The following is a 136,646-nucleotide window of genomic DNA, read 5'->3' as shown; positions in this document are numbered from 1 at the left end:
AGTCGTCTCAGAACTTTCCACATCATTGTGAAGAGCATGAATCAGTCTGAGGCTCGAGCAGCTTGTTGAGTAAACTACACTGACCTGGTCACTGTGTACAGTGATGAAGACAACACTGCACTGATTAACCTGACCGGCAGCAGTGGAGTCTGGATTGGTCTGAACCGCAATCAGTCCAGTGATAAATGGTCTAATGGAGATGACGTGACATTCACTAATCTGACCAGGGTCTGTGGGTCAGGGTCCTGCTGTGCTGCTATGAAGGCTGATGGATCATGGGAAAGTCTTCAGTGCACAGAGAAAAGAAACTTCATGTGTTATAAACGAGGTAATTACTGATCATTTACTCGATAGATTTAAACTAAAGGGAAGGAAAGTCGTCAGATCAGTTTACAGGCTGTAATATAACATGTCGCATCATCATATTGAGTTTTATTATTCTCTGATAAAATTACAGTAAAAACAGAAATACATTATGTCACTTCCCATGATGCAGTGCTGGCACTGGGCCCTGGTTTTCTAGCTCAATGTATTTTAATCTTCACAGTATTAAGACTCACCAATATGTTCTATTATAATATAGTTTTCATGTTTGCTCCGATTTCATGCTCACAAAATCACTGTTTCACAAAAGTTCCAGCGTTAAATGATTTATAATCCGTTATCAAAGTTTTCCATTATGGTGAAATGATTGGCGGTTCAAAATGTTTTGAATGTATCCAGCCGATGGTGCAGATCTGTACTTCCCTCCCCAGATCAGTTTAGCATCATATATTAATATCAGCTTTAACTGCCTGGATGATCAATAAAGGAAATCCATCTGTAGCAGAATTAATACTGACTTTTTACCAGAATGAATATCAATACATTCAGATATAATCTACACGTTTACAGACAGTCAGCTCCATAATTACTGACTCTGTTGGTAAAGGCGGTAAAAGAAGGTCATAAAATGTATTTAAAGTTATTACACAAACAGGTGGATTTCTCTCATATCATTATTAACAGGTTTTTGTGACCATTTTTATCCATTTTCCTGAAAGACTGTATTCGTTTGTAATGGAAGTTTTTGCTCTATTTAAATCACCAGTTCATTAAAGAGCCATGAGGGTCAGCTCTTTTGTACATTTCCCCCAAAATATCACAGGATGATCTGAACTACAAGGTCAATAAGAAGTTCTCTTCCTTCCACAGATACTGACCTCACCCTCAACTGTCATTTAATCTCTGGGAATTTGAGCTGGTATGAAGCTGAGTTACTGCAGGAAGAGCTACACTGACTCGGGGCGATGCCTCCAAACGAGCCACACTGTCCTGCCTCCTCTCTTACTGTCTGAGCCTGAGTGACCTTAGATAGCCAGATATTCAACACTGCAGTCCATGGGCGCAGGAGGTGGGGGTCCTGAGGGGACCTGATCTCAGCACGGTAAATGTGTAAATGAATTACAGTAATAAGCACGAACGGTGCTTTACGGTGTTATAACCTGAGCGCAGTGCAGAGCCGCAGTGCTGGATGTAGAGCAGAGCTTTTATTAGATTCTCTGAATCTGCAGCAGTTGCTCTGTTTAACTGACCGCTGTATTTTCAGTGAGCTGAAATCCGCTGGCCGCTCTGGCCGAGTCGTTCCGACACGCACAGGTTGGAGTGTAGAGAGAGAAAGTCCAGCTGTAGGTCAGTTCTGAGCCCCATAGCAGATCAGTACTAATCTTAAACTGAGAAACAATCATCTCACATAATAATGAAGTTCATCAGCCGTTATTTCTCCACTCGACGCTGCTTCCAGTGTTGAACCTCGTCTTGGTTACCGCGTCACATACCAACAATCTGATTGGTCGCCACTCAGTAAATCTACATGAAGTTCATCCAGAACCAGAGCAGAGTGATGGTGTGCATCAGCGCATTAACGTGTCAGTTATGTTTATATGTTGTCTCTCTTCCCTCTTTATACAAACTCCCTGATTCTCCCAGCAGGAAGGTGAATATGAAGCTCTTCTCTTGCTCTAAAGCTTCATTTTCCGTTTGTGGTGTTGTGTGTTTGTCAGCACTTATCCATGTCAGTGCTGAGCAGATGGACTGGGAGAGCGCTCTGTCGGGGAGAGAACAGGAGGGCTATTCTACGCATCCAGTCTGGTCTGGACCAGAAAGAGGTGAAGTTTGAGCTCAGGAGGAGGCGTGTCTCTGGTCATCTGTGGGTGGGGCTTGGACAGATTCAACTCTTTGAGCTGTTGAAGTCGTCCAGTAGGCTGTCTTTGGGACCGTGGACCAAGAGAAACGAGACACAGGCCGAGCCTGCACCCCTCAGTCGTTCTGGAACCGACACTGTGGAGACACCATTCAGGACGAAGATGGACGTTTCAGCTCTTAGAGCTGTTTGTGAACTTAAACAACCGTAAAAGACCGATTTCTCAACCCTAGAAGTGACCAGTTCACTGTTTTCTAGCTCGGACTATGTTCCAGTCAACATGCACTTCAATCGTTTAATTCAGTCTATAAAGCAGATAAAATAATTAGTGATAAACAGTTACAGACTTTTTAAAAGGCTTTGGCTTCTCTTTGTTTATAATGTAGATTGTAGTGAAATGATATTTCTACATTTTATTACTCTAATAATTTATTACTCTAACAGAGCTCTAATATTATGCTTTATTATAGCCGTTAATTTTCTGCTAAATTATTATTATTATTATTATTATTATTATTAATTTATTTTATTTATTCATTTTAAAAATTATTATTATCATCATTATTATTCCATGTCTTGTGTGACCTGTTTAACGTCGTTTCTTAGCATTTTATTTAGTAACTTGATAAATTTAAGATCAGCTTGTTTTCTATGGGAAGCAGTCTTCTCACCGTCCCATATGTGATATAAACCAGTAACTCATGTGCAATATTCCATGTGAATTTCGGGAAAAAAAAATATTTATTGTCTATACATTAAGTACGTTTTTTTGTTTGTTTGTTAATTACTCGCTTGTTAATTCTCTTTTACCAGACTGCCTCGCTGTCCCTTCGCTGCTGTAACCGAGCTCTTTGAGTGGAAAAAGTGTGTGGGGGGGCTCTTAAAAGAGTCATTTTTGAGCGGGGAAAACGGGACACGAAGGAAAAACGGCGCGTTAACTTCTTCTTGGGGGCGGCCTTTTTCGCCGCCTTGGGCTTGGCTGCTTTGGGTTTCACCACTTTCGCTTTCTTCGGGCTCTTGGCTCCTGATGTAGTTACTGAAAATGAAAGGAAGAAGGGAGTGAGCCATCAAGTTTATGAAGGACCTGTGGTGATAAAGTAAAAGTAGGTGCAAGACGTGTCATTAAGCTCACCGTGAAGCTAGAGAAAGTGAGAGGAGCTTTCCAGCTAGACCTCAGATTTAAATTGTAGTCAGAGTGGTTGAACTCAGCTTTGACTTATGGTGAAGTCTGAGTGAGTAAAAGAGGGTACAGGGTTGGGCTTTGGGCTTGAGATTTATTTAGAAAAGCATCAGGAGCCTCACAGCTAGGAATGTGGCATCTGATGTAGTCAAACACATAATGGGTTTAGAGCAACGCCTTATGCTTATGAAGTTGGAGTGAATCAAAACCTCCAAGCTGAGCTTTCTAGCTATTGATATTTATGGCTAAGCCTCAGGTTTATACAGTAGTCATAGTAACAGCTGCTGTAGCGCTGAACTCAGAGATTGTGAAAGTCAGTGTAGGGCAAGGCCTTGGACTTCCAAAGAAGACCGTGAGCAGTACGATCTTTCCTGCTAGGCCACAGGCTTATGCTAGAGAGAGAGTGATGGTGGGTTTAGAGCTTGGCTTTAGACCCTAGGCTCATAGTAAAGTTAGAGTGAGTAACAGTAGCTTATTTCTAGTAAGTTTATACGAAGTTTATGGCTACTTCCCATTAGGGTGAGGGAGAAATTAGAATTAAGTTAATAAGGGTGAGAAGGAGCTTGGGGGTTTATTTACCACTGGTCAAGTCAAAGTTTATATATAGCGCTTTATACACCAGGACATCAGTAGAGAGCAGCTCTGCCCATGGCGCCCGCTTGCTTACGCGTGTGCTTTACTCGCTCCAAGAAAGCTCGTTTTACCCATAATAAACAGGGCCCTTGACCGCTCGTTGTTCCCCCGCGCCGTCGCCGAGGCTCTCCCCGAATGGGTCGTCAGGCTGTCAGAAGGCTCACGTCGCCGTTTGCCACCATTTTCCACCGATTATCGCGTTAAAAGCGCCGCATCTCGTTCGGAGCGGCGACCGCGCGGCGCTCTCTTGAACGCGCCTTGCGAAACGAGGCGTCGCTGTGCGCTCATTCCCGGACTCAGGACACACGACAGAGCCTCTTCTAGAGGATCGAGCCGTTGGGCGCTCAACAATCCACGTTTTCGCTCTTATTTTACCCGATAAATATCACGAGAAAACACAAGTGCGAGCGCGTCACTGAGGTATGGCTGCATAGCGCCCGCCTGGTTGAGTCTACACCGTTCTCATGTGGCTTTTAAGAGGCGGCCCGTCGCCTGAGAGGGAGGTTCCTCTGAACAGCACAGCTCCGCTCATTCTCTCTCCGATCGCAGCAAAAGCAGAACGATGGCAGAAGCCGCTCCCGCTCCAGCCGCCGCCCCGCCGGCCAAAGCTCCCAAGAAGAAGCGCGCCGCCCCGCCCAAGAAAGCCGGCCCCAGCGTCGGCGAGCTCATCGTCAAGGCTGTTTCGCAGTCTAAGGAGAGGAGCGGCGTGTCTCTCGCCGCCCTCAAGAAAGCTCTGGCTGCCGGCGGTTACGACGTGGACAAGAACAAGTCCCGCGTCAAGATCGCCGTCAAGAGCCTCGTGACGAAGGGCACTCTGGTGCAGACCAAAGGCACCGGCGCCTCGGGCTCCTTCAAGCTCAACAAGAAACAAGCCGAGCCCAAGAAGAAGGTGGCAAAGAAAGCCGCGCCAAAAGCCAAGAAGGCGCCCGCTAAAAAGCCCGCCGCTGCTAAGAAGCCCAAGAAGGTAGCAGCGAAGAAGCCCGCAGCTGCCAAGAAATCGCCGAAGAAAGCCAAGAAACCGGCGGCCGCCAAGAAAGTCGCCAAGTCTCCCAAGAAAGCTAAGAAGCCCGCGGCCCCGAAGAAGGCGACCAAGAGCCCGAAGAAAGCGAAGGTGGTCAAACCCAAAGCTGCCAAGCCCAAGGCGGCGAAAAAGGCCGCCCCCAAGAAGAAGTAAACGCGCCGTTTTACCTTCGTGCCCCGTTTTCCCCGCTCAAAAACGGCTCTTTTAAGAGCCCCCCCACATTTTCCACTCAAGGAGCTCGGTTTTCTTTCGTCCTGCACAAAGTTGTTAAAATTAAATAAATAACATCCTTTTAGTCCCACAGCGGGGAAATTCTCCGTGTTACAGCAGCGAAGGGACAGCGAGGCACTCGAGTAAAAGAGAAGTGAGAAGAGAATTAACAAGGTTTTTTACAGTTTACTTGTTACTGTATAGACAATATATAAAACTAAACATTAAAATTAAACAAAATTAAATAAAAAAAAATGAACTATATTCTTAACAAAAATAAAAATATAAAGAATTATAAATAAGGAAATTGCTGAGATGTTTACCTTGTAGCAATATTTTTCCTGAAATTCACATGGAATATTTCACATGAGCTACTGGTTTATATCACCATAGAGAAGTTACTATATAAAGTATTTAAATAGAAGCTCAAGAATATTTAATATTTACTCTATAGAGGGATTTTAAATATATATGCGGTTATATATATCGCACATGGAGTGTTTATTATACTGCGCAGGGGAAATGGTGATAAATTCACATCGTGTTCTGTAAATGGTGATCAATACTGAAAGTACCAAGCTGCCATTTGCAGAGACATGGATTAGGATTAGAGCGGGAATGAGGCGGGAAAACAGTGAGGAAGAGGCGGGAAAACTCTTTCTCTCACGCACAGGAGGCAGCACGAAAGGGAGGGGCGGGGAGAACTTGGGGGACTGGGACAGAAACTCGTTAGTACTTTAACGAGGAGACGAGCAGCTGGAGAATCAGAAGTGCAGAGCAGTGCACAGTTCACTTCCACCAGCTGAGACCCCGCTGTCCCGGTCACTTCCACCAGCTGAGACCCCGCTGTCCCGGTCACTTCCACCAGCTGAGACCCCGCTGTCCCGCTCACCTCTTCCAGCTGAGACCCCGCTGTCCTGGTCACTTCCACCAGCTGAGACCCCACTGTCCCGTTCACTTCCACCAGCTGAGACCCCGCTGTCCCGCTCACCTCTTCTAGCTGAGACCCCGCTGTCCTGGTCACTTCCACCAGCTGAGACCTAGCTGTCCCGCTCACCTCTTCCAGCTGAGACCCCACTGTCCTGGTCACTTCCACCAGCTGAGACACCGCTGTCCCGTTCACTTCCACCAGCTGAGACCCCACTGTCCTGTTCACCTCCTCCAGTGGAGAATTAATCTGCAGTGGACGCTTAATGCTGCAGTTGACCTCTGAATTTGGAAATGACCTTGGAAAACCTTAATCTACAGACTCCTGACTCGTAATCTGATTATGATCCAGTATTTATCCCTGTGTGTCGTTTGGACTGTTTCCAGTATTTTCTAAAGGGACAAAGTGGCTCCCAGGAAATTCGCAGTTTGTCCAGCAGTTTCTGAGAATAAACAAATTCACAACTGCAATAGGAACTGAAAGTCAGCAACTATAATAGTGTAAAAACATCAGGGAGGATTTTTAATAAACGCAATTTTATTAATATGGTGTCATTCCCTTAATTCTACAAACGATATTAGTCATTAAGCTGCTTCCCATAGAAAACAAGCTGATCTTAAATTTATCAAGTTACTAAATATAATGATAAGAAACGACATTAAACAGGTCACACAAGACATGGAATAATAATGATGATAATAGTTTTTAAAATGAATAAATAATAATAATAATAATAATAATAATAATAATAATGGTTGGTTAGTGTAGTGATTAACACCTCTGCCTTCTACGCTGTAGACTGGGGTTCAATCCACACCTGGGTAAACACCCTACACTAAACCAATAAGAGTCCTTGGGCAAGACTCCTAACACCACCTTCGCCTACCTGTGTAAAAAGATCAAACTGTAAGTCGCTCTGGATAAGAGCGTCAGCCAAATGCCATAAATGTAAATGTAATAATAAATTAGCAGAAAATTAACGGCTATAATAAAGCATAATGTTAAATGATTATTAGAGCTCTGTTATTACAGTAATAAAATGTAGAAATATCATTTCACTACAATCTACATTATAAACAAAGAGAAGCTAAAGCCTTTTAAAAAATCTGTAACTGTTTATCACTAATTATTTTATCTGCTTTATAGACTGAATTAAACTAGTGAAGTGCATGTTGACTGGAACATAGTCCGAGCTAGAAAACATGGGACAGTGAGAAGTTACTATATAAAGTATTTAAATAGAAGCTCAAGAATATTTAATATTTACTCTATAGAGGGATTTTAAATATATATGCGGTTATATATATCGCACATGGCGTGTTTATTATACTGCGCAGGGGAAATGGTGATAAATTCACATCGTGTTCTGTAAATGGTGATCAATACTGAAAGTACCAAGCTGCCATTAGCAGAGACATGGATTAGGATTAGAGCGGAAATGAGGCGGGAAAACAGCGAGGAAGAGGCGGGAAAACAAGGACGTGTATACGTATATAATTTATAGCAATTATTACAACTAAACCACATCATTTCATACAGTAGATCAGCATCTTCAGGAGGATTCTGAGGGTCTTTTTTCGGATCTGCCAGTTCACGGGTTGACCACATGATAGCGGACAAGCTTCACCAGTGACGTGCATAAGAGCTTTATTTCCTACAAAATATGTAACCGTACACACATATACACACACACACACACACACACACTCGTGTTCACATGCTTTGGCCTAATGTTATTCTTACAGACTTTCTTCTCGGCTACTTTTTTCTTCTGTACGTTGGGCAATTATTCAGGGCAGTTTCTGCTTTGTGTGTTTCTCTGTAGTGTCTGTGTGTAACTCCGCCTCCGGTGGTTCCTTGGTTTCAACTAGGTCCTGTAGAGGACCATAAAAAGGTGCGTTCAGCATAGCAGCTTCATTCAAACTTTGAGTTTCGACTTGGAGGAAAATCAGAGAAAATGTCCGGAAGAGGACTTCCGGACATTTTCGCTGATTTTCCTCCAAGTCGAAACTCAAAGTTTGAATGAAGCTGCTACGCTGAACGCACCTTTTTATGGTCCTCTACAGGACCTAGTTGAAACCAAGGGACCACCGGAGGCGGAGTTACACACAGACACTACAGAGAAACACACAAAGCAGAAACTGCCCTGAATAATTGCCCAACGTACAGAAGAAAAAAGGAACCGAGAAGAAAGTATGTAAGAATAACATTAGGCCAAAGCATGTGAACACGAGTGTGTGTGTGTGTGTGTGTGTGTGTGTACGGTTACATATTTTGTAGGAAATAAAGCTCTTATGCACGTCACTGGTGAAGCTTGTGCGCCATCATGTGGTCAAACCGTGAACTGGCAGATCCGAAAAAAGACCCTCAGATTCGTTGAGGTAGATGCTGATCTACTGTGTGAAATGATGTGGTTTAGTTGTAATAATTACTATAAATTATTGTCATTTTAATCCCATTTTATTTCCGGAGCATCACAAACCCAGTAATTCAGGAAGTCACTCAGAAACACGACGTTTCCACACTTTACCAAAGTCGCTCTTATTCCGCTGCTTGCAGGTTCACATTTTGACCACACGGTGGCGACCAAGATCCATCGATGCCAAAACACCCTCAGCCCAAAAGCCCAGAGCTGGTGTTTGTGGTCTGTGTTTTCTCTGATCAGCACATTAATAACTAAAATACATATTCTTTGCTGGACCTTTTAGCCATGAAAGTTTGCTCAGGATGCAGTATCAGTGTTGTGGTAGTTGGATCTATAGACCTCCTTCTGCTCCTCTCATACTGTTGGTGATTCATAGAACCTTTTAAATCAATACGTCGACTAAGGAAAGCGAATTTTAGGTGATTTTAATCTGAACTGGTTAACTAATACATCTGAACCCTTGAAGGAAGTGAGTTCTCTAACAGAACTCATTACAGAATCAACACCACCGAATTTAAATGACCCACTAAGTCAAAACTAATAGATTTAATTTAATCCAACAGTTCTGATAAAATTACACCTACAGGTGTATTTGATCCTGGTTTTAGTGACCACTGCCCCATCACATCCATTAGAAACACTAGCTTAATAACATCAGGCTCTCAGATGGAGGTCAGAACACCTTATAAACACTTTAATGACCAAAGCTTCTTAAATGAACTAGCGGTCAGTGACGTCCACTATGCCTCTGAAAACCCAGATACTGATTTAGACCACTTTATCAAAGTCTCCTGGTGGTGTTGAATGAGCAGGACCCTATGAAACAACAGGATCAGACACAGATCAGATCCCTGGTTCAGCTCTGAAAGATCTTCCTTGATCAATGCTAGAAATAAATCATGGAGCCTCACTAGAAGAAACGGTGACCCAAACCGACGGTCACTATCAGACAGCTGAGGAATAAATTACCCTCCTACATGAGAAACGATGATGCAGAATAATTTAAATATTGTCTGTTCTTGTTGTTGAGATGTTCACTAGTTGTCAGGAGAGTTTGAGCTACTTCTCCACGTATCTGCTTTGATGGATGAAGTTCTGTTGGGTTTTAATCTCCTCATTATGAATAAGAAAAACAAACTTCTGACTCAGTTTCATCCAAACTTCCCTGGAACAGGTTTGCAGCAGATGCTGCTTCTAGAGGACATAAACATGTTGAAAATGAATGGATTAGAAGATCTTTATCTCCTGCTGACGCTGTACGATAGACATGCAGGAGACCGTCTGATGGATGTCACAGCATGGTACCCATAATCCTTTGCCCAAATCCTCTGGTATCCTTTGGCTATGTTAGTCTTCCCCCTCACACTGATCAAGGACACACACACACACACACAGACACACAGTCCCTCCTCTGTATATCATTGTGCTTTGCCACAGTGACCTGTCAGCTTGACCTTATGAGGGTTTGTTCAGATCATCTTCACACCTTTTCCCAGCAGCTCCTGGTGCCACATATTTGCATACTGTACATCGTTCCTCCTGTTTTGTTTACCTTCTGATCTTCTTTCCCACCAATATTTAGCCCTTTTGTTCTCTGGGTGACCATGTAGCTTCACTCGCAATGAAACTGAGTTCCTGTGTTCTGCTGAATTTCTACACTGACTGGACAGCAGCACCTTTAAGGAGGAGAAGTCCACCTATTTTTCTAAATTTCTGCATGATTAAATGCTTTATGGGGACAATTTTGCCTTAATATGTTGCATATACGTCTCCTGCAAATGTTTTTCTGAGGGAAAAGTCCAGTTTGTCAAGAAATTCCGCTGAGTGTCATTTATTTATGTGTTTGTTTGTTTGTAGGCAGGGCTTTTTTACGTGCCCTTTCCTCTTTTTACTGTCCCGTCTGACGCTTTGTTTATCGTTCATCAGCTCCTGCCCACACTGGCCCCGACACTGTGACATCAGCAGGATCAGGTTTATTGATGTTATTTGCATTTTTCCAGCTCATTCAACAAGAAACGCTTCACCAGGTAAGACCGCAAGTGTGAAGCTCCATCTTTCTGTACGTATCTGTTCAGCTGATCCTTCATATTTTCATCCTACGTCTCAGATCAGATGCAGCTGTTTACTGAGAAGATTTTTATCAAGTCGTGTTTTTTGTTTGTAATAACTGAACAAAACATATTTAGTGTCTCTGTACAGTGGAGAACAGTTTAATTCCTCTTGAGCTGATGCTGTATTTTAACCCCACAGAGCTGGGAGTGTTTGGTGTTACCATGGCAACTGCCCTTGTCCTCCTCCTCCTCCTCTTCTTCTCAGGTAAGAATTGACTCATAAGCTTTTACAGTTTATTGGCTGTGAATGTCATAAATGTGTGTTCAGGGTCTTTATGTGTCGCTAGCCTGAAGAAACAGGAGAAACTGCTTCACTGCTGGAAAGTTTCCTGACGAGATTCTGAGCCGTCGTCAACTTTTACACATTGCTGGGGAAGCGACTCCTCCTGTAATGTGAGCCTTATGGCCCCTAACATGACTTGTGGATGGACATTAGGAATCATAGTGGCTGGTTATTGTTCCACCCTTATGCAGGTGTGTGAGTTTATTAGTTATGAGTTTAAGAGTTTATACAGTAATTATAGTGCGTCAGTGGTGAAGAGGTGTGGTCAGGAATCAGTGGCACTGCAGCTCAGTTAGTCTTTACTGTCAAAAGCAAAGTAAATGTTTGGTGGTCAGTACAGAACTGATGAAGCTAGAGGAAGCTGGTGGGGGTCTCAAAGCCCACCGAACTGCTGTTGATGGTAAACGTTAAACACATCAGACGTATGCGTCACTATGACACATATGGGGACTAACATGTATGCAAATGAGCTGCACACACACACACACACACATAAACAAACAAACAGGACCATGAACATCACGTTTCAAGGATCCTTCATATTGATAGCAAGTCTACAGTCTAAAAGCCAAGGTTAACCTAAAATCTGCACATTCTGGTGCCTAAAAGGAGAACTTCACTTTCATCTGTATTGAACTGAAGAAAGTTCTAGTTCCAGAGCTTAAGATGAGATAAGAAATGTACACTGTCCAAATCTGCACTGGGGGGCGGTGATGGATTGATGCATTGGGGGGTGGTGATGGATTTACTGCTGGAAATGGTGAGATTGGCTCTAAGAAATAAAACAAAGGCAGGAACACCAGAAGTTGCAGGACAGAGAAGGAGAATGTTGTGATTTAAAGATGAACTTAGACCAAGGAGGAGAAGAGATCCAGCATCTGCAGGAAGCAGGAGGTCAGGAGATCAGTTTCAGTACAGTGATGTGTGTAAAGGCCTCATTAAAAAGCCTCATGGAGATTATTTCACTGAGGATAACTTTGAGTTTCAGTCACTTTGTTCAGGAAAGGGGAGGTCAGAAAAGGGTCAGAAAGTGGTCAGAAACCGCTCAGAAAAGGGTCAGAAACAGGTCAGATGGAGCAAAAGCAGGAGTGTAACATGGCTTTATCAGAAGAGCCACTGGAGGAAAGATGATGGGTACACAGAAGGGAAGTAGGGGCAGAGGCCAGCTGACAGAATGAAGAGCTAGACGTGGATCAGTTCTGGGGTCTGTGGTGAAACCGAGGAACTGCTGTTGCCACTGCTGTTGCCACATTTTTTCAGTGAAAATAAATGAACATTTCAGAATAAGTGTTAAATTTGGCATTTTTAGAGCACATTTTCTATTTATTCTCTGAGTTTAACTTACTGAGGAAAAAAGATAAAACAGAACAATATAGAATGTACCAGAACTTTTGCACAGGCTACATTATTTTCCAATTTGTTCATTTCAGTAAATAAACAGCATTTGTGCATTTATATATTCAGAAGTGTGTCTCTGAAGCGTGGTAGCTAATTTACATTTAGAAAATCAAAAAAAAACATTGTTTGAACCAGAGCTAAGCTTTGACATATGACTGTATAAACATCATTGGGTGAAAGTCAGAGACCAACTTTAGTTATGGATTTTTCAATGTCAGGGAAAAAACAGGAGACAAACCTTGAGAAAATCTCTCCAACATGAAATCCACCAGTATTTAATTTATCCACAACACTGGCACATTAACTTTTCCATCTTTCCAGTCTTAAAACAAAGCAGTTACAGCTGTGTCTCCAAATAAAAGCTTCCCAAAGCTGACATCATCAAACAGACCCTAACATTTACACCACCAGCCCAAACTCACCTCAGCTGCCGTCAGAGTTCCTTCTCATGTGTATCTAAAATGGCTAAACGAGAAATTTCTGAGGAGATCAGACGTGAGATAATCCCCTAATAACAACTAATAATAGTAACAACAATGGCTCAAGAGCTGGTTGACCCATCTTATAAACAACGCTTGAAGCTTTGATCTCTGAGAGAGAGGAGACAATCAAGCTCCTTCAGATCTGAAAACATCCACAGGTGTTTCTGTCCATCCTTCCACTGTGAGAAGACCACTCAGCGCTGTGGGTCTGAAAGGATGTGTAACTGATCAAGAAGAACCTCACTGAGAAAAGGAGAAGGACACAAAGAGAAACATGTTTGAACACTGAAGCTGAACTTGTGAGATGGAGAATGAAGTTATATGAATTGATGAGTCTAAATTTGTGATCTGCTCTAACAGTCCAGCATCTCAAAGTTCTGGAGCTGTAAAATCTCTCTGTCCAGTTAAAACATACTGGGTTAAATACATTTACACTTATTTCTGTTCTACAGTAACTACAGAACTTTCTACAGGTTTCTTTCCTGCAGATCAAAGTCGTCTCAGAACTTTCCACATCATTGTGAAGAGCATGAATCAGTCTGAGGCTCGAGCAGCTTGTTGAGTAAACTACACTGACCTGGTCACTGTGTACAGTGATGAAGACAACACTGCACTGATTAACCTGACCGGCAGCAGTGGAGTCTGGATTGGTCTGAACCGCAATCAGTCCAGTGATAAATGGTCTAATGGAGATGACGTGACATTCACTAATCTAACCAGGGTCTGTGGGTCAGGGTCCTGCTGTGCTGCTATGAAGGCTGATGGATCATGGGAAAGTCTTCAGTGCACAGAGAAAAGAAACTTCATGTGTTATAAACGAGGTAATTACTGATCATTTACTCGATAGATTTAAACTAAAGGGAAGGAAAGTCGTCAGATCAGTTTACAGGCTGTAATATAACATGTCGCATCATCATATTGAGTTTTATTATTCTCTGATAAAATTACAGTAAAAACAGAAATACATTATGTCACTTCCCATGATGCAGTGCTGGCACTGGGCCCTGGTTTTCTAGCTCAATGTATTTTAATCTTCACAGTATTAAGACTCACCAATATGTTCTATTATAATATAGTTTTCATGTTTGCTCCGATTTCATGCTCACAAAATCACTGTTTCACAAAAGTTCCAGCGTTAAATGATTTATAATCCGTTATCAAAGTTTTCCATTATGGTGAAATGATTGGCGGTTCAAAATGTTTTGAATGTATCCAGCCGATGGTGCAGATCTGTACTTCCCTCCCCAGATCAGTTTAGCATCATATATTAATATCAGCTTTAACTGCCTGGATGATCAATAAAGGAAATCCATCTGTAGCAGAATTAATACTGACTTTTTACCAGAATGAATATCAATACATTCAGATATAATCTACACGTTTACAGACAGTCAGCTCCATAATTACTGACTCTGTTGGTAAAGGCGGTAAAAGAAGGTCATAAAATGTATTTAAAGTTATTACACAAACAGGTGGATTTCTCTCATATCATTATTAACAGGTTTTTGTGACCATTTTTATCCATTTTCCTGAAAGACTGTATTCGTTTGTAATGGAAGTTTTTGCTCTATTTAAATCACCAGTTCATTAAAGAGCCATGAGGGTCAGCTCTTTTGTACATTTCCCCCAAAATATCACAGGATGATCTGAACTACAAGGTCAATAAGAAGTTCTCTTCCTTCCACAGATACTGACCTCACCCTCAACTGTCATTTAATCTCTGGGAATTTGAGCTGGTATGAAGCTGAGTTACTGCAGGAAGAGCTACACTGACTCGGGGCGATGCCTCCAAACGAGCCACACTGTCCTGCCTCCTCTCTTACTGTCTGAGCCTGAGTGACCTTAGATAGCCAGATATTCAACACTGCAGTCCATGGGCGCAGGAGGTGGGGGTCCTGAGGGGACCTGATCTCAGCACGGTAAATGTGTAAATGAATTACAGTAATAAGCACGAACGGTGCTTTACGGTGTTATAACCTGAGCGCAGTGCAGAGCCGCAGTGCTGGATGTAGAGCAGAGCTTTTATTAGATTCTCTGAATCTGCAGCAGTTGCTCTGTTTAACTGACCGCTGTATTTTCAGTGAGCTGAAATCCGCTGGCCGCTCTGGCCGAGTCGTTCCGACACGCACAGGTTGGAGTGTAGAGAGAGAAAGTCCAGCTGTAGGTCAGTTCTGAGCCCCATAGCAGATCAGTACTAATCTTAAACTGAGAAACAATCATCTCACATAATAATGAAGTTCATCAGCCGTTATTTCTCCACTCGACGCTGCTTCCAGTGTTGAACCTCGTCTTGGTTACCGCGTCACATACCAACAATCTGATTGGTCGCCACTCAGTAAATCTACATGAAGTTCATCCAGAACCAGAGCAGAGTGATGGTGTGCATCAGCGCATTAACGTGTCAGTTATGTTTATATGTTGTCTCTCTTCCCTCTTTATACAAACTCCCTGATTCTCCCAGCAGGAAGGTGAATATGAAGCTCTTCTCTTGCTCTAAAGCTTCATTTTCCGTTTGTGGTGTTGTGTGTTTGTCAGCACTTATCCATGTCAGTGCTGAGCAGATGGACTGGGAGAGCGCTCTGTCGGGGAGAGAACAGGAGGGCTATTCTACGCATCCAGTCTGGTCTGGACCAGAAAGAGGTGAAGTTTGAGCTCAGGAGGAGGCGTGTCTCTGGTCATCTGTGGGTGGGGCTTGGACAGATTCAACTCTTTGAGCTGTTGAAGTCGTCCAGTAGGCTGTCTTTGGGACCGTGGACCAAGAGAAACGAGACACAGGCCGAGCCTGCACCCCTCAGTCGTTCTGGAACCGACACTGTGGAGACACCATTCAGGACGAAGATGGACGTTTCAGCTCTTAGAGCTGTTTGTGAACTTAAACAACCGTAAAAGACCGATTTCTCAACCCTAGAAGTGACCAGTTCACTGTTTTCTAGCTCGGACTATGTTCCAGTCAACATGCACTTCAATCGTTTAATTCAGTCTATAAAGCAGATAAAATAATTAGTGATAAACAGTTACAGACTTTTTAAAAGGCTTTGGCTTCTCTTTGTTTATAATGTAGATTGTAGTGAAATGATATTTCTACATTTTATTACTCTAATAATTTATTACTCTAACAGAGCTCTAATATTATGCTTTATTATAGCCGTTAATTTTCTGCTAAATTATTATTATTATTATTATTATTATTATTATTATTATTATTAATTTATTTTATTTATTCATTTTAAAAATTATTATTATCATCATTATTATTCCATGTCTTGTGTGACCTGTTTAACGTCGTTTCTTAGCATTTTATTTAGTAACTTGATAAATTTAAGATCAGCTTGTTTTCTATGGGAAGCAGTCTTCTCACCGTCCCATATGTGATATAAACCAGTAACTCATGTGCAATATTCCATGTGAATTTCGGGAAAAAAATATATTTATTGTCTATACATTAAGTACGTTTTTTTGTTTGTTTGTTAATTACTCGCTTGTTAATTCTCTTTTACCAGACTGCCTCGCTGTCCCTTCGCTGCTGTAACCGAGCTCTTTGAGTGGAAAAAGTGTGTGGGGGGGCTCTTAAAAGAGTCATTTTTGAGCGGGGAAAACGGGACACGAAGGAAAAACGGCGCGTTAACTTCTTCTTGGGGCGGCCTTTTTCGCCGCCTTGGGCTTGGCTGCTTTGGGTTTCACCACTTTCGCTTTCTTCGGGCTCTTGGCTCCTGATGTAGTTACTGAAAATGAAAGGAAGAAGGGAGTGAGCCATCAAGTTTATGAAGGACCTGTGGTGATAAAGTAAAAGTAGGTGCAAGACGTGTCATTAAGCTCACCGTGAAGCTAGAGAAAGTGAGAGGAGCTTTCCAGCTAGACCTCAGATTTAAATTGTAGTCAGAGTGGTTGAACTCAGCTTTGACTTATGGTGAAGTCTGAGTGAGTAAAAGAGGGTACAGGGTTGGGCTTTGGGCTTGAGATTTATTTAGAAAAGCATCAGGAGCCTCACAGCTAGGAATGTGGCATCTGATGTAGTCAAACACATAATGGGTTTAGAGCAACGCCTTATGCTTATGAAGTTGGAGTGAATCAAAACCTCCAAGCTGAGCTTTCTAGCTATTGATATTTATGGCTAAGCCTCAGGTTTATACAGTAGTCATAGTAACAGCTGCTGTAGCGCTGAACTCAGAGATTGTGAAAGTCAGTGTAGGGCAAGGCCTTGGACTTCCAAAGAAGACCGTGAGCAGTACGATCTTTCCTGCTAGGCCACAGGCTTATGCTAGAGAGAGAGTGATGGTGGGTTTAGAGCTTGGCTTTAGACCCTAGGCTCATAGTAAAGTTAGAGTGAGTAACAGTAGCTTATTTCTAGTAAGTTTATACGAAGTTTATGGCTACTTCCCATTAGGGTGAGGGAGAAATTAGAATTAAGTTAATAAGGGTGAGAAGGAGCTTGGGGGTTTATTTACCACTGGTCAAGTCAAAGTTTATATATAGCGCTTTATACACCAGGACATCAGTAGAGAGCAGCTCTGCCCATGGCGCCCGCTTGCTTACGCGTGTGCTTTACTCGCTCCAAGAAAGCTCGTTTTACCCATAATAAACAGGGCCCTTGACCGCTCGTTGTTCCCCCGCGCCGTCGCCGAGGCTCTCCCCGAATGGGTCGTCAGGCTGTCAGAAGGCTCACGTCGCCGTTTGCCACCATTTTCCACCGATTATCGCGTTAAAAGCGCCGCATCTCGTTCGGAGCGGCGACCGCGCGGCGCTCTCTTGAACGCGCCTTGCGAAACGAGGCGTCGCTGTGCGCTCATTCCCGGACTCAGGACACACGACAGAGCCTCTTCTAGAGGATCGAGCCGTTGGGCGCTCAACAATCCACGTTTTCGCTCTTATTTTACCCGATAAATATCACGAGAAAACACAAGTGCGAGCGCGTCACTGAGGTATGGCTGCATAGCGCCCGCCTGGTTGAGTCTACACCGTTCTCATGTGGCTTTTAAGAGGCGGCCCGTCGCCTGAGAGGGAGGTTCCTCTGAACAGCACAGCTCCGCTCATTCTCTCTCCGATCGCAGCAAAAGCAGAACGATGGCAGAAGCCGCTCCCGCTCCAGCCGCCGCCCCGCCGGCCAAAGCTCCCAAGAAGAAGCGCGCCGCCCCGCCCAAGAAAGCCGGCCCCAGCGTCGGCGAGCTCATCGTCAAGGCTGTTTCGCAGTCTAAGGAGAGGAGCGGCGTGTCTCTCGCCGCCCTCAAGAAAGCTCTGGCTGCCGGCGGTTACGACGTGGACAAGAACAAGTCCCGCGTCAAGATCGCCGTCAAGAGCCTCGTGACGAAGGGCACTCTGGTGCAGACCAAAGGCACCGGCGCCTCGGGCTCCTTCAAGCTCAACAAGAAACAAGCCGAGCCCAAGAAGAAGGTGGCAAAGAAAGCGGCTCCAAAGGCCAAGAAGGCGGTCGCTAAAAAGCCCGCCGCTGCTAAGAAGCCCAAGAAGGTAGCAGCGAAGAAGCCCGCAGCTGCCAAGAAATCGCCGAAGAAAGCCAAGAAACCGGCGGCCGCCAAGAAAGTCGCCAAGTCTCCCAAGAAAGCTAAGAAGCCCGCGGCCCCGAAGAAGGCGACCAAGAGCCCGAAGAAAGCGAAGGTGGTCAAACCCAAAGCTGCCAAGCCCAAGGCGGCGAAAAAGGCCGCCCCCAAGAAGAAGTAAACGCGCCGTTTTACCTTCGTGCCCCGTTTTCCCCGCTCAAAAACGGCTCTTTTAAGAGCCCCCCCACATTTTCCACTCAAGGAGCTCGGTTTTCTTTCGTCCTGCACAAAGTTGTTAAAATTAAATAAATAACATCCTTTTAGTCCCACAGCGGGGAAATTCTCCGTGTTACAGCAGCGAAGGGACAGCGAGGCACTCGAGTAAAAGAGAAGTGAGAAGAGAATTAACAAGGTTTTTTACAGTTTACTTGTTACTGTATAGACAATATATAAAACTAAACATTAAAATTAAACAAAATTAAATAAAAAAAAATGAACTATATTCTTAACAAAAATAACAATATAAAGAATTATAAATAAGGAAATTGCTGAGATGTTTACCCTGTAGCAATATTTTTCCTGAAATTCACATGGAATATTTCACATGAGCTACTGGTTTATATCACCATAGAGAAGTTACTATATAAAGTATTTAAATAGAAGCTCAAGAATATTTAATATTTACTCTATAGAGGGATTTTAAATATATATGCGGTTATATATATCGCACATGGCGTGTTTATTATACTGCGCAGGGGAAATGGTGATAAATTCACATCGTGTTCTGTAAATGGTGATCAATACTGAAAGTACCAAGCTGCCATTTGCAGAGACATGGATTAGGATTAGAGCGGGAATGAGGCGGGAAAACAGTGAGGAAGAGGCGGGAAAACTCTTTCTCTCACGCACAGGAGGCAGCACGAAAGGGAGGGGCGGGGAGAACTTGGGGGACTGGGACAGAAACTCGTTAGTACTTTAACGAGGAGACGAGCAGCTGGAGAATCAGAAGTGCAGAGCAGTGCACAGTTCACTTCCACCAGCTGAGACCCCGCTGTCCCGGTCACTTCCACCAGCTGAGACCCCGCTGTCCCGGTCACTTCCACCAGCTGAGACCCCGCTGTCCCGCTCACCTCTTCCAGCTGAGACCCCGCTGTCCTGGTCACTTCCACCAGCTGAGACCCCACTGTCCCGTTCACTTCCACCAGCTGAGACCCCGCTGTCCCGCTCACCTCTTCTAGCTGAGACCCCGCTGTCCTGGTCACTTCCACCAGCTGAGACCTAGCTGTCCCGCTCACCTCTTCCAGCTGAGACCCCACTGTCCTGGTCACTTCCACCAGCTGAGACACCGCTGTCCCGTTCACTTCCACCAGCTGAGACCCCACTGTCCTGTTCACCTCCTCCAGTGGAGAATTAATCTGCAGTGGACGCTTAATGCTGCAGTTGACCTCTGAATTTGGAAATGACCTTGGAAAACCTTAATCTACAGACTCCTGACTCGTAATCTGATTATGATCCAGTATTTATCCCTGTGTGTCGTTTGGACTGTTTCCAGTATTTTCTAAAGGGACAAAGTGGCTCCCAGGAAATTCGCAGTTTGTCCAGCAGTTTCTGAGAACAAACAAATTCACAACTGCAATAGGAACTGAAAGTCAGCAACTATAATAGTGTAAAAACATCAGGGAGGATTTTTAATAAACGCAATTTTATTAATATGGTGTCATTCCCTTAATTCTACAAACGATATTAGTCATTAAGCTGCTTCCCATAGAAAACAAGCTGATCTTAAATTTATCAAGTTACTAAATATAATGCTAAGAAACGACATTAAACAGGTCACACAAGACATGGAATAATAATGATGATAATAGTTTTTAAAATGAATAAATAATAATAATAATAATAATAATAATAATAATGGTTGGTTAGTGTAGTGATTAACACCTCTGCCTTCTACGCTGTAGACTGGGGTTCAATCCACACCTGGGTAAACACCCTACACTAAACCAATAAGAGTCCTTGGGCAAGACTCCTAACACCACCTTCGCCTACCTGTGTAAAAAGATCAAACTGTAAGTCGCTCTGGATAAGAGCGTCAGCCAAATGCCATAAATGTAAATGTAATAATAAATTAGCAGAAAATTAACGGCTATAATAAAGCATAATGTTAAATGATTATTAGAGCTCTGTTATTACAGTAATAAAATGTAGAAATATCATTTCACTACAATCTACATTATAAACAAAGAGAAGCTAAAGCCTTTTAAAAAATCTGTAACTGTTTATCACTAATTATTTTATCTGCTTTATAGACTGAATTAAACTAGTGAAGTGCATGTTGACTGGAACATAGTCCGAGCTAGAAAACATGGGACAGTGAGAAGTTACTATATAAAGTATTTAAATAGAAGCTCAAGAATATTTAATATTTACTCTATAGAGGGATTTTAAATATATATGCGGTTATATATATCGCACATGGCGTGTTTATTATACTGCGCAGGGGAAATGGTGATAAATTCACATCGTGTTCTGTAAATGGTGATCAATACTGAAAGTACCAAGCTGCCATTAGCAGAGACATGGATTAGGATTAGAGCGGAAATGAGGCGGGAAAACAGCGAGGAAGAGGCGGGAAAACAAGGACGTGTATACGTATATAATTTATAGCAATTATTACAACTAAACCACATCATTTCATACAGTAGATCAGCATCTTCAGGAGGATTCTGAGGGTCTTTTTTCGGATCTGCCAGTTCACGGGTTGACCACATGATAGCGGACAAGCTTCACCAGTGACGTGCATAAGAGCTTTATTTCCTACAAAATATGTAACCGTACACACATATACACACACACACACACACACACACACACTCGTGTTCACATGCTTTGGCCTTATGTTATTCTTACAGACTTTCTTCTCGGCTACTTTTTTCTTCTGTACGTTGGGCAATTATTCAGGGCAGTTTCTGCTTTGTGTGTTTCTCTGTAGTGTCTGTGTGTAACTCCGCCTCCGGTGGTTCCTTGGTTTCAACTAGGTCCTGTAGAGGACCATAAAAAGGTGCGTTCAGCATAGCAGCTTCATTCAAACTTTGAGTTTCGACTTGGAGGAAAATCAGCGAAAATGTCCGGAAGAGGAAAGGGAGGCATTCGAGCTCTGAGCTTCGGTTTTGAGACGAACTAGCGACGATGTCTGGACGAGGAAAGGGCGGTAAAGGTCTCTTTTGTTGAACAGTTGAAACACCAATTACTCAGTCCAGTATTTTGTGGCCCGGAAGTTTGTTTTCGTTTGTCCTCTTGCTCAATTTGAAGTATCTCGAGTAATTTAACAACTTAAAAAAGAAATTACGCATGTGCCCCCAAGGCGCCTCTCCACCTTTGGTGGGGAGGCACTGGGTCAAGCTAAGGTTTGTGGGCGAAGGTGAAGCTCCAAATCGGTCTGAAGTTGGAGCTCAGCTACTACAAAGCCAATGGATAACTGCTGCTGACATTTATTCTTTTATTGCCTTACCCAGTCAGAAAGATTTTGAACTGATTTTTCTTCAGGAACGTGGTCTTCAGCGATTTTGTCAAATCTTCAGTGCTTCAGCTGAAAATGGCTTCTGGAAAGGTTGGGAGATAGACTCCTCCGCTCCACAAGATGTGCGCTTTGTGTTTGTAAAGTTCTGGACTGGGCGCGTTGCAGATGCAGATATAGAACAATATCTGCTCCGCTTTTGTGAGATTTTGCAGCCAGTACATAAACCAGTAGATCAATTCGGCATCTGGTATGGGGTTCGCCGTTATAAGGTTAAGCTCAGGAAAGCCACCGATGGGAACCTGATGCAGATTCCAAACTCTATCAGTATGGGTCCTTATAACGGCAGGATTACCTACCAGGGACAAGTACAGCGCTGCTATGTGTGTGGCTCTTTGGAACATCAGGTGAAGGAATGTCAAGCTGTCAAGTGCTGGAAGTGCGGGGAGTTGGGACACAAAGGAAAGGAGTGCATGAATACAGAATTGTGCAGCTTGTGCAACCAAAAAGGCCACTCCTACTTCAAGTGCCCGGAGTCCTACAGCAATAAAGCACGAAATGTGAAGTACCCAAACAGCGTACAGCAGCCCAACGTAGAGCCCACTGACATCCAAACCGAGAGCGGTGCAGCAGAAGTCGTCTCAGCACAAAACCTTGGAAAACAGCAAAGTATGATCATTAGATATGCTGAGGATCAAGCCCACCTGAACAATGAGCAGGAGGAGGAGGAGACCACTTCCACATCTAGCAGTGATACCACCGCCAGCAGCAGCAGCAGCAGCAGCACTGGCTCCAGCCCAGAGTCTGATATCACGGAAGAAGATTTCTTAGCCCTGCCTGATCCTCGGTCTGAGAGAACAGGTGGAACGGAAGCAGCTACGGCAATACAACCGGCATCTGCAGTGACCCAGGTCACCTCCACTCCACCGCGGACGGTTGCAGGTGAAGGTATTCAAACTACCCACAATAACATTGATCCAGTAGACAATCCCCCAATACAACAGCCTGCTAAAATGAAAAGGAAGAAAAAGGCCTTGTCCTCGGGAACAAGCGCGATAAAAAAGATGAGAGAATGAGCACAGATATGAAAATGACAGAAATGGAAAAAGAGAGAGATGACTTTAAATCTGTATGACCTCTGTCCTCCTTAACATCGCTACCTGTAATGTCAGAGGAATACAATCGAAGATTAATAGAGAAAGTAAATTGAATATATTAAGTCATGAAAAATTAGAGGTGTTGTGTATACAAGAAACAAGGTTATCAACACACAGAGACATAGAGGATGTTAAGAATAGATGGAATAGAGGGGACTCTTTTTTCTCTATTGGAGACTGTAAGGCTGATGGTTTAGGTGTTTTATTTTATAACAAACTGTTTAAAGTTACAAATTATAAGGAATTAATCCCAGGAAGATTGATTTATGTGGACTGTTTTTATAAAAATAAAAAAATTAGAATTATTAATATATATACAGCTCAAGATAGAGTGAGGAAAATGCAGCTTTTTAAAGAACTTAAAGTGCTGTTATGTGTAGGTTTTTGTGTTATTGTATGTGGAGATTTTAATACAGTTACAGACCAGAACGATAGACTTACTAATAAACCGTGTGAAATACGCCGGGAAGGCGTCTTTCTAAAATCCATGATGCACGAACAAAATTTTAATGATACTTTTCGAATTCTTTACCCTAATAAAATAGATTTTACAAGGTTTAGTTCTACATGTAACAGTCGTATCGACAGAATTTACATAAACACTGAAATTGAAGTGTGCTCATATGAAACTAAAATGCTACTAAATTCTGATCATTTGACTGTAATATGTAAACTTAATCTGAAGGGTGAAATTAAAAATAATTATTGGAAATTAAATATAAATATATTAAATTATAACTATGTATTATTAGAGTTAAAATCTGAAATTAATAGAATAAAATCTCTTGGAATTTTCGCCCGAAATAATAGAGAATTATGGGAAATCTTTAAAATACAAATTAAAGAATTCTTAAAAGTAAAATCTCGGAAAATTAATTCAGACAATAATAAAAGATATGATTCTATGATAAGACAATATATTGATTTAAAATGCAAAAAGATAAGAACTGAATCTGAAAATAACGAATTGGCACATTTTAAAGAAAATATTGATTTAATGAATAAAAATATATATAATAATATTCAGGTTTTAGCTGGAGCTAATTCTGAAGAAATCCAGAACAATGAAAAAATTATGTCTTTGTACAAATCAAGAAAAGAAAATTCTTACATCCAGGAAATATTTAATACTAATGGTGACGTTATAGCTGATCCAAAAGAGATGAGAAATGTGATCAGAACCTTGTGTGAAGGAATGTATAAAGAAATTAAAATAGACAAAAATACGATGAACAAATTCTTAAACTTTCAATTTAATAATAATAATTTGGAATACTTAGGTGATAAAATTTTAGAAAAAGAAGTCACTGAAGCAATAAAACAATTAAATCTTAAGAAATGCCCAGGTAAAGACGGCCTTCCAGCAGAATTTTATAGTAAAAATATGTGTGATTTGAGCAATTTATTAACACGGGTGTATAATGAGGGAGTTGAACAGGGTTTTATGTACAACAGTTTTTATGAAGGTGTGCTCTCACTGCTGTATAAAAAAGGGGATAAAAGGGACATTAATAACTGGAGGCATCTGACTTTGATGAACTTGGACTATAAAATCTTTGCTAAAATCATTATGAACAGACTACATGAGGTTCTGGATGACGTCATCACAGAAGAACAGACGTGCTCCGTTAAAGGAAGACGGATGTGGGACAATTTGAGCACTTTAAGAGAACTTGTGTGTGATAAAAACAAACAGTCCTTTTATGTTGTAGCTCTGGATCAAAGAAAAGCTTTTGATTAAAAAAAAAAAAAAAGAAAGGGAGGCAAAGGTCTTGGTAAAGGAGGCGCTAAGCGTCACCGCAAAGTGCTCCGCGATAACATCCAGGGCATCACCAAGCCGGCTATCCGCCGTCTGGCTCGCCGTGGCGGTGTCAAGCGTATCTCCGGTCTGATCTACGAGGAGACTCGCGGTGTGCTCAAGGTGTTCCTGGAGAACGTGATCAGGGATGCCGTCACCTACACCGAGCATGCTAAGAGAAAGACCGTCACTGCCATGGATGTGGTTTATGCCCTGAAGCGTCAGGGCCGAACCCTGTACGGCTTCGGAGGTTAAACGCTCGACTCGAACAACCACAAACCCAACGGCTCTTTTAAGAGCCCCCCACACTCCCACCAGAAGAGCTGCTCCTTATGACCCTTTTAGTAGAAATGTTTGTCCACTTTAGTTTTTTGTGAGGAAAGTGATAGTGTCTTTGTGTTTTTTTTTTTTTTCGTGTAACACCAGCACAACAGTCGAGAATGAGGGGGGTATTTCATAACTCGACTGCGGTGACTTTCAAACCTAATGTCTAGTCAGTAAAGCCATCGAGGTGTCGCAACTTACACCTCTTACAACGGAAACCGTCAAACGCCAGCGCTGTTTTCCAGTAAAAGCCGATAGATCCGTTCAAAACCCCTTAAAAGAATCTTAAACGCGTTATATGGATCTATTTAATCCTGGAACACAATGACTTGGTTAAGTAATTTTAAGTTTAAAATGCTTTTTGAGTAAAAAAGCAAGACAATCTTAACAGTCTGAGATCTAAAATACACGATTTCTGAAAAATGGAGATGTTTGGCAGAACTCAACCTCTGAAAGGTGTTTAAAAATGTGACGCCGTTTTATAAAAAAAGCAATAACAAAACTTATTTGGAATATATTTGTTCAAATCGTGCTGTACAGGACGCACAAGATCACATCAGAATGCGCGGGAAAGAGAACAAAGGGAAAGTCTATCGCTAGGAAAAGGAGGAGAGGGAGGTGAATGAGAGCTGGGTGGAGGGAACGTGTACATAACGCGTATGTCGATATGTAGTGCACGTTCGTGTGTTTATTGTTTTTTCGTACAAGTCTTCATGTTCGTGTGTGTGTTGGTGCATTTGAAGACCTCAGAAGACGCCAGTGTGTGTGGGATGAATGGACAGAGCTCTGAAACTCCTAAAATAAGAGTAATAAGTAGGTAATAATGCTGGAGAAGGTTGTGGTACGTGCCCTTCATTAACTGTAGGTAGTTTGAAGTTTGAATCCAAGGTTAACAGGAATAGTTTGATTTTCCTTCGCGCTGCACATAGAAAGTCATTACTAATCAGAAGTGAAATTATAGGAAAGCGCCAGCCTCGACAGAATAATCCAGTTTTGCATTTATATGGATGAAAACAGGGCCGTGAATATTTTTATTTCTTTCCCTCTTTGTCTTCGTCTCTCACACACGGGAGGGGGAGAAGCGGGGGGGGGGCAGTGGGCGGACCCTAAAGTTTGACGACGCGGATTGGTTGTGGGAGGCCGTCAAATTCCAGCCAATAGAAACGAAGCCGTTTTCTTTATAAGGAAGACTCGGAGAGCGGAGCTTATTTCAGCTGTGTTTGACAAAGTTGATAGAAAGTCAAGATGAGTGGAAGAGGCAAGACCGGCGGTAAAGCCAGGGCGAAGGCCAAGACTCGCTCCTCCCGTGCTGGGCTGCAGTTCCCTGTGGGCCGTGTCCACAGACTTCTGCGTAAAGGTAACTATGCCGAGCGCGTCGGCGCCGGTGCTCCCGTCTATTTGGCCGCCGTGCTGGAGTATCTGACCGCTGAGATTCTCGAGTTGGCCGGTAACGCCGCTCGCGACAACAAGAAGACCCGTATCATCCCTCGTCACCTGCAGTTGGCTGTTCGTAACGACGAGGAACTCAACAAACTGCTCGGAGGAGTGACCATCGCTCAGGGTGGCGTGCTGCCCAACATTCAGGCCGTCCTGCTGCCCAAGAAGACCGAGAAGCCTGGCAAGACCAAGTAAACTGGGCTTTCTGCTAAATCGTAGATCACCAAAGGCTCTTTTAAGAGCCACCCACCTTAACGACAAAAGTGCAGTGTTTCTATATTCCTTCTACCGTGCAAGAAAGCTTTCGATCGGTTGTTACAGTTGTGTTAGAATGAAATAAAAAGATCATGGCATCGCCGCGTCAAACGATTGCGTACTGAACTAGAAATGTGCCTTTCCTGAAAGAAACGCGGGATAGTGGGATACTACGGAAGTCCATGCGAAAAACGAGGGACGTATGTGAAACTCGTTCGGGCAAACTAAAATAGATCATCATGCATTTTTTCTACCAGTTCATTGTCAATGTAAACTCTGCTACCCAAGTGCAGGTCCAGGTAATGCTGGGAGCAGGTGAGACGTTGAGCTCCGTGCGTGAGTTTGTATGTGTTGTGTGAGAGGAGGGGGGCCACTGTGACAAGCTGCCAGCAGTCTCCCCTTCATTTTCAATGGGACAAGGATTCCCACATTTTTGGCTGCTGTTCTGAATCTGCGTCCGATCAAAAAGCTGCATACAAGCACACATCACACAATCTGGCCGGACAATCTGGAGTTCCAGTCTGGAACTGTGTCGATATCTCAAACTGCGGGACTAGTTACTAAAAAATACATAAATCGGATTTGCGATTCGCAACTATAATTAAAATGAGAAGCTACTCGAACACAAAATAAACCTTCACGAGCATCTATTATAACTAGGCGAGTGAAGGTGAAATAACAGGCGTGTAATAATGAAGGAACCAAAAATCCAAGTAAAGTTTCACAAGACGTGAAACACAAAAATCAGCACAGGCGCCCGTCGCAGCGTTGGGCAGTGTCTTGTGATTTGAAAATATTGGCGCGGCTTAAGACGCCCAATACCGTTTAGCCAAGGCGAGGCGGGAACGAGTAAAGAAGAAAAATAACGCTAAGGAGCGTCAGGTTTGGGGCGTCTTGTAGTTTGAAAATGTTGGCGCGAAAGAAGCCGCCCAATAGCGTTTAGCTGCCGCGTGGACGGCCGTCCAATGGGAGGCGGGCACATCCAAGCCGCCCAGTGGGCGGAGAGCAGCTCCAATGCAGAAAAGCGCCGCGCTGTGCGCGCGACCTTATTCTGTCTTTTACAGAGAAGAGCACAGTTTACTGCCATGGCGAGAACCAAGCAGACCGCCCGTAAGTCCACCGGTGGCAAAGCCCCGAGGAAGCAGCTGGCTACCAAGGCTGCCCGCAAGAGCGCTCCGGCCACTGGCGGCGTCAAGAAGCCTCACCGTTACAGGCCCGGTACCGTGGCTCTCCGCGAGATCCGCCGCTACCAGAAGTCCACAGAGCTGCTGATCCGCAAGCTGCCCTTCCAGCGCCTGGTGAGGGAGATCGCTCAGGACTTCAAGACCGATCTCCGCTTCCAGAGCTCTGCCGTCATGGCCCTGCAGGAGGCCAGCGAGGCTTACTTGGTGGGTCTGTTCGAGGACACCAACCTGTGCGCCATCCACGCCAAGAGAGTCACCATCATGCCTAAGGACATCCAGTTGGCCCGCCGTATCCGCGGAGAGCGCGCTTAGATTCAGCGGAGCGACCACAACTTCCTCAAACACCCAAAAGGCTCTTTTAAGAGCCGCCTCACTGTTTCAGTCCAGAAGAGCGACTTTTCTAGGAAACTCCGAGCTCTTAAATGCTGTGATGTAATAGTTTATTTCTAATTTCCTGAGCAGTTTATTAATCTGCCCGTAGTTACTGCATTGTGTGGATCATGGGACTCAGTATTTAAAAGTCAGTCATTTTGTGTAGTTTCTATTTTTTTGGCCATTGTGTTGTGATGACTCAGTTTATAAACGGTGAAACTTCACGTTCCTATTTATACATATTTAGTGTCAATTTAAGCAAATACGGTATTAACTAGCTTGTCCATTTTATTTTAATATTGTGAGGAAATTACTACTAATTTTACTTATTTATTAATATTTTTTTAATCTTTTATTAATCTTACTTTAATGCCAGAGCGACCGCAGAGAGTGAGGGAGAATATTTCATAGCTCGACTGTGGTGAGTTACTCTAGCAGCGTTGTCTGAAGCCTCAAGTCGTTTAGTCAGTAAAGCCGTTATTGTTCATCGCCAAAGCATCGCGACTTTTACCTTCTACAGCAGAAACGGTGAAATGCAGCGCTGTTCTCTAAGAGAACCTGATCCATTCAAAATCCACTGGAATAACCTTGTATGCGTTACATGCACCTGGTAAACTCTAACACAGAATAACCTGAATATTTTTTTAATAATAATAAATGATTATTCTTTTTTTTAGTAAATAAAATCAAAACAATCCAGCAGCAGTTTCAGATCCGAAATGCACAATAAAAAACATGATTAAGATCATAGCAGAACTCAAAACCTCTCAAACGTGTTTAGAAATGTGACGCCATTTTATGAAAGAGCAAATTATTAAATTATAAAATTATTTGGAATATATTTGTTCAATTGTGCTGTGCAGGACACCCAGTAGATCAGAATGCGCGGGAAAGAGAACAAATGACGATTGATCAAGCTTTTGTGTCCAGTGATATTGTTTTTAGTCATATTATACGGGAACTGAAAAGAAGAAGGACTATTGATATAAAAAAAAAACAAGAAGGTAAGAAATGGGACTTTCTGTCCTTTTAAAATATAAAGTCTGTAATTGTTTCGATGTTTTGTGTGTAAAGATGATGTTTGTTTGTTAATTGTAAACTGTTATACTTTTTGCTAAAATAAAGTTATATTTAAAAAAAAAGGAAAGAGAACAAAGAGTCTTTAGCAAGGAGGAGGAGGGGGAGAAGGAGGAGAGTGGGGGTGAATGAGAGCTGGGGGATGTCCGCCAAGCGAGCCGTTGATTGCCGTCCAATGACCGTTTGACAGCACTGTGAAGGCGGAGCTTTGTCTGTTTTGAATATCGCAGTGTACATAAGCCGGTGCCGGGCGCTCCTCCTCATTCTTCAGTCTAACTTGAAGAGAAGAAACATGCCTGAACCAGCCAAGTCCGCCCCGAAGAAGGGATCCAAGAAGGCCGTGACCAAGACGGCCGGCAAGGGAGGCAAGAAGCGCAGAAAGACCAGGAAAGAGAGCTACGCTATCTACGTGTACAAGGTGCTGAAGCAGGTCCACCCCGACACCGGCATTTCCTCCAAGGCGATGGGCATCATGAACTCGTTCGTTAACGACATCTTCGAGCGCATCGCCGGTGAGTCGTCCCGTCTGGCTCATTACAACAAACGCTCCACCATCACGTCCAGGGAGATCCAGACCGCCGTGCGTCTGCTTCTTCCCGGCGAGCTGGCCAAACACGCCGTGTCCGAGGGCACCAAAGCCGTCACCAAGTACACGAGCTCCAAGTAAGAAGTGACGAAGATTCAAGTCAAACCCAACGGCTCTTTTAAGAGCCACCCACGGTTTCTCTTAAAGAGGGTTTTTTCCTTGTAACTTACGAAACGGTTAAGTAAAGGTTGTTCGCGTTTTCCCGCGCAATTTGAATGTCAATGTGCTCGTTACTAGCGAATTACAATGTCTTACAATGAATTATCAATGTTGCGTGTGTGTGCCAGATGAATGGAGAACCTAAAAATGAAGGCTGTAGTAAGTATATTGCGGAGTTATGCTGCAATTTAAGTGAGTAAAGGTTAATCTGTTAATGCCGTCACAAGCCTCCACCATGTGGTGTTGAAGGTTTTGTTGCTGACTTTCTCAGCATAGACAATTCAAGATGACACCAGAAATAAGTCAATAATAAAATACAGTAAAGCTTGTCCTGTGACTTTTTACTCAGCCTGTACATTCAGTTCTTAGACTGGTGAGGTCAAAGCATTCTTTCTTCAGCTCAGTGCTGAAATTTGTCATTTGTTTTTTTTCCACTTCAAAAACACTTCCTATGAACTGCATCAAGTGTGCTGGGCCAGGGAATAGCTGGAATACTGTGTGGTGTGTGAAGAGCAGAATTAAGGCCTTTAGGACTAAAGAAATGATAAGTTTGGATTTAGGATTTAGGCTCAGGAACTATGAACAGGTGTGTAGCAAGGCCCCAGGCTTCTGCTGTATTTAGTCCAAGTAAAGGTGGTTTCAGTGAGTAGAACTGCATTTAGGGCCTTAAAGTCGTATTGAAGTTAGACAGAGGATAAAGAGTTTACAGCCAGGCCAAAGACGTATGATGAAATGGGAGTTAGTTAAATTAGGTTACAGTCTAAGCCTTAGGGCTGTGATGTAGAGACAGGTGGAAGGTCTGATTTGATTAGATCCAGCTTTGTCTTTGTGCAGATTTACAGGTACAGACAGAGCCGGCCCTGACCAATGTGGTGCCCTAGGTGAGGTTTTGGTTGGTGCCCCCTGCATCATCAGTCATCGGGTCTATACACTCACACAGACACTGCAAAGTTTTGTTTTTGAGTTTTTTTTATTTTAGAATGAAAACAGTAAAATCAGTATTAAAGAAACAAGTGAAGTAAATGAATTATAAATATAACCGTATAACAAATAAATATAAAGGTGTTGCACAAAAAAATTGTGCTATATTACTATTTTAGATAAAGTAGTGCAGAGAACAACTTTTAAATATTAATAATACATTTTAAAAATAAAAAATAACTACCATCAGGGCAGATCAGTGCAATCTGCCTACTGCAACATTGTTTTACAGCCTAATTCGCCTGGCCTTTTTTAGATCAAAGTCATCTATGACATCATCGTAGGAAAGCTGCTGTGAGATCTCACAATTTATACTAATCATAGAAAGTCCACTAAGGCGTTTTTGACCCATAGTAGATCTCAGGTATGTTTTAATGAGTTGGATCCTAGAGAAGCTCCTTTCAGCAGCAGCCACTGTAACAGGAAGAGTGGCAGAGATTCTAAGAGCTACCCACATATTTGGGTCAATTTTTGCCAGCTTCTTCTCATGAAGGAAGGTCAAGAGTTCCATGTTTCTTCTCATGAAGAGAAGCGAGAGCTGCATCCACGACCACATTTTTTAATGTGGTTTCCATTTTTTTAAGTGCATCACCAGTAGGCTCATCTGAAGCCTCATAACTAAAGTGCCTTTTTGTGCTTCTCAACCGCTTTTGTTTGAGTACAACCTCTACGTTCATCTCCTCGCACATCTCCTTTGCAGTAGTCTGCGCATCTGAAAATCCAGTGTGCCTGTAGCTGGTGAGGAAATCTCTGGTTCTGCCACATCTAGCTGCATAGAGGGCAACTGCATCAGCTTGCTCACATGTTGGATCTTGTTGAGGATGTCATACCATATGACTGTGCAAGTAGAAAAGCGGTATGATCAAATCAAATCAAATCAAATTTATTTATATAGCGCTTTTTACAACTGATGTTGTCACAAAGCAGCTTTACAAAAATGGGAATCACAGCACAGAGAATCAGACAAAACACTGAACATAATATACAGAATATACAGAACCCCCGTGAGCGCTGAGGCAAGGAAAAACTCCCTCAGAGCTGGAGGAGGAAGAAACCTCGGGAGGACCAAGACTCACATCTAAAGGGGGGACCATCCTACCACTGGTCAGACAACTTATAAGTTAAACATTGAAAAGTCAATTTTACATCCACGCAGTTCTAATATATTCAGGTGTGTATAATCAACAGTGGAAACAATTAGAGTTCATATAGATTTGGATGTGATCTGTAGTGGAGAAGCTGCGTTCCAGAAACTTCCATCAGTCTGGTCAATCAGGGGGACAGGGGGACTTGAGGGTGGGACATCCATCAGTATTGGGCCGGACCGGTGGACAGTCAGTAACTCGGAGGAAGGAAAGATTTAGGAATTAGTTTAGACTGGATTTATGAAGAACAGAAAATGTAAAAAATTATCAGAGTGTGACTAATGACTCCGGCAGGTCTGAATATGACAGCCTAACTAAAGGGAGAGAGCCAGAAGGTAACATAGACACGGAGGCTCCCTGAGACACTGGCATTCACCCACTCCACCGTCCACAAACCTGAGTGACTGCATGTAGTGAGTGACAGCAGCACCAGCATCTCAGTTTACCCACAATTCACTATGTCCATGAACCCCTGGATCTGCAGCCTTATCTAAAGGGAATTAACATTAACTACCAAAAGCTAAACTAAACAAGTAAGTTTTTAGTCTAGACTTAAAGATTGAGACTGTGTCTGAGTCCCGAACATTATCGGGGAGATTATTCCAGAGTTGGGGCGCTTTATAAGAGAAAGCTCTTCCTCCTGCAGAGCTTCTCTGAATTTTGGGAACTACTAGGAAGCCAGCACCCTGTGATCTAAGTAATCGTGGTGGTTCATAATAGGAGATAAGGTCTCTCAGATACTCAGGAGCGAGCCCATGTAGGGCTTTATACGTTAACAGGAGAATTTTATAGTCTATGCGGAATTTGACTGGAAGCCAGTGAAGAGCTGATAGGACTGGACTAATATGGTCAAATTTTCTAGTTTTAGTAAGGACCCTGGCTGCAGCATTTTGAACTAGCTGAAGTTTATTTAAGTTACTGCTAGAACATCCTGACAGTAGCGCATTACAGTAGTCTAGCCTTGACGTAATGAAGGCATGTACTAATTTTTCTGCGTCATGTAAGGATAAAGCATTTCTTAGCTTGGCGATGTTACGGAGATGTAGAAAAGCTGTTTTAGTAACATTAGATATGTGTTTATCAAATGCTAGATCTGAATCTATGATAACGCCAAGATTTTTAGCTGTTGAACCAGGTGTGACTGAGAAGTCGGCCAGATTCAACATTAGGTGTGATAATTTATTTCTAGCAGCTTTAGGGCCTAATAGAAGAACTTCTGTTTTATCACTATTTAATAGAAGAAAGTTGTGTGACATCCATGATTTCACATCTTTTACGCAATCCTCCATTTTCTTTATTCTCTGTTTGTCATCAGGTTTGGCTGATATGAAGAGCTGCGTGTCGTCTGCATAACAATGAAAATTAACATTATGTTTTCTAATAACTTTGCCCAGGGGGAGCATGTATAACGTAAATAATAACGGTCCTAAGATAGAGCCTTGTGGAACTCCATATCTAACCTTTGTATAATTGGAGGGTATATTATTTACCCTCACAAACTGAAAACGATCGGTCAAGTATGATTTGAACCATGATAAGGCAGTTCCAGTTATACCGACCATTTTCTCTAATCTTTCTAGGAGGATATTATGATCTATTGTATCAAAAGCTGCGCTCAGATCAAGAAGTACCAGTAAAGAAACGCAGCCTTGGTCAGCGGCAAGAAGCAGATCATTTGTTATCTTAACTAGAGCTGTCTCAGTGCTATGATGAGGCCTAAATCCAGATTGGAATTTTTCATAGATCTGGTTTCTTTGCAGATAAGAGCCAAGTTGTTGGGCCACGGCCTTTTCTAAAATCTTAGAAATAAATGGTAAATTTGAAATAGGTCTATAGTTAGATAGTACACTAGGATCAAGATTTGGTTTCTTGATCAAAGGTTTAATTACTGCTAGTTTAAAGGCTTTGGGAACATACCCCAGGTTTAATGATGAGTTTACTATTGTTAATAGTGGTTTAATTATGTCTGGTAATACCTGTTTTAATAGTTTTGTGGGAACTGCATCAAGTGTACAGGTTGTGCAGTTTGATGAGGAGATAATTTTCTCCAGTTCTAAATGATGTAGTGGGTTAAAAACTTCCAACCTGACTTCGGTAGCTGGATTTTGTTCTATATCAGCCACACCAGATGACAGACAGGATGTGCTATTTATCTGTTGAATTTTGTCCCGAATATTTTCGATTTTATTATCAAAATAGTCCATAAAAGCATTGCTAGTGTGGATTGCTGGAATCTGAGGATCAGTACCTGCCTGATTTTTAGTCAGTTTAGAAATAACACTAAAGAGAACTCTAGGGTTGTTTTTATTAATCTCGATCTGAGAGGCCAGATACTCTGAGCGGGCTTTATTAATTTCTCTTCTATATTCAACAATACTGTCTTTCCAAGCAGAGTGGAATACTTCCAGTTTGGTTGATCGCCATTTTCGCTCAAAATTTCGTACTAATTGCTTTAAAGTACGAGTTTGGTCGTTATACCACAGCGCAAGTTTTTTCTGTCTCTCTTTTTTGTGTTTAAGTGGTGCTACACCATCTAAAGTAGACCGGAAGGTATTTTCTAAACAATCAGTTAGTTTGTCTAGTTCTGCTGGGTTACCTGGAGAGTACACTATGGTTGATAAATCAGGAAGGTTATCAGTAAATTGTTGAGCGGTAAAGGGCGTTATTGAACGTTTCATAGAGTAGCTGGGGGATGTACGTATATTATGACTAAGATGATCCAATCTCCTCAGACAAACATTGGGCTTCAACTTTCACCTCTTTGAGAAAATTGACATTTTCTGGTTTGTTTAATGTGTCTGTGGATCCCCTTAAAGCCATGTTTCTTTCAGCTAGGGACTGAATTATTGCCAACAGTCTAATAAGAACTTCATGCCACCTCTTTCTCTCAGCCTCAGCAAGTGCCATCTCCTGCTAATCTATTCTTAGCCCCTTTTCAAGAAGAACTTCTAATTCTTTCCACTTCGCCATGTGTGACTGTCCTCATGGGTCTTTAGAAGGTGGTTTGCATTTTTCCAATCCCTTAGCCCTTCTCTATTCAATTTGTAATCTCTCTGAGAAAATATTTTGCAGCAGAAGCAATAAAACTTTTTTGAGTACATTAGCCAGTTTCTTTTGATTTTTTTCTCCATTTACTAAGATTCTTTTGAAATAATCATGCTGACACCTTATCCCGTCTTTTTGTATGGGAAACGTGAAACTGTTCTTGATTTGATATGGTTTTCTGAGAACAAACTCTATTCTTATCTTTTCAGTCAATTCAGGGGGCCAGTCAGCAGGGTCTATTGATGGAGCATTTTTCCAGATGCCTGATGATGCAGCTTCACTTTGGTGTACTGAGGTGGAGGGGACAGGAGTCCCTGATGCTGTTTCACTTTGGTGTACTGAGGTGGAGGGGACAGGAGTCCCTGATGCTGTTTCCCTTTGGTGTACTGAGGTGGAGGGGACAGGAGTCCCTGATGCCCTTTCACTTTGGTGTACTGAGGTGGAGGGGACAGGAGTCCCTGATGCTGTTTCACTTTGGTGTACTGAGGTGGAGGGGACAGGAGTCCCTGATGCTGTTTCACTTTGGTGTACTGAGGTGGAGGGGACAGGAGTCCCTGATGCTGTTTCCCTTTGGTGTACTGAGGTGGAGGGGACAGGAGTCCCTGATGCCCTTTCACTTTGGTGTACTGAGGTGGAGGGGATAGGAGTCCCTGATGCCGTTTCACTTTGGTGGACTGAGGTGGAGGGGACATGATCATGTAATGCTGCTTCACTGGAAGGTGATAAGGTTGAGAATGTGTCTTCTGGTGGCCCAGGATGTGCAGAAACAGAATTTATGTATTTCAAAAGTGCATCTGAAATGAAGAGAAGAGCATATGTGTGTTTCAATGTATATTTATTTTAAAAACTTGCTGAGCTAAGCTAATAATAGCACCTACTACGATTGGGCAGTATGATGACAGTATTGTAAAATTGGGGCAGTGTATTAATCACGTGACGTGACGCAACGTGTCAAATCTGTACTTTGAAAAATGGGACATTTAAGAGATTTTGTGCACCCATTAAAAAGATCTGTGGGAGGGGTAAGAGGTTGGAGCTCACGGATTGGTTATGGAGTGGTGGTTTTCACTAAGATCATACAGAGGGGGAAAATCCACAATGACGACGAGTGTTAGTTGTGAGTCAAGTATTGGCGTAGGAACCGGGAGGGGGGGGGGTAATGGGGGATCGTGTCCCACTCAATATCAGAAACATGTAGATTTGTCCCACCCAAAAATTAAACCACAGAAAAGCAGAAAATCTTTAAAAACTTTTATTTTGAAAGCGCGTTTTGGCAGCGTTCGCAATTCATGCGCTGCATTTGTTGTTTGCAATGGGATCTGGTTGTCAGGTTGGTGAGGGGGGCTCCCTCGCTGGAGCGTGGGGTAGCTGAGCCAACTTTAAACGCGAGCTCAGTGATGAGAGCAGTGAATAGCAACGATGACCATATATACGGGAATAAAACAGCTTTAGCATAATGTGTTGTTATGGTAACAGACTAGGAGGGTTTGGGTTGCTAACGTTTATATTAACTTTACGATTCAGAGTGCTTTCTGACTAAAGTTTCATTACTCTCTGGCCACGTCCCAAACTGCAGACTGCTACTTCACGAAATATGTGTAAAAAATTACATATAACAAAATAAAATAAATAAATAAATGAATGAATGAATGAATAAAAGGACACCAGCGTTAGAAGTGCTTTCAGTAGTGCAGTATGGATGGAAACACATCAAACATGCATTCTCATATTAAAACGAAGCACCTTTCAATTACAATTCAGCAGGTGCTCGAAAAGTCCCGACTCAGTTACGACTTTAATTGGAGCTTTTGCCAAATCCAAAAAATAGAAAAGAGACGATAGAAGGCGATTACATTAGCGACATCTGAAGTTTCTGCTTATTGTAGAGAGTCTCACTGGCATGTTTTTTTTTCTCTTTTTTTACAAATGAACAATTAATAAATATGAAAACAAGCAAAGTCCACATAATCATAACTTCATTGCTTAATAATATTAGTCAAATTAATAATTATTATATTAACAACACACGACACCTATCGTATAGCAGCCACACCGGCCTTTTGTGAATAACACTGCACACCCCAGCCTTAAGCTGATGATAAGGTGCCAGGGAGTACAGGTAGGTTAAGAGCTAAGCATTAGGCTATTGCTGATGGAAGAGGGAGTAAAAGTAGTTTTATGTTGGTTTGTTCTTTGTCTTCAAAGTAGTCAGAGTAAGTTAAAGTAGCTGTGGAGCTTGGCATCAGGCTAGTGATGAAGTTAAAATAAACATAAGGCTAGGGCTTTGGCTCCTGATGGAGTTATTGAAAAGTTAAGGGGGAGAGGAAGAGAGCAAGTCATCAAGTTTGTGAAGAAGTTGTGGTGATAAAGCAAAAGTAGGTGCAAGATGTGCCATTAAGCTCTCGGTGAAGCTAGAGAAAGTGAAAGGAGCTGTCCAGCTAGACCTCAGATTTAAATTGTAGTCAGTAAGACTGAGATCAGCTGAGATCAGCCTCAGGTTTATACAATAGTCAGAGTATCAGCTGCCATAGCGCTGAACTCAGAGATCGTGAAAGTCAGTGTAGGGCAAGGCGTTTGACTTCCAAAGTAGACGCAATATGATCTTTCCTGCTAGGCCACAGGCTTACACTGTATAGAGAGAGAGCGATGGTGGGTTTAGAGCTCAGCTTTAGGCCCTAGGCTTGTGGTTAAGTCAGAGTGAATAACAGTACATCCAGTTAAAGAACGTCTAAGCAAGCTTAGGGCAGGGCATCAGGCTTGTGATGGAGTAAGAGTGAACTCAAATGTATCATTAGACTTCTGATGAAATTAGAGAATTAAAATCGGGTACAGAGCTCGGCTTTAAGCCCATGTCGTAAGGTAGGCCAAATCAGACTTACAGCTAGGCCTCAGGCTTATCATGCAGTTAAAGTCTTAGCAGATTTAGAACGAGGTTTTAAGTTTATGGTGACGTGAAAATATATTTAGGTCAAGAACTTTGATTGTTGCTGAGGCCAAGACATGGGCCTATTATGTAGTTGGAGCAAGCCATAGGATTTTTTTGGGCCAGAGCTCATACTTATGGTGAAGCTGGGGTGACTGAAGGGAGATGTTGAGTCGTCAGGCTTGTGAGAAGAGTGATTCAAAGTCGGTGTGGAGCTGGGCCTTAGTCTTATGCTGCAGTCTGAGTATTTCACAGTTAGTTCCCACTAGGTTTATGATGAGTTTTGACTAAAATCATGTTAGGGTCAGAGAACAGTGAGGTTTATTTCTAGTAAGATTATAAGAAGTTCATGGTTACTTCCCACTAGTGAGACGGAGAGGTTAGAATTAAGTTAATTAGAGTGAGAAGGAGCTTGGGGGTTTATTTACCACTGGTCAAGCCAAAGTTTATATAAAGCGCTTTATACACCAGGACATCAGTAGAGAGCAGCTCTGCCCATGGCGCCCGCTTGCTTACGCGTGTGCTTTACTCGCTCCAAGAAAGCTCGTTTTACCCATAATAAACTGGGCGCTTGACCGCTCGTTGTTCCCCCGCGCCGTCGCCGAGGCTCTCCCCGAATGGGTCGTCAAGCTGTCAGAAGGCTCACCTCGCCGTTTGCCACCATTTTCCACCGATTATCGCGTTAAAAGCGTCGCATCTCGTTCGGAGCGGCGAGCGCGCGGCGCCCTCTTGAACGCGCCTTGCGAAACGAGGCGTCGCTGCGCGCTCATTCCCGGACTCAGGACACACGACAGAGCCTCTTCTAGAGGATCGAGCCGTTGGGCGCTCGACAAGCGGCGTTCTCGCTCTTATTTTACCCGATAAATATCACGAGAAAACACAAGTGCGAGCGCGTCACTGAGGTATGGCCGCACAGCGCCCGCCTGATTGAGTCTTCACCGTTCTCATGTGGCTTTTAAGAGGCGGCCCGTCGCCTGAGAGGGAGGTTCCTCTGAACAGCACAGCTCCGCTCATTCTCTCTCCGATCGCAGCAAAAGCAGAACGATGGCAGAAGCCGCTCCCGCTCCAGCCGCCGCCGCGCCGGCCAAAGCTCCCAAGAAGAAGCGCGCCGCCCCGCCCAAGAAAGCCGGCCCCAGCGTCGGCGAGCTCATCGTCAAGGCTGTTTCGCAGTCTAAGGAGAGGAGCGGCGTGTCTCTCGCCGCCCTCAAGAAAGCTCTGGCTGCCGGCGGTTACGACGTGGACAAGAACAAGTCCCGCGTCAAGATCGCCGTCAAGAGCCTCGTGACGAAGGGCACTCTGGTGCAGACCAAAGGCACCGGCGCCTCGGGCTCCTTCAAGCTCAACAAGAAACAAGCCGAGCCCAAGAAGAAGGTGGCAAAGAAAGCGGCTCCAAAGGCCAAGAAGGCGGTCGCTAAAAAGCCCGCCGCTGCTAAGAAGCCCAAGAAGGTAGCAGCGAAGAAGCCCGCAGCTGCCAAGAAATCGCCGAAGAAAGCCAAGAAACCGGCGGCCGCCAAGAAAGTCGCCAAGTCTCCCAAGAAAGCTAAGAAGCCCGCGGCCCCGAAGAAGGCGACCAAGAGCCCGAAGAAAGCGAAGGTGGTCAAACCCAAAGCTACCAAGCCCAAGGCGGCGAAAAAGGCCGCCCCCAAGAAGAAGTAAACTCGCCGTTTTACCTTCTTATCCCGTTTCCCCGCTCAAAAACGGCTCTTTTAAGAGCCCCCCCACATTTTCCTATCAAAGAGCTCGTTTTTCTTTCGCCGTGTAAAGTCATTCCTCAACGAGATAAGATGATCCTTTATTAGTCCCACAGCGGGGAAATTGTTACAGCAGCGAAGGGACAGCGAGGCAGTCTGGTAAAAGAATTAACAAGCGAGTAAGTAACTTTTAACAAGCAAACAAAAAAAACAAAACGTACTTACTGTATAGACAATAAATAATTTATATATTTACTTTGTAACAAATTTTTTTTCCCGAAATTCACATGGAATATTGCAGTGGTTTATATCACATATGGGACGGTGAGAAGTTACTATATAAAGTATTTAAATAGAAGCTCAAGAATATTTAATATTTACTCTATAGAGGGATTTTAAATATATATGCGGTTATATATATCGCACATGGCGTGTTTATTATACTGCGCAGGGGAAATGGTGATAAATTCACATCGTGTTCTGTAAATGGTGATCAATACTGAAAGTACCAAGCTGCCATTTGCAGAGACATGGATTAGGATTAGAGCGGGAATGAGGCGGGAAAACAGTGAGGAAGAGGCGGGAAAACTCTTTCTCTCGCGCACAGGAGGCAGCACGAAAGGGAGGGGCGGGGGAGAACTTGGGGGACGGGGACAGAAACTCGTTAGTACTTTAACGAGGAGACGAGCAGCTGGAGAATCAGAAGCGCAGTGCAGCCGAGTAGTGTGAGCGTCTGACTAATTAAGAGAGACTTTGGTAAAGTGTGGAAACGTCGTGTTTCTGAGTGACTTCCTGAATTACTGGGTTTGTGAGAAGAGTGATGAAATAAAATGGGAATAAAATAATAATTTTAGTAATTATTACAACTAAACCACATCATTTCATACAGTAGATCAGCATCTACAGTAACGAGTCTGAGGCTCTTTCTCCGACTGGCCAGTTCAAGGTTTGACCACAGGATGGCGCACAAGCTTCATCCGGGACATGCGCCTGAGCGCATTATTCCTTATTTAAACTCATAAATACGAACAGGTTATAAATGTCGCGCTGTTTCACTCAGGCGAGCTGAGAGCTTCTGTTCTTGTTTAGCGGCCTTGATTTACCTTTATAGTTTCATTACACATCTAAATATAATCAGTAAATCCAGAAAAGATCATCCGGGCCTGCATGAAGAAATAAACTCCTGTGAGATTAGATGCTGTTCTGGCTCAAACACTTTGTGTCCCGTTCACCTCCTCAAGCTGAGACCCAACTGTCCCGTTCACCTCCACCAGCTGAGACCCCACTGTCCCACTCACCTCCTCCAGCTGAGACCCCACTGTCCCGCTCAGCTGCAGTTGACCTCTGAACTTTGAAATGAGCTTGGAAAACCCTAATCTACAGACTCCTGACTCGTAATCTGATTATGATCCAGTATTTATGCCTGTGTGTCGTTTGGACTGTTTCCAGTATTTTCTAAGAGGACAAAGTGGCTCCCAGGAAATTTGCAGTTTGTCCAGCAGTTTCTGAGAATAAACAAATTCACAACTGCAATAGGAACTGAAAGTCAGCAACTATAATAGTGTAAAAACATCAGGGAGGATTTTTAATAAACGCAATTTTATTAATATGATGTCATTCCCTTAATTCTACAAACAATATTAGTCATTAAGCTGCTTCCCATAGAAAACAAGCTGATCTTAAATTTATCAAGTTACTAAATAAAATGCTAAGAAACGACATTAAACAGGTCACACAAGACATGGAATAATAATGATGATAAAGATAATTTTAAAAATGAATAAAATAAATAAAATAATAATAATTTAGCAGAAAATTAACAGCTATAATAAAGTATAAGGTTAAATGGTTATTAGAGCTCTGTTATTACAGAAATAAAATGTAGAAATATAATTTCACTACAATCTACATTATAAACAAAGAGAAGCTAAAGCCTTTTAAAAAGTCTGTAACTGTTTATCACTAATTATTTTATCTGCTTTATAGACTGAATTAAACTAGTGAAGTGCATGTTGACTGGAACATAGTCCGAGCTAGAAAACAGTGAACTGGTCACTTCTAGGGTTGAGAAATCGGCCTTTTACGGTTGTTTAAGTTCACAAACAGCTCTAAGAGCTGAAACGTCCATCTTCGTCCTTAATGGTGTCTCCACAGTGTCGGTTCCAGCACGGCTGAGGGGTGCAGGCTCGGCCTGTCTCTCGTTTCTCTTGGTCCACGGTCCCAAAGACAGCCTACTGGATGATCAACAGCTCAAAGAGTTGACTCTGTCCAAGCCCCACCCACAGATGCCCAGAGACACGCCTCCTCCTGAGCTCAAACTTCACCTCTTTCTGGTCCAGACCAGACTGGATGCGTAGAATAGCCCTCCTGTTCTCTCTCCGACAGTAATCCAGAGCGCTCTCCCAGTCCATCTGCTCAGCACTGACATGGATCAGTGCTGACAAACACACAACAACACAAATGAACAACGGAAAATGAAGCTTTAGAGCAAGAGAAGAGCTTCATATTCACGTTCCTGCTGGGAGAATCAGGGAGTTTGTATAAAGAGGGAAGAGAGACAACATATAAACATAACTGACACGTTAATGCGCTGATGCACACCATCACTCTGCTCTGGTTCTGGATGAACTTCATGCAGATTTACTGAGTGGCGACCAATCAGATTGTTTGAGTTTTGATTTTCTCCATTTGCTGCTTTTCCTCATCCCACATACTGCAGTGTGACTCATAACTGCCTGTTCATGATCCTGAACTGAACTGAACTGAATCATGACTTACTGTTGGAGCACAGAGCAGGCTGAGTAGTACTGCACGGCACTGAAGACCATTTCCCTTTTCTCAGTACACCACAGTCTGATGATCGAGGCTGACCAGTCGTCCAGTTCCTGTAGGCAGAGCGTCCTCCATCAGTCCACTCCCAGCTATCACGCAGCAGGCTGATCCAGAAGGACGTTCTTCTGGTCAGCCCTTTTCCATTTACTGCTTCATTCTGGTTCTGATCTCTGATGCCGACCAGGTCAGTGTAGCTCTTCCTGCAGTAACTCTGAGCTTCATACCAGCTCGTATTCCCAGAGATTAAATGATAATTCAGGGTGAGGTCAGTATCTGTGGAGGGACGAGAACTTCTTATAGTTTAATAGTCCTTTTTCTTTATATTTAAAATTTTTATACTATTTTCCTTTAAATCTGCACTTCATATATTTTAGCCTTATGTTTAATTGTTGTCTGTATGTAGTGCCCCCTTAACTTTAGGCTGTGCTATATGAGTTAGATGAGTTTATGCTCTTTTTTTATTTAATTATGAGCTGTCAGAAACTGCTTAAATAAAACAGGCATAGTTATAAATACATGCTGGTGCAGGAACCCTTCTGAGTAATATTTCACCTCAGTTATAATTTAGCTTACCAAATATGACTGGTGTATCTAGATTAACACTCTAGACATGTGACTATTATAACTTACAACAAAACAAAACCCCAAACAAACAAAACAAAACCCCAGCTTCTATTGATTAATAAAAATAAACGCAGAGAATTACTGTGTCTTGGGTTGGGGTACTTATTAAAACCAGCTTAGAAAAAAAAATAGAGTTCATTCAATTTGGTCACTCAAACCTGATATCTCGTTTGGTCACATAACAAAAAAAAAAAAAAAAAACACAAAATACACAATTTAGTGTTTAGTGGTTTCCCAGAAATGTGTAGTAACACCCTATTAATACACAGCACTAATGTGGGCACACTCACACTCAGACTGTAACAGTAAGCTCAAACTGAACTGGTCAGAAATATTGAAATAAAAGGAAATACAAATACGGGGTTCCCTGTTTTCTGGGTGTGTCTCTCGTGGCGGGCCCGAATGCTGCTTGTGCACGTGGGGGCCTTAAACTAAGTGGCCGCTTCGCGCAGAAAAAAAACTTGCCTGGACTCACTCAGGGTCCAATATGGGGGAATGGAGTGGAGAGCTGCTACCTTGCCTCTGAGAGGGAAATCCAGCGTGGCCAGAGGAAGTCTGAGCCTCACGTCTCCAACTTGATGAGAAACGTCAATATAACATGTTTTACATGACTTTTTTCTACCTGTAGCTGCCACGTTCTCCTCTCGCCCCTTCCTCTCTCTAGACACACACATACACACACACACACACACACACACACGCCTCTCCTCTCACCCCCACAGAGACAAAGCGCCAATCAGCAGGCGAGGAGGTGTACAACAGAGATTGACAACTTTTTACAACAAATGAGAACACTTAACTCCTGAGCACCAGACGTGGCATTTTGACATTTTTATACAGTTTTTAAATAATTAAAACCATTTAATAACAGGGTCACTTTATGAAATGAAATAAATGTTAGCCACACATTTACAAGGGGCTACATGTAGAAAACGCCGTTGGATTGCTGCTTAATTTCGTTGTACACTGTGCAATGACAAAGGCATCTTATCTTTTTTTCTTTTGTAATGTGGACAATGTTTGACGTTTTGTCTTTTAAAGACATGAGATGTGTAAGGCTGTGAAATACTAATAATGACAGTGGTGATAGTGATACTGATTGTTTCATGGCAGTTTCTGCTTTGTGCGTTTCTCTGTAGCGTCTGTGTGTAGCTCCGCCTCCGGTGGTTCCTTGGTTTCAACTAGGTCCTGTAGAGGACCATAAAAAGGTGCGTTCAGCGTAGCAGCTTCATTCAAACTTTGAGTTTCGACTTGGAGGAAAATCAGAGAAAATGTCCGGAAGAGGAAAGGGAGGCAAAGGTCTTGGTAAAGGAGGCGCAAAGCGTCATCGCAAAGTTCTTCGCGACAACATCCAGGGCATCACCAAGCCGGCTATCCGCCGTTTGGCTCGCCGTGGCGGCGTCAAGCGTATTTCTGGTCTGATCTATGAGGAAACCCGCGGTGTGCTTAAAGTATTCCTGGAGAACGTGATCAGGGATGCCGTCACTTACACCGAGCACGCCAAGAGAAAGACCGTCACCGCTATGGATGTGGTTTACGCCTTGAAGCGCCAGGGACGCACCCTGTACGGCTTCGGCGGCTAAACGCTCGACTCGACCAGCACTAAACCCAACGGCTCTTCTAAGAAAAAAAAAAAAGAAAGGGAGGCAAAGGTCTTGGTAAAGGAGGCGCTAAGCGTCACCGCAAAGTGCTCCGCGATAACATCCAGGGCATCACCAAGCCGGCTATCCGCCGTCTGGCTCGTCGTGGCGGTGTCAAGCGTATCTCCGGTCTGATCTACGAGGAGACTCGCGGTGTGCTCAAGGTGTTCCTGGAGAACGTGATCAGGGATGCCGTCACCTACACCGAACATGCCAAGAGAAAGACCGTCACTGCCATGGATGTGGTTTATGCCCTGAAGCGTCAGGGCCGAACCCTGTACGGCTTCGGAGGTTAAACGCTCGACTCGAACAACCACAAACCCAACGGCTCTTTTAAGAGCCCCCCACACTCCCACCAGAAGAGCTGCTCCTTATGACCCTTTTAGTAGAGATGTTTGTCCACTTTAGTTTTATTTTGTGAGGAAAGTGATAGTGTCTTTTTTTTTTTCGTTTAACACCAGCACAACAGTAGAGAATGAGGGGGAGTATTTCATAGCTCGACTGCGGTGACTTTCAAACCTAATGTCAAGTCAGTAAAGCCATCGAGGTGTTGGAACTTGCACCTCTTACAACGGAAACCGTCAAACTTCTCCAGTAGAAGCCGATAGATCCGTTCAAAACCCCTTAAAAGAACCTTAAATGCGTTACATGGATCTATTTAATCCTCGAACACAATGACTAATTAATTAAAGTAATTTTAAGTTTAAAATGCTTTTTGAGTAAAAAAGCAAGACAATCTTAACAGTCTGAGATCTAAAATACACGATTTCTGAAAAATGGAGATGTTCGGCAGAACTCAACCTCTGAAAGGTGTTTAAAAATGTGACGCCGTTTTATAAAAAAAGCAATAACAAAACTTATTTGGAATATATTTGTTCAAATCGTGCTGTACAGGACGCACAAGATCACACCAGAATGCGCGGGAAAGAGAACAAAGGGAAAGTCTATCGCTAGGAGAAGGAGGAGAGGGAGGTGAATGAGAGCTGGGTGGAGGGAACGTGTACATAACGCGTATGTCGATATGTAGTGCACGTTCGTGTGTTTATTGTTTTTTCGTACAAGTCTTCATGTTCGTGTGTGTGTTGGTGCATTTGAAGACCTCAGAAGACGCCAGTGTGTGTGGGATGAATGGAGAGAGCTCTGAAACTCCTAAAATAAGAGTAATAAATAGGTAATAATGTTGGAGAAGGTTGTGGTACGTGCCCTTCATTAACTGTAGGTAGTTTGAAGTTTGAATCCAAGGTTAACAGGAATAGTTCGATATTCCTTCGCGCTGCACATAGAAAGTCATTACTAATCAGAAGTGAAATTATAGGAAAGCGCCAGCCTCGACAGAATAATCCAGTTTTGCATTTATATGGATGAAAACAGGGCCGTGAATATTTTTATTTCTTTCCCTCTTTGTCTTCGTCTCTCACACACGGGAGGCAGCACAAAGAGGAAAGAGGAAAGTCTTGGTCACGGCCTTCTTGGATCCCTTCTTCGGGGCGGACTTGGCTGGTTCAGGCATGTTTCTTCTCTTCAAATTAGACTGAAGAATGAGGAGGAGCGCCCGGCACCGGCTTATGTACACTACGATATTCAAAACAGACAAAGCTCCGCCTTCACAGTGCTGTCAAACGGCCATTGGACGGCAATCAACGGCTCGCTTGGCGGACCAACGGCTCGCTTGGCGGACATCCCCCAGCTCTCATTCACCCCCACTCTCCTCCTTCTCCCCCTCCTCCTCCTTGCTAAAGACTCTTTGTTCTCTTTCCTTTTTTTTTAAATATAACTTTATTTTAGCAAAAAGTATAACAGTTTACAATTAACAAACAAACATCATCTTTACACACAAAACATCGAAACAATTACAGACTTTATATTTTAAAAGGACAGAAAGTCCCATTTCTTACCTTCTTGTTTTTTTTATATCAATAGTCCTTCTTCTTTTCAGTTCCCGTATAATATGACTAAAAACAATATCACTGGACACAAAAGCTTGATCAATCGTCATGTGTTCTCTTTCCCGCGCATTCTGATCTACTGTGTTTCCCGCAAAGCACAATTGAACAAATATATTCCAAATAATTTTATAATTTAATAATTTGCTCTTTCATTAAATGGCGTCACATTTCTAAACACGTTTGAGAGGTTTTGAGTTCTGTTATGATCTAAATCATGTTTTTTATTGTGCATTTCGGATCTGAAACTGCTGCTGGATTGTTTTGATTTTATTTACTAAAAAAAAAGAATAATCATTTATTATTATTAAAAAAATATTCAGGTTATTCTGTGTTAGAGTTTACCAGGTGCATGTAACGCATACAAGGTTATTCCAGTGGATTTTGAATGGATCAGGTTCTCTTAGAGAACAGCGCTGCATTTCACCGTTTCTGCTGTAGAAGGTAAAAGTCGCGATGCTTTGGCGATGAACAATAACGGCTTTACTGACTAAACGACTTGAGGCTTCAGACAACGCTGCTAGAGTAACTCACCACAGTCGAGCTATGAAATATTCTCCCTCACTCTCTGCGGTCGCTCTGGCATTAAAGTAAGATTACTACTAATTTCCTCACAATATTAAAATAAAATGGACTAGTTAATACCGTATTTGCTTAAACTGACACTAAATATGTATAAATAGGAACGTGAAGTTTCACCGTTTATAAACTGAGTCATCACAACACAATGGCCAAAAAAATAGAAACTACACAAAATGACTCACTTTTAAATACTGAGTCCCATGATCCACACAATGCAGTAACTACGGGCAGATTAATAAACTGCTCATGAAATTAGAAATAAACTATTACATCACAGCATTTAAGAGCTCGGAGTTTCCTAGAAAAGTCGCTCTTCTGGACTGAAACAGTGAGGCGGCTCTTAAAAGAGCCTTTTGGGTGTTTGAGGAAGTTGTGGTCGCTCCGCTGAATCTAAGCGCGCTCTCCGCGGATACGGCGGGCCAACTGGATGTCCTTAGGCATGATGGTGACTCTCTTGGCGTGGATGGCGCACAGGTTGGTGTCCTCGAACAGACCCACCAAGTAAGCCTCGCTGGCCTCCTGCAGGGCCATGACGGCAGAGCTCTGGAAGCGGAGATCGGTCTTGAAGTCCTGAGCGATCTCCCTCACCAGGCGCTGAAAGGGCAGCTTGCGGATCAGCAGCTCTGTGGACTTCTGGTAGCGGCGGATCTCGCGGAGAGCCACGGTACCGGGCCTGTAACGGTGAGGCTTCTTGACGCCGCCGGTGGCCGGAGCGCTCTTGCGGGCAGCCTTAGTAGCCAGCTGCTTCCTCGGGGCTTTGCCACCGGTGGACTTACGGGCGGTCTGCTTGGTTCTCGCCATGGCAGTAAACTGTGCTGTTCTCTGTAAAAGACAGAATAAGGTCGCGCGCACAGCGCGGCGCTTTTCTGCATTGGAGCTGCTCTCCGCCCACTGGGCGGCTTGGATGTGCCCGCCTCCCATTGGACGGCCGTCCACGCGGCAGCTAAACGCTATTGGGCGGCTTCTTTCGCGCCAACATTTTCAAACTACAAGACGCCCCAAACCTGACGCTCCTTAGCGTCATTTTTCTTCTTTACTCGTTCCCGCCTCGCCTTGGCTAAACGGTATTGGGCGCCAATATTTTCAAATCACAAGACACTGCCCAACGCTGCGACGGGCGCCTGTGCTGATTTTTGTGTTTCACGTCTTGTGAAACTTTACTTGGATTTTTGGTTCATTCATTATTACACGCCTGTTATTTCACCTTCACTCGCCTAGTTATAACAGATGCTCGTGAAGGTTTATTTTGTGTTCGAGTAGCTTCTCTTTTTAATTCAGTACACTAATCGTGGGACGCGGCGATTCCATGATCTCTTTTTCCCCTCCTTTAACAACCAATCGAAAGCTTTGTTGCACGGTAGAAGGAATATAGAAACACTGCACTTTTGTCGTTAAGGTGGGTGGCTCTTAAAAGAGCCTTTGGTTAATTACAATTTAGCAAAGCCCAGTTTACTTGGTCTTGGCAGGCTTCTCGGTCTTCTTGGGCAGCAGGACGGCCTGAATGTTGGGCAGCACGCCACCTTGAGCGATGGTCACTCCTCCGAGCAGTTTGTTGAGCTCCTCGTCGTTACGAACAGCCAACTGCAAGTGACGAGGGATGATACGGGTCTTCTTGTTGTCGCGAGCGGCGTTCCCGGCCAACTCGAGGATCTCAGCGGTCAGATACTCCAGCACGGCGGCCAAGTAGACGGGAGCACCGGCGCCGACGCGCTCGGCATAGTTACCTTTACGCAGAAGTCTGTGCACACGGCCCACAGGGAACTGCAGCCCAGCACGGGAGGAGCGAGTCTTGGCCTTCGCCCTGGCTTTACCGCCGGTCTTGCCTCTTCCACTCATCTTGACTTTCTATCAACTTTGTCAAACACAGCTGAAATAAGCTCCGCTCTCCGAGTCTTCCTTATAAAGAAAACGGCTTCGTTTCTATTGGCTGGAATTTGACGGCCTCCCACAACCAATCCGCGTCGTCAAACTTTAGGGTCCGCCCACTGCCCCCCCGCCCTTCAAACTTCAAACTACCTACAGTTAATGAAGGGCACGTACCACAACCTTCTCCAGCATTATTACCTACTTATTACTCTTATTTTAGGAGTTTCAGAGCTCTCTCCATTCATCCCACACACACTGGCGTCTTCCGAGGTCTTCAAATGCACCAACACACACACGAACATGAAGACTTGTACGAAAAAAACCATAAACACACGAACGTGCACTACATATCGACATACGTGTTATGTACACGTTCCCTCCACCCAGCTCTCATTCACCTCCCTCTCCTCCTTCTCCTAGCGATAGACTTTCCCTTTGTTCTCTTTCCCGCGCATTCTGGTGTGATCTTGTGCGTCCTGTACAGCACGATTTGAACAAATATATTCCAAATAAGTTTTGTTTTTGCTCTTTTCCATAAAAGGGCGTCACATTTTTAAACACCTTTCAGAGGTTGAGTTCTGCCAAACATCTCCATTTTTCAGAAATCGTGTATTTTAGATCTCAGACTGTTAAGATTGTCTTGCTTTTTTACTCAAAAAGCATTTTAAACTTAAAATTACTTAACCAAGTCATTGTGTTCCAGGATTAAATAGATCCATATAACGCATTTAAGATTCTTTTAAGGGGTTTTGAACGGATCTATCGGCTTTTACTGGAAAACAGCGCTGGCGTTTGACGGTTTCCGTTGTAAGAGGTGTAAGTTGCGACACCTCGATGGCTTTACTGACTAGACATTAGGTTTGAAAGTCACCGCAGTCGAGTTATGAAATACCCCCCTCATTCTCGACTGTTGTGCTGGTGTTACACGAAAAAAAAAAAAAAACACAAAGACACTATCACTTTCCTCACAAAAAACTAAAGTGGACAAACATTTCTACTAAAAGGGTCATAAGGAGCAGCTCTTCTGGTGGGAGTGTGGGGGGCTCTTAAAAGAGCCGTTGGGTTTGTGGTTGTTCGAGTCGAGCGTTTAACCTCCGAAGCCGTACAGGGTTCGGCCCTGACGCTTCAGGGCATAAACCACATCCATGGCAGTGACGGTCTTTCTCTTAGCATGCTCGGTGTAGGTGACGGCATCCCTGATCACGTTCTCCAGGAACACCTTGAGCACACCGCGAGTCTCCTCGTAGATCAGACCGGAGATACGCTTGACACCGCCACGGCGAGCCAGACGGCGGATAGCCGGCTTGGTGATGCCCTGGATGTTATCGCGGAGCACTTTGCGGTGACGCTTAGCGCCTCCTTTACCAAGACCTTTGCCTCCCTTTCCTCTTCCGGACATTTTCTCTGATTTTCCTCCAAGTCGAAACTCAAAGTTTGAATGAAGCTGCTATGCTGAACGCACCTTTTTATGGTCCTCTACAGGACCTAGTTGAAACCAAGGAACCACCGGAGGCGGAGTTACACACAGACACTACAGAGAAACACACAAAGCAGAAACTGCCCTGAATAATTGCCCAACGTACAGAAGAAAAAAGTAGCCGAGAAGAAAGTCTGTAAGAATAACATAAGGCCAAAGCATGTGAACACGAGTGTGTGTGTGTGTGTGTGTGTGTGTGTGTACGGTTACATATTTTGTAGGAAATAAAGCTCTTATGCACGTCACTGGTGAAGCTTGTCCGCCATCATGTGGTCAACCCGTGAACTGGCAGATCCGAAAAAAGACCCTCAGAATCCTCCTGAAGATGCTGATCTACTGTATGAAATGATGTGGTTTAGTTGTAATAATTGCTATAAATTATATACGTATACACGTCCTTGTTTTCCCGCCTCTTCCTCGCTGTTTTCCCGCCTCATTTCCGCTCTAATCCTAATCCATGTCTCTGCTAATGGCAGCTTGGTACTTTCAGTATTGATCACCATTTACAGAACACGATGTGAATTTATCACCATTTCCCCTGCGCAGTATAATAAACACTCCATGTGCGATATATATAACCGCATATATATTTAAAATCCCTCTATAGAGTAAATATTAAATATTCTTGAGCTTCTATTTAAATAGTTTATATAGTAACTCCTCACCGTCCCATATGTGATATAAACTAGTACCTCATGTGCAATATTCCTTGTGAATTTCGGGAAAAATATTGCTACAAGGTAAACATCTCAGCAATTTCCTTATTTATAATTCTTTATATTGTTATTTTTGTTAAGAATATAGTTCATTTTTTTATTTGATTTTGTTTAATTTTAATGTTTAGTTTCATATATTGTCTATACAGTAACAAGTGAACTAAAAAACCTTGTTAAGTACTTAAAGTGAATTACTCGCTTGTTAATTCTCTTCTCACTTCTCTTTTACTCGAGTGCCTCGCTGTCCCTTCGCTGCTGTAACACGGAGAATTTCCCCGCTGTGGGACTAAAAGGATGTTATTTAACTTTAATAACTTTGTGCAGGACGAAAGAAAACCGAACTCTTTGAGTGGAAAATGTGGGGGGGCTCTTAAAAGAGCCGTTTTTGAGCGGGGAAAACGGGGCACGAAGGTAAAACGGCGCGTTCACTTCTTCTTGGAGGCGGCCTTTTTCGCCGCCTTGGGCTTGGCAGCTTTGGGTTTGACCACCTTCGCTTTCTTCGGGCTCTTGGTCGCCTTCTTCGGGGCCGCGGGTTTCTTAGCTTTCTTGGGAGACTTGGCGACTTTCTTGGCGGCCGCCGGTTTCTTGGCTTTCTTCGGCGATTTCTTGGCAGCTGCGGGCTTCTTCGCCGCTACCTTCTTGGGCTTCTTAGCAGCGGCGGGCTTTTTAGCGGGCGCCTTCTTGGCCTTTGGAGCTGCTTTCTTTGCCACCTTCTTCTTGGGCTCGGCTTGTTTCTTGTTGAGCTTGAAGGAGCCCGAGGCGCCGGTGCCTTTGGTCTGCACCAGAGTGCCCTTCGTTACGAGGCTCTTGACGGCGATCTTGACGCGGGACTTGTTCTTGTCCACGTCGTAACCGCCGGCAGCCAGAGCTTTCTTGAGGGCGGCGAGAGACACGCCGCTCCTCTCCTTAGACTGCGAAACAGCCTTGACGATGAGCTCGCCGACGCTGGGGCCGGCTTTCTTGGGCGGGGCGGCGCGCTTCTTCTTGGGAGCTTTAGCCGGCGCGGCGGCTGGAGCGGGAGCGGCTTCTGCCATCGTTCTGATTTTGCTGCGATCGGAGAGAGAATGAGCGGAGCTGTGCTGTTCAGAGGAACCTCCCTCTCAGGCGACGGGCCGCCTCTTAAAAGCCACATGAGAACGGTGAAGACTCAACCAGGCGGGCGCTGTGCAGCCATACCTCAGTGACGCGCTCGCACTTGTGTTTTCTCGTGATATTTATCGGGTAAAATAAGAGCGAAAACGTGGATTGTTGAGCGCCCAACGGCTCGATCCTCTAGAAGAGGCTCTGTCGTGTGTCCTGAGTCCGGAAATGAGCGCACAGCGACGCCTCGTTTCGCAGGGCACACTCAAGAGAGCGCCGCGCGGTCGCCGCTCCGAACGAGATGCGACGCTTTTAACGCGATAATCGGTGGAAAATGGTGGCAAACGGCGACGTGAGCCTTCTGACAGCTTGACGACCCATTCGGGGAGAGCCTCGGCGACGGCGCGGGGGAACAACGAGTGGTCAAGCGCCCTGTTTATTATGGGTAAAACGAGCTTTCTTGGAGCGAGTAAAGCACACGCGTAAGCAAGCGGGCGCCATGGGCAGAGCTGCTCTCTACTGATGTCCTGGTGTATAAAGCGCTATATATAAACTTTGACTTGACCAGTGGTAAATAAACCCCCAAGCTCCTTCTCACTCTAATTAACTTCATTCTAATTTCTCCCTCACCCTAATGGGAAGTAGCCATAAACTTCTTATAAACGTACTAGAAATAAACCTCATTCTTCTCTGACCCTAACGTCACCATAAGCATTAGCTCTGGCCCAAAAAACTCCTATGGCTTGCTCCAACTACTTTGAACTCAGCAACAATCAAAGTTCTTGACCTAAATATATTTTCACTTTCACTTCACCATAAACCTAAAGCCTCGCTCTAAATCTGCTATGACTTTAACTACATGATGAGCCTGAGGCCTAGCTGTAAGTCTGATTTGACCTACTCTACGACATGGGCTTAAAGCCGAGCTCTGTACCCGATTGTGGTTGGTTAGTGTAGTGATTAACACCGCTGCCTTCTACGCTGTAGACTGGGGTTCAATCCCCACCTGGGTAAACACCCTACACTAAACCAATAAGAGTCCTTGGGCAAGACTCCTAACACCACCTTCGCCTACCTGTGTAAAATGATCAACTGTCTGCCAGATGCCATAAATGTAAGTTTTAATTCTCATTTCATCAGAAGTCTAATGATACATTTGAGTTCACTCTTACTCCATCACAAGCCTGATGCCCTGCCCTAAGCTTACTTTGATGTTCTTTAACTGGAGCTACTGTTACTCACTCTAACTTTACTATGAGCCTAGGGTCTAAAGCCAAGCTCTAAACCCACCATCACTCTCTCTCTAGCATAAGCCTGTGGCCTAGCAGGAAAGATCGTACTGCTCATGGTCTTCTTTGGAAGTCCAAGGCCTTGCCCTACACTGACCTTCACGATCTCGGAGTTCAGCGCTACAGCAGCTGTTACTCTGACTACTGTATAAACCTGAGGCTTAGCCATAAATATCAATAGCTAGAAACCTCAGCTTGGAGGTTTTGATTCACTCCAACTTCATAAGCATAAAGCTTTGCTCTAAACCCATTATGTGTTTGACTACATCAGATGCCACATTCCTAGCTGTGAAGCTTCTGATGCTTTTCTAAATAAATCTCAAGCCCAAAGCCCAACCCTGTACCCTCTTTTACTCACTCAGACTTCACCATAAGTCAAAGCTGAGCTCAACCACTCTGACTACAATTTAAATCTGAGGTCTAGCTGGAAAGCTCCTCTCACTTTCTCTAGCTTCACGGTGAGCTTAATGACACGTCTTGCACCTACTTTTACTTTATCACCACAGGTCCTTCATAAACTTGATGGCTCACTCCCTTCTTCCTCTCACTTTTAGTAACTCCATCAGGAGCCAAAGCCCTAGCCTTATGTTTATTTTAACTTCATCACTAGCCTGATGCCAAGCTCCACAGCTACTTTAACTTACTCTGACTACTTTGAAGACAAAGAACAAACCTACATAAAACTACTTTTGCTTCCTCTACCATCATCAATAGCCTAAGGCTTAGCTTTTAACCTACCTGTACTCCCTGGCACCTTATCATCAGCTTAAGGCAGGGGTGTGCAGTCTTATTCACAAAAGGCCGGTGTGGCTGCAGGTTTTCACTCCAAACAAGCTGCAGCACAGCCGACTTCACTTGTTTAATTATTTGGTTTCAGTCTTAGAGTGAAAAGGCCTTAGAGGATGAGACTGGGCACCCCTGGCGTAAGGACTGCTTTCCTGTAACAGCTTCGTGCGTATCTATATTCTTTAATGTAAATAACTATTTTGCACTTCTGGTTAGATGCTAACAAAAATAAATAAAACTGTCCCGTGTTTGACTCCCTGTAGACAAAATGTTATCCACTTAAACTGCTGCATAACTCCACAATACAATACTAAAGCTTTTATTTTATTAAAGCAGTTTGAATTTTCTCCATTCATCACACGCACCACCCTGAAAAGCTTTTGAATACAAAGAACATTGAAAGCTTACAGCTATTACTGTAATTAGCAAAATGTGACACATGAATTTTTTTTTAACGATCTTCAGACCGCACCTTTAAATAGTGTTACTGTTACATACAATATGTGCGATGGAGGCAGATCACGCTTTCAACCAGCGCCCATTATCCAAACAGAAACTACGTGCAAAGAAATTGCGCGGGAAAATTCAAACGAACCTTAAATAATTTCAGACATCCGCTCAAAAACAAGACGGAAAAAAAACCCCACAAACCCACACACCACTTTCATTTTCATAAACGGAGAAAAGCTCTTAAAGCGAAACCGTGGGTGGCTCTTAAAAGAGCCGTTGGGTTTGACTTGAATCTTCGGCACTTCTTACTTGGAGCTGGTGTATTTGGTGACGGCCTTGGTGCCCTCGGACACGGCGTGTTTGGCCAGCTCGCCGGGAAGAAGCAGACGCACGGCGGTCTGGATCTCCCTGGACGTGATGGTGGAGCGTTTGTTGTAATGAGCCAGACGGGACGACTCACCGGCGATGCGCTCGAAGATGTCGTTAACGAAAGAGTTCATGATGCCCATCGCCTTGGAGGAAATGCCGGTGTCGGGGTGGACCTGCTTCAGCACCTTGTACACATAGATAGCGTAGCTCTCCTTCCTGGACTTTCTGCGCTTCTTGCCTCCCTTACCGGCCGTCTTGGTCACGGCTTTCTTGGATCCCTTCTTCGGGGCGGACTTGGCTGGTTCAGGCATGTTTCTTCTCTTCGAGTTAGACTGAAGAATGAGGAGGAGCGCCCGGCACCGGCTTATGTACACTGCGATATTCAAAACAGACAAAGCTCCGCCTTCACAGTGCTATCAAACGGCCATTGGACGGCAATCAACGGCTCGCTTGGCGGACCAACGGCTCGCTTGGCGGACATCCCCCAGCTCTCATTCAACCCACTCTCCTCCGTCTCCCCCTCCTCCTCCTAGCTAAAGACACTTTGTTCTCTTTCCCGCGCATTCTGATCTACTGTGTGTCCTGCACAGCACAATTGAACAAATATATTACAAATAATTTAATAATTTGCTCTTTCATTAAATGGCGTCACATTTCTAAACACGTTTGAGAGGTTTTGAGTTCTGCTATGATCTTAATCATGTTTTTTATTGTGCATTTCGGATCTGAAACTGCTGCTGGATTGTTTTGATTTTATTTACTAAAAAAAAGAATAATCATTTATTATTATTAAAAAAATATTCAGGTTACTCTGTGTTAGAGTTTACCAGGTGCATGTAACGCATACAAGGTTATTCCAGTGGATTTTGAATGGATCAGGTTCTCTTAGAGAACAGCGCTGCATTTCACCGTTTCTGCTGTAGAAGGTAAAAGTCGCGATGCTTTGGCGATGAACAATAACGGCTTTACTGACTAAACGACTTGAGGCTTCAGACAACGCTGCTAGAGTAACTCACAACAGTCGAGCTATGAAATATTCTCCCTCACTCTCTGCGGTCGCTCTGGCATCACCGTTTATAAACTGAATCATCACAACACAATGGCCAAAAAAATAGAAACTACAGAAAAGTCACAAAATGACTGACTTTTAAATACTGAGTCCCATGATCCACACAATGCAGTAACTACGGGCAGATTAATAAACTGCTCAGAATATTAGAAATAAACTATTACATCACAGCATTTAAGAGCTCGGAGTTTCCTAGAAAAGTCGCTCTTCTGGACTGAAACAGTGAGGCGGCTCTTAAAAGAGCCTTTTGGGTGTTTGAGGAAGTTGTGGTCGCTCCGCTGAATCTAAGCGCGCTCTCCGCGGATACGGCGGGCCAACTGGATGTCCTTAGGCATGATGGTGACTCTCTTGGCGTGGATGGCGCACAGGTTCGTGTCCTCGAAGAGACCCACCAAGTAAGCCTCGCTGGCCTCCTGCAGGGCCATGACGGCAGAGCTCTGGAAGCGGAGATCGGTCTTGAAGTCCTGAGCGATCTCCCTCACCAGGCGCTGGAAGGGCAACTTGCGGATCAGCAGCTCTGTGGACTTCTGGTAGCGGCGGATCTCCCGGAGAGCCACGGTACCGGGCCTGTAACGGTGAGGCTTCTTGACGCCGCCAGTGGCCGGAGCGCTCTTGCGGGCAGCCTTGGTAGCCAGCTGCTTCCTCGGGGCTTTGCCGCCGGTGGACTTACGGGCGGTCTGTTTGGTTCTCGCCATGGCAGTAAACTGTGCTGTTCTCTGTAAAAGACAGAATAAGGCCGCGCGCACAGCGCGGCGCTTTTCTGCATTGGAGCTGCTCTCCGCCCACTGGGCGGCTTGGATGTGCCCGCCTCCCATTGGACGGCCGTCCACGCGGCAGCTAAACGCTATTGGGCGGCTTCTTTCGCGCCAACATTTTCAAACTACAAGACGCCCCAAACCTGTGGCTCCTTAGCGTCATTTTTCTTCTTTACTCGTTCCCGCCTCGCCTTGGCTAAACGGTATTGGGCGTCTTAAGCCGCGCCAATATTTTCAAATCACAAGACACTGCCCAACGCTGCGACGGGCGCCTGTACTCATTTTTGTGTTTCACGTCTTGTGAAACTTTACTTTTTGGTTCCTTCATTATTACACGCCTGTTATTTCACCTTCACTCGCCTAGTTATAACAGATGCTCGTGAAGGTTTACTTATGTCGTGTTCGAGTAGCTTCTCTTTTTAATTCAATAAGCTAATCGTGGGACGCGGCGATGCCATGATCTCTTTTCCCCCCTGTAACAACCCGTAACAACCAATCGAAAGCTTTCTTGCACGGTAGAAGGAATATAGAAACTAGAAGGAATATAGAAACACGGTAGAAGGAATATAGAAACACTGCACTTTTGTCGTTAAGGTGGGTGGCTCTTAAAAGAGCCTTTGGTTAATTACGATTTAGCAGAAAGCCCAGTTTACTTGGTCTTGGCAGGTTTCTCGGTCTTCTTGGGCAGCAGGACGGCCTGAATGTTGGGCAGAACGCCACCTTGAGCGATGGTCACTCCTCCGAGCAGTTTGTTGAGCTCTTCGTCGTTACGAACAGCCAACTGCAGGTGACGAGGGATGATACGGGTCTTCTTGTTGTCGCGAGCGGCGTTCCCGGCCAACTCGAGGATCTCAGCGGTCAGATACTCCAGCACGGCGGCCAAGTAGACGGGAGCACCGGCGCCGACGCGCTCGGCATAGTTACCTTTACGCAGAAGTCTGTGCACACGGCCCACAGGGAACTGCAGCCCAGCACGGGAGGAGCGAGTCTTGGCCTTCGCCCTGGCTTTACCGCCGGTCTTGCCTCTTCCACTCATCTTGACTTTCTATCAACTTTGTCAAACACAGCTGAAATAAGCTCCGCTCTCCGAGTCTTCCTTATAAAGAAAACGGCTTCGTTTCTATTGGCTGGAATTTGACGGCCTCCCACAACCAATCCGCGTCGTCAAACCCCCCACCCCCCCACCCGCTTCTCCCCCACCCCCCCCACCCGCTTCTCCCCCACCCCCCCACCCGCTTCTCCCCCTCCTCTTTGTGATGCCTCCCGTGTGTGAGAGACGAAGACAAAGAGGGAAAGAAATAAAAATATTCACGGCCCTGTTTTCATCCATATAAATGCAAAACTGGATTATTCTGTCGAGGCTGGCGCTTTCCTATAATTTCACTTCTGATTAGTAATGACTTTCTATGTGCAGCGCGAAGGAAAATCGAACTATTCCTGTTAACCTTGGATTCAAACTTCAAACTACCTACAGTTAATGAAGGGCACGTACCACAACCTTCTCCAGCATTATTACCTACTTATTACTCTTATTTTAGGAGTTTCAGAGCTCTCTCCATTCATCCCACACACACTGGCGTCTTCTGAGGTCTTCAAATGCACCAACACACACACGAACATGAAGACTTGCACGAAAAAAACCATAAACACACGAACTACATATCGACATACGCGTTATGTACACGTCCCCTCCACCCAGCTCTCATTCACCTCCCTCTCCTCCTTCTCCTAGCGATAGACTTTCCCTTTGTTCTCTTTCCCGCGCATTCTGATCTGATCTTGTGCGTCCTGTACAGCACGATTTGAACAAATATATTCCAAATAAGTTTTGTTATTGCTTTTTTTATAAAACGGCGTCACATTTTTAAACACCTTTCAGAGGTTGAGTTCTGCCAAACATCTCCATTTTTCAGAAATCGTGTATTTTAGATCTCAGACTGTTAAGATTGTCTTGCTTTTTTACTCAAAAAGCATTTTAAACTTAAAATTACTTAACCAAGTCATTGTGTTCCAGGATTAAATAGATCCATATAACGCATTTAAGATTCTTTTAAGGGGTTTTGAACGGATCTATCGGCTTTTACTGGAAAACAGCGCTGGCGTTTGACGGTTTCCGTTGTAAGAGGTGTAAGTTGCGACACCTCGATGGCTTTACTGACTAGACATTAGGTTTGAAAGTCACCGCAGTCGAGTTATGAAATACCCCCCTCATTCTCGACTGTTGTGCTGGTGTTACACGAAAAAAAAAAAAAAACACAAAGACACTATCACTTTCCTCACAAAAAACTAAAGTGGACAAACATTTCTACTAAAAGGGTCATAAGGAGCAGCTCTTCTGGTGGGAGTGTGGGGGGCTCTTAAAAGAGCCGTTGGGTTTGTGGTTGTTCGAGTCGAGCGTTTAACCTCCGAAGCCGTACAGGGTTCGGCCCTGACGCTTCAGGGCATAAACCACATCCATGGCAGTGACGGTCTTTCTCTTAGCATGCTCGGTGTAGGTGACGGCATCCCTGATCACGTTCTCCAGGAACACCTTGAGCACACCGCGAGTCTCCTCGTAGATCAGACCGGAGATACGCTTGACACCGCCACGGCGAGCCAGACGGCGGATAGCCGGCTTGGTGATGCCCTGGATGTTATCGCGGAGCACTTTGCGGTGACGCTTAGCGCCTCCTTTACCAAGACCTTTGCCTCCCTTTCCTCTTCCGGACATTTTCGCTGATTTTCCTCCAAGTCGAAACTCAAAGTTTGAATGAAGCTGCTACGCTGAACGCACCTTTTTATGGTCCTCTACAGGACCTAGTTGAAACCAAGGAACCACCGGAGGCGGAGCTACACACAGACACTACAGAGAAACGCACAAAGCAGAAACTGCCATGAATAATTGCCCAACGTACAGAAGAAAAAAGTAGCCGAGAAGAAAGTCTGTAAGAATAACATAAGGCCAAAGCATGTGAACACGAGTGTGTGTGTGTGTGTGTGTGTGTGTGTGTACGGTTACATATTTTGTAGGAAATAAAGCTCTTATGCACGTCACTGGTGAAGCTTGTCCGCCATCATGTGGTCAACCCGTGAACTGGCAGATCCGAAAAAAGACCCTCAGAATCCTCCTGAAGATGCTGATCTACTGTATGAAATGATGTGGTTTAGTTGTAATAATTGCTATAAATTATATACGTATACACGTCCTTGTTTTCCCGCCTCTTCCTCGCTGTTTTCCCGCCTCATTTCCGCTCTAATCCTAATCCATGTCTCTGCTAATGGCAGCTTGGTACTTTCAGTATTGATCACCATTTACAGAACACGATGTGAATTTATCACCATTTCCCCTGCGCAGTATAATAAACACTCCATGTGCGATATATATAACCGCATATATATTTAAAATCCCTCTATAGAGTAAATATTAAATATTCTTGAGCTTCTATTTAAATAGTTTATATAGTAACTCCTCACCGTCCCATATGTGATATAAACTAGTACCTCATGTGCAATATTCCTTGTGAATTTCGGGAAAAATATTGCTACAAGGTAAACATCTCAGCAATTTCCTTATTTATAATTCTTTATATTGTTATTTTTGTTAAGAATATAGTTCATTTTTTTATTTGATTTTGTTTAATTTTAATGTTTAGTTTCATATATTGTCTATACAGTAACAAGTGAACTAAAAAACCTTGTTAAGTACTTAAAGTGAATTACTCGCTTGTTAATTCTCTTCTCACTTCTCTTTTACTCGAGTGCCTCGCTGTCCCTTCGCTGCTGTAACACGGAGAATTTCCCCGCTGTGGGACTAAAAGGATGTTATTTAACTTTAATAACTTTGTGCAGGACGAAAGAAAACCGAACTCTTTGAGTGGAAAATGTGGGGGGGCTCTTAAAAGAGCCGTTTTTGAGCGGGGAAAACGGGGCACGAAGGTAAAACGGCGAGTTTACTTCTTCTTGGGGGCGGCCTTTTTCGCCGCCTTGGGCTTGGCAGCTTTGGGTTTGACCACCTTCGCTTTCTTCGGGCTCTTGGTCGCCTTCTTCGGGGCCGCGGGCTTCTTAGCTTTCTTGGGAGACTTGGCGACTTTCTTGGCGGCCGCCGGTTTCTTGGCTTTCTTCGGCGATTTCTTGGCAGCTGCGGGCTTCTTCGCTGCTACCTTCTTGGGCTTCTTAGCAGCGGCGGGCTTTTTAGCGGGCGCCTTCTTGGCTTTTGGCGCGGCTTTCTTTGCCACCTTCTTCTTGGGCTCGGCTTGTTTCTTGTTGAGCTTGAAGGAGCCCGAGGCGCCGGTGCCTTTGGTCTGCACCAGAGTGCCCTTCGTCACGAGGCTCTTGACGGCGATCTTGACGCGGGACTTGTTCTTGTCCACGTCGTAACCGCCGGCAGCCAGAGCTTTCTTGAGGGCGGCGAGAGACACGCCGCTCCTCTCCTTAGACTGCGAAACAGCCTTGACGATGAGCTCGCCGACGCTGGGGCCGGCTTTCTTGGGCGGGGCGGCGCGCTTCTTCTTGGGAGCTTTGGCCGGCGGGGCGGCGGCTGGAGCGGGAGCGGCTTCTGCCATCGTTCTGATTTTGCTGCGATCGGAGAGAGAATGAGCGGAGCTGTGCTGTTCAGAGGAACCTCCCTCTCAGGCGACGGGCCGCCTCTTAAAAGCCACATGAGAACGGTGAAGACTCAACCAGGCGGGCGCTGTGCAGCCATACCTCAGTGACGCGCTCGCACTTGTGTTTTCTCGTGATATTTATCGGGTAAAATAAGAGCGAAAACGTGGATCGTTGAGCGCCCAACGGCTCGATCCTCTAGAAGAGGCTCTGTCGTGTGTCCTGAGTCCGGGAATGAGCGCACAGCGACGCCTCGTTTCGCAGGGCACACTCAAGAGGGCGCCGCGCGGTCGCCGCTCCGAACGAGATGCGACGCTTTTAACGCGATAATCGGTGGAAAATGGTGGCAAACGGCGACGTGAGCCTTCTGACAGCTTGACGACCCATTCGGGGAGAGCCTCGGCGACGGCGCGGGGGAACAACGAGCGGTCAAGCGCCCTGTTTATTATGGGTAAAACGAGCTTTCTTGGAGCGAGTAAAGCACACGCGTAAGCAAGCGGGCGCCATGGGCAGAGCTGCTCTCTACTGATGTCCTGGTGTATAAAGCGCTTTATATAAACTTTGACTTGACCAGTGGTAAACAAACCCCCAAGCTCCTTCTCACTCTAATTAACTTCATTTTAATTTCTCCCTCACCCTAGTGGGAAGTAGCCATAAACTTCTTATAAACTGACTAGAAATAAACCTCACTGTTCTCTGACCCTAACGTCACCATAAGCATGAGCTCTGGCCCAAAAAACTCCTATGGCTTGCTCCAACTACTTTGAACTCAGCAACAATCAAAGTTCTTGACCTAAATATATTTTCACTTTCACTTCACCATAAACCTAAAGCCTCGCTCTAAATCTGCTATGACTTTAACTACATGATGAGCCTGAGGCCTAGCTGTAAGTCTGATTTGACCTACTCTACGACATGGGCTTAAAGCCGAGCTCTGTACCCGATTGTGGTTGGTTAGTGTAGTGATTAACACCGCTGCCTTCTACGCTGTAGACTGGGGTTCAATCCCCACCTGGGTAAACACCCTACACTAAACCAATAAGAGTCCTTGGGCAAGACTCCTAACACCACCTTCGCCTACCTGTGTAAAATGATCAACTGTCTGCCAGATGCCATAAATGTAAGTTTTAATTCTCATTTCATCAGAAGTCTAATGATACATTTGAGTTCACTCTTACTCCATCACAAGCCTGATGCCCTGCCCTAAGCTTACTTTGATGTTCTTTAACTTGAGCTACTGTTACTCACTCTAACTTTACTATGAGCCTAGGGTCTAAAGCCAAGCTCTAAACCCACCATCACTCTCTCTCTAGCATAAGCCTGTGGCCTAGCAGGAAAGATCGTACTGCTCATGGTCTTCTTTGGAAGTCCAAGGCCTTGCCCTACACTGACCTTCACGATCTCGGAGTTCAGCGCTACAGCAGCTGTTACTCTGACTACTGTATAAACCTGAGGCTTAGCCATAAATATCAATAGCTAGAAACCTCAGCTTGGAGGTTTTGATTCACTCCAACTTCATAAGCATAAAGCTTTGCTCTAAACCCATTATGTGTTTGACTACATCAGATGCCACATTCCTAGCTGTGAAGCTTCTGATGCTTTTCTAAATAAATCTCAAGCCCAAAGCCCAACCCTGTACCCTCTTTTACTCACTCAGACTTCACCATAAGTCAAAGCTGAGCTCAACCACTCTGACTACAATTTAAATCTGAGGTCTAGCTGGAAAGCTCCTCTCACTTTCTCTAGCTTCACGGTGAGCTTAATGACACGTCTTGCACCTACTTTTACTTTATCACCACAGGTCCTTCATAAACTTGATGGCTCACTCCCTTCTTCCTCTCACTTTTAGTAACTCCATCAGGAGCCAAAGCCCTAGCCTTATGTTTATTTTAACTTCATCACTAGCCTGATGCCAAGCTCCACAGCTACTTTAACTTACTCTGACTACTTTGAAGACAAAGAACAAACCTACATAAAACTACTTTTGCTTCCTCTACCATCATCAATAGCCTAAGGCTTAGCTTTTAACCTACCTGTACTCCCTGGCACCTTATCATCAGCTTAAGGCAGGGGTGTGCAGTCTTATTCACAAAAGGCCGGTGTGGCTGCAGGTTTTCACTCCAAACAAGCTGCAGCACAGCCGACTTCACTTGTTTAATTATTTGGTTTCAGTCTTAGAGTGAAAAGGCCTTAGAGGATGAGACTGGGCACCCCTGGCGTAAGGACTGCTTTCCTGTAACAGCTTCGTGCGTATCTATATTCTTTAATGTAAATAACTATTTTGCACTTCTGGTTAGATGCTAACAAAAATAAATAAAACTGTCCCGTGTTTGACTCCCTGTAGACAAAATGTTATCCACTTAAACTGCTGCATAACTCCACAATACAATACTAAAGCTTTTATTTTATTAAAGCAGTTTGAATTTTCTCCATTCATCACACGCACCACCCTGAAAAGCTTTTGAATACAAAGAACATTGAAAGCTTACAGCTATTACTGTAATTAGCAAAATGTGACACATGAATTTTTTTTTAACGATCTTCAGACCGCACCTTTAAATAGTGTTACTGTTACATACAATATGTGCGATGGAGGCAGATCACGCTTTCAACCAGCGCCCATTATCCAAACAGAAACTACGTGCAAAGAAATTGCGCGGGAAAATTCAAACGAACCTTAAATAATTTCAGACATCCGCTCAAAAACAAGACGGAAAAAAAACCCCACAAACCCACACACCACTTTCATTTTCATAAACGGAGAAAAGCTCTTAAAGCGAAACCGTGGGTGGCTCTTAAAAGAGCCGTTGGGTTTGACTTGAATCTTCGGCACTTCTTACTTGGAGCTGGTGTATTTGGTGACGGCCTTGGTGCCCTCGGACACGGCGTGTTTGGCCAGCTCGCCGGGAAGAAGCAGACGCACGGCGGTCTGGATCTCCCTGGACGTGATGGTGGAGCGTTTGTTGTAATGAGCCAGACGGGACGACTCACCGGCGATGCGCTCGAAGATGTCGTTAACGAAAGAGTTCATGATGCCCATCGCCTTGGAGGAAATGCCGGTGTCGGGGTGGACCTGCTTCAGCACCTTGTACACATAGATAGCGTAGCTCTCCTTCCTGGACTTTCTGCGCTTCTTGCCTCCCTTGCCGGCCGTCTTGGTCACGGCCTTCTTGGATCCCTTCTTCGGGGCGGACTTGGCTGGTTCAGGCATGTTTCTTCTTTTCGAGTTAGACTGAAGAATGAGGAGGAGCGCCCGGCACCGGCTTATGTACACTGCGATATTCAAAACAGACAAAGCTCCGCCTTCACAGTGCTATCAAATGGCCATTGGACGACGATCAACGGCTCGCTTGGCGGACATCCCCCAGCTCTCATTCACTCTCCTCCTTCTCCCCCTCCTCCTCCTGAAACTCATCCAGAATGCGACAGCACGATTCGTCTTCAAGCTGCCCAAGTTCAGACACCTCACCCCACTGCTGCGCTCCCTTCACTGGCTTCCTGTCTTTTATTGGTAGCTAGCAAAGATACTTTCTCTAGATTGACAAAGCACTTCTTGTAAGTCGCTCCGGATAAAAGCACCTGCTAAATTCAGTAAATGTAAAATGATATTTCAACATTTTACTAAATTATCTCATTCTACACATTCACATTGACCACACGATGACGACCACGCTCAATCAATGAAAAATATCACCCTTTATCTACATTATGAGCCAGAGGCCCAGCTGAAAAGTTCATTTTCACTTCCTCTAACTTCATAACACTCTCTAAACAACATCTCTAAACATAGTTTAGCTCACTAACCTCATCATAAGCTTGGGGCATAGTTCTTTAGGTACATCTACCTTCTCAGCACAGCTTCATCATAAGCATGATGTCTTGCTATGTCCCTCTTTTCATTCACTTTAGCTACCATAGAAGCCCAAGACCAAGCTATTAACTGATTATTCACTAACTTTAACTTCCACTATAGAATTATAGTAAACACAAACATCTACAATTAGTCTCATGATCTAGTTAGGCTGAATGAAAGGAACTACACAGCAAGACATTGTACTCATGAGGAATCGCGAGTCAGCAAAAGTAGCCTCACAGCTAAACCTCAGGCTTCATTATTTCACTGCATTAAGGCCTGGGGCTCAGAAATAATCCACTCTTTGCTTTCTCTAACATTATCATGAGCATACGGCCTTATCTTTACTACTTATCATTACTTCATTCTGCTTTTGACAACACGCCACACTACACAGTATTCCAACTATTCCCTGCCCACCACACCTGATCCAGTTCACAGTCACTTGATGAGCTGGATCAGGTGTGCTGAGTCAAGGAGCTGCTACTGGGAGAGAAGAATAAATAACAGGTTTCAGCTCTGAGAAGGTTGAACACTGCTCTAAACTCATCAGCCTAAGAACTGGTTGAGTTCACTCTACCTACAGTATAGCAACCTTTATTCGTTTTGTTCTAAATACTGTTTATTTAGTTCTATAAAAATTTGTATTTTCCCTCACAACATAAATCTCTTCTGACTCCACTCTGAAAAACCTTTAAATTCATAAATACACACTAAAACAATAAGTGCATGAAAAGAGTTTGTAGATAAACAGCGTTAATTGTTAATACAAATGACTTGTATTCATGAATTCACATGCGAACACAAAGGATGAAAAAACAAAAATAGAGACCAACATTTTCTCACAATAAAAGAGACTTCCCTCCCACATCACATCCTCATGCCTTGTCACTGCATTTAATTGTACCATATTTGCTTAAACTGCCACTGAATAAAATATGTATAAATAGGAATGAAGTTTCACCATTTAATAAGCAGTTTTCATCACAACACAAAGGGTAAAAAAAGAAGCTACGGAAAATTGTGATCCACACTAGTGATGGGATTTTCGGCTCTATTTTGAGATGCGGCTCTAATGGCTCTTCTTACTGTGGAGAACCGGCTCTTTCGGCTCCCAAGCAGCTCCCCATATATATATATTTTTACATTATTAATTAATTAATAGCTTAAACCTAATTTTATAACATTTTGTTTCATTATTGACATTGTTAAGCAATTGTGATGAGTAAAAATGCTGCATAGCAATGCTTTATAAATAAAACTTTTATTATTAATTTATCACAAAATAGCACCACTTCCACAAAAAGGCTGGGATGTAGGAATGGGGGCAGACGTGGCAGCTGAAGAAGCAGTTAGAGTTGATATTATTGCACCTGAAGAAGTAGCTGCAGTTGATGCACTTGCACTGTCAGAAGGTTCCCTTTCTGGTCTCGAGTCCTCCAGCAATACTGATGAGTGTGATGTCCTCATGTGCCTGTGCAAGTTGTTTGTCGAGCCTGCTCTATATGAAATGCTGACTTTGCACAGTCTGCACTGCCCTGGAGCTCGACGTTGCAATAAAATGAGTCCAAATCTTGCTACGTTTTCTGTCACTCATTTTCACACCTAGGCCTATTGTGTTCTCACAGTCTCCCCTTCTTTCTGCCGTGCTTCTTGACCGCTGTATGTGTGTCGGATCTGTGGCACTTGCAGAGCACAAGCGCAACGACAGGGAGGCGGAGAGACAGCGAGATACTGAAGGAAAAAAACGGCTCCCATCGTTCACTTCAAAGAGCCGGATCGTTCGCGAACGACACATCACAAATCCACACAATAGAGTATCTACGGGCAGATTAATAAACTGCTCAGGAAAGTGAGAAATAAGTCACATCACAGCACTTAAGAGCTCGGAGTTTCCTAGAAAACTCACTCTTTTGGACTGAAACAGTGAGGTGGCTCTTAAAAGAGCCTTTTGGGTGTTTGAGGAAGTTGTGGTCGCTCCGCTGAATCTAAGCGCGCTCTCCGCGGATACGGCGAGCCAGCTGGATGTCTTTAGGCATGATGGTGACTCTCTTGGCGTGGATGGCGCACAGGTTAGTGTCCTCGAACAGACCCACCAAGTAAGCCTCGCTGGCCTCCTGCAGGGCCATGACGGCAGAGCTCTGGAAGCGGAGATCGGTCTTGAAGTCCTGAGCGATCTCCCTCACCAGGCGCTGGAAGGGCAGCTTGCGGATCAGCAGCTCTGTGGACTTCTGGTAGCGGCGGATCTCGCGGAGAGCCACGGTACCGGGCCTGTAACGGTGAGGCTTCTTGACGCCGCCAGTGGCCGGAGCGCTCTTGCGGGCAGCCTTAGTAGCCAGCTGCTTCCTCGGGGCTTTACCACCGGTGGATTTACGGGCGGTCTGCTTGGTTCTTGCCATGTTGCTTGAGCTCTACTCTTCTCGCCGAAAAACAGATTGAACCCGTGTGTCCAACACGGCGCATTTATGCATTGGAGCAGCTCTCCGCCCACTGGGCGGCTTGGATGTGCCCGCCTCCCATTGGACGGCAGTGCTTGCGTCACTTAAACGCTATTGGGCGGCTTCTGTCGCGCCAACATTTTCAAAACACAAGGCACTGCCCCGAAGCCGTGGCGGGCTTCTGCATTACAGCTAAACTAATGAGCATTTTCCTTCTTTACACAGGGTGTGTAATATTATTCTGATATTCTGTTGCTTATACCGCCGGAACAATATAAGAGAAGAGGGGAAAATATTTCAAGGGACTTCACGGGTCCCACAAGTGTTTGAAGCTGTACCATCATTTCATGCAGCTGCGTGAGCTGGGCGTCTTCTTTCGCGCCAACATTTTCAAAATAAAAACGCTGTGGCCTCTGCATTATTCAGGATCTAATTAGCATTATTTTTCTTCTTTACTCGCGGGGTGTAAAGATATTTTGATTTTTCTTTATCATTTGACACCCGTTTATTTAACCTTAACCGCGCTATTATAACATCGTTGTTTTCACTTTGTGTTTGAGCAAAGCAGCTTCCAAATCGTATTCAGTGTAAAGTCTCAGCCACGTTTCTATTTTGTTGATATGAGGTAAAAAAAACTGCACTTCCATCGCAGAGATGGGCGGCTCTTAAAAGAGCCTTTGGTTGTTTACAAATCAATAAAAAAAACAATTTATTTGGTCTTGCCAGTCTTCTCGGTCTTCTTGGGCAGCAGGACAGCCTGAATGTTGGGCAGAACGCCACCTTGAGCGATGGTCACTCCTCCGAGCAGTTTGTTGAGCTCCTCGTCGTTACGAACAGCCAACTGCAGGTGACGAGGGATGATACGAGTCTTCTTGTTGTCGCGAGCGGCGTTACCGGCCAACTCGAGGATCTCAGCGGTCAGATACTCCAGCACGGCGGCCAAGTAGACGGGAGCACCGGCGCCGACGCGCTCGGCATAGTTACCTTTACGCAGAAGTCTGTGGACACGGCCCACGGGGAACTGCAGCCCAGCACGGGAGGAGCGAGTCTTGGCCTTCGCCCTGGCTTTACCGCCGGTCTTGCCTCTTCCACTCATCTTGATCTTCTATCTAAACAGTGAAGCGCAGCTGAAATGAAAGACTCCGCTCTCCGAGCGCCCTTCATATAGACAGAGCGGCTCCGCTTCCATTGGTTGAACTGTTACGGCCAGCTACAACCAATCCGCGCCGTCAACGTTTAGGGTCCGCCCGCTGTTAAGTCAACAGTAAATACAAACATGAAATGACAATTTTAGAGTAATTACAACAACCAAACCAAGAGTATGGTGTGCAAGATTCAACACGAGCACTAGAGCTGTAGCACTTATTTTCTACACAAGCTTTGTTTTATATTTGCTTTGTGTTTGAGGAACAAATTCCCAAAAAGCCTTAGTTTCTGAGATTCCTCCACAGAGGTGGAAAAGAGCACAAGCTCCAGCTTTTGAGCTGACTCTAAGCCTTTGAATCATTAACCCTCAGCTCTTAGTAACCCTAACATGGGCCCAACCTTTCTTCAAACTCTACTGCAAAATTAAGCTTAACCCCTGTCTGATCCTTATTTGATTGAACTTAAACTCCTCTCAAACCTAGTGGGAGCTAGGTGTGAAATACTCAGACTACAACACAAGCCTAAAGCTTAGCTCCATACCAACTTTATTCTACATTTGTCACAAGCCTAATGACTTTCCAAATATCTCCATTCACTCGCCCTAACTTCATCATGCTTAATCTGACCTCAGCGACAGTCAAAGTTCTTTGCCTGAATCTGTTTTCTCTTTATTTAACTTCAGCACTCAAGGCCCAGCTCTAAATCTAATATTACTTACTCTACTAACTGCATTATGAGCCAGAAGCCCAGCTGGAAGTTTACATTTTATCTTGCTCAAACAATATTTTCCGGTTAAAGCCTAGCTCTGTACTTGGTTTTATTTCTTCAATTTCGTAAGTCTTAAGCTTACTTTGATGTACTTTACCTCTAACACAAACCAAGGTCTTAGCTCTACAGCTCCATACTTATTCTGGTTACTTTATAAGCCTGGTGCCCAGCCATAAGTAAGTAGCAGTAGCTAGAGAGACCTTAGAGGGTCACTATTCACTGTGACTTTTTCATAAGCATGAAGCTTTTCTCTAAACCTATTACATATTCTACTACATCAGATACCAGATGCCTACATCTCTAGCCTAAAGCCCAGCCATGTACCCAGTAATACTCACTCACTTCACCATAAATCAAACGCATAGCATCACTTACTCTAATTACAATAAAAGTCTGAGGCCTGGCTGGAAAGCTTGTTTTGCTTACTCTAACTTCTTCATAGGCCCAAGGCCTAGCTCTACACCTACTCTTACTAAATCTATCTATATCAAACGCATAAGACATAGCTGCAAACCTGCTTTTGCTTTCTTTAACTTCATTGTAAGCTTTATGGCATGCTTTGCACCTGCAGTTGGTTTACCATCTGAACATCTTCATAAGCCTGATGGCTCGCTTTTTTCCTCTTTTCCTTCCTTTTCTTTTCCTTTACAAACTATACCAGTGGCCAAAGCCCTATTTATTAACCTGTTTTTACTTACTTTAACCTCAGCAAAAGCCTTGGGCCTAAAGGGAAACCCACTATTGCTATTTCTGAGCCGGAATTTGCAGTATATGGTTTTACATTCTCATTAAGTGCATCACGAACTCAAAGCCTCGCTTTGTGCTTTTTTTCTATAACTTCATCAGAAGCCGTCTGCCTTGCTCTGTACCTCCTTTCATTTCATTGGGTCATATACTTGGTCTACATCTAAACCTGATATTGTTGCTCCGGTGTGTGACCCTATATTCCAACAAAGGGTTAAAACAGTGACATGATTTACACATCAGATCACTCATCAGACTCTGCCCTCACAATCAAGAGTGGTTTCATTCGCCCGTGACAGTGCATCAGCCAGCAATCCGGCTCCAAAATCACTCACAACCCGCTCGCTACTGTTATATTAAATATAAACAAAGGGCTTTGAGTTTACATTGATTTTGAGTATTACAAATACCTGCTATTAAATATGCAGCTCAATGTGTATCAGAGTTTTAGCGCTGAGCATGAATCCAAGAGGACAGAAAATCAATAAAACATGTCCACATTTTTACTCATAAAAACCAATAGAATGAATCGTCGTCAAAATGATTGCACTTTCAGCTCACAGACACTTAAGACTAACAATTTCTAAAAAGATAACTATAACTGTACAAAAATACAAAACTTTGTAAAATTGTAATCAGAAATTACCCAAACTCATAAAGATATCATATTTCTGTTAGCATTTACAAGTCAAAAAATGACATATCTGAGTAGCCCACAGCCTCCTGAAAATAACACCATATGGAATTTGTGACCATCACACATTATAATTGCAATTGTAATTGACCCAAAAAATACCAAAAAAACATCCCTGAAATTGTAGGTTTCTAAGGGTTAAATGACAGTATAAGCCTGAGCTCCAGCTCTGTACCTCCTTTACACATATACAGCCCAGCCCTAATCTCACTTCTACTTTCTCTAACCTCATCATGTGCCCATGGTCAAGCTCTAACTAAACAATAAGCCCAAGGTTTAGCCCTGCACCTATTATTAAACACTAACTACAGTAGAAGCCTGAGGTCTAACTGGATGCCTCCTTTTTCTCACTCTAACTTCTTCGGATGCCTAAGGCCTAGCTTTACGCCTACTTGTAAATCAAACTTTATCTTTAGCCTGAGGCCTAAATATAAATACATTTTTGCTCACTTTAACTCACAAGCTTAAGGCCTGACTAACCGACTACTTTCTCACACTAACATCATCATTAGCCTGAGGCCTAAATCCACAGCTAATTCAGTGATTGAGATGTGAATGAATACATTCAGAGTAGCCTGATTTGAAACAGGTCATTTTTAACTTGGCGTCCTTGCTTTATGTCTAATGCCTAACTCAGGGTTGCTCATTCCAACTCTTGACAACATGCCATGCAAGTCAAGAGGCTTTTATTGTCATTCTATCTATGTACAAGCACACAGTGGAGTGAAATTGCGTTCCTCCAGGAACGATTAAACTTAATATAAACTCCTTTATTAAACCAGACTCTTGTGGGAGTTTATTAGGGTCAAAGCAGTTGATTTACAGTGAAATATTATTCTTACTGTTGTATTTATTCCCAGTTAATATTTCAGCTCAGTTCAGTGGTTCTGTAAGCAGTCAAACTCAGTATTTAAGATGTGGTTCAGAACCTGCTGGAGCAGCTTTAAACATTCAGAACTGGGAACCTATTTGGAGAACAGCTTTGAGATTCTGGATGAATGAAATGGAGGTTCTGCTTGATTCTCCATGTAAATCCATGTGTGACCTGCCAGAGTCTCAGTGAGCTGGAGGGAAACAACTCATTCACACCCTAATCTAATGGTTTCATTTCCCATTTTCTGTGTTACTGAAACACGTATGGCTCTTTATCAGCAGAGAGGCTGAGTGAATGAGGGTCAAACTCTGTGTAACGTTTACATTTTTCATTTACAGCGTTTAGCAGACGCTTTTATCCAGAGCCACTTACAAGAAGCGCCTTGTCTGTCTAGAGAAAGTATCTTTGCTAGTTACCAGTAGGTTAGAGAGAAAGCCAGTCCTGAGCTCAGATACGGCTAGAAAGAAAAAGTCACAATTGATACCCAGAGAAAAAGGAACACCGCAATACAAAACAATACGATGCATTACAATACAATACAATACAGTACATTACAATCAGTACTTAATTCAGTGCTCAATTAAGTCCTGTATAAAGAGGTGTGTCTTCAGTCTGTGTTTGAAGACAGTGAGAGACTCTGCTGTACGGACAGCCAGTGGGAGTTTGTTCCAGCACCTGGGTGCCAGTACAGAGAACAGTGCTGATGCGTGTTTTACGAGCACATTGAAGGATGGGGGGTCAAGCCACGCTGAACTTGAAGCTCGAAGGGCTCATGGTACAGTTCGAGAACATGCAGGAATAATAATGGTTATGAGCTGAAAAATAAATATGGGTCAAATTCAGTTACAGTTCATCAATTAAACAGCAAGGTGAATGATAAAACACATCATTTTTTATTACATAACTTCACAGTTCCCCAGTAGACACAGAACCCGGCGTAGAGCGGCTGAGTGAATGTGGTGTGGACTGTGTGTAGGAGGGTCATTGTGTCAGAGACGCTGTAGAAGGACAGAGTTCCTGCACTGTGATCCACATACACTCCTATTCTGGAGGATGATGGTCCTGAGATCTCAGTCTGAATGTTGTTGTGCCAGAAAGTGAGAGACGGAGAAACCCGCAGACTCCAGGACTGACTGTTGTGCCCAAACCCACAATCATTACTTCGTCCTTTCCTGCTGATCCCTTTATATGAGACTGATATGAACGCAGTACCTCCCTTACCGCTCCACTCAACCTCCCAGTAACAGCGTCCACTCACACTCTCCTTACACAACACCTGTAAAAAGTATTGAAATCTCTCTGAATGGTCAGGGTATGACTGCTCTGTATTACTCCATGACACAACTCTGTTCTTCTCAGACAGAATGAGGTAATAATTTGCTGTGTTGGGATCCAGAGTCAGCTGACAGAAATCTAAAAAAAAGCAAAAAAAAAGTAAAAGTACAAAAGTATTTAATCTTTTTATTCACCGAACAATGCAATTATTGTGATTGTTTTCAACTTAAACCTCAGAATATTTCAGACACTGACTGTAATATTAGTACTTAAAACAAAAGGAATAATATATGCAGGTGTGTGCGTGTGTGTGTGTTCAAGAGCATGTGTGTGTATATATATATAATTGCGTGCGTGTGTGTAGGTGTGTAATTGTGTGTGTGTGTGTGTGTGTGTGTGAGTGAGTGTGTGTGAGAGTATGAGTGTGTGCATGTGTGTGTGTGTGTGTGTGTATGTGTGAGAGAGTCTTAGTATGTGCATGTGTGTTTGTTTGTGTGAGTGTGTGTGTGTGTGTGTGTGTGTGTGTGTGTGTGTGTGTGTGTGTGTGTGTGTGTGTGTGTGTGTGTGTGTGTGTGTGTGTGTGTGAGTGAGTGAGTCAATGAGTGTGTGCATGTGTGGGGGTGTGAGTGTGTGTGTGTTTGTTACTCATACACTGAAGAAAATCTCTGTTTTTTGGTTCTGAGGATAAAATCTGAACTGCTGCAGCTGTGGAGACACACACACACACACACACACACACACACACACACACACACACGAGACCAACAGCATCAATAGAATAGAACAGAATATTCTATAGAATAGAAAGAAGCCTGCTTAGATCGCCTGACTTTTAATGGTTTATACCTGTTCCTTGTTACTTGTATCTGTTTAAATACTTGTTTGTTTGTCATGGGGCTTATGTAATAGTCATGGCACATTTTATGTTTTACTTTTTTTCCATTATGTAAAACTATTTTAAACAAATAAATAGAAATGTGCACTAAAACTTGCAGGAAAATGCCATATTTGGATTTCGTCCCTAGACAACATTAGAGGACGTGGAAAAACAACAAAACATGTCATTTGACTGGGGGTGTATTACTTCTGTATATGAATGTATATTAAACAGTATTTAACACAACACCATAAACTGCTTCTTGCATGGAATATAACTGTATACATTTTTTATTAATATTTTATGAGTTATGCAGACTAGTTACTGTTACATTATCTCTATATTTTGAGACAATGTTTGTGTGTAAATGCGCTTTTGTTTTTCTTTATAAAAAATGCCATCATATTACAGTAGAACTCAAATGCTGTTCACAGGTCATGACTGCACTGTGTGGTCAGTGTGTAAACGGTCAAAGATATCTGTCCTTATGCTCCACAGCAGGACAGCTCCTCTTACCATGAGGAGGGATTTTACTGAACTCCTCTCTGCAGAGCTCCTCTAGTCGCTCCTTCAGCTCAGAGAGAGATCTCCTCACTCCATCAAATGAGAGGTGCTGATGGACAGTGATGCTGGGTGAGTCCTCAGATCCAGAAGAGACACAGAGAGACTGGAAACTCTACAGAGAGAACAAAGGCAGTGGAGGAAGATAAAGGAGTACAGGAGAAATGAAGGAGCTCCAATTAGACTAAAGACAGACTTGTGATCACAGACAGGTAGATTTACTGCTGCCTTAATGAACTTTAGCTGAGAGGAGCTTTAGAAACTGGATGAGGAGCAGGTTCCTCTGTAGATCAGTGATTGTTACCTGGAGGAAATGGATGTGATCCTCTGTGTGTGAAAGCTGCTCCAGCTCAGTGCGTCGCCTCTGTAGATCAGCGATCTCCTGCTCCAGTTTCTCCAGGAGTTCTTCAGCTCCACTCAGTTCAGCCTCCTCCTGAGCTCTGATCAGCTTTGTTACCTCAGAGCGCTTTTTCTCAATGGAGCGGATCAGTTCAGTAAAGATCCTCTCACTGTCCTCCACTGCAGACTGAGCACAGCGCTGTGAGGACAAGGACACACCAGATGGAGACACTTTTAGGAGGAACAGTTCAGAGAATAATATAATTTATTAATGTTAAATTATTTTTCTTGCATGGTTTCTGGGACTGTATGACAGACTGAGTATGTTTACATGAAGGTAATAATCTGGAAACTGCAGAAAATCAACTTTTGGCAATTAATTCAACACATTCACAAACACTTTTGTTCATACACGAGTCAATAATCCGATTCCTTACTGAATACATCATGGGAACCTCTTCCGTCACTTAGCAACTTGCCAATGCAACCACCAAAACATGTGATGGAAAATTTCTTCTTGATGCAGTTTGGAGCCTTTTTACTTTTATTTTTTCTTTATTTGTTTGCCAGTTTATGTGACTCCAAATTGCACATAATACAGTCGTCTGTGGCCTCATCACAGCTGTAGTGTTAAAATATGCTTGTTTCTTACAGCTTCTATTGTAGAAATAAATGAAATATTAAAAAAATGAAATAAATCAGATAAACTGTAAATATGCACAATAAAATTATTACTAAGCTAAAATCCAGATCTCTTTATAACATTTCTATAAATGTGATATCCGATCTAAGAAACTGGAGCATGCTGTTTATATGACCATGTCATAATCAGATCCAAAATCCAATAATGATCGTATTATTGGTAGTCGTATAAACAAAAGTCACTAATATCTAGGAAAATGGATGAACAAAATGATCTTCAAGTCTGCTGCTGCTGTTCTTTGCAGACTTCAGAAATCACACAGGAAGTTCTGTTTGAAATTAAATAAAAACTTGGTGTGATTTCAGGAAAGTGTGTGATGATCCAGGCATGCAGTTCGCACATTGTTAATTGGTGGGTAGAAGCATCCATTACTTGTTAGCTACATTAGCCTCATAACTGCAGTGCAAAGAGAAGCTTCAGATGCCACAACATGTCTTGGCTCTTGAGCTACATTTCAGAAAAGGAGGAGAAATTGTGTGAATTTGATCCTAACGTGTTCAATACTGAGCTCCTCACTGTCTGACTGGAGGAGAGACTGACTGAGCTCTGAAACACCAAATCTCTGCTCAGTTCTCACCTTAAGCGTCTTCACAGCCTGTTTCAGCTCCTGCTGCTCCTTCTGCTTCTCCTGGATTCTCTGCTGGAATTTACTCTGAATCTCCTTTAGTTGACTCTATGAACAGATGTGTTTTGTTTGTGATTCATGACCTACAAATATTTATTTTAACAGCAGCTTAAACAGTAAAATTATCTCTTGTTCCACAGAGCTTTCACATATAGAACTATAAGGCTGAATGGGTGTCGGCTGGTCACATGTTCACTGACTGGTCTGATCTGTTTAAATAAAATACGTCCTACAACATCTAAAACAAGTATAATTATAAATTCAAGTATAATTACCATGATTTGATTCCGAAAGTTTTCTAGTTCTCACCTTTTTCTTGGTTCTTTCAGTTGTAGCTGGGACTGTATCGTGACCTCTGTGTTTATCCATTGTACACAAATAGCAGATCTTCTCCTGTAGCTGTGAGGAGGCTTTGACCAGCTTGTGCTTTTTCAATGCAGGAACTTCACAGTGAGGTTTAAGATGAGTTTCACAAAAGGAGGCCAGACACGTCAGACAGGACTTGATGGCTTTGAGTTTTCTCCCAGTGCAGAAATCACACTCCACATCTCCAGGTCCAGCGTAATGGGGAGCAGGAGGAGCAGCTCGGAGTTCTGTCTTCTTCAGTTTCTCCACCACTTCAGCCAGCATGTTGTTTCTGCGTAGAACAGGCCTTGGAGTGAAAGTCTCTCTGCACTGGGGGCAGCTGTAGACCCCCCTCTGATCCTCCTGATCCCAGCATCCATTAATACACACCTTACAGAAACTGTGTCCACAGTGGATGGTCACTGGATCCTTCAGCAGATCCAGACAGACTGGACAGCTGAACTGGTCATGATCTACTCAAATACTGGCCATTGTCCTGCACGTCTAGACGGAGAGGGAGCAGCTCTCTGAGATCAGTTTCATTTACTCTGAACTGAGGAGGAGGGACTTCCTGGTTGTCTGTTGGTTAAAGTGTGATAGAGAGGGGTGGAGAAAGAGAGGAGGAGCACAGAGAGGAAGAAAGAGAGAAAAGACTTGATTTTTGGTATTAAAAATCTCTGCAGCGCTGCCATTTAACGTAATGTATAAACTGGAGTCCAGCTTGTGAGAGAGCTGCAATCACTGTTAAACGGTGCGATACTACCCGACTTTAAATGTTAATAGGTTTCTAAAGCGGAGATCATCACACACTGAATGGCAGCCCGTCACAGAATTCCTTGTTTTGTTGTCATGAGGTGCTCAGACTAGATGACAGCACAAAGAGACAATAACACACACGAGCTACGAATAAGAACTCAAACTCCCAGATGTGATCAAATCAAGGGACACAAACAGGGCTGAACCTATTGGATCTGTTTGGGCTTTAATGTTTAAAGAAACATTTCACAATAAACTGGCAGCTGAGCTGAAGCTGTAAAGACAGTGAGCTGATCGGGATCAACACTATAATCATGATTTTGGCTCTACTGTAGGGCAGTCGTAGACTGGAGCTTACGGAACTGGCCCTGTGACCGGAAGGTTGTTGGTTCAAGCCCCAGCGCTGACAGTACGAGACTGGAGTGCCCTTGAGCAAGGCACTGAACCCCCAATTGCTCCCCGGGCTGCGGATAAGGCTGCCCACCTCTCCGGGCAAGTGTGCTCACTGCCCCCTAGTGTGTGTGCACTCACTAGTCTTTATGTGGTGTTTCACTTCACCGATGAATTAAATGAGGAGGTCAAATTTCCCTGTTGTGGGACTAATAAGGGTCACTTCATCTGCTATGTTTTTTGCTCACAGCTCCTTTGTTGCTGCTCCGCTGCTCAGGCATTTCTCCTCGCCTGTTTCTCCGCTCTTCCAGCTCCCAGAGTCAAACACGAGAGAATTCAGTAAAAGTGTTGTGTGATGCTTATGTGGTTGGTTGAGAACTGCAGCAGTGGCATCCCAGAGAGTGAGCTTCATGTAATGACTCTGTCAAGTCACAAGTAAACTGCGTCTCCGTTCTGAAATGAAGGTGTGTTTATTGTTTATACCTTTAAATTAAATGGGACAGCAACACTGAGTAAAGCAGTCAGGCGGGTGGAGATGGAAATGATAGCATAAATGAATTAAGGCTTTTGGGGAATTTGTTGCTCAAACACAAAGTAAATAAATACCATTCATATTATTATAAATATTATTACTAGTTTCAAAATTAGTAGTGTTTCACAGCCTTATAAATCACATGACATTTTAAGACAAAAATGGCTCAATGTACAAAGAAAGAAAAAAACAGGGAAAACAAACAAACACAAACAAACAAATAAACAAAAAATCCACACTTGGTATGAAATTCATATTAATAAAAAACACTGGTCGAGTAAAATGTCGTGGAATAATATAGTATATAATACAATATATTCATATGTACTTATAAATCATGGTTTTATGCTTAAAATTTAACATTTAAAAGACTGGATTTTCGCATTTGTAACATCAAAAAAAAAGACTCAAAGTAAATGCTGGTCCCTCCTTTTATTTGCGGAGCATCACAAACAGTAATTCAGTTTCTTAGTAACACAGTATTTCCACATTTTGCCAAAATATCTTATTCTGCTATTTTCAGATTTCAGATTTTTTTTTTTTGCAGTTTCAGATTTTGACCACACGGTGGCGACCAAGCTCCATCGATGACAAACCGCCTTCAGCTCAAACCACCACAGTTGGTCTTTGTGCTCTGTGTTTTCTCTGATCAGCGCATCAATAATTAAGCTACATATTCGGTGCTGCTTTTATTCAACCACTCATGTCACTAAGAGCTGTATTTATATTTAGTTTGTGGTGCTGCTTGAAACTCGGATAAAAACTGAGTAGACCGCTTTTTATGAACGGCCGCCTTCGTTTAGATGCGCGCACACACACACGGGGTGACTTAACTGTTACTCCACTAGTCAGACGCTCACACTTCACTCACCTCGACTCGAAACTCCTTACTACGCTGTGGAACGAACATCTGAGCATTGGAGCTGTAACTAACCAGCGCCGCACGGCTCGCTTTGTCAAAGCGAGAACTGCTAGTACATCACAACACTAGAGAACTCGGGGTTTGCGGAAGCCTCGCTCTTTGACAAACAGTTGGGTGGCTCTTAAAAGAGCCTTTTGGATGTTTTTGTAAACTGGAAGCGGCGTTTAGTTTATGCGCGTTCACCGCGGATACGGCGGGCCAGCTGGATGTCTTTAGGCATGATGGTGACTCTCTTGGCGTGGATGGCGCACAGGTTGGTGTCCTCGAACAGACCCACCAAGTAAGCCTCGCTGGCCTCCTGCAGGGCCATGACGGCAGAGCTCTGGAAGCGGAGATCGGTCTTGAAGTCCTGAGCGATCTCCCTCACCAGGCGCTGGAAGGGCAACTTGCGGATCAGCAGCTCTGTGGACTTCTGGTAGCGGCGGATCTCCCGGAGAGCCACGGTACCGGGCCTGTAACGGTGAGGCTTCTTGACGCCGCCGGTGGCTGGAGCGCTCTTACGGGCAGCCTTGGTAGCCAGCTGCTTCCTCGGGGCTTTGCCACCGGTGGATTTACGGGCGGTCTGCTTGGTTCTTGCCATGACGCTGACGCTCCTGTTCTTCGCTACAAAAGAAACTGAATGAATCGCGCGACCAACACGGCGCTTTTATGCATTGGAGCTGCTCTCCGCCCACTGGGCGCTTGGATTTGCCCGCCTCCCATTGGACGGTCGTCCACGCGTCACTTAAACGCTATTGGGCGGCTTCTTTCGCGCCAACATTTTCAAACTACAAGACGCCCCAAAGCCGTGGTTTATGCAATTATAACCTTCATTTTCCTTCTTTACACATGGTGTTTAACGATATTTTGATTTTTTCATCATTTTACACCACTGTTGTTTCATCTTAACCGCACCATTATACAGGCGTTCCTGTGTTTGAGCACAATTTCTAAATCTTATTCAGTATATAATCGCGGGGCATGTGGCATTGCCCACCCACAACCACAGATCGTTCAACGGTCGCCTTTCTTCTTTTGGTGGTAGAAAGCACTGAAAACCCGCACTTTTGTCGCTGAGATGAGCGGGTCTTAAAAGAGCCTTTTGGTTATTTTCAAATGGGTGGAAAAAAAAAGATTTACTTGGTCTTGGCCGCCTTCTCGGTCTTCTTGGGCAGCAGGACACCTTTATGATTCTCATTTTCAAATGTTTAAGTTAACAATCGACCATAATAATTATCCCCAGTATGATCTCTCTACATTTAATAATGTCAACTTTTCCTTTAAAAAGATGTCCACCCCATCGGCTCGGTCTACCCTTACGGATAACACTGCCGTCCCTGTAGTCCACAGTGTTTTAACGTCATCTAGGTCACTTGGAGCGGTCAATCTCACTCCTGAGTACATATTTTTATCATCATCAGTTTTGCCTTTTTATATAAACTTTAATAAATAATTAAAATACATAATCACATTAATACTTCCACTCATCTTGACCTATCAAGTTAGTCAAACACGAGCGTCAGCCAAATGCCTCCCCACAACTAATCCGCGCCGTCAACGTTTAAAGTCCGCCCGGTGTTCATCTCCACCCTCCCCTTCGTGTTGTCTACTTGTGTGTGTGAGAAAGATACTCTTCAGACCCCGAGAGAGAGAGAGACAGAGAGAGAGACAGACAGGGGTATTCACGGCCGTTTCCTGCCCCATTCCCACCCCTGTTTCCATCCATATGAATGAAAAAACGGTTATTCTGTCGAGCCCTACACTTTCCTATAAATTCACTTCTGAGCAGCAATGAGATGAGTTTGTATGTGTTGTGCGAAAGGAAATCGAGCTATTCCGGTCAAGCTTGGAACTTCAAACTTACTAACTAGAGCTCCTGCACATGTACCATCACCTTATCCAGTACTACCTACTTATTGCCCTGACACACACTGGCATGTTCTAACTCCATGTTTAAAGGCCTTAAAATGCACTAACATGTCACGTGCTTTATGTATATTTAATACACATATACCCCGTTATGTACATGTTCCCTCCACCCAGTGCATTAAAGTATCCAGTTATCGGCGCAGCAGACAGACGTACAGAAACTCCCTTCCCCCTACAAGGTAAACCGTAGTCATCCACACACACGACAGAGAAAACTTTCATTTTCATAAAACGTTTCAGAAATCTCTTTAAGGGAAACCGTGGGTGGCTCTTAAAAGAGCCGTTGGGTTTGACTTGAATCTTCGTCACTTCTTACTTGGAGCTGGTGTACTTGGTGACGGCCTTGGTGCCCTCGGACACGGCGTGCTTGGCCAGCTCGCCGGGAAGAAGCAGACGCACGGCGGTCTGGATCTCCCTGGACGTGATGGTGGAGCGTTTGTTGTAATGAGCCAGACGGGACGACTCACCAGCGATGCGCTCGAAGATGTCGTTAACGAACGAGTTCATGATACCCATCGCCTTGGAGGAGATGCCGGTGTCGGGGTGGACCTGCTTCAGCACCTTGTACACGTAGATAGCGTAGCTCTCCTTCCTGGACTTTCTGCGCTTCTTGCCTCCCTTGCCGGCCGTCTTGGTCACGGCTTTCTTGGATCCCTTCTTCGGGGCGGACTTAGCTGGTTCAGGCATGTTTATTCTCTTCCAACAAAACTGAAGAATAACGAGCCGCATTCGGCACCGCCTTATTTAGACTCTGGTATTCAAAACCAACAAAGCTCCACCTTCACACTGTTGCCACACGGTCATTGGACAATAATCAACGGCTCACTCAGCAAAGAACTCCTCCTACTCCTCCTTCCAGCTAAAGACTTTCCCTTTGTTCTCTTTCCCGCCCATTCTGATCTACAGCGCGTCCTGTACAACACGTGTGTTCCTATCAGGCTTATTCCAGATGTTTTTTTTTTTTTATTCTATTTTTAATTTATATTTTTCAGAAAATGATGTCACACAACACCTCATTTTGTCATAATTATTTCTTTTTATATCATAATTCTCGTTTAGTTACTGCTCGTGTGGAGTCCTATATACATTCACATTGCAATTTATTTATAGATTTCAGCCATTTATCTGAAAAGATAAAAACATAATTTTTGTGTATATATATATATATATATATATATATATATATATATATATATATATATTCTGATTTCAGTACATAAAGTGCTGCACCTGAAACCTGTTCATAAATACGGAAGTGCTCAAATACTATATCTAACTCTCTTCGAGATTTTACAAAAACCGTTATGTCGTCTGCGTAGGCAGAAATGACCACTTTTCTTACTCATTCTAGACGTTCATGATTTCTGATTTAAGTAATCAAAGGACTTATAGCTAAAACATAGAGAGCAGTGCTAAGTGGACAACCTTGCTTAACACCCCTCAAAAGTTCAAAGGGATCTGTTAAATGTCTATTTACATTAATCTGTACCTTCTATATCTCACACACACACACACACGAGACAACACGAAGGGGAGGGTGGAGATGAACAGCGGGCGGACCCTAAACGTTGACGGCGCGGATTGGTTGTAGCAGGCCGTAACAGTTCAGCCAATGGAAGTGGAGCCGCTCTGTCTATATGAAGGGCGCTCGGAGAGCGGAGTCTTTCATTTCAGCTGCGCTTCACTGTTTAGATAGAAGGTCAAGATGAGTGGAAGAGGCAAGACCGGCGGTAAAGCCAGGGCGAAGGCCAAGACTCGCTCCTCCCGTGCTGGGCTGCAGTTCCCTGTGGGCCGTGTGCACAGACTTCTGCGTAAAGGTAACTATGCCGAGCGCGTCGGCGCCGGCGCTCCCGTCTACTTGGCCGCCGTGCTGGAGTATCTGACCGCTGAGATCCTCGAGTTGGCCGGTAACGCCGCTCGCGACAACAAGAAGACTCGTATCATCCCTCGTCACCTGCAGTTGGCTGTTCGTAACGACGAGGAGCTCAACAAACTACTTGGAAGAGTCACCATCGCTCAAGGTGGCGTTCTGCCCAACATTCAGGCCGTCCTGCTGCCCAAGAAGACCGAGAAGCCTGCCAAGACCAAGTAAACGGGGCTTTCTGCTAAATCGTAAATAACCAAAGGCTCTTTTAAGAGCCACCCACCTCAGCTATAAAAGTGCTGTTTTTCCATTGTCAACTACCCGGTCCCCCTGGAAGAAGTCCCATCAGTCTAGCTCTTTCACAAACATCCGTGTCATTTCAATTTATGCGTATCAACTCTTTCAAATTAATCTCAAAGCGCTACACATTAAAACTGACACAGGCTGTAATTCAAGAGCCCGTCACGGTGTTTGGGCCAAGACCCGTTTTTTCAGCATTTTGGCGCGTAGGAAAACGCCCAATAGCGTTTAGCCGGTGCGTGGACCGCTGTCCAATGGGAGGCGGTCACAACCACAAGACGCCCAGTGGCCGGAGAGCAGCTCAAATACACTACGCCAGCCGTGGTGCACACTTGAGCTTATTCTTTTTCTTTTGCAGAGAAAAGATTTCGAAATCATGGCAAGAACCAAGCAGACCGCTCGTAAATCCACCGGTGGTAAAGTTCCGAGGAAGCAGCTGGCTACCAAGGCTGTGCCCGTAAGAGCGCTCCGGCCACTGGCGGCGTCAAGAAGCCTCATCGTTACAGGCCCGGTACCGTGGCTCTCCGGGAGATTCGCCGTTACCAGAAGTCCACAGAGCTGCTGATCCGCAAGCTGCCCTTCCAGCGCCTGGTGAGGGAGATCGCTCAGGATTTCAAGATCCTAGGCCTTGGGCTTGTTATGGCACCTAAAGTGAATAAAAACAGGAACATAACAAGGCATCATGCTCATGATGATGCTATGAGGAGATAGTAGAAGCAGCTACAGGGTGATGCCCCAAGCCTATGATGAAGTTATAGTGAGCAAAACTGCATTTAGAGACATGTTTTGAAGTTGGAGAAAGTAAAGTTGTTTACAGCGAGGCCTCTGGCATTTGAAGGTAGAGTCCACATGTGAGCGTACAGAACTAAGCTTTAAGCTTATGATGTAGTTATAGCAAGCAAAAGTAGTTTTAGAGTGAAGGCCATAGCCATATGATGAAATGAGGTACAAGACTTTCTATGAAGCTAGAGAAAGCAAAAGGAGGCTTACAGCTACACAATACTGCCAAAAGTATTCACTCACTCATCCAAATCATTGAATTCGGGTGTTCCAATCACTTCCATGGCCAGAGGTGTACAAAACCAAGCACCCAGACTGCTTCTACAAACATTAGTGAAAGAATGGGTCGCTCTCAGGAGCTCAGTGAATTCCAGTGTGGTACTGAGATAGGATGCCAGTCCAGTCGTGAAATTTCCTCACTACTAAATATTCCACAGTCGATTGTCAGTGGTATTATAACAAAGTGGAAGTGATTGGGAACGACAGCAACTCAGTCATGAAGTGGCCAGCAATGTAAAATGACAGAGCAGCTGCTGAGGCGTATAGTGCGCAGAGGTCACCAACTTTCTGCAGAGTCAATCACCGCAGACCTTCTTTGGCCTTTACTGAATGGTTTCAGTCCAAGGCTTTATGTTCATGAGGAAGTTAAAATATACATAGAATAGAACACAAACCTTTGACCCAGCTGCAAAGGTCCTGTTACTTACTCTAAGTCTTAGACTTGAGATGAAGTGTAAGCAAAAGTAGCCTTTCAGCTTTGCTTCAGACTCACAGTACAAATAGAATAAGAAAGAGCTATAGAGCTAGGCCTCAGGTTTATGATTGTAGAGGTCTGCCTTTAGCTTCTTACTTATTGATGATTATATAGTTATTGATTATTTCTCACTAGTCAAGTCAAAAGTTTATTTGTATGACAGTCTGTGTCCCCAGCGGCCGCCGGTTTAGGGTGTGCTTTATTCGCTCCAAGAAGGCTCGTTTTACCCATAATTAACGGGGCGCTCGGCCAGTCGGAGTTCGGTCACGCCCTCCCCGAGACTCTCCCCGAACGCACCGTTGAGCTCTCCGAAGGCTCGCGCTACCGTTTGCCACCGTTTATCACAGATTATTGCGCTAAATACACGGTATCTTGTTCGGAGCGGCTGATGCGCGGGACTCTTTTCAGAGCGCCCTGCGAAACGAGACGCTGCTGCGCGCTCATTCCCGGTCTTAGGAAACACGGCAAAGGCTCTTCTATAGGATCGAGCCGTTGGGCGCTCGCCAAGCGGCGCTTTCACTCGTATTTTTACCCGATAATGCCACAAGAAAACACAAGTGCGAGCGCGTCACTCAGGCGCTACGCAGTCCGGTTGAGTCTACACCGTTCTCATGTGGCTTTTAAGAGGCGGCCCGTCGCCTGAGAGGGAGGTTCCTCTGAACAGCACAGCTCCGCTCATTCTCTCTCCGATCGCAGCAAAAGCAGAACGATGGCAGAAGTTGCTCCTGCTCCAGCCGCCGCCGCGCCGGCCAAAGCTCCCAAGAAGAAGCGCGCCGCCCCGCCCAAGAAAGCCGGCCCCAGCGTCGGCGAGCTCATCGTCAAGGCTGTTTCGCAGTCTAAGGAGAGGAGCGGCGTGTCTCTCGCCGCCCTCAAGAAAGCTCTGGCTGCCGGCGGTTACGACGTGGACAAGAACAAGTCCCGCGTCAAGATCGCCGTCAAGAGCCTCGTAACGAAGGGCACTCTGGTGCAGACCAAAGGCACCGGCGCCTCGGGCTCCTTCAAGCTCAACAGGAAACAAGCCGAGCCCAAGAAGAAGGTGGCAAAGAAAGCGGCTCCAAAAGCCAAAAAGGCGCCCGCTAAAAAGCCCGCCGCTGCTAAGAAGCCCAAGAAGGTAGCAGCGAAGAAGCCCGCAGCTGCCAAGAAATCGCCGAAGAAAGCCAAGAAACCGGCGGCCGCCAAGAAAGTCGCCAAGTCTCCCAAGAAAGCTAAGAAGCCCGCGGCCCCGAAGAAGGCGGCCAAGAGCCCGAAGAAAGCGAAGGTGGTCAAACCCAAAGCTGCCAAGCCCAAGGCTGCGAAAAAGGCCGCCTCCAAGAAGAAGTGAACGTGCTGTTTATTATATCTCACATTTTCCCCGCTCAAAACGGCTCTTTTAAGAGCCCCCCCACATTTCCCACTCAAAGAGCTCGGTTTTCATTCTGTAGCAGAAAGTTCTAAACTAAAATGGATAATTGAGCTACAATTTGTAGTTACATTGATGAGAACGGGAGGGTCAAAGCACAGAAATAAAGCGGGAAAACAAGGACGCTTATACGTTCCTTTGTATCTCTCAAACAGACGAAACAGATGGCAGCAGGAAGGGGAGGAGGAGAAATGGGGTACGTGGACAAGAACGGTGGGCGGGCCGTAAAGTTTGTCGGCGCTAATACGATTGGTTGTTGCATTTCAGCCAATAGAAACGCGGCGCTTCAGCTGTAAGAAGGGCGCTCGAGGACCTTGCCTTATTATTTCAGCTTAGCTTGGCGAAGTTGACGGAAGTGTGAGATGAGCGGAGGAGAGGTCTATTTTAAAAAGTAAGGCAGACGGTAAAGCTCGGGCTAAGGCCAAGAGTCACTCCTCTCTTGCCGTGTGCACAGACACTGGTTCTCTGACCTCCAGCCCAAATGTTGCTGCAGTTGTGATTATCTACCACAAACACTGCATTGTAAAAAATGAGAGGCAAACTCAAAATGATATAGTAACTGATTACATGGCTTTTCTTGAGTTGACTCAACTTGAGGAAGCACAACACAAATTTCTTAGTTGACTCAAAAGTTCTCAATGCTTTTACTTCTGTATCTCAGTTATGTAAATTATGTTATGTTTGTACTCAACTTCCTCACCAGCCAAGACTCTTCCTCACCAGCCAAGACTCTCCATCACACCATCCTGCAAGACATTCAGAACACTCATGGATGGCTGTCTCATCGCTGGGCCTCAAACTCACAACCTCCTGTTGGGTAGATGGCTCAGTCCACTGCACCACTCAGGAACACATGAAGCAACTCGGATTTTGTGTCTACAAATGTTTAACACACTGGAGAAAATCTATGTTGTTTTCACTTTGAAGTGTGGCATCATTTCAGGGGGTGCAGCTGTGCAATAATTCATCCCAACATCAGGTGGTTGTGAGTTTGAATCCCAACAATACCACAGCGGTCCATTATCTGGAAACCCAAGAGGAGAATATGCCAGATGGGACCGTGTGATAGAAGGAGCGCCAGTTAGTGGGGAAACTGAGCAAAAAAACACACAAACATTCAGTTTAGTTTATCTAACCAAGATGAAGATCTAGAAACAGTAGCTTGGAGAATTTTTGACTCAACTTAGACCTTTGAGAGAGAGAGAGAGAGAGAGAGAGAGAGAGAAAAAGAAGGAAAGACAGGGATAGGGAGAGAGAGAGTGAGACAGGGAGAGAGAGACAGTGAGAGAGAGAGATAATATATAAATAATCATTACCTGTAGTGTCAGGTGGGCCGTGATTGGCCGGTCCGAATCAGATCCGCGCGACTCAAATGGTGAAAAATGTGTGAAGTGACTCTTCGGTGTTGATCTTTCCGAAATGAGGCTCTGCTACAAATACCTGCTCTTTCATACTCACGCTGCCCATCTCCATGGAGACCTTTGAGACCATGTCTTGTTAATTATGTGTGAATTTTTAATGAAAATCTGCTCTTTGGTCTTATTTATTCATCTCTCTTTGTTCCTGCTGCTCCTCTGAACTGAAATCTGTCACTCAAATACATGAATTAACTTTTCAGACAGCAGGCGTTCAGAAGTGGGCGGGGCCTCTGCTTCACGGAACAGTGACGTCATAAAGGGAGCCTCTGTGGCCTCCATGGAGACGGGCAGCGTGAGTATAAAAGAGCAGGCATTTGTAGCAGAGCTGGAAGGTGCTCTGAATTCTGAATTCAAAAATATTCACTAGATTTCCAAATAAACCTCTGCTTAAGGAAGGAAGGACGTAATACACTACCAATCAAAAATGTGGACATAAACTTCTATCTGAATTTGCATTTTTCATAATCAAAAGACAAGAAAATCTAAAGGCTGAGGCTTAAAAGTTGAATCCATTTGCTTTTCAGACAAAAATAAATAATGAAGGTTCTGCCTACACATAAAAATCATTCCTAAAATACAAGTTTTCTTTTTGTTTGTTTGTTTTTGATGCCATAAATCTTCACGTTTTCATTTGGCGTTGGGAGACCAGACATCAAGCATCTTACTGACCATCAAAATATTTTTTTTCTGCATTTCTGTTGCAGGAAAGTCCTAGAATGTTTTGAGAATATCAGGATATTGCTTATTGGACGCCTCTGTAAGAGATGCTGTGCATTATAAGTTTCTCAAAATAAAAAATGGAAGAATATGTTTTAGCATTGGCAAGAAAGAGGCAAAACCAGGAAGCATCATTTCACCCAGAGGAATCCAATCTTATCCACAAAGGGCTGGTTTGGCTGCAGGTTGTCAGTCCAACAGAACAGGATCGGACATGATCAGTTGTTTGATAACTGAGACAAACTGATGAAACAGGAGGAATCAGGTGAGCTCCAGCTTGTTTTGAATGAAGACCCGCAGACACACAGGAACTTTGCGAGTAAGTCTGGATAGCCTTGATTTAACCAGTGGGATGCTCTTTCTTGGCAACTCACACTTTCAGGACAAAGTGCACTGTAGGGCAAAATAATACAGAAAGTAAGTATTATTTTGGATTTACCACGAGACACCATTATCAACATTACTTAAAGAATCTGAGAAGACACACGCAGGTTATTTTCCATAGTAAATCAGCTATGTAGACATTGGGACCCCCTACCACCACTTTTGTAAAGCAAACTGAGTAAGTTTCTCTGCAATACCATTTCATCAAACCACGCCGACTGTTTATATGTCAACAACTGAATTATGCAGACATTTTGAAAATCCACCTTTAACCTCCTATGGAAACCCATTGATTTTGATACCATCAAATATTTGGTATAATGTTTTACTGATGACCCAAAGCACCGGACTGCATTCATTAGGATAACACTTAGGTTATATAATCCTGCCACCCTTTCTTTCATCTTTCCATCCTCCCATGGAAACCTGCTGATTTTCATAGTCAAGAACTATGACTTGTGGTATACACATTGAAATGATGACTCAAAGAATGTAATTTTAGAGGAATAGAGCTTGTCTGTCTGAACTAAGTGTCCTTTCTGTTACCCTCCTTTGGCCCACAGAAAACCAATAATGTTAAAAATACAAGTGTAGGATGATCTCAGTATCATCAGTTATTTTCCTAAAACGAAATCAGCATCGGACCGATGTTTATTTGGGCAGTATTTTAATTTGTTGACATATTTATTGTTTGTCAGAAGAGCAGAAAGTTTTGGTGATTCTGGGCTACTTGCTCTAAAATATCTGCTCTTTACCAACGCTTTTTACAGCACTTACGACCACATAGAATAAATGTTATATTTCTCCATAATGCAAGTTTAAATGGATCGAGTCCACATTTCTACATTTCTCAAATGTTTGTGAGTTCAGAACGTGCCTTCAACACAACATGGTTGTATGAGGAGAGTCTTGTTGAGAGAGAGAGAGAGAGAGAGAGAGAGAGAGAGAGAAGTCTGAAAACGTGGGCTGGAGTTCTGGGCAGCTTCTGCTGGGGAGTCAGAGGCCGGACCCTCTCAATTTAACTGTGGCAGGACTGAGGAATGGGGGAGGAGATGGTGTGGTGAAGGGTATTGCATAAACTCTGTCATGAGAAATAGACGGCAGAGGTGGGAATTCAATGGGTGTTAGACTGGAAGAAGCGAAGGTTCCAGGTACGGTCCTTACCTCAAACTCAAGTTGTTTTACAATTCCACAGCCCCTGTTTTACTTTCGTTGCTCCTTCCATCATCCTATCAATCAATCAATTTGATAGCACTTTCAATTCAGGTTTTATTAAGTCTCTAAAGATTACATGGTATTTTTTTTTTTAGAAGAACATGCTTGTGGATACAGGGGATCAGAATTAGTTATGAGGTACAGAGTGATCTTTTACACTTACTGAAGTTTATCTTCACATTTCAGAACAATTACAGAGGTCTGTTATCGGCCTCTTATCGGTTAACTCAGATACAAATGCTGATATCCTCTGGACTTTCAGGCCTGCTTTTGTTCTGATGTTGATGGTCATGATGAGGAACTTTGGTCTAAATGTTGGAGGGTGTGACTTTACACAGGTGCTGCCCTGTGAAAGAGATTTCAAAGATAACTTAGTCTTAGTCAAAACTTGGTGGAGGACGTGTCTTCCAAGCATCTGCATGAATGATCTTATTGTCATCATATCGGTACAATGTTAATTTTGCATTAGACATCTAAACATTGAGCAAGACCTTCTTTCTGAGCCTGTCTGTGTGACAATAATATGTAAAGACGCATGATGTGGTCTAAAGGACGCCTTGCAGATCACCTAATTACTGCTGGTAAATAAGAGGATGGCCTGCGCAGCACTTTTTGTTTTCTTTTCTTTTCTGATAAATGAAGGTGTGATCTGGCAGGATGTAAGGAGTGAAAGCAAAAATGTAGAAAAAAAGAGAGCCTGGAGAGCTCGGGCTGCCGGGCTGCACTCACAAGAGGCTTCTGCTTGGGCCTAAAGTGCGCCATCTACAAGGAGTAGAACAAGGTCTTCAAGTAGAACAAGGTCTGTCTACTGTCTTCTTACATAACTCCAATATATGAAACTGTGCATTCCTAACACAAGAAGACGACAATAATCAATGACTCAGAACACAAACATATTTTAGGGCAGGTTAGGCTTTATTCAAGAATTACAACGTGAAGTTATTTAAGAGTTTTCTGAGAAATAACATCTTTAATGATCATGACCGTAACTAGCTATGAAGACACCGAGGTCCAAACCGTGGTAGTTTCAGATTTTTTTTCCCACTTTTCTCGATGCATGAGATTAAACAGCTACGTTCCGAGAAGACAGTCTATTCAGAGGCGCAGCCACGGTGTCACAGACCTACCCAGAATGTTTATAATTAGTCTTTTTTTTTTTATTATTGATAATAAAATTTGATTTGTTTTCTGGGAGCACAGTTGCTGTATTATTTCCAATCAAAATCTTAGAAGCTCCTTATAAGGCCTTATTTTCCTCAACCCTTCAGTCACTGCTATCCACAATTACTTCAGTAATCAGTGTCTGTGATGATCATGACTAGCGTCAGGACTCCGAGATCCTCTGAATTTTCTGAAGGGTTTTATAGATTCAGTGTAGAAGAAAGTGTCATAATTACCCAACGAGCTGTGACTGGTTCTCAGCTGACTTCAGAACAGCTGTGGCTCGGCCATAGACTGAACTGCCCGCTCTGTTTATCTCTGTATGAGATGCTGTGCTGCCCTGTGGAGCAGACTTTTGACTTCTTGAGGTGTTCAGGTATGCAGCACGCAGTCCATAAACTAACATAACATCACTATGTTGAAAATTTACCTAGCTAAGAGTTTATGAGTGCAATCACATTAAGACTGTAAAATGCAAACCCTAGATTTTATTTTTTGTTTGCACTGCTTGCAATGTTTCTGCATGCTTTAGTACCGGTAGCTGCTCAGTTTAGACTACAGGCTCTCTAGTTCACCATATTAGCTAGTATTTTCAGATCAAAGTAAACAAATTAATAGTTAAATGATTCATTAAATAAACAGGGTAGGAGTCAAATCAGTTTATGGCGGAGTAGAAGCAGTTCATGGAAGAACGGAGGGATGGGGAAGGAGAAAAGGAAAGGAAAAGGTCCATATAAGTAATAGATTAGAAAAAAAAATCTAAAAGGAGAAACTATACATACCCATTTATAGTCAAGTTAAAGCTATGGAAAACATACAGGTCTGCCAAAGGTTGACATATTTTAGATATAGATAGAGGTTAAACTTAGATTTGCTTGAACATAAATATAGATTACTGCAAAAACCTATTTCATAATGACTCAGCATCAATCTCTTATCTTCAGGCTTGATTCAGCTGCTAGGCTTTCTTTGGTGAGGATGCTGCTGCTACTGTTTGTCATGTGGAGCAGACTTGGTCTGGTTGTTTGGAGGGAACGGTTTACCAAGGTGCTGCCCTGTGGTGAGGCCATAGGGTTGAGAGGCATACGCCTCTTTGATATCTGAGCGCAGTCGGAACCCTGCCTGGAAACTGAGGTCAAAGAGCTTAGTGGGAGCAAACGACAGAGGCTGTTCGTCCAGCATTCCATTCAGCCTGGCCTGCCATGCCTCTAACATAGCTGTTCTCTCAGAGGGAGGAGTGTGTCCAACACACCAGAAGATCTGCGGGGCCAGAACCTGAAAACCACAGAAGCGCAGAACTCCGTTCTGCATCAAGACACATCGTTATTGTTATTATTGATTGTTATTTTTTAAGTGATTCTCTTCTAGCAACTAATAGATCAGAAATGTCCTCAACACAAAATGGTTTATTTCACCTGTAAAGGCCAAAGGCAAACATTGATGTCTCCATTGATGCCGTCAGGGAGGTACATAGACTCTATTCCTCCAGTAGTGAATGACAGCACAGCCTTTTTATCCTGTAGAGCAAAGTGAGCAAATAAATAAATAAATAAATAAATAAAAGTAGTCCTGTAAACTACTGAAAATTCACTTTGATTACTTTTAAGATTTTTCTGTGCATAGACAGCAAGTGTTTCTGATGATAAACACACCAAGAACCTTAACATTACGTAAACTATTTGAGGTCTTTAAGAGACACTGAGTTGCAGAGATTTAGATACACCCACTTCACATAAGCAGGTGTTGCAGCAGTTATTAGTTAAAACTCTGCATGCCAGTAAGAAACTCTGCTCTATAGAACAGACAGGATACACACTGCAGAAATCTTAATATGTCTTTAGCTATCTGACTTTTCTGTTGCATGTTTCAGACCTTAAAATTGCCGTTGTCATATATGGTCTGCAGAGTGTAGGCGAATCCTTGAGTCAGCACTCGCTCCATCCAGCCTTTCATTATAGCAGGAACAGTGAACCAGTAGAGCGGGAACTGCAAAATACATTACAATAATTATATGTATTACTTTTCTGATGTAACAATGCATCCAGTATTTTCATGCCAGAAATATATACATTATTCCTCTTCCATAAAGACAGTGAAATTTGTTTTGCTTGCTTGTTTACCACTTGGACATGCCCCGCTGGTGACATCCTGTATAAATAAAAATAATGCATGGCCACGACTTAGTAAGGCATGGGAATGAGATCCAAATGTGTGGCCACAACTTCCCATGCCCACAGATGATTTTTATTTATACAGGATGTCACCAGCGGGGCTCCGTACCAAGCATCCTTTGGGAACATTTTATGAGGATAGAACCTACAGAAATAAGGGGGGAGTTGTTTTTTAAAGTTTCTAAAGTTATATTAGCAGACATTAACTTATGAACATTCTCTCTCATTTAAAGCTGTCGTTTTGGAGATACAAGGTTTTCTTATGGCAGCAACCATCTAAGGGAAGTTGACAGGATAGCGTGAGAGTAAAGAAGAGGCAGTAAGAACATAGAAGTACCATGGAAAGAACCATCAGTACATCTAACCTGAAAGATGATGAGATCAGCCTGTGCCACCTTGCGGTGCTCTTCTTTGATGTCATCACTCAGTCTATCCTCCTTCCAGGCAATAAAGGTCTCCTCATCATACAGAAAGTGCTCAGGGTTCTTCAAGTTCCCTAGACAAGTATAACAAGATGGATATGCAGGACTCAGGCAATGATTTTGATTCATGTTATTATTATTATTATTATTATTATTATTATTATTATTATTATTATTATTACTAGTATTATTCACTTCTATAATACCAGTTTTATGCATGCATGTATTAGGTGAAAGGTCTTGCATGATGTGTCCTGCTGTGTTTTGTTGTGAAATACTCCCCAATTGGTTTTATCATTTTGGAATTTCAAGGAAATCTGGAACTGAAACAACTTCACTTTTTTGTAAAATGTAGCTTATTGTTACTCCAGTGGTTTATTCCAGGTATGTCTCAGAGAGTCAGTAAGGCGTTGTTTGGTAACAAGGTTGTATATCCTAAAGTTTATGGTCCACTCTGGGCAAATTTATGCAAAAATGTTAAACCGGCTGGGTCAGATAAGAGAAAGCTACCCGTGTGTAGAAGGTGTTGCCTTAATAAGGGTGCAGTCTCTCAAACAAAAGAGTGGTATTTCAGCTTTTTGGCCAAAAGGTGACAATCATTCAAGTTGACTGACAGACCCACCCACCCACAAAGTTGTCAAAATATGAAACCCTAAATAAGAAAACAAAGGAAAAGGAAAAAGCACAACCAACAAATGATCAGGATGAACATACGGTTCTTTTAGCTTTACAGTCAAGGCCCAAACTCTGCTTCCTAACTCAACTCAGGAGCCCTAAGCTTCCAAATCCACAATGCTTCATGCTGAAGTAAAAGCTTCAGTCAATAATCCTCACAAATCCTTTTTTAAATAATCTCTACATCTTGAGCTTTTAACAATGGAGGTTACTCTGATGCCTTGGCTAGTAATGTTTCACTATCGTATAGTCCGTGTTGTCTGGGCGACCTGCGTATTTATAATCTGCAAATCGTTCTTCTTAGTTTTTCCAGTTTAAAAGCAATTACATGGACATACTAAGCATACTAAACAACATGAATTGAATTATAATTTACTGATAGGTATTGTCTTGAATATGAATCCTGTATGAACTATATAAGCTGAGGACATCTTGTATTTGTAAAAGGTGTTTCCCTGCGCTGCCTGTGGTCATTCCAGTACACATCCAACTGGCGTTTGATTTTACTGACATAGTGCACCACCATACAGACCTTTGATATCCGCCGCTGTTGCTGAGGAATGGAAATTCATGGCATAGAGGTCAGACACGATGACTTCACAGCCCTGGGCAGTGAGCGTCTGCACAGCCACATCCTTCGCAGCGGCGTTAAACGAGCTTGGACTCTGATGGGCATAAACGATCAACACAGTCTTCGGTGCTACAACGTAAGAAACACAAAGACCAGAGAGAAGTTCCTCCTATGACATTGCAGTAGTTACGTTTCTGAAAATTTCTAATGAATGGACTTCCAGAAAATCAAAGATCTGCATGACTGCATGACTTCTCATGTGAAAGAGCAGCATGATGGGCCTCACGCCCCTCGTACTTGCACTCTTCATTTGCCAAGTGCCCAGGAGAGGCAGAACTCAATGTTTACTGTGTGGCGAAGTTGCACCCGGTCAGCAAACAACAGCTTTTATTACAGTTTTATCGCTTAATTTTACATCACAACAGGCCATGGCATCTGTGCACTGTTCTGAGGGAGGAGCATTACCGCTGTACTGCCACACCAAGGAGAGAGAAAAAAAACACCTACTCGCAGTGAAGTAGAAGAAAAACATGTAAACAATGTTTCAAGATTCTTCCTTTATTCACGTGAAATTTGTTCAAACGGTATCATGGCTTATCAGAAAGATCCCACAGTACCAAACTTCCAATACCAACCAGTACCAGGAACCATTTAAATACTCTGTACACACTTACAAAAGATGGTTCTTCAAGGGTTCTTTAGTAGAGACAGTGGGTCTATACAGAACCATGAATACCCAAGGAATCATTTGCATGGATTAAAGGATAAAGACCTCTGCCTTCTACACTGTAGACTGGGCTTCAATCCCCACCTGGGTACCCACTCACCCTTGGCCTAGCTATATAAAATCACTGAAAATTGTAAGTCGCTCTGGATAAGAGCGTCTGCCAAATGCCATAAATGTAAAAGATCAAATATTTCCTCAGATTGATGGTTGCATGTTCTCTACAGCCTCAAAAGGGGTTCTTCTATTGTTACTACAAGCTTGACAACACAGCAATAGGAGAATGTGTTTACTGCTATATAGAACCATTTTCAAAAAGGTTCTATACAGAACCAAACAACACGTTCTCCATCAATCTGAAGAACATTTTCATCATGCAAATGGTTCATTGAGTGTTCATGGCTCTACACAGAACTACTGTCTTTACTAAAGACCCATCTTTTATAAGAGTGAAGTGTTCTGAAAAAGAAATTTCAACATTGGTCTGTGTTTGCAACCCACAGCAAGTGAGCTCATGCCTCAAATACCACAAACGTCTACCTTCATGATGTGTCTGTTGATCAGTTCTGGACAAGGTCTGACAATAACTCAAACAAAAGAGAAAATACTTGAACTTTTAGTAAACGCATCATTTATTGAAAAGCACAGCGAGACTACATTTCCAATGCAGGTATAGATATTAGAGCTTTGGGCCATAAAGTAGACACATTACTGAATTAATAATTTAGTAACAGGGTAAGATCAGCAGCATCAGCAGTAATGAAACCATCTTTTGAGATCTGTCCCATCAAGCAAAGGGTTTTTTCCCCAGTACGTAAAACATGTTTTATTCCCGTAAATCATCTACCACCTGCCATCCAAACTGGACAAACCTGTCCGACTTTTCAAACCCTGTAACTGTAGAAGTCCCTCACTCATTGAGGGAACGCACCATTCTGAGAAACACAGGCCCACCTGAGATGTTCCTGGAAAAGCGAGTCAATGCAGAAACGCAGGATTTTGAGGTTCGCAAGTGACCGCGATTTGACTTGTAAAATATCTTGAAATAATTGAAATATCTTTGGCTTCGTCTTTTTTGAGCCACAAAACTTTGTGCTCAGTCCTTTCATTACTGGTGAGCATAAGAACTGTAGCTTACACATTTTGGGGAGAAAATGGAGAACAAGATTAAAGACGAAAAAGACCGGAGATGTAAGAAACCTGAAAGATAAGCATAAGTGAAGTCATGACTCAAGGGCTGGAACCATGAAAACGTTCTTAAGAAGAAGCTTGCGAAGGTTCCCAAGACAAACACTAAGAAGTTCATAAGAATGTTCTTAACTACAATTCTTTAAAAAAATACTTAAGAAGTTCTCAAATAATCTCTTAAGAAAGTCTTTATTGGTTTCGACTGTCATTCCTGTTACCAGGTGAATCCGCTCAGAGGAGAAAATGGGGAAAAACATGAAACTAAGTTTAAAAAATTAGCAAATGAGATCTAGAGGTTATGGTGGGTGGGGGGGGGGGGGGTCCTGCTTGGAAAATATAATAATTGTGGGATGACGGCAAAAAGCAAGAGAGGAGGATGGACAGAATTAGATAAACTGATGAATTCAGATGCTCACCTTATCAACTCTTACAACTCGTATAATTAAAGAACACCTGCTCTTAAAGCCATTCCTAAGAGAGCAGTAAAGAGAAGAAAACGAGACAGTTCTTAAGGCGTAACTGAGGAAGGACTTGAAATAACTTGAACAAGGTTCTGTTATTTCTGTTATTCTCCACATCACTTTGCCAGGCAGCAGCCAAGTGCAGCCCATCATGCACCAAAACTCACTGAAACACTGAGCTGGGTTTAGACCGCCTGCTGTGAGGAGCCCGTTCAGAACTAAACAGAAACACCGTCACCTGCTGAACCGAGCGGGCAATGAAATCTCACCCATGTCCCGGAGCGGCTCCCTGAAAGGTCTCCCTGCGGTCCTGGACGGAAACGCTCCTCTGTCCGGTTCTCGTGACTGGGTTAAGAAGCGTCGTTGTGTCTTACGTAACGACGCAGAGTCCAGTTCCCTCTTAAAGGAGCTGAGGCCAGTGGTCGCTGCGCCCACACACTTCACACTCGCTCTGCCTTAATTCTCTATTTCTCAGCACGTTCGCCCCGCCTGAGCGATACGTGAGCACCAGCAGCCCGAAACGACGACCCCGGTACCGCTTTTACTCGCGTGCAGCCAAGGACTTGGTCACTGGAGCCCCAGTTATAGACCCCTGCGTGGGCGGCGCTTACACCGGGTGGGCAAGTACGTATTCCTGCAGGTTGGACCAACCCCAGCTAGGCCTATGGGGGTAATTATGTTGCAAGACTTGAGAACCTGTAGGACTTGATCTGAGAACTTGTGGAACAAAATCTGAACTTGTATTCTTGATGTGAGAACCTGTAGAACTCAAATCTGAACTTGTATTTTTGATGTGGGAACCTGTAGAACTCAAATCTGAACTTCTATTTTTGATGTGGGAACCTGTAGAACTCAAATCTGAACTTCTATTTTTGATGTGAGAACCTGTAGAACTCAAATCTGAACTTGTATTTTTGATGTGGGAACCTGTAGAACTCAAATCTGAACTTGTATGTTTGATGTGGGAACCTGTAGAACTCAAATCTGAACTTCTATTTTTGATGTGGGAACCTGTAGAACTCAAATCTGAACTTGTATTTTTGATGTGAGAACCTGTAGAACTCAAATCTGAACTTGTATTTTTGATGTGGGAACCTGTAGAACTCAAATCTGAACTTCTATTTTTGATGTGAGAACCTGTAGAACTCAAATCTGAACTTGTATTTTTGATGTGAGAACCTGTAGAACTCAAATCTGAACTTCTATTTTTGATGTGGGAACCTGTAGAACTCAAATCTGAACTTGTATTTTTGATGTGAGAACCTGTAGAACTCAAATCTGAACTTGTATTTTTGATGTGGGAACCTGTAGAACTCAAATCTGAACTTGTATTTTTGATGTGAGAACCTGTAGAACTCAAATCTGAACTTGTATTTTTGATGTGGGAACCTGTAGAACTAAAATCAGAACTTCTATTTTTGATGTGAGAACCTGTAGAACTCAAATCTAAATGTAAAAACCAGAAAATGTTCTCACAGCTGTGTTTTAAATTTGAAGTCACAGAGAAAAAGTCACATCTGTGTGAACGAATACTAAGATAAACACAGGTGTATTTATTCGTACACAGGTTCATTTTTTTGTCTATAACCACAAATTTCAGCCCACAGCCTCTTAAACACGACCGCACGACTTCAAACCTGCTCGCCTTTCCCAACACTTCTCCCAGTAGACGCGTAGCTGTTTCACTGAGGGAGCGGTGCAGGGGCGGCGCGGTAGGGATGAGACGTTATTCATGACCAATCAAAGGAGCCGCTCAACGCCAATTAACTAACCTAGGTTAGCTAAGAAAGCGTCCCTGCTGGAAGTTTATTCCTATTTTTGGTAACGGTAATACTAATGTAAACATTATTAAAATTAATCTATGTCTTAATTTTCGTAATAGTGTTGCCATGGAGGTTAAGGTAGATGGTGTCCGCATGCTAGCTGGAGAGTTAGTTAGTTAACCTAGTTTAGTTAGCGTAGCTTTTTTACCTAATGGGTTTACATGGGAACGTTTTGATAACATTAACCTAGTTAACTGTAAAGATCTCGTTAGATAGCTCTAACCAAGATCCAGGATTGGTAGTTATAGATATGTTTCTGGAATTAAGTTGGTGGGGCTAGCTTTTTACATTTAGAATGGGATGTTACGTTAATTTGATGTTAGCTAGAAAAGAAATGGATACGTAAAAATGCATTACTTCATTTCGCATGTCCGCTATAACCTAGGAGTGATTAGGTAAACTATTTTGCTATAGTATGCAGTAATTTGTATAATCTGGGCTAGTATTAATTAACCTATTTTACTTTGTTTTACTGCGATGGACTGGCGACCTGTCCAGGGTGTGTCCTGCCTTCCGCACGATGACCACTGGGATAGGCTCCAGCACCCCCCACGACCCTGACGGAGAAGATGCTTAGAAAATGTGTGTGTGTGTGTTCACAGGAGCTGGTACTCCTTAGTTCAGTCTCAACTCAAGTAGATGTTCCTCAAGATGTTTATAATGCACTTGCAGAGGTCCACCAGATGGCATGCAATCTAAATAACAAGGAGACCTGCGTCACTGTTGAGCATGAGATGGGAATGAATGGTCGACCAAAGATGAGGCTTTCTGAGGACTGTACATCCCAGCTGCTTTCCTTGGGATTGCCTGTAACATGTATAGCTAGGCTGTTGGGCGTGTCAAGAGGGCAAGCTACAGCATCTTGACTAATGAGGAACTAGACTCCCTGGGGTGAACAATCCATGCCAGAAATCCAAACGCCAGATACAGAATGCTGAAGGGTTTGCTGAGGGCGCAAGGACGTCGAGTGCAGTGGGAGAGAGTCCGTTCTTCAATGCGCTGAGTAGATGCCGTTGGTATAATTTCCAGAATGTCCGAGTTGGGCTGTGTGATGAGAAGAACATATTCTGTGCCAGCCCCAAAGTCACTAATGCGCATCAATACAAATCACAAGTTGATAAGGCTTGTATAATGAATATAAAATAAATAGTAACATAGTCTTCTAATTTATCTTGGGCATCAACTGTAGTAAATTTAACATAATTCATTAACCAAGGTACAACATGGTGATCTTTGGAGGCATAGATGGCTTCTCCAGGAAGGTACTAAATATAATTATCTGTTAATACATGTATGTGTTACAATATATTACACAGTAAGTGTAAATGTTTGAAGTAGTCCTGTAATAGGCCTAGTTGATAGCCGTACATATAGCTGTGTATCACAGTGAGGATACTGATCACCAGACAAAATTAAATCAAAGATTGAAGTCAGCAAAATGGTTCAGGTGACGAATGACATTTTAATGGTGTTCTCCTGAGCCTTTGTTTAAATTTGTTTATTTTCCTCATTTGTATTGTTAATGTAGATAATGTATCTTGGTGTGTCAAATAACAATCTGGCTTCAACAACTCTGGCTTTCTTCAATGATGCAGTTCAAAAGTTTGGACTTCAAATGAGGTAAAAAAAAAAAAACCTTGTCAAGACAACCATCATTACCCTACATAAATGTTTATAAATGCTTATTCCACAAATGCAACCTTTATAGCCTACTTGAATAAGCATTTATAAACCATTTATGTTGGACAGGGCTGCCAATCTTATCCACAAAGGGCCAGCGTGGCTGCAGGTTTTCATTCAAAACAAGCTGGAGCACACCTGATTCCACTTGTTTAATCAGCTGGTTTCAGTCTCCAGCTTTGTTGGGATAAAAGACCTGCAGCCACACAGGGTTTTCGTGTATAAGATTGGACACCCACAGATGTAGGGTTATGCCAGTTGTCATGTCAAGCTTATGTAGGTGTCACATAGCCTTATAAACAGTATACTAAAGAGTTACCAAAAGTTGTTGTATTTAATCTCCTGGAAACTATCCTGCAAAGAGCATTAGTCTGTACAGGTGAAACATGTAGAGCAGGGGGTCACCAATCTTGTCAGGTCCAGTATGGCAGTAGGTGTTCATTCCAGTCAAGCAGAAGCACATCTGATTGTACTTGGTTTAATCAGTTAGTCTCCGTATTCAAATAAGTGACCAGTTATATGAGGTATGCTCCTGCTTGGTTGCAGTGAAAAGGTACATTAGCATTTGTGCCCAAGATTGGTGACCCCACTCCAGAAAATCACATTTAACCATATCCGGTGTTTAGTTGCCAAATTTGTGTTTTAACAGGGTGTGGGGTGATCATGGAGCAGAGAACATTGATGTGGCTTGTGATATGTTCTCTGTTCGGGGAACGAGAGGGAGTAGCTTCATTGCAGGCAAAAGCGTCCACAATCAAAGGTAATTATGAATAAACCCTTATGAGTATCTACAACTCCTACGTAACCAGTGTGTCTGATGGCTTTTTAGTTTTTTTGTAATCAGAATTGAGCGCTTGTGGCGTGATGCGTTCACAGCAGTCACCGGCCACTTCTACAACGTCCTGCATGAGCTTGAAGATGAGGGTCATCTTGATCTGTCCAACAGCCTGCACATTTTTTGCTGCCACTATGCCTTCATTCCATGCCTGCAAGCCCACCTTGACATATTCAGAGATGACTGGGATAATTATCCTATTTGCACAGAGGGCAACTTCTCTCCCAGCTGTGGCATCTGGGACAACAATATCACTCGAGTGTGATGAAGTAAGAATGACTTTAAACTTGAATGCTTTTCCCCCATTTATGTATACATTTGTTGTTCCATTCACTGAAGCTGAAATTTTATTTAACCGAATCAGAACATTCCACAAATAGACTGGGAAAGCAGTGGACTTCTGCCCAGTGATTCCAACTCTGGCATCCAGGTCCCTGAAATCGAATGCCCACTGACAGCTGATGAGTTTGCTGGACTAAAGTCTACTGTAGAGCCGGTAAGAGAGTCAACAAGTTTTGGTGCTGATATTTATACACCTAAAGTAAAGGCACTGGCTTGAGTACGGGGAGTGTCAGAACCTGTGGAAGTCTGAGAGCAAAGATGAGCAAAGGTTTCTCAAACCAACCTACTAAACCAAAGGTAGTCTCTCAGGCAACAATCGCTGGATCATTCGCAAATGGAACTCTGCACATCAAAAATGCAAGCAAGGTACCACGTCCCAGGAAGGAAACAGTTCAACGGCCTTGAACAAATGTGTGACGAATGCTGTGTCAAACTACCTGCTATGTTAAAGTAGGTTAATATCATAGCAAAAAGGTTTTACATGTACCTCGTCCATTCATTTTTAAGGGACTGTTTTTTTTCTACACTCAATTCCCACGCTGTGCTGACCTTGAAACACACAGCCAATGACAATAGACTATTTTTTGGCACTGTCCTGTCCTGTCACTGTAAAATTGAATAATCTGTTAAAACATTTGAGATGTTTGTTTGAGCTCCTCTGACAGGTGATTTGCTACCTTTATTTACCAAGAAAACAAGCATGTTTGGCACTGTTCTGGATCGCTGAACGGTTTGTATTTTAGTTGCATGCCCCCAAGAGAAATGTAATATTGCAATGTAATGTAAATATACAGGCAAAACCAGAACAATACAGAACTGATGCTTCTTACTGCTGCCTGAATGCTTCACCACAAAACAGGTTACACCAGACCTGCCTTTATAAGGGCACATCCGTCGTGTCAGTGGCACTGATGACATGCTGTACTGCTTCATCAAGTGGTTTCACCCTCCTCTTTTCCTCTTCTCCTCCTGCAACTGAGAGTATCTTTATAAGGCTGATGATTATATATTTTATATTTTCTCTGGAGCTTTTGGTAACTTATCGTTTAACTAACTCACTGTTATAATGCAGTGCATATCACAATAGGAGACAATTCATTTTTTAAATCTCACTAAACTATTCACGTTTTGATTTCTTGCTTGTAATATTTTTATATTTAACACAACTATTTACTTCATTAATGTGTCTTATTTGTGTTTACCGTCTGGCAGCAGTGATTAACGCAGCGTTCACAGCACTCAGCGACGTGTCTCGGGGCTGCGCATGCGCACTAGTGAAAGGGTAGGGTGCAGTACCACAAGCAACCACAGGGGGCAGCCGTGTGTGTTCCACAAACTTCTCAGATTTCTGCGAGTGGTGGGGTCCAAGAAAAAAACTTCGCCACCCATATCAGCATGGTCTCCTGAGGGAACTCACACATTTTGGCTGAAAACATTGTGGTGACCGGCAAAGTGGTCCCCACAATGTTTTCGGTCCCCACACCGTGAGTGTGCTAACATGTTGGGGCACACACACACACACATTTTTATATAAAGATCTATATGAAATAGTGTGCAGTAAACAACATATTTGTAGTTTCAACTCAAAATACAGTATGTTCTCTCTCATTTAATGCACTTTCTTATGGCTTGAACGAATGATCAATTTAAATTTCATGTTGATATACCACTGGCATGTTTACAATACCTTTCTCCACATTAACTTGCATGGTAAGGCATTATCTCAGCAGCAAACTGCTCTCCACATACTGGACACGAATCCTGGTTAGGGCAAAGTACAAAATGCTATTAACTATTATTTGTATTAAACCAATGGTTCCCAGGCCTGAAACTGGAGGGGCCCTCACCCTGCACATTTCAGTGCTTCCCTGGCTCTTAACACCTGATACAACTAATTAGCCCATTTACCAATCCCTTCATGACTTGAAGTGGGTGTGTTGGAGCACAAACACTAAAATGTGCAGGGCAGTGGGTACACCAGGATCTGAGATAGTATTCACTAGAGGGTTCATATCTTGGGACCTGCTTGGGAGTTTACTCACAATTAGCCTGATTATTACTTGATTCCGTAACAAAGTGTCGGTGGTTTTATTTATTTTAATGTAAATATCTGCTTACCATACAAATAACATCAGTCTCTTGGCTTGGCTGTTCTGCTACATATCCAGAATCCTTGAATAGAGATGAAAGAAAATACAGTATAATTGGTTTAAATGATGTTGGAACACTTTTTGGCACAAATGTATGCCATATGAGCACCTTTTGCAACAAAGTGCAGTGCAGCAAATGAGTTAAAAGGAGAAAATGTTCTGGGTTTCTGTATAGCAGCTGCCATAGCAGCTACATTCGCTGACTACATTTGAGATGACTGACGGTCTGAATCCTGATAGAGACGGAAGAGTGTACTGCATCTGAGACACCCGTAAGTAGCTGCAATACAAGTCATGCTGACTACGCCACGGAACTAAAATGATAAAAATTCAAAGGAGTGGCAGCGTAAAGAGGATGGAGGAAGTTTTCTTCATGAAGTCCAGTGCTGCACTCTGCAGTTATGTGACGAATAACCAGTAGAAAAACTTATTTTAAAGAAATATAATTTAGGATATGTCGGTTATAACTAGAGATCAATGTGAAATGGGATCTTGTTATAGTAGTATGGAAATAAGAGTACTTGTTAAGCCACAGCAGTGTGGTCACCAACCCTCTTCCTGGCGATCCAACTTCCTAGAGTTCCCTTCTAAACCTAATCTAGCTAGATTAGCTAGCTATCCTTTATATTAACTTTATCAAGAGTACTTGTAAATTCAGATTTTTGACTGCAAATTACACACGTACAATAATTCAATTCTTACCTTTGCATCTCTGATGAGACCAGGGGATCCACTATCCACCCATGGGCCAGCTTAATCCACTAGAACTAGCTCTGTCTATGTTTCCAGCTGGCTGCAGGCTGCTATGTCTTGTAATATAACTAAGAAGATTCTTCACTGCATTTTCATGTATACACACACACACACACACACACACAGACATATATATATATATATATATATATATATATATATATATATATATATATATATATAGTACATATATAATTTTTTATATTATATTGTAAAAATTACAATATAATATATTGTCACCGGCCACTTTATTAGGTACACTGTTTAGTTGCTTGTTAACACAAATAGCTTATCAGCCAATCACATGGCTGCAACTCAGTGCATTGAGGCATGTAGAGGTGGTCAAGACAATTTGCTGAAGTGCAGACCGAGCATCAGAATGGGGAAGAAAGGGGATTTAAGGGGCTTTGAACGTGGCGTGGTTGTTGGTGCCAGACGGGCTGGTCTGAGTATTTCAGAAACTGCTGATCTGCTGGGATTTTCACACACAACCATCTCTAGGGTTTACAGAGAACGGTCCGAAAAAGAGGAAATATCCAGTGAGCGGTCAGTTGTGTGGACGAAAATGCCTTGTTGATGTGAGAGGTCAGAGGAGATGGGCAGACTGGTTCCAGATGATAGAAAGGCAACAGTAACTCAAATAACCAACCAGAATCTCTGAGGAACGTTTCCAACACCTTGTTGAAAGTGTCCCATGAAGAATTAAAGCAGTTCTGAAGGCGATCCAACTTCCTAAAGTTCCCTTCTAAACCTAATCTAGCTAGGTTAGCTAGCTATCCTGCTTCTACTAACCAAGACGACTGCAAAACTGAACACTGCTGCACCTATCTGCACCACCTGTGGGTCGGTAGCTAACTAACTTACTGAGCTCTGCAGGAAGGTTGATAGCTAGGAACAGAGTTGGTGACCACAAAGGAAACTTTAACTAGCTATCTAGTGGTCTTTGCTAGCTAGCTAGCTAACTACCCTTCTCAATTTCTACAGCAGGCCTGTTAGCTGTGTTTAGCTTAGCGTTGCTAGTAAGCCACACTAACTAAAGTAACTTAGCTAGCTACATAACGTCATTACAGTTTGAGTCTTGAGAACTTTTTCTTGCCGCTTTTTTTTTAGTTCTACAGGTTCCCACATCAAAAATACAAGTTCAGATTTGAGTTCTACAGGTTCCCACATCAAAAATACAAGTTCAGATTTGAGTTCTACAGGTTCCCACATCAAGAATACAAGTTCAGATTTGAGTTCTACAGGTTCCCACATCAAAAATACAAGTTCAGATTTGAGTTCTACAGGTTCTCACATCAAGAATACAAGTTCAGATTTGAGTTCTACAGGTTCCCACATCAAGAATACAAGTTCAGATTTGAGTTCTACAGGTTCCCACATCAAGAATACAAGTTCAGATTTGAGTTCTACAGGTTCCCACATCAAGAATACAAGTTCAGATTTGAGTTCTACAGGTTCCCACATCAAAAATACAAGTTCAGATTTTGTTCCACAACTTCTCAGATCAAGTCCTACAGGTTCTCAAGTTTTCAACAGCAAACAGACTTAACTCGATCTCTCTTTTATCCCCCTATGGAGCTCTGCTGGTGATATCCTGTATAAAAAAATAATATGTGGCCATGCCTTATTAACGCGTGGGAACGAGATCCTAATGCGTGGTCATGGCTTACTACCATGGCCTGGGAACAAGATCGCGACTTACTAAGTCATGGCCACATAATAGGTTCTCTTTCTAATGCTTTGCTAAGTCATGGCCACGCATTATTTTTATTTATACAGGAGGTCACCAGCGGTTTTGGGTTTGACCAGTGCAGGGTGGTCTCAGGAGAAACCCAGAGATCAAACGTTGGTTCATAAACCCTTCATGCCACCATGTGGTCAAAATGTGAACCTGCAAGTAGTAGAATAGGAGATAAAATGTGGAAATATTCCGTTACCGAGTGACTTCTTGAATAAGTGTGTTTGTGATGCTCCGTAAATAAACCGGGAAATAAAACTTTTAGAATAATTACAACAACCAAACCTCATAATTTCATACACGGCTTCTACATCACGTCTTTTAAAAAATAAATAGATAAAAAAAGAAAGAAACATAGATACATGTATTTTTAATTATAAAAAACCTTATAAAAACCTTTCATTACAAGTAAAAGTTGGTTAGTCCAGGCTATTGTATCTTAGCTGGATCTTTCTTGGACTTGCCAGTTCACAGTTTGACCACAGGATGGCGGCCAAGTTTCATCTGTGACATGTCCATAAGAGCTGTAGCACTTATTTCCTACATAAACTCTCATACATATGAAAATATTATATGTGTAATATACTCACACATACATGTTCGTACGTTTTGGTATTTTATTATTTTTTGAGAATTTTTACTCCGTAACACTGTGTTGCTTTAGAGCCACCTGGATTAACCAACTTTTACTTATGATTATATGTATATATAATTAAAAACAAATTGACGTAAATTCAGAAAAAGGTGTGTTTATTTGTTTCTTTTCATTGTGATGGCGTGATGGCGTTTACATGTTTACATGTTATGTCACATTTGTTTTTCTGTTTCTATTTTTTATAGCTTATAGTTAAATGTTGATTTTAAAGCTAACACTGAACATTGTGTTATTTCTACAGCTCAGAAACCATGTCAGAAAATCCCAATGAATGACAACATATAATACATACAACATACAATAAAATAACTGCACACATACATCTATTTATCTGGAGCACATTAAAGTATTAACAGGTTTTAAGTTGAATGTCATCTCAGTTATCACTCCAGTCAGTCAACACAGTGTGTAGAGAATGAACTGTACCATTAATCTTTGCCATAAAACACCTTGTTGTAGTACCAGCATGTGACCACCAGATGTCCCTCATGTTACACAGCACACTGTGACCATGAAGAAAGAATAAAGTTAATAATCTCTAAATAAAGTTTTCAGCCTAAGCCTTTTGTAATGAATGGGATTTGAAAGATTCTGCGTGAGACGCTGAGATCTGGCATCAAAGTGTGAAATATGCTGCTGTAAATTTGAAAGTTTATCTATAAAGTACAGAAATTTAGGATCGGACTTTATAACTGAAACTGACACTTAATTGTCTGTATAATTCATTATTATCCGTTTCCTAATCATGTTCCTGGGTTTTAGAAACTCAGTGAGACATAATTGTCCCCAAGTTAACACTGAACTTTAGCTGGATCAGTTCTCACGATGCCTTTTTATCTGGAAACACCAGCCAGCATTTTTCTGGAACCAGCAGGTGATGTGGCCTCTCGTGAGAATCTAAATACTGTAGGCTTCAAAGAGACACAGCTTTCATGCAAAGTCATGGTGCTTCATTTGTTGTTGGCCACAGCTGTGCTCATGTCTCTCGTCTTTGCGCCTATTTGGTACGTGATAACCATTTTATGACTTGATCTTTAGGATCCTGCAGTGTTTGTAGCCACAGGTAGGCCATCCAGCCCAAATCAAGGTAAGATATCAGTTTGCAGTTTGTTCTGCTCACCTCCTGAGACAGATCAGGGAGATTATTGTGAGTAAATTGTTGCTGTTTATCTCAGCACGTTTTTTACTGCTTGTTAAGGCCTATGATTGTTTGAATATAGCAGTGATTTGTGGGAATCCTGACTCATTCTGTCAGCCGCCAACAGGTCACATGAAGGTCTTTACAAGCCAGTAAATCCTCCCCATTAGTTTAATTCATTGTTTTGTATTTGTGTCTTGTATATTGAAGCAATGCAATGGCGATGAAATGTTTTACCCTACATGCTCTACTGACATGTGCTCTTAAATAATCAAATTAATGTATTCTTTGGTTCATTTTGGCCACAGTGCTAAACAAGCTAGAGTTACTCAATGGAAGTGCAAATCAGTTTAACTGTACATACAGACCGCCGGCGCGTTTGACCTGACATCTGTACAGCAGCGTGACTCTCTGTAGAAACTGTACTTTTAACTGTAGGCCAGATAATTCACTATGTAACTATGTCAATATTAAATGATCACTTTCTAATTTATGTTTTGTAGGAACTTTTTGAAGGTGTCAGCAGATTTCGAAGCCAGCCAACACTGAGCTGTCGGTTAATCAGGTCCACCTACCATAGACGTGCACTTTGTAATTATCCAATTAATTAATAACAGTTGCGATCGTTTGCTGGCACCAGCACTGCAGGGCCTTTCTAACCCAGCAGCAACATCTCCATCTCCACCTGCCTCACTGCTTTACTCAGTGTCACATTCCTGTTCATTTTACAGGCCAAATTAATAGAGCAGGTCATATTTACTTGTAAATAGTTCATTAATAATACCTTGGCTTGTGTACAAATTTCTGTGTAATTGATGACACTTGAACTAATGTGTGATGTTCAACTCCAGCATCGCTCTTCTCTGATTCAGGTCAGTGGAGAGCACAGCAGAAGGTCTGGGTTGGTGGTGGTTTTGTTTCTCAGCTGTAGTTCTGCAGTAATGAAGCAGAGAAGTGAAGGTCCTCACAGAGACTGCAGCTCTCTTACATTTACGACTTTCAGTGGCTGTGCTACCGAGATTTTGAATGTCAAGAACCAAGTCGTTCCTCTCTTTCTTTCTCCCTTTGCTCTTTCTCTGGTTCTTTTTCCCTTTACTCCTCCTCTCTTTCTTTCTCCCTTTGCTCCTCCTCTCTTTCTCCACCCTCTCTCTGTGACACTTCAACCAGCAGAAAAACAGTAAGTCCCGCCTCCTCAGTTCAGGGAAAACGAAACTGATCTCAGAGAGCTGCTCCCTCTCCATCTAGACGTGCAGGACAATGGCCAGTATTTCAGTAGATCACGACCAGTTCAGCTGTCCAGTCTGTCTGGATCTGCTGAAGGATCCAGTGTCTCTTCCTTGTGGACACAGTTTCTGTAAGGTGTGTATTAATGGCTGCTGGGATCAGGAGGACCAGAGGGGGGTCTACAGCTGCCCCCAGTGCAGAGAGACTTTCACTCCAAGGCCTGTTCTACGCAGAAACAACGTAATGGCTGAAGTGGTGGAGAAACTGAAGAAGACAGAACTCCGGGCTGCTCCTCCTGCTCCCCGTTACGCTGGACCTGGAGATGTGGAGTGTGATTTCTGCACTGGGAGAAAACTCAAAGCCATCAAGTCCTGTCTGACATGTCTGGCCTCCTTTTGTGAAACTCATCTTAAACCTCACTATGAAGTTCCTGCATTGAAAAAGCACAACCTGGTCAAAGCCTCCTCACAGCTACAGGAGAAGATCTGCTCTCAGCACAACAAACTGATCGAGATCTACTGTCGTACTGACCGAAGCTACATCTGCTATTTATGTACGATGGATAAACACAGAGGTCATGATGCAGTGCCAGCTGAAACAGAAAGAACCGAGAAACAGGTGAGAACTAGAAACCTTTAGAAATCAAATCATGAACTCAGTGCGTTGGGGATGGAATTGCTCAATACATTTCTCCTTGCTCAGATTTTATTATAAATAAGTCATAATAGCCTGTGAATAGTTTTCCAGGCAACACTCATCTTCCAGCCTGAGTGTTCAGATAGTAGTGTGAAATCTCTGTACAACAAAGCTTGAGTTTATTTTAAGTGCATTATATCTTAATATTACAGTTTGTACTAGCATGTTAGTAAAAATCTTTGTTTTGTCAAATTTTGCTAAAAGTCATAAAAATGTATGAGGAAAACTTGGTATTTGTTCAAAGAGTCAACTAAAGGAGATTCAGAGTAAATTCCAGCAGAGGATCCAGGAGAAGCAGAAGGAGCAGCAGGAGCTGAAACAGACTGTGAAGACGCTTAAGGTGAGAACTCAGCAGAGATTTGATATTTCAGTCCACAATCAGGCTCTCCTCCAGTCAGACAGTGAGGAGCTCAGTGTTGGTCATTTTTGGATCATGTATATACCACAAGTGCCCCCCTCACCTTCCCGACTTAACCCACAATGTGACATAAGAAGTCATGGATGACCTCGGATGAGTTTCTGAACATTATGGACATAAAAAGTGAAATATGAAAGGGAAAATAAGTAAACTACATTTTGTTTGTACGAATATACAGGAGTGCAATAAATGTGACATTTTGTTTTGTTTAAATTAAAGTTCAGATTTTCTCGTTTTCTCAGCATGAGATTGAGCTAATTTACCACAAAGGCATTTTTATGACCTTTTTATGCCCATTTTCACAAATGGTGCCAGTAATGATGGAGTTTGCTGTGGATCCTACCAAGTAACATTTTTCAAACTTTTTGCCTCGTCATTTATTTTCTCATACTGTGTCAAAGAGTTCAATAATCTCTAAAAGACTCGATAGAATGGTTTCTGATACTACACTGACACACTGTTATCTGTAAAAATAGAACAAAATATAGTATGTAGTGGTTGGTTAGTGTAGAGGATACACCTCTGCCTTCTGTGCTGTAGTCTGGGGTTCAAGCCCCCTACACTATACCAATAATGTTGTTTTAAGCTATATAGATGTGTAATTTTATAGATGTTTGTCTTTAAAATCTCATGTGCAACATTAAGTGGTTCAGGTAAGAGTGTAATGATTTAGGCCTGCAGCTTTTATCATGCTAATTGGTGGAGTATAATATATATAATATATTACTTATGAGCTACATTAGCTATATTTGATTTACATGCCGTGTAAATAAAAGCAAATTGAAAACACCAAATATATTTGGGATGATTGACTCCATTTAGGATAAGGAGTGGAAATTGTACAAGTTAGATTGTGTGTGTTCTTTTTTATGAACTGTTCCTCTTAAAAGTGTCTCCATCTGGTGTGTCCTTGTCCTCACAGCGCTGTGCTCAGTCAGCAGTGGAGGACAGTGAGAGGATCTTTACTGAACTGATCCGCTCCATTGAGAAAAAGCGCTCTGAGGTAACAAAGCTGATCAGAGCTCAGGAGGAGGCTGAACTGAGTGGAGCTGAAGAACTCCTGGAGAAACTGGAGCAGGAGATCGCTGATCTACAGAGGAGACGCACTGAGCTGGAGCAGCTTTCACACACAGAGGATCACATCCATTTCCTCCAGGTAACAATCACTGATCTGCAGAGGAACGTGCTCCTCATCCAGCTTCTAAAGCGCCTCTCAGCTAAAGTTCATTAAGGCAGCAGTAAATCTACCTGTCTGTGATCACAAGTCTGTCTTTAGTCTAATTGGAGCTCCTTCATTTCTCCTGTACTCCTTTATCTTCCTCCACTGCCTTTGTTCTCTCTGTAGAGTTTCCAGTCTCTCTGTGTCTCTTCTGGATCTGAGGACTCACCCAGCATCACTGTCCATCAGCACCTCTCATTTGATGGAGTGAGGAGATCTCTCTCTGAGCTGAAGGAGCGACTAGAGGAGCTCTGCAGAGAGGAGTTCAGTAAAATCCCTCCTCATGGTAAGAGGAGCTGTCCTGCTGTGGAGCATAAGGACGGAAATCTTTACTAGTACGGTTCAGTGCTCTCACTGACCACACAGTGCAGTCATGACCTGCAGTCAGTATTTGATTCTTTCTGTAATATGATGTCATTTTTAGAAATAAGATCTCAAAAAATTATGTAACAGTATAAATAATGTAACACTAACCAATCTGCATAACTCATAAATATTCACTACAATGTATACAAAAGTCTGAATAATTATATTACACATATGACATGATATGATGTGTGGGATTTAATATTATATGCTGTATATTAAACATTCATATGCAAGAGCTTGAACACCCAAGTGATATGTTTGTTGAGACTCTTCCTGCTAACAGTGACTGATCTCCCCAAAGTTCATCATAAATCTAAATATTAGTGATTCTACTGGAACAAAAAATACATTCCAATTTAATCATGATCATTTTTATCTTTTTCTCTGCTTGAAGTCTCATTCTATTCTATTCTATTCTATTCTATTGACTGTGTTGGTCTGTTGTGTCTCCACAGCTGCAGCAGTTCAGATTTTATCCTCAGAACCAAAAACCAGAGAAGATTTTCTGCAGTGTAAGAATAACAAACACACACACACACACACACACTCCGCACACACACACACACACACACACACACACACACAAACATACACAAACACTCACACACACACACACACACACACACACACACACACACACATGAACTCACTCTCTTGAATACTGCTAAATTTTGTTCACAAACTCTTTTTGTTTTCTCTTTTTAGATTTCTGTCAGCTGACTCTGGATCCCAACACAGTAAACAGATACCTCATTCTGTCTGAGAAGAACAGAGTGGTGACGGTCAGTAATAAAGTCCAGTCATACTCTGACCATCCAGAGAGATTTGACTACTTGCCTCAGGTGTTGTGTAAGGAGAGTGTGAGTGGACGCTGTTACTGGGAGGTTGAGAGGAGCAGTGGAGGAGTTGTGTGCATATCAGTCTCATATAAAGGGATCAGCAGGAAAGGACGGGGTAATGATTGTGGGTTTGGAGGTAACAGTCAGTCCTGGAGTCTGCGGGTTTCTCCGTCTCTCACTTTCTGGCACAACAGCATTCAGACTAAGATCTTAGGACCATCATCCTCCAGAATAGGAGTGTATGTGGATCACAGTGCAGGAACTCTGTCCTTCTACAGCGTCTCTGACACAATGACCCTCCTACACACAGTCCACACCACGTTCACTCAGCCGCTCTACGCCGGGTTCTATGTTAAAGGAACTGTGAAGTTATGTGATAAAAAATGATGCGTCTAATTAACATTGCAGATAAAAAAATCAATTACATTTTATGGTTGATCAACTGTAACAAAATTTGACCCACATTTAATTTTCAGATCACATTAACTTTATTATTCCTGCATTTTCCACAGAGTTTGACCCTCATTCTCTCAGCCTCTCTGCTGGTTCAGATAAAGAGACAGAAGTGTTTCAGTAATGCAGCTGATGGGAAATGAAACCATTAGACAGGGTGTGAATGAGTTTTGTCTCTCCAGCTCTCCGAGACCCTGGCAGGTCACACATGGATTTACATGGGAAATCAAGCAGATCCTCCATTTCATTCATCCAGAATCTCAAAGCTGTTCTAACACTGAGAATAATATTTCACTGTAAATCAGCAGCTTTGATCTTAATAAACTCCCACTAGAGTCTGATTTAATAAAAGGAGTTTATATCTAGTTTAATCTCCCAGTCGCTGTTTAAAGTGATTAATATGACTAATATTAGCTTCTGTGATTTATAGTTACTGTGTGATAAAGCTGTAAATACAGTTCAGTGCTGTTCATTTCACTCCCAGCATTTTATAAGACAGAGAGAAACAAAGTTTATTGATCCTGAAGGAAATGGCAGAGTCACAGCAGCAGCAGAACAGTGTGGATCACATAACTCTACTAGAAAGAGCCGAAAATGTACAGAATTCACAAAAACAAACACTTTGAAAGAGACTTAAATCACATTCTGGGCTCACAAACGTGTGAATGGCAGTGAACATTTCTGTATGATTGTATCTTGAGGTGTTAATGAGATTCCTTTAAAACTGTGTAAGTGAATATTATATACATGTATGTATTGATCCAGGTGATGTAATTGACTCTGATTAACTGGAGAAATGCTGATATAAAATGTAATATAAGGGAGTCCATTCTCAGCGTCTTCTGTCTGGCTACATATGTAGAAATAATCATGATCGGTCGGTTTCAGAGCTCACGCTGATGTAAAGAGACGTTTTCTGAGGGTTTTTCAGAAGCTGGTGCTGAATGAGCTGCTCAGTGAGACTTCAGATCAGCGTAAATAAACTCCACCTCACTCTACATCACCCCATAGAGCATCTCTAGAAGAGCTCCTGATTCCTCCACAGCCTTCAAACCTCACCTGGATCGTGAGGCTTCTGTCAGTCCTCTAATGAGCTGAAAGCTGATGAAGCTGATGAGCTGGATCAGCTGATCACTCAGTGTAAAACACTGTTCTCTGTTTTCTAAAATGAAATAAATTAAAACTGGTCGACTCTTATATTTCTGTGATGAATTCGCCTTTGATGCTCTGACCACTGAAGCTCTGCTGTCCTCTTCACACATTAAACCACCACATGTCGCAGTTTAGACTTGGTCCTTGTTCAGGGTTTAAATCTGACTCCCTATGCTGGTGCAGCCTGATTAGACTTCATTTCAGTTTAAATACAAAGATAAAGCAATATAACACTGTTTTAATACTAATCCAGGTTTCAGTTTTTGTGTAAGAGGTTTATCTTGATTGAAGCTGATCTTAGGCTTCATCATTGTTGGTGAAACCCAGCCTAAGTTTCAGCTTCATTAAACCCAGAGATGTGTAGAGCAGCTTAAACCCACACTGGACTAAAAGTGCTGTACTAAAGTGAAATAAATGCAGTGAAAGTAAAAATACTTTTCCAACAAAAGCAGGTTTAGTACTAGAGAACTAGTACTAGTAGTAGAACTTCTAGAACTGCAGTGGAGCTTCTTAGTCCATCCAGCATCTCACAGCACAGGACCTGTTAGACTCTGTTCTTCTCTTTTTCATCAACTCTTGGTCTAAAACATTAAAGCTAAAAGTCAGAGCTGTGAGAAATCACAGAGCAGGACAAACCCCTTCACCAATATAACCCACACTGAACAGAAGTCGATTAGTCTTATTCATTTATTTATCTGATACTTTATATCAAACACAATGTGTCATATTTAGGAACAGACAGCAATATGTACCCATAGCTGACACATCAGTGTTACTGCAATGCTGTGAATGATCCACCACCCAAATAGTACCTGCTCTTTGAGGGTCCATGGGGGTCCTGACCACTGAAGAACAGGGTAAAAGGGGGTAACAAAGTATCAGAGAAACAGACGGACTACAGTCTGTAACTGTAGAACCACTAAGTGCAGCTATACAAGTGGAGCTGATAAACTGGACAATGAGTGTAGAAACAAGGAGGTGGTCATGATACCTGATCTGTGTAAATACATACGTATATTTATCTAAAGTATATTAACGTATCAACAGGTTTAAGGTGGATTTCATAACAGTAGCACTCCAGTTAGTCATTACAATCAAAGAGAAAACCCCAATGTGCAGAGAATGAACTGTAGCAGAAGAAAAAAAATAGGGCAATAAACGTATATAGTGTTTAACATGCTTTAAAAACTAGTTTTAAGCTTGAGATTGTTTAGATTTTGAAGATTTCTTGTGAGACTGTAAGATCTGGCCCCAGTGTGTGAAACCTGAGAGATATGCTGGTGTAAATTTTAAAGTCTAATGCTCGTGAGCTTCATTCACCATTTCCTAACCTCTTCTTGAGTTTCAGAAGATCAGAGAGACATAATTGTCAACCAGTTCACACTGGACACCGTATTGTTAAGCTGGATCAGGTCTCACAACCACCTTTTACCTGGAAACACCATTCAGACTGAAATAACTGCAGAAGTCTTTTATGTTCTTCCGGAGATGCACTCCTCATCCACTGCCTGCTAAAAGGCCGCAGGCATTTTTTCTGGGACCAGCACTCCTCCCAAAAATCCACATGCCTTCAGTTTTAATTATGTGCTCTGGTGAAACCTTTAATGGCACGATGTGTTATCATGGGGACGCTGTGAGGTGTTTTTAGGATCCTGCGGTGTTTGAAGGCACAGATGGTCACTTATGGTACGTTATCATTTTAACCTCCCTTTGCTCCTCCTCTCTTTCTTTCTCCCTTTGCTCCTCCTCTCTTTCTTTCTCCCTTTGCTCCTCCTCTCTTTCTTTCTCCCTTTGCTCCTTGTCTCTTCCTTTGTCCCTTTGCTCCTCCTCTCTTTCTTTCTCCCTTTGCTCCTTGTCTCTTCCTTTGTCCCTTTGCTCCTCCTCTCTTTCTTTCTCCCTTTGCTCCTCCTCTCTTTCTTTCTCCCTTTGCTCCTCCTCTCTTTCTTTCTCCCTTTGCTCCTCCTCTCTTTCTTTCTCCCTTTGCTCCTCCTCTCTTTCTTTCTCCCTTTGCTCCTTGTCTCTTCCTTTGTCCCTTTGCTCCTCCTCTCTTTCTTTCTCCCTTTGCTCCTCCTCTCTTCCTTTGTCCCTTTGCTCCTTCTCTCTTTCTTTCTCCCTTTGCTCCTTCTCTCTTTCTTTCTCCCTTTGCTCCTTCTCTCTTCCTTTGTCCCTTTGCTCCTCCTCTCTTTCTTTCTCCCTTTGCTCCTTCTCTCTTTCTTTCTCCCTTTGCTCCTTCTCTCTTTATTTCTCCCTTTGCTCCTCCTCTCTTTCTTTCTCCCTTTGCTCCTCCTCTCTTTCTTTCTCCCTTTGCTGCTCCTCTCTTTCTTTCTCCCTTTGCTCCTTCTCTCTTCCTTTGTCCCTTTGCTCCTCCTCTCTTTCTTTCTCCTTTTGCTCCTTCTCTCTTCCTTTGTCCCTTTGCTCCTCCTCTCTTTCTTTCTCCATTTGCTCCTTCTCTCTTTCTTTCTCCCTTTGCTCCTTCTCTCTTTCTTTCTCCCTTTGCTCCTTCTCTCTTTCTTTCTCCCTTTGCTCCTTCTCTCTTTCTTTCTCCCTTTGCTGCTCCTCTCTTTCTTTCTCCCTTTGCTCCTTCTCTCTTTCTTTCTCCCTTTGCTCCTCCTCTCTTTCTTTCTCCCTTTGCTCCTCCTCTCTTTCTTTCTCCCTTTGCTCCTTGTCTCTTCCTTTGTCCCTTTGCTCCTCCTCTCTTTCTTTCTCCCTTTGCTCCTCCTCTCTTCCTTTGTCCCTTTGCTCCTTCTCTCTTCCTTTGTCCCTTTGCTCCTCCTCTCTTTCTTTCTCCCTTTGCTCCTCCTCTCTTTCTTTCTCCCTTTGCTCCTTCTCTCTTCCTTTGTCCCTTTGCTCCTCCTCTCTTTCTTTCTCCCTTTGCTCCTCCTCTCTTCCTTTGTCCCTTTGCTCCTTCTCTCTTTCTTTCTCCCTTTGCTCCTTCTCTCTTTCTTTCTCCCTTTGCTCCTTCTCTCTTCCTTTGTCCCTTTGCTCCTCCTCTCTTTCTTTCTCCCTTTGCTCCTTCTCTCTTTCTTTCTCCCTTTGCTCCTTCTCTCTTTCTTTCTCCCTTTGCTCCTTCTCTCTTTCTTTCTCCCTTTGCTCCTCCTCTCTTTCTTTCTCCCTTTGCTGCTCCTCTCTTTCTTTCTCCCTTTGCTCCTTCTCTCTTCCTTTGTCCCTTTGCTCCTCCTCTCTTTCTTTCTCCTTTTGCTCCTTCTCTCTTCCTTTGTCCCTTTGCTCCTCCTCTCTTTCTTTCTCCATTTGCTCCTTCTCTCTTTCTTTCTCCCTTTGCTCCTTCTCTCTTTCTTTCTCCCTTTGCTCCTTCTCTCTTTCTTTCTCCCTTTGCTCCTTCTCTCTTTCTTTCTCCCTTTGCTGCTCCTCTCTTTCTTTCTCCCTTTGCTCCTTCTCTCTTTCTTTCTCCCTTTGCTCCTCCTCTCTTTCTTTCTCCCTTTGCTCCTTCTCTCTTTCTTTCTCCCTTTGCTCCTTCTCTTTCTTTCTCCCTTTGCTGCTCCTCTCTTTCTTTCTCCCTTTGCTCCTTCTCTCTTTCTTTCTCCCTTTGCTCCTCTCTTTCTTTCTCCCTTTGCTCCTTCTCTCTTTCTTTCTCCCTTTGCTGCTCCTCTCTTTCTTTCTCCCTTTGCTCCTTCTCTCTTTCTTTCTCCCTTTGCTGCTTCTCTCTTTCTTTCTCCCTTTGCTCCTTCTCTCTTTCTTTCTCCCTTTGCTCCTCTCTTTCTTTCTCCCTTTGCTCCTTCTCTCTTTCTTTCTCCCTTTGCTGCTCCTCTCTTTCTTTCTCCCTTTGCTCCTCCTCTCTTTCTCCACCCCTCTCTATGACACTTTAACCAGCAGAAAACCAGGAAGTCCCTCCTCCTCAGTTCAGAGTAAATGAAACTGATCTCAGAGAGCTGCTCCCTCTCCATCTAGACGTGCAGGACAATGGCCAGTATTTCAGTAGATCACGACCAGTTCAGCTGTCCAGTCTGTCTGGATCTGCTGAAGGATCCAGTGTCTCTTCCTTGTGGACACAGTTTCTGTAAGGTGTGTATTAATGGCTGCTGGGATCAGGAGGACCAGAGGGGGGTCTACAGCTGCCCCCAGTGCAGAGAGACTTTCACTCCAAGGCCTGTTCTACGCAGAAACAACATGCTGGCTGAAGTGGTGGAGAAACTGAAGAAGACAGAACTCCGGGCTGCTCCTCCTGCTCCCCGTTACGCTGGACCTGGAGATGTGGAGTGTGATTTCTGCACTGGGAGAAAACTCAAAGCCATCAAGTCCTGTCTGACGTGTCTGGCCTCCTTTTGTGAAACTCATCTTAAACCTCACTGTGAAGTTCCTGCATTGAAAAAGCACAACCTGGTCAAAGCCTCCTCACAGCTACAGGAGAAGATCTGCTCTCAGCACAACAAACTGATCGAGATCTACTGTCGTACTGACCGAAGCTACATCTGCTATTTGTGTATGATGGAGGAACACAGAGGTCACAGTATAGTCTTGCCTATAAATGAAAGAACCGAGAAACAGGTGAGAACTAGAAATCATTAGATTTGTATTAGTAATTCATGCCTGATTAATCATTTGGAAGTTTAAACTTCAACTTTCAGTTCTTGCTTTCAAGGGACTGATTTTGAAAAAAAAATGTTGTTAAAAATGTTGATGTTGTAGGGTTCAGTTTCAGAGTGTTCAGTAGGTCAGATCAGACCAGTCAGTGAACCTGTGACCATCTAACACTCAACCTCCAGCCTTATGTGTGAAAGCACTGTAGAACAACAGTTAATTTTACATTTTTAGCTGCTATTAAAACAAATCATTGTAGATCATAAATCATAAACTAAATATGTCTGTTGATAGAATCAGCTGAAGGAGATGCAGAGTAAATTCCAGCAGAGAATCCAGGAGAAACAGAAGAAGCAGCAGGAGCTGAAACAGGCTGTGAAGACTCTTAAGGTGAGAACTGAGCAGAGAGTTGATGTTTCAGTCCCAAGTTTATGTGCAAGACGGTTTAACAGTACTACAGAACTTGATGTGGTTTGAGGAAAAATTGCATAAAACAGACATTTTTGCTGAACTGTTCCTTCTAAAAGTGTCTCCATCTGGTGTGTCCTTGTCCTCACAGCGCTGTGCTCAGTCAGCAGTGGAGGACAGTGAGAGGATCTTTACTGAACTGATCCGCTCCATTGAGAAAAAGCGCTCTGAGGTAACAGAGCTGATCAGAGCTCAGGAGGAGGCTGAACTGAGTGGAGCTGAAGAACTCCTGGAGAAACTGGAGCAGGAGATCGCTGATCTACAGAGGAGACGCACTGAGCTGGAGCAGCTTTCACACACAGAGGATCACATCCATTTCCTCCAGGTAACAATCACTGATCTGCAGAGGAACCTGCTCCTCATCCAGCTTCTAAAGCTCCTCTCAGCTAAAGTTCATTAAGGCAGCAGTAAATCTACCTGTCTGTGATCACAAGTCTGTCTTTAGTCTAATTGGAGCTCCTTCATTTCTCCTGTACTCCTTTATCTTCCTCCACTGCGTTTGTTCTCTCTGTAGAGTTTCCAGTCTCTCTGTGTCTCTTCTGGATCTGAGGACTCACCCAGCATCACTGTCCATCAGCACCTCTCATTTGATGGAGTGAGGAGATCTCTCTCTGAGCTGAAGGAGCAAATTGAGGAGTTCTGCAAAGAGAAATTCTGTAAAATCCCTCCACAGGGTAAGAGGAGCTGTCCTGCTGTGGAATGCAAGGATGGAAATCTGCACTAGTACCATTCAATGCTCTCATTTACCCTTTACACACTGACCATACAGTGCAGTCATGATCTGTGTCCAGCCTTTATCAGAAAACGTATTAGAAAAAATAACACATGTGCACACGAACATGAGCGTTAGAACGATTATGTAACAGTAACTAATCTGCATAAATTATAATGTATTCATTTCAAGCATATACAGAATCATATAGACAGATAGATACTTTATTGATCCTGAAATTTAGCAATATATATGAATAGTATAATCATATTATATGCAAGAAACATTGCATGATATCATATTAAATGCTGTGTAATATACATTCATATGCAAAAAGTTTGAACATCCCCAGTCAAATGATATGTTTAGTTGATTTTCTAACTGAAAACATTCTCTCATGTTGTCTAGGGACCAAACCTAAATATGGCATTTTTCTGCAAATTTTAATACACATTTCTAATATTTTCACATATTGGAAAAAAGTAAAATATCAAATGTGCCATAACCTTTTGCACAAGCCACATTTTATGTTTTATATTATGACTGTGCATTATATCACAATAACACTGAATATTATTGTGATAATTTATACACATTTTTATCCCTACAGAAAAACACTGAAACATCCTAAACATGTCATGTGCTGCTTTTTTCACACACGACCTGTCATTAATATGATGATCAATATTTAAGAGTCTAAAATATTTATCGTAGAAATGTGTCAATCACCTGTAGTATTACTTATTATTACAAAGTCCGTGATCTATTCATGGAAGACGCACATTTGTATATCATAATAAGAGCGTGAGAGATATAAAGAGCACGGCAGGAGAGAGAGAGAGAGAGAGAGAGAGAGAGAGAGAGAGAGAGAGAGAGAGAAAGAGAGAGAAAGAGAGAGAGAGAGAGAGAGAGAGAGAGAGAGAGAGAGAGAGAGAGAGAGAACAGAGAAAAAGTGCATTTTCTTCTTCTTTCTTTCTTTCTTCTTTTTTTTTTTAGATTTCTGTCAGCTGACTCTGGACCCCAACACAGCAAATCATCACCTCACTCTGTCTGAGAAGAACAAAGTGGTCATGTACAGTGATATAGGCCAGTCATACTCTGACCATCCAGAGAGATTTAACTGCTACTCTCAGGTGTTGTGTAAGGAGAGTGTGAGTGGACGCTGTTACTGGGAGGTTGAGAGGAGCAGTGGAGGAGTTGTGTGCATATCAGTCTCATATAAAGGGATCGGCAGGAAAAGTTTGGGTAATGATTGTGTGTTTGGATGCAACAGTCAGTCCTGGAGTCTGCGGGTTTCTCCGTCTCTCACTTTCTGGCACAACAACATTCAGACTGAGATCTCAGGACCATCATCCTCCAGAATAGGAGTGTATGTGGATCACAGTGCAGGAACTCTGTCCTTCTACAGCGTCTCTGACACAATGACCCTCCTACACACAGTCCACACCACGTTCACTCAGCCGCTCTACGCCGGGTTCTATGTTAATGGAACTGTGAGGTTATGTGATAGAAAATTAGGTGCTTTTTCTTAATATTATAGATGTAAAAAGTCATCAATGCATTGTTAACTACCTGTGGCAAAAATATGAACTGTTCTTTTCAGTCCTTGGAATGAACAGTGCTATTCATGCTTACTACACAAAGTTCAACCTACATTTCCTCAGCCTCTGCTGCTTGAATCTTTAAAAAGATGGACATACAGCAGCAATGGCAGAACTGTGCAGTTCACACAACTAAGAGCTGTAAGATTTACAGTATTTGCTAGATGCTTTAAGGAGACTTAACATTGTAGTTTTACAAATGTTTGTTTGAGTGAAGAAATACTTATAACTGTAACTGAGGTATTTGTTAATGATATTTCTTTTCCAAGAGAATATTATGCACATGTATGTATGGACAGAAAGGCAGTATGTTTGGTTTGGCTGTCAGATGGGATCAGAAATCAAATTTCAATTTTCCATTTTCTAAATTAAATCCTTAAGTCAAAGGCAATTCAGTGTCTTGTCCCCTTAATCCACCAGGGGGAGCATAAAGCACTGTAGTGAAAATAAAACTCTGCAACTGGTCCAGGTGGCTGAAAGTAGCTGAGCAGCAGATAATAATCCACGCAGCCTCACTTTCCTTATAAAATATTAGCTATTTAAAATGGTTCATGCTGATATAAAGAGACATTTTCTGTGCGTTTTTCAGAAGCTGGGGATGAATGAGCCGCTCAGTGAGGGAGTTTAGATTTGTGTGAAATAAACTCCACCTCATTCTGCACCGCCCCATGGAGCATCTCTAGAAGGGCTTTCTATTCCACAGCCTCAAACCACACGTGGGTTAGGTGACCTTCAACTGTAAAAATGTGTACAAAGTTTTCTGTCAGTATATTTTCCAGCAGATTATGGTAAATGATTTGTAAATAACTGCAGGCGGTATTTTGAATCAGCACTAGTAAACTAGCAGAAGGTTTGCAGCGTTTTCCTGGCGACTGTGCGTATACATCGTCAATTCAAATGATGCAAATGTAATTTTGCAACTGAAAAAGTTTTTAGTTTCTTGAAGACTCAGTCAGATGCAAATTGAAGCTTAAACGAAAGCATATTTCCATTAATGCATGTTAAAAGCAACTAAAATAACAGAAAATGCGCAAAATAAACTTTTCTTTTGCTGTAAATTTGCATCATTTACTGTAAACACAATGTTCTTTACCAAGATAACATTTCTACCGATCAATCCTGTCTTCTACCCAAACAGTGCTTTTATTTCCACTATACAGATCTGATGAGCAGAAGCTTGTAACTGTAGTACTCACCTGAGACTATTTCGCAATGTATTACTTGTACACTCATTTGAAGGTAGAACTCATTCTATTGATATGTTTGCAAACATCACTTTTTCTTTTCTTTTTCTTTTTCTTTTAATCCTCTCAGGCAGGGCTGAGGATGTGATCCAGGTTGTAGTCAGTACTATGCCCAAAGGACAGTGTGAACTAGTCCCTTGGTCCTAAGTGCCCTTAAGTCAGCAGTGCTCAGACCTTTTCAGTCAAAGGCCATCTTGTGGATAGTAACTGCTACTGCACCCCGGATCCTCTGCTGCCTTAACTGAGGTCACATTTTTAATACACAGACTCACTGAAGTTGTTGGTTGAGTAAGAATTTAATGCTTTTCCGCAGCACATTAAAAAAGCATACAACACACGGCCAGGGCTTGCTATCAAATGTGTCCCTGGTGTCGAAAGAGAGTGAGAGCATCTGAAGCACGTGAGAATGAGAAATATACAGTCACAAATCACATTAAAGAGAAGATCAATTAAAGGAAGAGAATCAGTTTCAAACACTGTTGCACTTTTCTTTATCACATTAATAAAATAACAGAAAAAATGCAGTAAAAAGTGTTGGTAATACTGACGTTGTAATTTCAAGCTGCAATCGAAACAGTTGTACTCATAGAAGTAAAAGGAGGGTGTTGTCACTACTCAGTGTAGTGGCCTACAGTCACCACTCCTCTTTAGAAAGGCTTGATGCTCAAAGTAACAGTAACTATATACAATAATAGATTACAAGAGAAAACTGAAACATTATTTTCTGCTACTCTTCACTGAGTGTGGCGCTGGCACTGAGTAGCTCACAGGTTAACATCTGAGAAATTACCGAATGTGTATTTTGCTGTAAAAGACAATGCACATCCCAAAACTGCCATGCACACTCAGCTTTAATCAGTTCTGATTCTACTCATTAAGTCCAGAGAGTTCAGCCAGGTTTGGACTGTCCACTCCATGTTTGCAGTCGCCCATAATGTTCGTGCTAATATGATGATGGCATCGGCCCACGTTCGGTGTCAGTTCTGTGGTTTACAGAGCAGTAGTGCTGTCTGGAGTTAAGATAAATAGAAACGTTATTAATGCAAAAAAAATATTGATCTATCAATTCATCTTAAATGCATTTTCATGGCAACTGTTGCTATGTTGGATCTTCACGTAACACTGGCAAAAATTCCATTCAACCAATGGAAAAACTGAATAACTTAAAATCTACATAATGTGTTTCCAGTTTAAAACGCTACACTACTGAGCTGGACTGTGTTGTTTTAGACAGTCAAAAATATACAGGATGGAAACAACAGTGACAAATTTGCCAACTTCACATACTTGCAGGTATTTTAATTAAAAGCTATCAAACGACAGTTTATTGTTAGTTTGAATGGGATTTTTCCTTTAAAAAAATAACATATTTGTGCGTGGAGTATGGACAGGTCAACTGCAGTCACAGTAGCAACAAAAGTACATACGGTACTGTGCAAAAGTTGTAGAAGTTGGCTGGACTATTGCTGTAATACACATGTGAATATTATACATGTGTATTCTTATAATAGTCAGGGCAGAAAAACACTACTGTAATTAAAAAACTAAACTAAACAAATAGTAAGGAACTTAATTAAAGAACTAAAGTAACTTAAGAAGTACTGAGATACTTAAAGAACTAAACTAACTAAAGTCCTGGGATACTTAACTAAAGAACTAAAGTAACTAAATATGTACTGGGATACTTAAGAACTAAAGTAACATAAGAAGTACTGAGATACTTATTTAAAGGACTAAGGTAACTAAAGAAGCACTGAGATACTTAAGAACTAAAGTAACTAAAGTACTGAGATACTTAAGAAGTAATGTAACTAAAGAAGCACTGAGATACTTAAGAACTAAAGTAACTAAAGATGTTCTGTGATATTTAATTAAAGAATTAAAGTAACTAAAGTACTGAGATACTTAAGAACTAAAGTAACTAAAGTACTGAGATACTTAAGAAGTAATGTAACTAAAGAAGCACTGAGATACTTAAGAACTAAAGTAACTAAAGAAGTTATGTGATATTTAACTAAAGAATTAAAGTAACTAAAGTACTGAGATACTTAAGAACTAAAGTAACTAAAGAAGTTCTGTGATATTTAACTAAAGAATTAAAGTAACTAAAGTACTGAGATACTTAAGAACTAAAGTAACTAAAGTACTGAGATACTTAAGAAGTAATGTAACTAAAGAAGCACTGAGATACTTAAGAACTAAAGTAACTAAAGAAGTTATGTGATATTTAACTAAAGAACTAAATTAACTAAAGTACTGAGATACTTAAGAACTAAAGTAACTAAAGTACTGAGATACTTAAGAACTAAAGTAACTAAAGTACTGAGATACTTAAGAAGTAATGTAACTAAAGAAGCACTGAGATACTTGAGAACTAAAGTAACTAAAGAAGTTCTGTGATATTTAACTAAAGAACTAAAGTAACTAAAGTACTGAGATGCTTAAGAAGTAATGTAACTAAAGAAGGTCTGTGATATTTAACTAAAGAATTAAAGTAACTAAAGTACTGAGGTACATAATAACTAATTGTGGCTGAAGAAGTAAGAAGATAGTTGATAACGTGAAATGAACAATCATATACTGCCGGCTGTATTCTGTCCATTGCAACACTTCCCTCATATCTACCTCTTTATCCCTCACATCCTATATCCACTGTCGCTTTCTCACTAATTCTCTTCCATTTTTTTCTCTCTCTTCCCCTTCCCCCTCTCACCGCTCTCCAAGGGAAAGACATTCCTCAGTTGTTCGATGACCTGTTGCAGGTGGTCAGCTGTTTGTCCCTGGATGTCTTCCTGAACACGTTCACCTGCACAGACACAAAACCAACCAACAACACAGTCATAGTAGAGCTGAAGCATGACTCCATTCATTTGTTTAAAGCAGCACTATGTATGATTTTTGTTCAAATTAAAAGAAGTATCATTACAGACAGGAGAACAAAACATGGTGTGTGTGGTATTACAAGTCACCCTGTAAAGTCTGTTTGTAAGAACTCTTATTGTTGTAGCTAACAAGACATGGAAGCTTCTGCTACTCACTAAAAGTCAGGGGTGTTTGGCTTTCGGGTGAAAGTTCAGGATGAACCTAAAATGCACTCTAACCTTCATAGGTGAACTTAATGTGACCTTCTCTAAACTTTTGAATGCCGGTGTCCAGCTGTTCAATGTTTCAGTACTTTTTGCACAACTTGCTGTTTTCTAACAAGGAGCGGCAAGGTGGTGGTGGTGGTGGTGGTGGTGGTGGTGTCACAGTGTGGGCAGGTGTGTCCAGTCAATACAGAACCGCCCTACACTTTGTGAACGGTACAGTGACCCATTTGCCCAAACTACTGAATAACATCATTAATCCAGTCACTGCGCCTCTGCATGAACAACACAGGCCTCATTTTATCTTCATGGACGACGATGCTCCAGCTCATCGAGGTCGCATCATTAGGGAACGGCTGCTGGAGACTGGGGTACCTCAAATAGAGTGGCCTGCACTTTCTCCAGACCTGAATCCCATAGAAAACCTATAGGATCAGCTGAGTCGCCGTGTAGAGGCCCGTAACTCTGTACCCCAGAACCTCAATGACCTGAGGGCCACCCTTCAAGAAGAGTGGGATGCCCTGGCTTAACAGACAATGAGTCAACTTGTGAACAGCATGAGGCGTCGCTGTCAAGCAGTCATTGATGCTCAAGGGCACATGACGTTATTGAGACACTGACACTTTTTGTTGGTTTATACCCACCACTGTTGTTGGCTTTTGTTGGAGATGAGGAAATTACCACTGCATGCTTCTACTTAAAAGCCCTGCTTTCATGATATAATATCACTGTAGCGTGAACTTTTACATTTTCCATAAATTTCACCTGAAAGCCAAATATTCCTAACTTTTTGTGAGTAGTGTATATAGTTACTGGCTTAAACGAAGTTTGTTCATGTGGTTATTGACTCTCTAAACACAGTCAAGAGATGGCAGTCCAGCGAGGTACCTGTTGGTTCCGAGCTGGGCTGAATGTGCAGGTGTGGTAGGCGGGGCCCATGCGAGCTGGTGGAGGCGGAGCTTCCTGTAGAAATGCTGTTTTCAGAGTCATCTCTGGCCTGAAAAAAACATGATCCAGTACAAATTGCAATTCAGAGAAAATAATTTCACTCTTCTTTTGGCAGTCATAAAGTTATAAAGTATAATGGTCCTGATCTAAAATCTGACTGAAGTTGGTGTAAAATAATCAAGGCTCACTTATGGCCATGAACTGATTTCTGTATGACTGTGACAAGTTACTGAAATAGATTTCCTGCATCTTCCACTCCAGCACCTCCGCTACAGATAGCAAGAACCACTATTAGGCAGCTTAGTCTTGAAATAATCATGGAATAGTCTTTGACCATCATGATTCTTAGTAATCACAGCCACATTATTGAGTGACACTGTTTGACACAAGAATAACTTGGAATTATTTTTAAGTCAGCTTATATAAATCTTATTTTTAAACATTGTGTTTTATACCACTTTATTTTTATTATATTTCTAACATGCCCTAGCTGTAAAAAACACTCTAGTAGAGGTTTAGCCCAGACGTATATTATATAACAATAGAACACTATACTGTGCATGACTGCATGTGTCTGAGTAAGTGAGTGTTTGTGTACCTGTGTGCGTTTAGGTATGTTTCCTGTACCAATCATCTGTGTTAATGCCACTCTTTATATGATTAATACATTTTGAATTCAGTTATACTTCTATTTCTGAATGTATCTGTCCAGGTGTGGCTCTGCAGCAGTGCTCTGTGTATGTGTACCTGTACCAGTAATGTTCTGAGTTGCTGTATTTGGCTCTCCAGCTGCTTCTTGTGTTCCTCCAGCGTGAGCATGCGCCTCTCCATTTCCACTTGTAATGTAGTTTTCTGACTTCCGGGTGACCTCGGTGATCTCTGGGCTTCAGCCTCCGCCTGCTGCCACTGTAGCCTCCTATACTCCTCCTGCAGGAGCCTGCAGGAGCAACACTTCCAACATCACATGCACATCCTCGCTCAGTCTCAATCTAAACAACAACAACATGCTTAACAGGCTCTAGGTGGACTGGGCAGAGCTAAGGTGCTGAATAAGCAGGGCTAAGATGCTGTAGGAACAGGCAGAGCAAAGATGCTGTAGGCTCAAAGGGCGGGGCTAAGCTGCTGCAGGCTGAAAAGGCGGAGCCACGCTACTATAGGCTGAATGAGCACTCATATGTAAGTGTGTTCCTCGGTGTGACATCACAGTACAAAATTCACAGTGGGCTGCTTTTGCTACTTGCTTTCCATGTATGGACTGAACGATACCTGAAAAAAGACCCTTTAACTGCACTAAATCATCCTGAGCAGGTATTACAAGAACATATTCAGAAACCCCCAGTACCTGTTCTGCTGCTCCAGGATGATGATGGTCCGCTGCAGCTGCCCTCGACTCTGCTGGCCTGGGCTGTTAGTCAGTAGGTCCTGTCTGAGTTGGGGCTTCACACAGGTGTGGCAGTTGTGCAGGTGTGGAGCGTCCATGCAGATGTTGGTGTACTCAGGCTCTGAGTTAGGTGTGACTGGCCATTCCATGCAGATGTTACCGTATTCAGGTTGAACGGTCAGAGCAACTGGCCGCTCCGTGCAGGCGTGGTTGTGTTTGAGCAGGTGAGGGCAGGGAAGGGCATCCGGCTCAAGAACTGGACTATAGTAATGCAGAGGGTACTGCTCCTCATCGCTATACCAGAAACCACACACACACAAATGGTGTTATAATGCATGTAAATTAATGGACAGTAGAAAAAGTAAAAATCTAAATCTAAATAAATATAAAATCAATCTACATACTGAAAATGTAAGACCACAGAACTCATTTCACTTGGCTTGGATGAAGGACATTTGATTTTTTTTTATTCACTTTTAATGCTTTCAAGATCAAAAATACACATTCCATAAAAGCGTAAAACATGCTGGCAGAAAATTACCAGTACTTTTTCATTTTCTTTGAATTGAAGTCAATAGAAATATCACTGCTTTAATGGACATTTCTGTTAAACAGCATTACATAAAATACATATTCTGTTATTTACATTAATTAGATAGCTACCACGCAGTAGAATTACATCCATGTCAGGTTTACCGGCAAAACATAAACATTGCTTAGAAACTGAAGCACTTGCTTCACCCAAACATAGTTAGTTATTGTCAATTTAACATGAAGACATTGCTATAACATGCACCACAGTGGTAAATGTAGAACTGTTAGAATACAACGTAGCAACGGGTGACATCAGTTCGTTAGTTGATACTCACAGGCTGTTGTTGAAGAAGGAGCAATTCTGATTCTCCATTTCAACCAGTCTGCAGGAAAAAGAAACTCATCAGCCGTCACGTTCATCACTCAGCAGAGTAAATAAAACAATCCTCATTGGCAATTTGAAACAGCACAAAGAAGCACGTGGACATGGAGGCCCAAGTATCAATATATTGTTGAATTATTCATATTTGTAATGTGTATAAAGTCCATAGTTAGACTAATGTGGCGGGGGTGGCGGGGGGGGGGGGGGGGGGGGGGGGGGGGGGGGGGGGGGGTGACCTGTGCCCCATCGGAATGCATAGTTTCGTTTCAAACTATAACAAATAACATATAACTATAACATAAGGACCCACATCTGACGTGATTAGTGAGAGTAATGTCCAAGATTACGACTGCCCAGGTTAAATTAACAGAGGAGAATTTTGGCCATTATACAAGATAAAGTTAGACATAGTTCATATTTTGTATATGTATATTCTGTAATGTGTAAATAGAAAGAACATATGGTTTTGGGTTCTTTGGGTCTTTAACGCTATGTTCAGCGAGTAGGGGAGTCCTCCAGTAGGGGAATTACCAAACTGGCCCTCCAGGACTTGAACCCTAAATACCAAAATGCATTTCTGTTTTAATCCACAAGATGGTGCCATTTCTTTCACTGCAGACCAAAGAAAGATGTTTCTTTAAACGTTTATTTGTGTACTGCACAGTTACGTTTGGCTTCACTACAAAAGATGAAAAGGTGATGAAGAACATGTAAACTGCATTAGCACATTACAGTGTGTCTGCAAGATTTATGGCCTTTGGTATTTTCCCATAGTTCTACTATACTATGTATATTGTATTTTATACTGTTTATTTTATGTACGTATTGCAGTATGTGTTTTTGTTTATGTTCTTACAGTCAGAAGGATTAATTCTAATTCTAGTATGTGTAGCATGGGTAGTATGTGGTAGAATGAGTAGTATGCAGTTGTGGAATCAGTCAAATTCTGTGAGAGATGCTCTACTAGATAAAAATAAAGGGGACGCCCAACAAACACAAGCTTACACGTACATAAAATCATGTCACCCTGGGTGCTGCTATGATGTGAGGTGCAGACAGCTACACGCTACTGAAGGTCATCGCTATGACGACAGCAGCCAGGGGTCACCCACAATCAACCCTGATGAGCAGCGTGTGACCTGTGAGTGACCCCTGGCTGTCCTCTGTCAGACTGTGACTCATTACTCTAATCAGTGCATGTCAGGAATGACCCACTAAACCAGCCGAGTACAGTGTACAGTAACACAAGCAGCCACTGCAGGCCATGTCTTCCACTCAACTTAGCATGTAGTCACAAATAAGGAACTATAACAAACTACAACATTTCAATAATTCTCCATATTTCCACCTCTGTATAATATTCTTATACTGTTATAATAATCTGTAATACTCGTATAATTTACTACAGTGCAGTATGCTGTCTATAAGATTCCAGGAATCCTTGTTGAAGGTTTAGACTTATTGATCAGTCTAATAAGTGTGTCAATTTATTTGATAATATTTAACATATATATATATATATATATATATATATATATATATATATATATATATTTTTTTTTTTTTTTTTTTTTATTTATTCTAGATTTTAGCTTTTCAACTTTATTCAGGATAATTATTGTATTTCAACTTTGTTCTGGACATTAATTTTATTAATCTATTCATTAGAATATTCATATTATTTAATAACTACATTAAATATTAATTCTATTATATGGTCACTCAGTTTGCTTTTGTGTTCTGAAGAAGGAAGATCGTGCGTAAAGCTGCCACACTGTGCAGTGCTCTGTGTGTGTGTGTGTGGGATGTATGTACAGTAGGTTATGTGGGCTGAAGTCTGCCCTGCAGCACAGCCCCCCCGATATCCACCTGATTCCGCTAATTAACTCCTCCAGCCGAGCAAACTGATGAGGTTAGTGAAATCAAGCAATGTGCTTTATAAAACACAAGCCAGAGGACATCTGCGACATATAGAGACTGTATGTGTGTGTGTGTGTGTGTGTGCGTGTGTGTGTGTGTGTGTGCGTGTGTGTGTGTGTGCGGGCATGTGTCTGTTTAAATGCACATGTGTGAGATTCACCTGAAGGCGGAGCGCTCAATAATGGACTAAATGTGTTTACATAGACCAGTCTTATAGTACTGACTTTTATTTTGAATTTGTATTACCATATTAAATGACTTTGGAGTTAAAGTGTACAAAGTATTTCAGAACTGTTCACAGTGGTGTGATAGGAACCAGATGTTTAAAGCCTCTAAATGCCCTCACAAAAAGTTATTACATGAAATCATTCTGAATATGCTGCTTGAAGCGTGACATACATTATTGGCCTGCTTTTTTTTTTTTTAACTTTAAATTACTCACAACATTCAAGGTGTTGCAAATTAAAATAGTCTGCAAAGAAAACTTTTTTTTGACAGATGTACCACTAGTTTTTCCAGCCCCAGCATCAGAATAACTAGTCATAGGTGCTTGGCACAACATTTAGTTTTTGTTAGGTTATATTTCATCACATTTATCAAACTTGTCCTGTCTTTCAATGTCTTTTCATCAGGCTGTAGCCTATTTCTGACACCAGTGCAGTCATGCTCCTACCTAATCCAAAATCCAAAGCAGAATAACAACACTGTACAGCTGAGATGTAACTTCCACAACACAGTCAAGGAAAAACAACAGCTGCAAATTAAAAGTGTAAAAAAAGCCTAAAAGCATCCTCAGCTAAAGAATACTGGCAGGCATAACAGGCATGGCCCAATTATATCACACCGCTGATGTTTTGATGTGTAGGAGTAGACATTTGTTGTGAAATATTTAAAGCTATTCTGGACATTAATTTACAGAGAGGAATGTATCTATAAATATTCTTCAACAGAGAAAAAACTATTATTGCTTACATCTTTCTATTTATTTCTTCTATTCTATTTTATTTATTTAAGAAAGAATCGTTCTAAAGAGCTCACAGAATTGGAGCGTGGTATTGTAATTTCTTCCTTCCTTGATATTCCATGATCAACTGTGAGAGGTATTGTTGAGTTTTTAGGAACCACAGCAGCTCAGCCACGAAGTGCCAGACCATGTAAAGTTACAGAGCGGGCCATAGAGCGCTGAGCTGCATAGTGTATGAAAGTCATCAATGCTCTGCTGTGTCGAGAACTGCAGAGCTCCAAACTTCCTCTGTCTTTAACATCAGCACAAAGACTGGCACCAGGAGCTTACTGGCATGAGTTTCCATGACTGAGCAGCTACATGCAAGCCTTACATCACCAAGCACAATGCCAAGAGTCTGATGGAGTGGTGTAAAGCACGCCGAGTGTGACTCACCTGCAGGCAAAGGGCCCAGTACTGGAGTTAGACTCTGAATGTGGCAGCTTAGGAGAAGAGCTGGGACTAAAGACAGAGAAAAAGACGTTTTAGTATGTTACAATCAATTAGTATAAAATTCTGTAAAAAAAAAAGAAAAAAGGTGCATTGTTTTTTTGGCTTAATTCAAATTGTAGACCTATCAATCATAAAATCTGGAAAAAAGGCTCATGTATTGGTTTTTAATTTTTTTGTTGTATATATATTTTATTGCATATATATATATATATATATATATATATATATATATATATATGTGTGTGTGTGTGTGTGTGTGTGTGTGTGTGTGTGTGTGTGTGTGTGTGTGTGTGTGTTACCTGTCGTCCTCTCCGTGTCCCACAGTGGACTGAACAGGTAGATATCCTCTCTGAGGGTGTCTGCTGAAATATTGTTTAGAGCGAAACTTATTCTTCAGCGTCTCCGCAAACGCCCTCATCTTCTCTCCAGACGTACTCTGGACCCAAGAGTTTAAACAATGCGCTCAACGTCTGTTTAGAACAGAGGTCACTACGCCTCCTGCTGGAGATCTGCTATCCCTGCACACTTTAGCTTCAACATGCTGCCCATACCGTATGCCTATACTAATGCATCTGATCCATGCAATCAAGGGCTTCCGTAGATGTTAATTAGCTATAGCAGGTGGGGCAGCTTGTGGTTTGAGGCACAATCCACAGGGAAGTAGATCTCCAGGAACAGGGTTGGTGACCACTAGTTTAGAGTGATGTGATGTTGCATTGTGGGTAGTTTTACTTTGGTGTAGTGTTCAATGCTATAGTGTAGGGTAGTGTACTCTGGGTAGAGTAGTTTTACTTTAGTGTAGTATGGACAATGTGAGATGGCAGCAAAGCCCTGGTGGGGTGGTGCTGAAAACCAAACGTGAAATAAAGGATTTGAATATTCTTCATCTTCTAGATGATGTACTGTATGTTCATATTTTCAGGTAAAGTGGCTCGATGGTATGAAGTTCGAGTTTTATGTTATGTTTACATCACTTGAGTTTCTTCTGTGAGTTTATTGGCTGGTCGCAAAGCAGAAATCCGATAACTGTCTGATTCCTGTCCACCTGGAGTTTGCCCATTATCTGATTCCGCAAGTGCATGTTGAAACGTGTTGATCGGATTATCTGATCGGAAAATCTGATCTTCTGCAGTGATTGGATTATCGAGTGCATGTATACGCACTCCATGTCACATGACATTAAATCTTGTGGGAACAAGGCAGCCGCAGTTCTACGATCTAGAAAACGCCTTCATGAAATCAGAACTTCAAACTCACCAAGTCATTTTTCATGTCCAATGACAAAAATGGCGTGTATGTCACATTTTTATTCTAAGAACTTTAGGTCTGTTATCTCCCGTGGTTCCCTCTCCTAAAGGAAGTGGATGCTGTTTATTTAATTTCCTCCCTCTGGCAGCTTATTTTCTTCACATATGGCCACCATAAACACTATAGTTTGTTTTTTTCCAGCAGAAAAGCTGTAAAAATAGTTTATTTAGTAGAAACACAGATTATGATACCAAACTACAAACTAGAGGGCTTTAAACCAAGAAACACATTGAATAAACCAAACACAGGGCGGGCACATAACCACTACATGTAACTAAGTAATGTGGCATTACCTAAAGTAGACTAGACAACCAAGGGATGAAACTAAGGGCGTGATTTAGGCTAGAAACAATGAGGAGCACCCAGGATAGGGACGATTCAGGGACTACAAACAGGTGAGAATCCTTATAGAGAAGGCGGAAAACAGGGCAGGACAAGGAACAAGCACATGGCTACAACAGGGGAAGAAGCAGGCACACTCAGAGGGACAGCGGGGAAACTGCACACAGCTGGTACATTTGGGACTCTAGATGAAATAGAGTTTTCAAGATGTAATAGATGGTTTAATATTTATCGAATGATGGCTTGAAAATTGCGCACTCTGTTAACTTTTTGGTAACCACATAAAGCACACTACTTTTTTCAATTTTCACTAGTGCTCATCTTCCACTCTGTTGACCCTATTTACCCTTGAATGATGAGAACAAAGTTTCGCTCAAATGAGCTAATTTCTGCTCTATGGGTCTCCAGCTTCATCAAACAAGTAAGACTAGATAAGGAATCATACAAATATCCATTCCTATCCATTCATGCTGTAATCATTTACACCCAAAAGACTTGTCTAAGTAGGCTCTTTAAGTGCACTACCGTACACCCCAGTGAAAGGAAGGTATGGAAGTATAAAGAAACAGACACCACCCAAGCCTAAGTGTAGTCTTACTTTAGTGTAGTACTCTATGATGGGGTAGTGGAGGGTTTTACCCCGCCATGCACGTCCCGACAAGAAGCAGCTCTGGCAGATATCCACATTGAACTGCTTCAGGCTACGATACCTTTAACAAGATGGAAAACATCAGGCCTTAAAATAGGACAAAGCCTTACAGTGATGCTTCTGCCAAAAAATAACATTTCCATATTTTTTTTCCTTCCTCACCCCAAATATACCTGATCAACATCTGCTATCTGTAAATACGTATGTCATGTAATCTCTTTAATGATTGTAAATGTGATTATATGTATAGGGTGGCTGGGATGCTGATTTGGGATCATTGTGAACCTGAACCCGCGGATGGGGCTGCGCCTGCAGACTGAACAGCGGACGTGGTGCATTGTGTGTTCTGATTGGCTGACGCGCTGCAGGACAGGTAGCCACACGACAGACTGAGGCTCCAGAGCGATCCAATCTAAAAAATCACCCTCACCTACTGAGAGACGCCCTGGGACCTGCAGAGTAGGAGAGGGAGAGAGAGAGAGAGAGAGAGAGAGGGAGAGAGAAAGAGAGAGCGAGAGAGAGAGAGAGAGAGAGAGAGAAATGTGGTGGTGGTGGTGCCATATAGTGACCTCTGTGGCAAAAGAAT

At 42.8% G+C, this 136,646-nt stretch overlaps 26 protein-coding genes and 1 pseudogene across 28 annotated transcripts in view; 14 read left to right on the top strand and 13 right to left on the bottom strand.

Moving 5' to 3' along the window:
* Positions 1–4,520: 4,520 nt before the first annotated feature.
* LOC119262269 (histone H1-like) lies at positions 4,521–5,385 on the top strand. The gene has a single exon (XM_037533643.1). It carries the CDS (start codon positions 4,558–4,560, stop codon positions 5,167–5,169), a length of 612 nt encoding a protein of 203 aa, XP_037389540.1. The 5' UTR covers positions 4,521–4,557; the 3' UTR covers positions 5,170–5,385.
* A 12,490-nt stretch (positions 5,386–17,875) lies between these two features.
* LOC119262270 (histone H1-like) lies at positions 17,876–18,742 on the top strand. Its single transcript, XM_037533644.1, has one exon. The coding sequence runs from the start codon at positions 17,915–17,917 to the stop codon at positions 18,524–18,526; it is 612 nt and encodes a 203-aa protein (XP_037389541.1). The 5' UTR covers positions 17,876–17,914; the 3' UTR covers positions 18,527–18,742.
* Positions 18,743–21,447: 2,705 nt separating this feature from the next.
* Positions 21,448–25,121, top strand: LOC119262267 (histone H4). Its single transcript, XM_037533590.1, has 2 exons — positions 21,448–21,491; positions 24,783–25,121. The coding sequence occupies exons 1-2, from the start codon at positions 21,470–21,472 to the stop codon at positions 25,070–25,072; spliced, it is 312 nt and encodes a 103-aa protein (XP_037389487.1). The 5' UTR covers positions 21,448–21,469; the 3' UTR covers positions 25,073–25,121.
* A 1,248-nt stretch (positions 25,122–26,369) lies between these two features.
* Positions 26,370–26,802, top strand: LOC119262265 (histone H2A-like). The gene has a single exon (XM_037533587.1). The coding sequence runs from the start codon at positions 26,387–26,389 to the stop codon at positions 26,771–26,773; it is 387 nt and encodes a 128-aa protein (XP_037389484.1). The 5' UTR covers positions 26,370–26,386; the 3' UTR covers positions 26,774–26,802.
* An 814-nt stretch (positions 26,803–27,616) lies between these two features.
* Positions 27,617–28,387, top strand: LOC119262263 (histone H3-like). The gene has a single exon (XM_037533585.1). It carries the CDS (start codon positions 27,799–27,801, stop codon positions 28,327–28,329), a length of 531 nt encoding a protein of 176 aa, XP_037389482.1. The 5' UTR covers positions 27,617–27,798; the 3' UTR covers positions 28,330–28,387.
* Positions 28,388–29,746: 1,359 nt separating this feature from the next.
* LOC108413811 (histone H2B-like) lies at positions 29,747–30,182 on the top strand. The gene has a single exon (XM_017686484.2). It carries the CDS (start codon positions 29,759–29,761, stop codon positions 30,131–30,133), a length of 375 nt encoding a protein of 124 aa, XP_017541973.1. The 5' UTR covers positions 29,747–29,758; the 3' UTR covers positions 30,134–30,182.
* A 9,130-nt stretch (positions 30,183–39,312) lies between these two features.
* Positions 39,313–40,086, top strand: LOC119262261 (histone H1-like). The gene has a single exon (XM_037533583.1). The coding sequence runs from the start codon at positions 39,350–39,352 to the stop codon at positions 39,959–39,961; it is 612 nt and encodes a 203-aa protein (XP_037389480.1). The 5' UTR covers positions 39,313–39,349; the 3' UTR covers positions 39,962–40,086.
* A 1,903-nt stretch (positions 40,087–41,989) lies between these two features.
* On the bottom strand, positions 41,990–44,274 carry LOC119262230 (L-selectin-like). Its single transcript, XM_037533312.1, has 3 exons — positions 44,268–44,274; positions 42,775–43,101; positions 41,990–42,433 (listed from the first exon to the last, which is right to left on the bottom strand). Exons 1-3 carry the CDS (start codon positions 44,272–44,274, stop codon positions 42,228–42,230), a joined length of 540 nt encoding a protein of 179 aa, XP_037389209.1. The 3' UTR covers positions 41,990–42,227.
* Positions 44,275–44,714: 440 nt separating this feature from the next.
* On the top strand, positions 44,715–45,187 carry LOC119262266 (histone H4). Its single transcript, XM_037533589.1, has one exon. It carries the CDS (start codon positions 44,724–44,726, stop codon positions 45,033–45,035), a length of 312 nt encoding a protein of 103 aa, XP_037389486.1. The 5' UTR covers positions 44,715–44,723; the 3' UTR covers positions 45,036–45,187.
* On the top strand, positions 44,715–45,437 carry LOC108418432 (histone H4). The gene is made up of 2 exons (XM_037533588.1): positions 44,715–44,751; positions 45,105–45,437. Exons 1-2 carry the CDS (start codon positions 44,724–44,726, stop codon positions 45,386–45,388), a joined length of 312 nt encoding a protein of 103 aa, XP_037389485.1. The 5' UTR covers positions 44,715–44,723; the 3' UTR covers positions 45,389–45,437.
* Positions 45,438–49,049: 3,612 nt separating this feature from the next.
* On the bottom strand, positions 49,050–49,470 carry LOC119262264 (histone H2A-like). The gene has a single exon (XM_037533586.1). It carries the CDS (start codon positions 49,451–49,453, stop codon positions 49,067–49,069), a length of 387 nt encoding a protein of 128 aa, XP_037389483.1. The 5' UTR covers positions 49,454–49,470; the 3' UTR covers positions 49,050–49,066.
* A 2,631-nt stretch (positions 49,471–52,101) lies between these two features.
* On the bottom strand, positions 52,102–52,713 carry LOC108416876 (histone H1-like). Its single transcript, XM_017689717.2, has one exon. It carries the CDS (start codon positions 52,708–52,710, stop codon positions 52,102–52,104), a length of 609 nt encoding a protein of 202 aa, XP_017545206.2. The 5' UTR covers positions 52,711–52,713.
* A 2,849-nt stretch (positions 52,714–55,562) lies between these two features.
* On the bottom strand, positions 55,563–55,971 carry LOC108413812 (histone H2B). Its single transcript, XM_017686485.2, has one exon. The coding sequence runs from the start codon at positions 55,959–55,961 to the stop codon at positions 55,587–55,589; it is 375 nt and encodes a 124-aa protein (XP_017541974.1). The 5' UTR covers positions 55,962–55,971; the 3' UTR covers positions 55,563–55,586.
* Positions 55,972–58,071: 2,100 nt separating this feature from the next.
* LOC108420611 (histone H2A-like) lies at positions 58,072–58,527 on the bottom strand. The gene has a single exon (XM_017690394.2). The coding sequence runs from the start codon at positions 58,508–58,510 to the stop codon at positions 58,124–58,126; it is 387 nt and encodes a 128-aa protein (XP_017545883.2). The 5' UTR covers positions 58,511–58,527; the 3' UTR covers positions 58,072–58,123.
* A 1,296-nt stretch (positions 58,528–59,823) lies between these two features.
* Positions 59,824–60,206, bottom strand: LOC119262268 (histone H4). The gene has a single exon (XM_037533591.1). It carries the CDS (start codon positions 60,182–60,184, stop codon positions 59,873–59,875), a length of 312 nt encoding a protein of 103 aa, XP_037389488.1. The 5' UTR covers positions 60,185–60,206; the 3' UTR covers positions 59,824–59,872.
* A 972-nt stretch (positions 60,207–61,178) lies between these two features.
* On the bottom strand, positions 61,179–62,034 carry LOC119262262 (histone H1-like). The gene has a single exon (XM_037533584.1). The coding sequence runs from the start codon at positions 62,013–62,015 to the stop codon at positions 61,404–61,406; it is 612 nt and encodes a 203-aa protein (XP_037389481.1). The 5' UTR covers positions 62,016–62,034; the 3' UTR covers positions 61,179–61,403.
* A 2,833-nt stretch (positions 62,035–64,867) lies between these two features.
* LOC108414108 (histone H2B) lies at positions 64,868–65,276 on the bottom strand. Its single transcript, XM_017686892.1, has one exon. The coding sequence runs from the start codon at positions 65,264–65,266 to the stop codon at positions 64,892–64,894; it is 375 nt and encodes a 124-aa protein (XP_017542381.1). The 5' UTR covers positions 65,267–65,276; the 3' UTR covers positions 64,868–64,891.
* Positions 65,277–69,055: 3,779 nt separating this feature from the next.
* LOC108414107 (histone H2A-like) lies at positions 69,056–69,460 on the bottom strand. Its single transcript, XM_017686891.2, has one exon. The coding sequence runs from the start codon at positions 69,440–69,442 to the stop codon at positions 69,056–69,058; it is 387 nt and encodes a 128-aa protein (XP_017542380.1). The 5' UTR covers positions 69,443–69,460.
* A 2,907-nt stretch (positions 69,461–72,367) lies between these two features.
* Positions 72,368–77,787, bottom strand: LOC108414105 (tripartite motif-containing protein 16-like). Of its 2 annotated transcripts, XM_017686886.2 has the most exons (7): positions 77,688–77,787; positions 77,262–77,589; positions 76,905–77,000; positions 75,590–75,823; positions 75,241–75,400; positions 74,499–74,552; positions 72,368–73,985 (listed from the first exon to the last, which is right to left on the bottom strand). In XM_017686886.2, the coding sequence occupies exons 2-7, from the start codon at positions 77,580–77,582 to the stop codon at positions 73,459–73,461; spliced, it is 1,392 nt and encodes a 463-aa protein (XP_017542375.1). In that variant the 5' UTR covers positions 77,583–77,589; positions 77,688–77,787; the 3' UTR covers positions 72,368–73,458. The 2 variants fall into 2 exon arrangements, with proteins under 2 accessions (XP_017542375.1, XP_017542377.1); XM_017686888.2 differs by lacking the exon at positions 77,688–77,787 and having other exon boundaries at positions 74,499–74,546; positions 77,262–77,679.
* Positions 77,788–82,068: 4,281 nt separating this feature from the next.
* Positions 82,069–82,493, bottom strand: LOC108414109 (histone H2B). The gene has a single exon (XM_017686893.1). The coding sequence runs from the start codon at positions 82,490–82,492 to the stop codon at positions 82,118–82,120; it is 375 nt and encodes a 124-aa protein (XP_017542382.1). The 5' UTR covers position 82,493; the 3' UTR covers positions 82,069–82,117.
* Positions 82,494–83,503: 1,010 nt separating this feature from the next.
* LOC108414104 (histone H2A-like) lies at positions 83,504–83,916 on the top strand. Its single transcript, XM_017686884.2, has one exon. The coding sequence runs from the start codon at positions 83,511–83,513 to the stop codon at positions 83,895–83,897; it is 387 nt and encodes a 128-aa protein (XP_017542373.1). The 5' UTR covers positions 83,504–83,510; the 3' UTR covers positions 83,898–83,916.
* Positions 83,917–84,345: 429 nt separating this feature from the next.
* LOC119262229 lies at positions 84,346–84,680 on the top strand (annotated as a pseudogene).
* Positions 84,681–86,202: 1,522 nt separating this feature from the next.
* On the top strand, positions 86,203–87,022 carry LOC108414101 (histone H1-like). The gene has a single exon (XM_017686882.2). It carries the CDS (start codon positions 86,213–86,215, stop codon positions 86,822–86,824), a length of 612 nt encoding a protein of 203 aa, XP_017542371.2. The 5' UTR covers positions 86,203–86,212; the 3' UTR covers positions 86,825–87,022.
* Positions 87,023–91,532: 4,510 nt separating this feature from the next.
* Positions 91,533–98,549, bottom strand: LOC108414111 (NAD(P)H dehydrogenase [quinone] 1-like). Its single transcript, XM_017686900.2, has 6 exons — positions 98,279–98,549; positions 95,598–95,765; positions 94,334–94,464; positions 93,670–93,783; positions 93,213–93,314; positions 91,533–93,102 (listed from the first exon to the last, which is right to left on the bottom strand). Exons 1-6 carry the CDS (start codon positions 98,280–98,282, stop codon positions 92,785–92,787), a joined length of 837 nt encoding a protein of 278 aa, XP_017542389.1. The 5' UTR covers positions 98,283–98,549; the 3' UTR covers positions 91,533–92,784.
* An 11,781-nt stretch (positions 98,550–110,330) lies between these two features.
* On the top strand, positions 110,331–115,538 carry LOC108414110 (tripartite motif-containing protein 16-like). Of its 2 annotated transcripts, none has more exons than XM_017686898.1 (6): positions 110,331–110,965; positions 111,288–111,383; positions 112,384–112,617; positions 112,807–112,966; positions 113,511–113,561; positions 113,755–115,538. In XM_017686898.1, exons 1-6 carry the CDS (start codon positions 110,381–110,383, stop codon positions 114,273–114,275), a joined length of 1,647 nt encoding a protein of 548 aa, XP_017542387.1. In that variant the 5' UTR covers positions 110,331–110,380; the 3' UTR covers positions 114,276–115,538. The 2 variants fall into 2 exon arrangements, with proteins under 2 accessions (XP_017542387.1, XP_017542386.1); XM_017686897.1 differs by having other exon boundaries at positions 113,505–113,561.
* Positions 115,539–119,372: 3,834 nt separating this feature from the next.
* On the top strand, positions 119,373–123,201 carry LOC119261532 (tripartite motif-containing protein 16-like). The gene is made up of 5 exons (XM_037533574.1): positions 119,373–119,996; positions 120,324–120,419; positions 120,589–120,822; positions 121,012–121,171; positions 122,206–123,201. The coding sequence occupies exons 1-5, from the start codon at positions 119,412–119,414 to the stop codon at positions 122,739–122,741; spliced, it is 1,611 nt and encodes a 536-aa protein (XP_037389471.1). The 5' UTR covers positions 119,373–119,411; the 3' UTR covers positions 122,742–123,201.
* A 1,751-nt stretch (positions 123,202–124,952) lies between these two features.
* The window catches only part of LOC108414100 (dystrophin-related protein 2-like), a 35,736-nt gene continuing 24,042 nt past the window's right edge, over positions 124,953–136,646 (bottom strand). The window contains exons 15-24 of the mRNA XM_037533566.1: positions 136,346–136,512; positions 136,010–136,121; positions 134,061–134,197; positions 133,705–133,770; positions 130,339–130,386; positions 129,431–129,763; positions 128,836–129,025; positions 128,029–128,137; positions 126,768–126,860; positions 124,953–125,064 (exon numbers count right to left, since the gene is read on the bottom strand). Coding sequence (XP_037389463.1) covers positions 125,045–125,064; positions 126,768–126,860; positions 128,029–128,137; positions 128,836–129,025; positions 129,431–129,763; positions 130,339–130,386; positions 133,705–133,770; positions 134,061–134,197; positions 136,010–136,121; positions 136,346–136,512 — 1,275 coding nt within the window. The 3' untranslated portion in view covers positions 124,953–125,044. The remainder of the gene's footprint in view (positions 125,065–126,767; positions 126,861–128,028; positions 128,138–128,835; positions 129,026–129,430; positions 129,764–130,338; positions 130,387–133,704; positions 133,771–134,060; positions 134,198–136,009; positions 136,122–136,345; positions 136,513–136,646) is intronic.

Source organism: Pygocentrus nattereri, chromosome 23 (genome assembly GCF_015220715.1).
Source record: "Pygocentrus nattereri isolate fPygNat1 chromosome 23, fPygNat1.pri, whole genome shotgun sequence".
In the NCBI taxonomy this organism is placed as follows: Eukaryota; Metazoa; Chordata; class Actinopteri; order Characiformes; family Serrasalmidae; genus Pygocentrus; species Pygocentrus nattereri.
This window is presented reverse-complemented; position numbering and strand designations above follow the sequence as displayed.

Bases quoted from the DNA above. Each gene is read 5' to 3' on its own strand.
- LOC119262269 (XM_037533643.1), top strand. From the start codon at position 4,558: ATGGCAGAAGCCGCTCCCGCTCCAGCCGCCGCCCCGCCGGCCAAAGCT.
- LOC119262270 (XM_037533644.1), top strand. From the start codon at position 17,915: ATGGCAGAAGCCGCTCCCGCTCCAGCCGCCGCCCCGCCGGCCAAAGCT.
- LOC119262267 (XM_037533590.1), top strand. From the start codon at position 21,470: ATGTCCGGAAGAGGAAAGGGAG. The intron at 21,492-24,782 runs GCATTCGAGCTC...AAAGAAAGGGAG, and splicing joins GTCCGGAAGAGGAAAGGGAG to GCAAAGGTCTTGGTAAAGGA.
- LOC119262265 (XM_037533587.1), top strand. From the start codon at position 26,387: ATGAGTGGAAGAGGCAAGACCGGCGGTAAAGCCAGGGCGAAGGCCAAG.
- LOC119262263 (XM_037533585.1), top strand. From the start codon at position 27,799: ATGGGAGGCGGGCACATCCAAGCCGCCCAGTGGGCGGAGAGCAGCTCC.
- LOC108413811 (XM_017686484.2), top strand. From the start codon at position 29,759: ATGCCTGAACCAGCCAAGTCCGCCCCGAAGAAGGGATCCAAGAAGGCC.
- LOC119262261 (XM_037533583.1), top strand. From the start codon at position 39,350: ATGGCAGAAGCCGCTCCCGCTCCAGCCGCCGCCGCGCCGGCCAAAGCT.
- LOC119262230 (XM_037533312.1), bottom strand. The intron at 42,434-42,774 runs GTAAGTCATGAT...TGTGTTTGTCAG, and splicing joins GCCTGCTCTGTGCTCCAACA to CACTGATCCATGTCAGTGCT.
- LOC108418432 (XM_037533588.1), top strand. From the start codon at position 44,724: ATGTCCGGAAGAGGAAAGGGAGGCAAAG. The intron at 44,752-45,104 runs GTCTTGGTAAAG...AGGGAGGCAAAG, and splicing joins AAGAGGAAAGGGAGGCAAAG to GTCTTGGTAAAGGAGGCGCT.
- LOC119262266 (XM_037533589.1), top strand. From the start codon at position 44,724: ATGTCCGGAAGAGGAAAGGGAGGCAAAGGTCTTGGTAAAGGAGGCGCA.
- LOC119262264 (XM_037533586.1), bottom strand. From the start codon at position 49,453: ATGAGTGGAAGAGGCAAGACCGGCGGTAAAGCCAGGGCGAAGGCCAAG.
- LOC108416876 (XM_017689717.2), bottom strand. From the start codon at position 52,710: ATGGCAGAAGCCGCTCCCGCTCCAGCCGCCGCGCCGGCTAAAGCTCCC.
- LOC108413812 (XM_017686485.2), bottom strand. From the start codon at position 55,961: ATGCCTGAACCAGCCAAGTCCGCCCCGAAGAAGGGATCCAAGAAAGCC.
- LOC108420611 (XM_017690394.2), bottom strand. From the start codon at position 58,510: ATGAGTGGAAGAGGCAAGACCGGCGGTAAAGCCAGGGCGAAGGCCAAG.
- LOC119262268 (XM_037533591.1), bottom strand. From the start codon at position 60,184: ATGTCCGGAAGAGGAAAGGGAGGCAAAGGTCTTGGTAAAGGAGGCGCT.
- LOC119262262 (XM_037533584.1), bottom strand. From the start codon at position 62,015: ATGGCAGAAGCCGCTCCCGCTCCAGCCGCCGCCCCGCCGGCCAAAGCT.
- LOC108414108 (XM_017686892.1), bottom strand. From the start codon at position 65,266: ATGCCTGAACCAGCCAAGTCCGCCCCGAAGAAGGGATCCAAGAAGGCC.
- LOC108414107 (XM_017686891.2), bottom strand. From the start codon at position 69,442: ATGAGTGGAAGAGGCAAGACCGGCGGTAAAGCCAGGGCGAAGGCCAAG.
- LOC108414105 (XM_017686886.2), bottom strand. From the start codon at position 77,582: ATGCTGGCTGAAGTGGTGGAGAAACTGAAGAAGACAGAACTCCGAGCT. The intron at 75,824-76,904 runs GTGAGAACTGAG...TTGTCCTCACAG, and splicing joins AGGCTGTGAAGACGCTTAAG to CGCTGTGCTCAGTCTGCAGT. The intron at 73,986-74,498 runs GTATGAGTAACA...GCTTTTTTTTAG, and splicing joins AAACAGAGATTTTCTTCAGT to ATTTCTGTCAGCTGACTCTG.
- LOC108414109 (XM_017686893.1), bottom strand. From the start codon at position 82,492: ATGCCTGAACCAGCTAAGTCCGCCCCGAAGAAGGGATCCAAGAAAGCC.
- LOC108414104 (XM_017686884.2), top strand. From the start codon at position 83,511: ATGAGTGGAAGAGGCAAGACCGGCGGTAAAGCCAGGGCGAAGGCCAAG.
- LOC108414101 (XM_017686882.2), top strand. From the start codon at position 86,213: ATGGCAGAAGTTGCTCCTGCTCCAGCCGCCGCCGCGCCGGCCAAAGCT.
- LOC108414111 (XM_017686900.2), bottom strand. The intron at 93,784-94,333 runs GTTAGATGTACT...TGTATTTTGCAG, and splicing joins CTGATCTCATCATCTTTCAG to TTCCCGCTCTACTGGTTCAC. The intron at 93,103-93,212 runs GTGAAATAAACC...GTCTTGATGCAG, and splicing joins TTTGCCTTTGGCCTTTACAG to AACGGAGTTCTGCGCTTCTG.
- LOC108414110 (XM_017686897.1), top strand. From the start codon at position 110,381: ATGGCCAGTATTTCAGTAGATCACGACCAGTTCAGCTGTCCAGTCTGT. The intron at 110,966-111,287 runs GTGAGAACTAGA...ATTTGTTCAAAG, and splicing joins CAGAAAGAACCGAGAAACAG to AGTCAACTAAAGGAGATTCA. The intron at 113,562-113,754 runs GTAAGAATAACA...TTCTCTTTTTAG, and splicing joins CAGAGAAGATTTTCTGCAGT to ATTTCTGTCAGCTGACTCTG.
- LOC119261532 (XM_037533574.1), top strand. From the start codon at position 119,412: ATGGCCAGTATTTCAGTAGATCACGACCAGTTCAGCTGTCCAGTCTGT. The intron at 120,420-120,588 runs GTGAGAACTGAG...TTGTCCTCACAG, and splicing joins AGGCTGTGAAGACTCTTAAG to CGCTGTGCTCAGTCAGCAGT. The intron at 120,823-121,011 runs GTAACAATCACT...TTCTCTCTGTAG, and splicing joins ATCACATCCATTTCCTCCAG to AGTTTCCAGTCTCTCTGTGT.